Source organism: Balearica regulorum, chromosome 16, assembly GCF_011004875.1.
Source record: "Balearica regulorum gibbericeps isolate bBalReg1 chromosome 16, bBalReg1.pri, whole genome shotgun sequence".
NCBI classification, from domain to species: Eukaryota; Metazoa; Chordata; class Aves; order Gruiformes; family Gruidae; genus Balearica; species Balearica regulorum.
In genome coordinates, this window is record NC_046199.1 from 11,779,234 (window position 1) to 11,896,143 (window position 116,910).

A 116,910-nucleotide genomic window follows, 5' to 3' on the forward strand; every position below is an offset into this window, starting at 1 on the left:
AGATCGGAGGGTCCCGTACAAGTTCACTGTGCCCAACAGTACCCAGTGGTACAGGGAACTCTTTTCCAGAGGTAGCCTATCAATAAGATCAGCCCCAGACTCTGCACAGTTCCCACCTATTTTAAACCACTTCCTCCCACGTGAATTTATTTTTAAAACCAGGGCAACAAAAGTGCAAGACGCTGCAATCACTATTTGCTCAACGCACTCTGTGACATGTGTGTGTATGAGGAGAGATGCATGCACCCCTTGTAAAGAGAGGTTCTACCTTCATAGATTCTCTCTGAAACCAAAGGTGTGGAGATCCACTGCCCAAGAAGAGGTCAAAGGCAGCTCTCTGGCACCTGTACCCTCCACAGCTATATGCCAGATGAAGCTGTGGAGATGACCTGTAATGGCTGTCCATAGCATCATTTTGTTTGCTTACAGCTCTACCCAGTACTACAAGTTGAGGTTTCCTATGCTGTTCAGCTAGGCTAGTAATCCCTCAAGTTTGTTACTGTGTATACTTGCTCCTTCTCAAATTTAATTTCTAAACAGAAAAAATAAAAAAAATAAAAACCAGCTTATGTCTGTGTCACTAAGATCCTGGATCACTACACCAACTACAAATACCAAACACCAGTATCTGTTCAAAACAGCCTGTAAGGTTTAAGCATGCAATTACTATGACTTAGTAAATTCAACATAACTAGCTACTCCATACTAACTTGTTCTTCTATGTTAATACTCAACAAAGGCCCAGCTGGTTAACCAGAAGTTATTCCTCCTTAAAGAAACATTTACATTTCTATAGAAAGGTAAGCATTTACAGAAGGAGTAGCTAATTTGACTGGAATGCAGTTCAGCAAGATCAATTTGAAAGTCTGGCTGGCTGACTACAGCTGCAGTCCAGACCTGAAGCTGAAATTTCCCATCATGCAGCAATTCTGGAAAGCCACTGCTTCATGGACACCATCCTGTTACCTTCACAAGTCCTGGGTTTTTTCACTCTTAAAGCACATGATCTAGTTCTATGAGACATATAAAAAAACCCACTAGGTCATGTTCATTATACACACATTGAATATACTCAGGAGATCAAAGAGCATTGAAGTAAAACCAAGTAAGGAAACAGTAAGTAGTTATGAAAGTAAACACAGACATTTGTCTGCATGAGCAGGTAGGGTGTTAGAAGTTCAGTACGCAGGAATTAAGAGTGCCACCAAAGAATTAATGAACTAGCACATTCATCAGCTTTTTCACATGCCTAGCAAGGTCTTGCTGGATGTGCACTTCCACAGCAAATTTTAAAACAAATTAAGTTTATTAACTCAAAAGTAGAATACTTGCAAGCACGTAAAAGAAACAAAAAAACCCACAAAACCTCAAAACCCAACACAAAAAAAAGGGGGGGAGAAAACTTTCTGTCAAATCTCATATGATAAAAAATACTGCACAAGTATTGCCATGGGTGTAGAAAGAGAAGGGGCAAATCCCATAACTCTGAAAAGACACTCAATTTTCAGGTTTTTGCTTTTCTTTAATTAATCAAAAGGGCACAAGCTCAATTTAATAGAAATGGTATGGACAGAATTTAAAATTAGCTTGATACAAAGGAAAATTCATCCCATGCCCTGTTTAATCCACCTAACAGCATATGTTAATAAAGAGCAACATTTTCATTATTTTGATATCTCGGGTTCAGGATGCACCTTCTGTCCAGAAAGAGATGCCAAAAGAGCCAGCAGAAGATCAAATACACTACTTCATATTGACACTAAAAATAATAAATAAAAAAATAAGGAGAACAAAAAAACACCAACAGTGCTACAACATGACTGGTGGAGTAAGAGCCAACCCCACCTTCTCTTGAGTTGCCAGCTGAAATAAAACATAGCTGTAGTACTTCAAGGGACAGAAATAAGTAGCTTGAACTAGAAGATAAATATTCATGTATTTTTGCTTCATACACATCTTCTGAAAGCATCAAACTGCAGTGTTTCATCTCTGAATGAAAGCTTCAGCAAGGATGAATCTTGATTGACTCATGAAATGAGGTTACCAACAACACTGGATTTAAAGCATCTATAAAAGTGAGCCAAGAAGTCAATTTAATTGGCAATTCAGATACCTGCTGTAATTATCATGCACTTAAAATCTCTCCAACCAAAGAACAGCTACACAGATGGCAGAATCCAGAAGAGGATTTTGTTTACCAAGTTAGATTTGTTTCTTACTCCGAAGTTTGACTGTAATAGCATCTTCCATCAACATGTCTTGGCAAGATGAAACTCACTCCTTGTTCACAGTGAGAAAATGGCAACTTCCTTCTCAAGTCTATTAAAGTGCAGAGAGGTTGAGTGAAGAGGATCAGCTGAAGACGCAGCCCACTGTCACTTTTCCACTTCTTTGAAGATTGCAGCTACCCTTATTATAGCTGGGAGTCATTAAATGCCCTGGGGACAGCTAAGGACCTGTACTGGGTCATGCTGGGAGGGAGTTCATTTCCTTCCTAGCAGCTTGTATGGTGCTGTGCTTTGGATCTGCGACCAAAAGTGTTGATAACACACCCATGTTTTATTGTTGAAGAGTCCTTACACACCATCAAGGCTTTCTCCCTTTCTCACTCTGCCCCCACAGCAAATAGGCTGAGGATGGACAAGAGGATGGGAGGACACACAGGCAGGAACAGCTGACCCAAACTGACAAAAGGGATATTCCCTACCATATACTGCCACGCTCAGCAATAATACTAGAGGGGAGTTTTGCAGGAGTTACCATTGCTCAGGGACTGGCTGGGCACATATCAGCTATAGCGAGCTACTGCTTTTGTATTTCTTGTTTTCCTTTATTTCTAAACTTTTTTCCCCTGCCTTTAATAAGTAAAGTGTCTTTGTCTCTACCCCCAAGTTTTCTTGCTCTTGCCCTTTCGATTCTCTCCCACACCCCACAGGGGAGTGGGGGGAGCTGTGTGGGGCTCAGCTGCCTGCCAGGATCAACCCACAACGGAACCAAAGCAGCGAAGCATCCTAAGCTGATAGTTTAGCTGAAGTTATTTTTAAAGCACTTGAAACAACAGTGGCAGCAATCTGAACATCTGAAAATTTAGCTTTGAACACACGAGCCAAACAGATTTATGGCAGAGAGAATCACGTTCTGTTCGCTCAGGAATACAGATTTTTGGTGATACTTCACAAGAATTAAGGCCAACCGAAATGCTAGAAGTCTGGTTTGCAACCAAGTTTAGGCTACAAAATTTGCTTCCACATCAGAACAAACCACAATAACTGTCCCACACACTGAGTTCCCACCCCCAGCACGAAGCTACAGCACTGCTATCAGAAGCATTATTTATTGAACATAAAAACTGTAAAGATGAAATTGAATAGAAAATACTCTAGCAGTGTAGTGATCCATTACCTATGGGAACCAATGGCTACCCCCATTTTCACTTCAGCCAAAAATTCTGTTCTATGGCCAAAGATACTGGCTCACAGAACTTCTACCAAACCTAACAAACAAAGACCAAGGAAACTTGATTCCAGCAGATCAGTATTTTCTGATGCAAAACACTTCACTGAAATTCCCACAGAATTCTGTAAATGTTCTCCTAACACTACATATTTCAGATACTTTTCTACCTGAAAGCATCTGGTACAGCATTATTTGGACTTTGTAGCCTTCCCATGGAAACAATTTCATTGTCTACTATTGTAAAAGATAGCAAAATTCTGGTTTGCGTGCCTTCCCTAGCCATGATGAATAACGCTAGGCTTGATCATGATTGATACACCAGCCACACTGTTAAAAAATTAGTAATTCAATACTGTCCCATAAAACTAGTTACTTCTTACTAGTTTCCTGAAGGATTTGTTTTATCTTGTAACAAGGTGGGAAGTAATCAATAACTCCAAGCACAGTGGCTTTGGACACAAGTGTCAGTACAAATATATTTATGAACACTTCTCTTTGAACTAAGACTTACTTTGAAGGTAAAATTAAATATGCTTGAGTATTTCTCATCATAATGTAACCACCTCTACAAATTCATCACTGAAGTTTAAGAATATAAGGACAATTACAGTATATAACGTCACTGGAGAAAAGCCCTAGAATGGTAAAAACAGTTACAGATTTAGTTTACAGTTCTTCCTATTAAAAGGCACTTTTTAAGCTTTGTCTCTATGAAACCATTCTCTCCAGGTACGTGTCGTTTTACATTTATTCTGTACAAGTTATCTTACAAATCATTTTCATGAAGACTCTTAAACAATTATTATAGCAATCATACTGCAAATAAAACAGGACGCCAACAGCCGACTAACCTAGTCCAAAGCCCTACACCATAAGGAACCGTATTTTATGCCTACCAACAATTCCTCACACACTGAAATTCTGCAGCACAAGCTCATGCACACAGCTAGCAGACTATTTGCTAAAGAGTTTTAAGATGATACCACAAATTTGAAAAAGCTTTAGAAAGTCAGAGCTTCTGCTCTTGTTGAAATTCCTTTAAAGCGACATTTATAGTAGATACTTAATAGATTCCAGAATAAGGATGTTGCTATGTTTGCTGTTGCGAAGAGATTTAAAAAAAAAAAAAAAAAAAAAAAAAAGATAAACTTTGACTTCTCGAGTCAGGACAAATATCTCGAGTTCAGGTTCAATAAAAAATCCACCCAGCTATCTGCTCGGTAACATTAACCCACTGGGACAATAAACATAGTTCTAAGTGTCATGCAACAGTTTTAAGACAAAATAAGGCCAAGTAAATAAAGTTATTTGCATCTCTAAATATAGATAGCATTTTTGTTTCACTATTAAACAACCATTCGACAGTTTCATTGGCATTGTGTAAAACCTAGGAAGAACACATACATGGGGGAGAAGTTCTGTTCTAACAAAGCTCTCATTTCATCCAGTAAGCAAACATGTTGCTAAATGGACCATTATAAATAGGCTGGTGAGCTAAATTCTCCATAGCCTTAATATGTACGAGTTTTCTACTTGAGCGTTATTAAAAGGATTCTTGTTCTCACTTGATCGCACTGACACATTGTAGGAACAGAGCCTACCTCAGTGATCAGAGCTGGTGAGGTCTGAAGTGAGCGATGTGAATCAGACACATCATAATTCAAACACTACCATCTTCAAACTTTCTGTATCATCATCACTTTTGAACTATCAGTAGAATCAAAACGCAAAGAGATATATTAACACATTCTTTTGGGAGCTCTAAAAATCCCCGACTTGGAAGAGTAAAAATAATGCCAGTAGAAATATAATGAAGCTATCCATTCATGAAAACACATTTCTTGACAAACATCATAAGCATACAAACTTCTTTGTCCCCAGGGGTTCATAGCATCCCAACAGCCACAAACCTTATCTCATCTAAAACCCCAAACAGCACAGCAAAGGAATTAAACTCTAACAGGAATGCCAAGGTTTCCATTCCATCTAATGCCAAGCATTATGGGTCCAGCAGAGCAATATCCAGTGTAAGTTTTGGACTATAAAACCAAGATGTCCAAGATTAAAAGGTCCAGATGTATTTCTGCAGCTGCAGGCACAATCCACCTTTTGTGCACACTCCCGCCAAATTTATAAACAATCACAGGAAGACAACACTATCCAGCCTCCTGCATTTTCTGAATGAGGGGCAGCTGTAATTTACTAAAAATCTGTCTCATTAAATTATGTGCACAATAAAATACACTGAAATAATCTAAAGGATCTGTCTAGACCAGCAAATGAATTTCCAATTGTAAGTGTATTAAAAACAAAAATTTAAGTAAGTTCAGTCTATTCTTGTAACTTATTGATCCTGACAATTAAGACATTATCTTTGTGCATTGAATCAACAACAAATTTTTGAAGTATATAACTGAAAGTAATGGTAAGCCACATTTGACACATTCTAATTGCTTACTGCTCTCATGCAACTTGCTGTTACAAGCCTTTAAGAATACAAAGTAAATAATTACATCATCATACACTCATCTGCATAGTAATTATTAAGAATTTGAGGATTGAGATAATGTATTCGCTCAAAGTTCTATAGTGGTCTATTCCATAAAATAACAAAAACCATAAAAGAACTGATATAACACATAACTTTTTTTTTTTTTTTTTTTGGCAACAGGAAAGTTTTGGCAACATCAAAGTCCCATATCTTCCAAAGTGGCAGATACAGGATGATCAACTTTTTCATTGCTCTCACTTTCCAATTTATCCAGCTAGGTGAAGATGCCTCTGTGATCAGTTACATATACAAACTCAGCAAAAACATTTAAGATGCTGAGCACTCCATATTTCACGCATATTTTTTGCATGCCTGATTCTGTGCACTTCCTCCAAAAAATGTAAGAGGAGCAAACAGTTATTTCAGACAACAGACTAAACACCAATCATTTTAAAACATCCTATTATTGTCAAATACATACATTTCTTATCAGATCTCTTCATGACTCAGGTGACAATATTGATACTGAGTGAAGGACTACAAAAAATGCCAACTTCTAAACAGAAGTTCTCGATGTCAAGTAGCATGATGTAACATTGCATTGTTCAAGGACAAGTTACTTCAAATACCAAAACTAATGAATTACCTGCTTAAAAATTCAGTGTACTTGCATGTGAATCTTGCTTTCAAACAACAAGAACGAAAAAAAAAAGAATCATCTGACTGGCACTACAAACAGTGATTTAAAAATACAGCTTTATCAAAGCGAAAAAACCTGATTGGTATGTTTTCCAGCCAACACTAAAATAACAGAAAGCTAAGCTTTACACCTTTGTTCTAGGTCAGCATGTGTGAAGTTCACACAGTAGAATTCACAAGAAGAAAGACTGAAAGAAATACCAGTTTCAATCGTAAGACCTGTCGGTTTAAGCAAGTACATATCATAGAAAGCAGTAACAGTATTAAAACTGATTTAAAGAAACCATCCAAGAGTGAAAATTACCCACCATGATCAGTTACCAAATCAAGTACATTTGCATAGATGTTAGCAAACAAATAACTACGACCACCGCACTGTTGTTCAGTATTGCATCAACTGAAACCTTTAACCTATCTAGTCTTCAACTACTTGCAGCAATAGAAAATTATGATTTGAAAACAAACTCTATCTTGAGCTTTTTTCTTCTACTTATAATACTATATTGGCATGGCTGAAGACACAGTTTTGGAGAAAAATGGCATATTTATTCCTGGACAGCAGATGTCTCAGTGTTTCCTTTCAAGCACTCCCTGAAGTTACAAGTTCATTATGAGGTGCTGTTGGTTCAGGAAACCAACATTAAGAATCACTTCTGATCGTATCCTAGATTGCCCTCAACTTTCTGTCACGTGGTCAAACATTTGTATGACTTGACAACTATTTTAAGAAAAGCTATGTTTACAGTAACTGCAAACCCAGGGGGTTACTTTGGGGAAAATCACTGCTCAGAATTTCTTGCTTCCATGCTAGTTTAGCCAGTTCTTCTACTTCCATCCCACAGCACAGTGCTTCATGTTTGGAAGTTACCCAAGTCCCTGCTTCCAGAAATTGCCCTGAGGTTTTAGAAGTCCCAGAGCATACTGGTGTAAAGTTTGTTACGATGATATATACGTGGTTGCCCCCAGATGTCAAGGTGAACATGGAGTTACTGAACTTTGGAAGGTTAAGTTGCAATGAAACAAATTTATTTTTTCTTGCAGGAATAAGTTTGAAAAAAGGAAACACTGTGGGAAGAGTGGTACAGTAATGTTAATCTACACGGCAGAGCAGCATCTCCTTTTCACTTTTCCATTTTGAAAGCTTAAATGAAAGCTATGTATTTTAATTAAGAAAATTCACAGTAAATGAAAGCACTGTCTGCTTGCATTGAACATGCTTTGGCAGATTCTTCTGAGAGGAAACACAAGGCTATGGCAGACACAAAAACCAGAAGACAGTTTCGAACCCACACCTTAAATTCCGGCCTGCAAGTGCCGCACAGTAACAAACCACTTCCGAAAGGAGTCCTGAATCCAAACATACAGATAGCACAAACATAATTAATATCCAAATTAAATAAATGGCAACATAACTTATACCTTTGTTACCATGCAGAAGTTCTGGTGGCATGTTATTTAAAAAAAAGTCTGTTTTCCTGCTATTTTTCCCATCTTGCTTGTCTCCCTTTCAGGAGCTCTGTAAGAGAAACATTGAGTAGGTAACTGAAAAACAAAACAACAAAAAAAACCCAACTCAAATGCTAACTGCTCCCTGTGCTTCAGCTGTGGCCTGAAAGGCCCCTTGAGACTCCTGCATCGTGCCGAAGCTGAGCTCAACACATTCATCTTAGCAACTGGGTGTTGTAGACTCCTTTGCTAAACCACCCAGCTCCAAAAGCAATCGGGGAGGGAAAAAAAAAAAAAGAAAAAAGAAAAAAAAATACAGTTGGAAAAATCCCTACGCTAGGACTGCCAACAGCTCCACTGACCTGCAACCCACGCTCTGCGCAGCAATGTCCTTCAGCCCCCGCTACCTCCCCTATCTCCAGAGGGGAGCCCCACGGTTGAGAACGTGGCCCCGCAGCTCAGGGCACCCGAGGTCTGCCGCCTCCGCGGAGACATGGAAAGGGAACATCATTTCAAGCCAACACGCTACCGACTCAGCTGCACAGGCCTACGGCTCGCAGCAACCCGAGAAAACAACCGAGCGGGTCAAGGATCCCGCGTCCGCCGGGGAAGAGAGCGCAGCGCTGGGGTGGCCCGGTGACTGCCAGAGCCCTGCCGGGCCGCCCCCCGCCCTCGGCCAGACTGACAGGACGCCCCGCGGCGCTGAGGAGAGCCGCTAGCGGCCCACCGGGGAGGGGACCCCCGCGCCGGGCTGGGCCGCGCCAGGCCCGGGCGGGGCTGGGGGAGGCGCTGCCCTTCCCTCAGCGGGGGCGCCGCTGCGGCAGGTGGGGGAGCCGAGCCCCCTGAGGAGAGCGGCTCGGCGGGGAGGGCAGAGCGGGGCGGCGCGCCCCGATACCGGGCCCGGGGCAGACACGGCGGCATTACCTGGCACCGCGCTCCCGCGACGGCCCCGCCGCAACACCCCCCCCGCCCGGCACCGCTGACACCGAGGCGGAAGTGCGGCCCTCACAGAGGCGGAGTGACGCGTCGCTCGACCAATCGCAAAACGCAACCGCACCCCGCCGTCGTCGAAACGACGAACCAGCTTCTCTACCCACCCGCCTGGAGGCGGGGCGAATGCTAATCAGGTGCCGAGCCTCACGGCCTAGGGCCGCACCACCGCCGGGGAGAGGGCTGGCCAATAGCGCGTCGGGGAGGCGGGTCTATGCAGATGAGACCGGCACCGGGATCCCCCGCTGCGCTCGGCCGTCTCACCTGGCGCGTTTCGGAGGGGCAGGTGCAGCCTCCGCTGCATAAACGCAGACGATCGTGCTGTACCGGCGTCGTCCTGTTGTGCTTTGTGGGATGCTTTCATCGTCAGTCAGCGGCGGAGCGTGAGCTCGGCTCACCATAATCTCAGTGGGGCAAAGTGTCCTCCTGGCTGAGTGCTGCGAGGGTTGTTGGTTTTTTGGGGCTCAGTACCTGTCTGGGCTGCGGGGGGGCGGGTGCGTCCCTGCAGGGCTGCGCACATCCCGCTGCGGCGTCCTGGGTCACTCGAGAGAGCTGTACATGCTTTGCTGTGCACCGATGATGATGAGAATTTAACCAATTTTGGTATTTATTAACATTCTAGCCAGTTTTGAGGCATGGCACGTGTTTTCCCTAGGCCGCAGGGTGCAACATTTTTATTTTCAGGGCATTCCCTCATCCCGGTGAGCTGCATTCCCTCATCCCGGTGAGCTCTGCCATGCTCCACGTCCTGCTGGCCTGTGTCTCTGAGCCGCCTGAGTCCCCCCCATCCGCCCATCCAGCAACCGGCTGCAGCCCGGGCGGCTGCTTGGAGCAAGTTAATGGATATCTGGAATCCCAGAGAAAAAGCCAACGAAACCATGGGCTCACCAGTTAGAGTTGTTCCTGACCAGGAGAAAAGCTGGCAGGTGCCTCTATTTCTCTCGCCCTGAACTTGCACTTGTTCATACACAGCAGGTAACTGGAGGGAAGTTCATTATAATCCCCTTTGCTTCAGAGTAATTACTGGCATGGTAAAGCAATTGAGACTATTTGTGGATGTTGATGCAAGAATCAAAACTGTGAGTCAGGAATTTAATTTGACTCATAACATGTCTCTTAGATAACACCTGTTCTGCTCTTTTTATTTACTTTCTAATTTCTGAGTCTGCAAGGTGCTTTTCCTTCACAGATGCTTCCATTAGAGAGATTTTAAACTCTTTTCCACCAAAATGTCTGTCTCCCTTCCTTTCCATATCTGAAAGCTAAGAGTTACGTGAAATCTCGTTGGACCCAGCAACCAGGACTTTAAAAGGAAAAAACCCTAACAAAACAACATATCTAAAACTAAACAAACTGATGGCAAAGCATGCACGGAGCGAGGTGCTTCAGGAGATCGGCCCCAGGGATAACAAGCATCCATCCTGAGAAGCTAGAAACCCATCGGTCTGGATGAAATACATCTCGGACAGAACGACCCGTTGATATAATTGCTGAGGTACACCTTCCTGTCTTCTTAGGCAGGAAATGATATGCAATGTCAGGAGAGGCCAGCACAAGAGTGAGCAAAAAACACTCGGGAACGATGAGCTGGAGCCTGAGCAAGGAACGGTAGGGAGTGAAGGAGGGAGATGAGTCACAGAAATGTTTATCCTCAAAACGATCTTCTCCTACCATTGATACACTTCTCAATGCAAAGCAAATATAGGAATTAGCATATTAATTCTGTAGCACAGAACTTGTTCAGCAGAAGCGGATACAAATGGGTTTTAATGGCTGCAAGGCCGGTGGGGGGAAATCATCGCTACGCCAGACCTCAGCCACCAGAACAACTCACCTGCACAGGGGGAGGGAGAGGGGTCAGCAGGGCAGGGCTGGACCTGTCCTGGTGGAGTGGCTGCATCTCTGGGGGGTAACCCAGGTTTGGGCACCACGCGAGGGCTCCTGCGGCAGACCAGAGACCGGCCACAGACGTAGCACCATGGGTGGTTATCTGCCGTAGGCACCAAAGAAGCTTTGCCAGGAAGGGTGGTGGTCGGAGGTAGGAATGATGTGGTTTATTCCTCCACCTGCACGTGTGTAAAGGATGTTTTCAGAAGTGCAGCAGCGAAACTACAAACCCCTTCTCTGCTGCCTGGCTCCCTCCTGCCCTCCCCAAATACTGTGTACCTGGCACACTGTTGATTGTGGAGTATTACTCACCCCTAAATGAGCTGACAGCTCCTGGCCATCAGCCACATGCTGACAGTATACGAGACACGAATTAACAGTGATAATGCTACTCGCTCTGGCACAAATGTAAGGTTTTAAATGAAATCTCCACTGAGAATTTCTCACATGCATTGGGATTAGGAGTGGGTTTGGGTGGGCACAGCTGGCTCTGAGGATGTCTGTCGGTCCCGCTGGATCGGTCTTGCTGTACCTACGTGTTGTTTCACCCCTGCATTCCCCCAGGTTCAGTTGCAAGGCAGGTGGTGTTGGGCTCGTCTTTAGGGAATACAAATCTTTGAGAGTAGAGGATAACTCGTATAATTCCAAATCTGATTTTAAGAATTTCCTGATTTGCCCAGAAAAGTGATTATTTTTTCCAGTAAGCCCTGATTCAGCAACCCGTTTATGGATTGCTCAACATTATAGGCTCAACATTAAGCACAGAAATATTCCTGTTACACCTTTTAAGCAAAGGCCTACAAACAGAAAGTAAGCATGAATTTAAATTATTTTCTGACCGAACAGGCCTTTGTCATGAGTAAGCAGCTGATCTGGAAGAGTTCTCCAAAAGGATCGTGGAAAGAGAAATCCGCTGATTAGATGACCAAGGAATACTGCATTTGTGTAGCTTTTTCAGGTCTTAACTGAAGGCACATACAATCTGAGCCTGCCATAAAAATCCTTCTTGCAGACATTTTCATTTGAGCTAAATGCCCATACTTAGCAAAACCAAGGCTAATTGACAATTTCTTCCTTTGTTAAATATTATGGGGCTACTCTCTAGCAATCTAAAATCACAAAACCTCAAAATTAGACAGGGAGAAGAATCTAGCTCTGTATTTGTCTCCCTCCTGTGTTGGCAATGAGGGGACAGAGCAGTTACCTTTTAAAGGAGATGGCATGGAAAATTTCACCTTGCCGGCAAAAGTTTTGCAACATTAAAAGTAATTAAAATGGGGCTTTACAGTGGAAAGTATTGAGCAACTGTCTCAGACATAGGTGTAACCATCAGCTCCACCTGCAATAAACCCAACTGTTCCCCTCCTGCAGAGCAACGCAATCCGCTTAGAAAACTGATCCAAGCAAACCTTGCCACTGCAGCAGATTTACAAAACCTGAGCTGTGACAGAACAAGGAAGGACAGAATGGAAAAACAAAACACATTGATCCTGTGATCTAGAGATAATGCAAGGAAATGTGGAACGTTACCACAAAAATGCTGATCATCTTTCACCGGTTGTATGTAAGCAGAGACGAATGCCTCTTCTCTCCTCCTCCAAATAAGCTGGTGGCCAAAAGCAGCCACTTCAGTCCCAACATGTGTGGGCAAGCGCTCACCTCTGCCACGGGAAACTCTTTTCAGACAGCGACTCCTTGCCAGGGAGCTCTGAAGCCAAACCCATTTGTTTAGCAAGTGCTCCAGCATCTTCTGCTTGGTGTTGCTTTGGTCCCTCCTCCGTGCCGTGCCCGTCTGCAGCGCGAGGCTGGGGTTGCCGGCACACCGTGTCTCCGCAGCCCCCCAAGTGCTGCGAGAAGGAGTTTCAAAGACACAGTGTTGTCCTTATGTGCCAAATGTGCCTGAAAACGCTCCCGCTCCTGCTTACCAACAGCTTCACCTCAGAGGAGTATGGGGCTTGTCCACACTTGAAAGCTAATTTGGATTAAAGAAGGGTGTGAATTAAAAGCAGAGTAGCAATCCCAAAAATATCTCTGGGCAGATAAGCCCCGAGGTATCAAAACAATTGATTAAACGTATCTTCACTAATTGCAAAATCAGTGGAGAAGGGAAATAAGTGTACTGAAGAGAGAAGGTCGCACATCCCGGCACGGGCAGGGATGGGGCAGGTTTGGGATTACCCTCAGCCATCAGCCACGGGGAGATGAGGACGTGGAAGCGGGACGTGGGGAAGGAGCAAACCTCGTAAGAGGATGATCAGGACTGCAGCCAGGAGCACAGCCCACCTCTGGCACTGGCTGTGGGGGCAGGAGCTCACCAGCCCAGGGCGGGTACCAGCCTGGATGCCTACACTGTGCCCAGGTGGAGATGGTGGTTTTCACATCCTGTTCTGTGCAGTTTTCTTGTTAAATATTAATTGTGATTATAATAAGATGGCACACCAGAGGCTGTGCAACCATGGAATAGAAAGAAACTTTCTGCCTTAAAGAGCTTGCAGTGGCAGGCTCTCCCTCTTCCCAAGTGAAAGGAGGCTGCATCCGGATACAAGTGAGCCAGACACCGCTTTGCAAAATGGGAAACATCCAAATCGTCTACAATCCGAATAATAAATATTTTCCCCTATAGCTTGTCCTATCTCACAAGATAGACACTATGAATTCTGTTGATGGTAATAGTGTATTTTGAGTTGCTGGCACTGAAAAAGGGAAGATACTGTGAAAGAGCTAGTGTCACATAAATGTATTTAATATCAAAAAGACTTTTAAAAAGAGCAGACATTGGAAATACTGATAAGGCTTCAGTGAAAAACATGGTAATGCTGAAACCACATGAATTTTAACCAGAATCTTGAAGAAAAGCAATTCAAGAGAAAAAGGAATCCATAAATAATGAGGAACATGGCAAAAGCTGAATAAGTAGAAATAGCCAGTTGTTAAAAGGCTGAATAAGCATGTGCTTTGTAACGGCATGGAAAGGAAAAGACACAACAGCCTGTACCCTCCGCTTCAGCGATAATTTCCCTGGGAGCTGCACCCATTCAGCTGAGGGCAGCTCAGGCTCTGAGCCGCTTCAATATAAAATTAAGTTTTGAAAATCTCCGTGGTCAAAGTTGTGAAAGCTTAAAAGCCAAATGCTGAGCGTACAAGGGGCTTTCCACAGTAAGCCAGAAAGCTTCTTAAAAACATGCTTTCTCACAAAGTCTAGATGTTACCCTCTGCTGAATCCCAGATTCTTTTAATTCCAGACATGGCTTCTGGCACTGGAAATTCCCGCTCCTGGAGCCGAGTAGAGACGAGCAGGAGGTTGTGCTCGGGATAAAAATAGTTGGGCAAAACTAGTCACCTCCATATCCCATCTCACCTTCCCTGGGATGAAAGTCCAGGATTTTCTTGCATCTCCATAGCAGGAAAGATGGGGGTAGATCGACTTTGACTCACAGCTTCAATCCCCCGCACATTTGCGTAGGGTTTGGGAAGCGCTGTACGGCGATGCTGTGGAGCCTGACTTTCAGCAACCCGCTCCCGCTGAGGGCTGGGTACCCCTGAGCTTCCGCTGTCTCTGTTTCAGGAGCAGATCTGAAGACGGTCTATTTTCCCAGTCCCTATGCGCCATCATACTGCCGCCAGTTGATCTGCCAACGATCAATGATGCTTTATATCCTAATAGAGGTTTATTTGTCAAACTTGGCCACAAGAGCGTCTTATTTAGAATTAATTACAATGTCTGGTTTTAGCTACGTGTACAGCAGCATGGCAAGTTACACTTGTACTCTTTGGACCAAATTTCTATCTATGGATGGCAGTACTTACATCAGAGATTAATTCAATGGCTTATATGACGCTTTCTTTCTGGAAATTGAAGTCAATAGAAGCTAATAGTCAATAGAAGCCCTGGGCAATGAAGCTGGTGAAGGGTCTGGAGCACAAGTCCTGTGAGGAGCGGCTGAGGGAACTGGGTTGTTTAGCCTGGAGAAAAGGAGGCTGGGAGGAGACCTTATCGCTCTCTACAACTACCTGAAAGTAGGCTGTAGCCAGTTGGGGGTCGGTCTCTTCTCCCAAGTAACAAGCGATGGAACAAGAGGAAATGGCCTCAAGTTATGCGAAGGGAGGTTTAGATTGGATGTTAGGAAAAATTTCTTCACCGAAAGAGTTGTCAAGCACTGGAACAGGCTGCCCAGGGAAGTGGGGGAGTCACCATCCCTGGAGGTATTTAAAAGACGCGTAGATGTGACACTTGGGAACAAGGTTTAGTGGTTGGACTTGGCAGTGCTGGTTTACAGCTGGACTTGATGATCTTAAAGGTCTTTTTCAACCTAAGCAATTCTATGATTCTAATTATACTTATTGTATAATTGTAAGTATTGACGTGTGAGTAAAATTTAACCTGAGTGCTTCCTTGGTAACTTATCTCTGTCTTCAGGATCTCTCCCGTCACAAGCGGCTGAGCAGGATGGGTGTGCAGGAGGCAGGGTGAAAGGATGCTTCTCACAGCCCACACTGTAAGGGGTGTTTTCCTTTGGACACTCCCCATGCCAAGTCAGAAAGTCAAACAGATTTCCACTGCCCAGGTAATATGGAGGTGTTGCTGATGTCAGGCAAATTAATTTCAGTAAGTTATTTACTGAATTAGATACTATTAATTCAGTAGCACAGTGTTACCCCAAGTCAGCGCCAGTTCCTTCTCCATTTTGCTGGCTTTGTGGATGCTCAGACAGCAGAGGAGTGTTTCCTGTGGCATGCACATGTATTTTTCAAGTGGTCCTGCTGACACATCTCCACTGTGCCCCACAGCATGGAGAAGAGGTATCGGGGCTGGCAGAGGTCACAGCACGAGAACAACTGGGGTGTCACCTCCTCACAGTGCAGCACAGAGCTCCGGCATCTGCTGGTCCTGGGAATGGGCTCAGGTCACTTCAGCTCTGTGGTTTTATAAAAAATACCTGAATTTTAACCCTACCACTCGTGGTTGCCAGCGACACCTTCAAAAAGAAAAAAAAAAACAAAACCAACCAACAAACCCATTGGATATAGCAGACTGTAAACTTTTTTTACTGATACCCTAATCAGCATGTAATTTTCTTTAGCATTGTAAAATTAGCACCTTTTATCCAGCAAATATTTATATGCATATATTACTTGCTGGGACAGTCTCCTGTACTGAATGTAACAAAGTCCTGTTCACTGATCCCTAGGCAACCACTAGAACAAACTAATTAGTAACTACAAATTCACACATATCCATCAAAATAAGATCCAGATTAATTTTATGTTTCCTCAGTATCTTTTGTGCTTGAAAATTAGCATTTAAACTTTCCCAAAACAAATGATAGTAATTTACAGATTGGTTTTAAAAATAAGTATAAAAAGGGTCTCATAATGAAATTCTACCCAAAAAGAAGTAATAAATAGATAGGATATTTGAGCATGAGGGGAAAAAAAAAAAAATCAGATCCTGTCCCAGACCCTGTCCCAGATGGAGTTGGGAAGTTTGGCTCTGGATCTGAAGTCTGCTATACAAGCAATCCCCGACAGGCAGACAAACTAATGTGCCTCCCTCATCAGCTTCTGTGTCAGCTACAGCTGACTCTATTTACTTTTAGCCCAGAGGAGGAACTGGGAGCAGAAGGAAAAGAAAAACCACCCTTCATTAATATTCACAATGATGTCTTACATGTCCAGCATTATTTTTGTCCAAGGGAACTCTTTCAGAAAATGGGAGAAAACAAGTGATTAGGTGGAAGAATGGCCGTCAGGAGTGAAGAAAGGACCCTGTTGTGGAGGAAGGGGCTGTATTTCTCTGTGTATTAAAGTACCATGAATAATTTTGATTACTGTGTGTATATTTGGTAACAAAAAAGTAAGGTGAACTCAGTCTTGAAAACAGCTTTTTTCTTTGACTAAGCTAAATGCCAAATTAGATGTCTCTAATGACGAAGGCACATTGGTTGAAATTGCAGCTGGCAAGTAACAGTTCGCTCACCCTGATGGTGAAAGAAGGATAAAATCCCTCCTTATCCCCATTTCCATGCAAAATAAATGATGTCCTGAACCCAAAGCACAACCCTGCTCCAGCCCAGGGAGCTGTGCTGAGGGTAAGTGTTCACCGTGAGCTGAGCTTTGTAAAGAGAGAAATCATCCCCGGGTGTCTGCCTGTCTGGGTTGGCGGCAGCGGCGTTTCCCAAGCGCCGAGCATGAACACCCACATCCCCAGCCATCCGGCCCCACGGCCGTGGGCAGGCAGGCAGGAAGGAGCCCTGCCAGCTGGCTGCCTGCTAAGGGTTTCCAGCAGTGAGAAACCGCTCTGCCTGCATCGCTGCCCAGGGCCCCTTTCACATTTCGATTGATTCCTCGTCACCGGGGATGAGAACCTGGCGGGGAGAGGAGGAAGGGGAAGCCACTTTACCTGTGCTCAGCTGCCCTGGGTGCAAAGCACACTTGCATTTTTCGAGCCCTGTCATTCAGAAGTGGATTTTGCAGGTACTGTCTCCTCATTTACACATAGGGAGGCTTTCTCCCTGGCTGACGGAGCTCAATTTTGGCTCCAAGCGTGGCATTTACACTGGTGTGAATAATGTCCAAGAAGGCACGACTCACAGGAAACTTCTAATTGACCAAAATGTGATTCATTAGTACGCTTGCACTGTCTGAATTAAAACAGCATTACAAAAAAAAAAATCACTGAAACCCCCAGGCTGTCTGGCAAGCAAATGCCCCAGTAACCCTGACGTGCTGGTGGGGGGTAGCCAAGACTTCTTGCAGGCTTCTTGCCCCCCCCCCCCCGGGCACAGAGCTGGGGTCTGACGATGATGCAGCTCAAGCTGGGTCCAGCTGAACCATCCTCCATCGATGGCTTTCCAGTGGTTTTTGACAGTGGCTTTGCACTAGACCAGAAACAACCCTTCTCTGGGAGCGTGGAGGCAGAGGGAATGAAGACGGAGGCAGGAAGGAGTGGGGTGAGGAAGGAACAATGATCAATTAGCCACCAATTTCCTCAAATTAATGTTTCAGTTGTTGTAAACACAGAACATCCACTCCAGAAGCATAGAGCAGAGATCTGGGAGGTTTTCAGGCAGCGGGAAGGTTGGACCTCGAACGGAACCCCAACTCCTGCCTCCAAATTAAAGGCTGGGAGTGAGGCTTGTTGTGACTTACCATCATCTCTGCCTAGTCAAAACCCTCCACTCATCCAGGCCCTGCTGCAAGCTGGATTGCTTTCCCAATCTATTTCCCTTCCCATCTATTCAAAGCAAACTCATCGATGTGGGTGCGTGGCCCCAGACTGTGGCCCCACGGATATCCCACCACTGCTTCACCAGGCAGCACTGGAGCAGGGTCTCCTGCACACATCTGCATGAGCACAGGCAAAACCAAGCACGCAGAGGCGACTGGAAAACAAGTGACAGGGACAGTCAGGGAAGAGATTTCAGCCCACCAAGTGTGAGCACAGGAGCAGCCACCCACCCCTCACTGAGGTTGTGTGGTCCACCTGACGATGCCCAGCAAGCTCAACCCTCTATCCGGTTGTTGAGGGGAATAGAAACACTCCCAGGAGAGGGACGTTGTGAAATCGGGCTTTCCAGATTTGCAGGCACCGAGGTGACAAAATGCAATGGTTGGAAACTAGACAAAGAGCCATCCCTGGCAGCGCTCAGATCAGCGCTGGGTGTTTTTCTAGCCCAGAGAGGAATTAGTCCAGAGCGGCCCTATGCCAAGTGTCAGAGAGGAGACACAAGTGCCCTTTCAGCCATGGTGAACTTTATCAGGTTTTCAGTAGGAAAAAAAGATTATCTGCTCACAACAGCAGCCTTGTGAGGCTGCACATGTTCTCACCGCTTCAAGCAAACAGAAGTGGAAGGGCTTTTTCCTATCTTTTGTATGTGCAGCCACTATCGAATGTAAATGTACTTACTAGAAATTGAATAACTCCCACACGAGTAATTTTATACCCATCCAACATGTAAATTATGAATGCAATAATCTGCAGCACCCTGAGTTACAAGGCAAGGCTAGAATTCCCGAGGCAAGAAAAGTCTGTTTTTAGACCTTTCAAGCTGAAATTTTTACTAGATGTAGAAATTTGCTTCCTTCTGCTGTCTTGGGTGTTAATTTGCATTAAAAGTTTCAGGGTTTTGTTTTTAAGACTTTTGGGTGGCACCTTGTCAAACATCAGCAAAGCAAACCAGCTACTTTCTGCCACCCATCACCGGGGAAAGAGTGCAAGAAGGAACCCCTCGCACATGGCTCTGCAGCTCTGCCCGCGTAGTTGATTGATTGCCTAATGGAGTTACTCTGAGACCACAGGGAAATGATGAAATCGCTGGTTTCCCTTGATGACATCCTTCAGCTGGGATGTAACCTGGCTCAGGAGCTGTGTGTGGCCTCCTCAAGCAGGGGCTGTGCTAACCCTCGCTGAATTGTTCTGGTTTTACTCCACGTAGCTGGCAGCAGTTGTTCAGCGCTGCTGTCTAGAGATTTCAGAAAAGATGCTCCTGACTCATATTTGCAAATGCCATTTAAATTAATGGGTTATTTTGCAGGGACTTGGTGTTTTATTTGTTGCTCTTTTTCACTGTGTGGTACCCAGGAGAGACCAAAACACAGTGCAAACCTCTTGTTACCCACTTGTGCATGGCAGTAGCAGAAAATAAATGAGAGAAAAGGATCAGATACACCACAACAACCAGAAGCCCCTTTCTGCTGGGGCCCAGGAGGGGTCTGTGTCATCCAGAGCATGAAAGAAGCACTGGTCCAGGATGAGCAGCTCAGGGGTGGGTCACTTTTTGTATCACATAAAAGCATTTATCAGCAGGGCTGATAATAACTGGTCGGTGAAATGTGATGCTCCTTCCAAATCAGGACTGTAGAGCAATGCCTTCCACACCAAGCTCCGTCTGGGATTACAGCGGGGCGAGAAATCCCAGCCCTGGCACTCTCTTCTCCAGACAAATCACCCCATCACCATTTCTTAATCAAACACTGCCAAAATGGGAGTGCTAGTACTGGCTCGTCTGCCCAAACCCAGCTGTGTGGCTGCTCGGTGGCAAGAGCTAAGCACCACTATTCTGCTTCTGACTATGACATATGGACCGTGTACAGAAACAGATGCCAAATCTCTGCAGGAGCCCAGGTTCCCCGATACCCCGTGAAAGGCTATAGCAGAGTAGATGGACCTTAATTTCCTCCCCTCTGCAAAGAAACGCGCTGCTCTCCCTGACGTCTTCAGGCTTCAGTTGTGCTTGGGGGAAAAAAAAAAAAAGATTGTGGCAAATGGAGATGCAATTCTTTTAAAATGTTGTCTTTTTTGAGAAGTAGCAGCAACAAAAATTACGCGAAGATCAAAGAGAAAGGAGGCTGTACTCAGGGACAACTCAAAAATAATATGGGGCAGTTGCTGAGCAACTCTCCAATGCAAAGTATTGCTATTTTCTGGTACCTCCCCCACCTGTACAAGAGGGATGGTGCCTGGTATTAGTCAAAGAAAAAGTCTGTGTGATTGCCTGAGTACAATTAGATCTAAGGTCTTTGCAAACAGCTCCTATCAATCAACCTCAAGCCATTGATCTTACATCTAAAGCACTTATTGAAAAATAAATTATGCTTTTTTGATCTAATCAACTATTAAGGATTCTTTTCTTCCTTTTTGAGGCCGGGTAAATAAAATTCTTTCATCAGAGCTTGCTTAATAATTATTCTGGACGCACAGTGGACCAAATCCTGAGTGCAAAGCAAAGTGATGACTCAGAAACCAAAGGCTGATTTCTTTTTCTCTGGTCTTTTTTTGTTGGAATAGCTATTCTTCAACCAGGCGTTCACACAATTTGGTGCACAATGCTAAATGCATTCCCATAATCAGGGTATTGTCTGTTATCTGCCTAGAGCCACGAAGCACACGTGCCATGGGGATCTGCCTGCTTCAAAGTGGTACCCAAGGATTTTACCTTTGTCCTCCCGCAGTTGGTTTACCCTGTCCCGCTTTTGCGCAGCTGCTCGCACTCGATTCCAGATGCAAAAATGCTTTTGTCTTCCATGGAGGGGCAGCGAGCATCCATCCATGGGGATCCTCCAGCATCAAGATTGCACTGACGCTATCGGACAGCATGTGCCATCGGGAAGGGCCCGGAGGGGCAGATGCCATGACAACTCCATAGCAGGGCTGGGACCTAAGTCAGGTGGTCGCCATCCTTCGCTCCTGCTGGGGTCTCTGGGGAGGAGATGTTTAGATGCCTGATAGCCGTGGAAATATGTCGCTTCCTCTCGTTGTGTCACAGAAGTGAATAAACTTGAGGCTCCAAAAAGCAAGGAATTCGCAAGATTGCCTTGGGGCTAATGCCGGCAAGCCGGGCAGGGAAGCAGGGCTGTGTGTTCAGCTCTCTGCCAACGCACATCTGGAGTACGAGGCTGTGGCCCACCGCCTTGTCACACACAGAGCGATGCAGGGGAAAAGCCCAGAGCTCCCATCATCTCCACCCCAGTCCGCCAAAATGTGAGGACTCCACTTTTCCATCACCCTCTCCAGGTGGTCAGGATGGAGATGAGACTCATCGCTGCGCCATGCACTCCGGGAAGGGTCCCCATGAGCGTCCCCGGAGCGGGGTCAGCCACAGGATCATGGACTGGCCAAGCCCCCACACGGTGCTTCTTCCCAGGGGACAGACCTGAGGCAAAACAGATGCTTGACCCATGCTGACATCGTCGCGGCAGAGCTTGCCCTGCTATTTCCCAGGTTTTTTTTTTTAAAATACCCCTTTGAAAGCAGTGTAGCCAGCTCAGCTCTGCCTCTTGGATGTTGGCAGGCTGCCACCCTTTAATTAAGTCTGCTGTTATGTCTAACGCTGGTGGCAACGTTTCAGGGCGGCAGCGCGGAGGCTGTGGGAATCGGCGCGGGAGATCAGGTGGCTGCGGAGCTGTGTGATGACTTAGACCTTCAGGCTAATATGCCAGAGTAATAGTGTCGATATTACTACCCTCGCAGATCAGATTGGCCAGTGAGCACAGATCCGGCCAGGGCATGGAAAAACTCCTGTGCCTTCCTGTGAAGGGAAGAGGATGGCCGGGAGCAGAGAGCATTGGGTGGAAACCCAACTCCTCGCTTCATGGCACAAACCACAGGATAAAGTGCTGCCAGAGCCCTCTCCAACGCCCACTGGTACCAAGGTGTCCGGCCGCAGCGTGAAGCCAGCTCAGCAGGCTCGAAGCCGCACGCACCTACGCCCCATGTACACGGGTACCCCACGCGTCAGGGGCTGCCACTGGTCCAAGCCCGGCTGAACTGGGCCTGAGCTGGGCTTCCAGCCGGGGCAGGGCTGGGGAAGGGGCAGCTTTTGCATCTCTCACTGCGCTGGAAACCAGACCGCAGGTCAAGTCTGGGTAGTTTTGCCTCCACTTCTGGTCTCTCTGTGTGCAGCAGTTCCGATCGATGCTGTGTCACACCCACATCAATAAAATTAGAGCCTGTGACCAGCTCACTGTTATGGAGCCTCTTTCATGCAAGATGCAACATTATTTTGGTGCTTTTTTTGATCTCATTTCTCCTCGCACAGCCTCCCGGGACGAGAGGTCTGTTCCTCTCCCATCCACCCAGCCACTGCGGTTGTGCAACGCCGGGATTGCGTTTTTATGCCAGTGTGCAGTGCCGGTGCGCAGGACACGGCGACGAGGCGCAGCAAAGCACGTGCCCACCCCAAACCCAGGTTTCTAGCAGCCACCGCACTGCGACTCCTTGTCCCCACTGTCAGCTGTGTCCTGCAGAGAGCATGAAAGCTGAAGTGGATGCTTTGGAAAATCAGCCTCATGTTGCTTTGGGATCTTGATTGGGATGTGGGACTCTGCCTCCACCAAGTGATCAGCAGAAAGAAGAGGAGAGAAAAGCCTGCTCGAGGTGGCACTTGTGTAACCGCAGACTGGTGCACAGCACCCTGTGATTTGTATTCTGCCTCTTGATCTTCATCAGCTGTACCCTGCTGCCCTGGAGAAGCTAATCGCTCCGTTGTCCCCACAAGGCAGGCTGATTTGATCTGCTCTGCTTGTGGATAATGCCATAGACAGAGCGGTGTTGCAATGAAATATTTTCCCTGCTCTATGCTAATGAGAAGCAGGAAGAGCTAACAGAATGCACAATGGCAGATAATTACAGGCGGGCAATTACCCACACAATCCTCTCTCCTTCTTGTCCTCGTGCTGCTTTTTCCACTGCTACACATTTGCCTTGAGCCTAACACAGTGACCGGAGCTGCGAAGATGATGAGCAGAGCAATAGAAGAGCTTTTTGAAGCACATCCCTCTGAAGGAAGCCCCATCAGCCCTGATCACCTCTTCTGCAGGGCGTGTGTCTGCAGGGCTGCATGGCCCGGGGAAGGAAGGGGGAGATTGATTTCAGCTGGTCTGAGCTGCTAAAATTAGTATAATTTAAAAAAAAAAAAAAAAAATCTTAATCGTGATAATTGAATAAAAGGACCATTATGGAATATTTCCTGCTTGTTTTCAAAAGGGTCTGTAACTTGCTAAAACTTTTTGAAGTCTAGCTGCTATAAATAGCAACCCTTGTGCTTTCCCAATCGCTTTCATCTCTTGCTCAATACAGAGTATCTATTTAGGAACAGTTTTTTCAAAATACTGTGTACTTTGCACAATTAATTTGGATGTGAAATCCTGCCAGTTTGTGCTGATGCTCAAAAAAGGGCTGTGACAGGCTGGGGAGATCACATGTATCACATCAACCCGTGCGAACAAAAGAGCACATTTTTATACGTGCAAGCTCGGACAGGATTGCTTTGAAACCGATGAAGTGCTCGAAAACAATGCCATAATATTCTTAAACGCCAAGTGGCACATGAAATGTTATTCAGAATCACTTCCCTCTCCTTCCCAACCTGCCTGCAAACAAGTGGGATCTGCAAAGCCCGACTGTGGGCGCAGGGAACAGCGTCAGCTGCGTGTGATGCATTATTAACAAGTAGAATTAACTCCCTTTCAGAAAACTGTTCTGTGCCTCTACACACAATTGTTTGCAAAATGATTTGGACAATTCATCTTGTACCTGAGCAAATGCAATTAATTTATTGCCGTGCTCTGTGATCCCTCCCTTTTTTAATCGCACCATGTCATGCCGTCAGACAACGCTGGCAGACAGCGGAAAGCAAAGAGAAGGGGAAATAGCACCTGAAGGGACAGGTAGAGCCTTTCCCACAAACCACCCAACTCACAGAGTTAAAGTGGAGCAAGACAAGAGAAGTTAAAAGAGAAATTGTCACTGGGAGGTGGCAGCAGGATGGTGGGACCTGGGCCCCGGTGAGAGGTGGGGAAGGCGAATATCCCAGCTCCTCACTTTCTGCCAAAGCTTTTAGCCACCACGGAAATACTAAAGGCAACTGGCTCCGGTTTGGTCCCCTCCTCCGTGCCCAGTTGCCCTGACCGTGCTTCCCCAGCCATCCCCAGAGCTGGCAGCAGCTCCAGGGAGCACCCCTCTGCCCGCGGGGAATCACTGCTTTTTCTCTCCTTCAGCATCTGGTTGGGAAGCAAGAAAAGCACCGCTGCACAGTGGCCAGAGAGATACCCCGAGCCCCGTGGGAGCTGTATAACCTCAGAAAACCTCAGCGCCCTCACTCCAGATGCAAGTCTGCATCTCATTCCTATTTTTGCTGCTCTCCTGGTTTCCAAGCAAATTACTGAGGAATCCTCCACCTGCCTAGCACTGATCCAGCCTTCATCAGCTAATACTACCTGCGAAAATTGCACCACAGACTTTTGTGTCTGGTTAACATTCATTTTCAAGCTTCCCAGTGTCTCATATGTCCTGTGAAAGAAAGGAAAGAAGAACAAAAGAAACAGGTGGGGAATTATTTCTCGCTTCTCCTTCCCTGCTAACAGGCGATGTTTCACAGCCTCCGCACAGCAGAGAGGCGTGGGAAGCGACAGGGTAAGAAGAGTTTCTGTGGCCGCTCGTTTTGGGCTAAGCAGGTAGGGTTTATCAGACAGGTTAAAAGGAGACCTGGTTCCTGGTATCCCCCAAATTCTTGCACTCCTGCGCTACACCACACAGGAAAATCACTGATTGAGCATCGTCCCCTGGAGGTGCAGGATCCGATCAGAGACCCTGTGCATTACCAGCTATGCTGAGGCAGAGAACAACCAGGGGGATGCAGCAAACACCCTCCAGAAGGAGGACCTGGCTCCTGCACAACTTGTTTTCCTACAGCTCTTGTGTGATTCCGTCGCTTCATTCACACCAGAGACGTCTAACATTGTTCCTTGTCCTCGGCTTCTCCCAGCACCCCACCTCCCACCTCCAGCGCAGCTGCACCCTGGTTAAGCAGAGGTCAGCGCTGGCAGGACATGATTACTTCCTGCAGAGAGGAGGACTTTCAGTTTTCCTTTTTTTCCTGTTATTTGTTCCAGGATGTTCTGAACTCTGCTAAGATCACAGCGACTGTTACTTTCGGTGTCAGCTGTGTAGCATTTGGAGTCCCCCGAGACAGCTGAGCTGAGCGGTTTCACAAGAAGAGGAGTCTCACAAATGCAGTCAGGAAAACGAGAATCCTGTTGCAGCAGCAGCGAACTCCCTCTCTACAGAGGAACAGCCCAGAAGCCTCAGCAAACACCAGGCTGGGTGGTGAGATGGGTTTTGTTGCTAAAACACTGTTCGCTGTCAGCCGGCCCAACAAACAGACCTGCTGGGGGTTTCAGCTCCTCTCCAGACCCAGGAGAGCTCTGGTTCCTTTGCCCTGCACTATTTCTCTCTGCAAAAAATCTGACCTCAAATGACTGGCTTGTCTAGAGGCCAAAGCAGCTCCAGGAACGTAGATTTGGGCTTGGAAGAGGAGGACAGTAGATAGATGCACAGGGAAAACCATCCCGAGCATCGCTACAGCTTTGCCCGCAGGGAGCTGATGCCTCCTAAATGCTTTGTCTTCCTCCTGTCACCATGTCCCTTTTAATCCCTGTTCCCCGTGCTTTTGTAGTTGGATGCCTGACATACTCTCTATTAGTCTCTGCTGCCTTATAACCAACATCAAAAGGAAGCCTGAAAAGATGAGGAATCAGAGATCAGGACCTAGAGCAATAGCTAATAGAAGAGAATACATTAGGCACACCGAGGCTCAATATGAAATACATTTTCTGTCTGCCTTTGTTAGACAGATCTAAGGGCAGGCTTGGCGTTGTCACGAGCAGGAAGAGATGGGGTTGAGACAGGGGTTTTTATGAGAAAATCCAGGAGTCAGGGAAAATCCTTGTACAGATGAAAGTCTTTCTAAATTAGACTGATCTGGGGGTTGCAGGTGACTGTGTGTCAGGCTTTGGAAGGCAACGGACAGGCGGGGGGAGCAGCATCCCTCTGCTAGCAAACCTGTAACTGCAGAGCTGAGCAGAGTCCGGCCTCTTCAAACACGGAAAAGAAGGGTCACAGTGGCTCACAGGGGGTGGGACAGGGAACCTGGCAGAGCTGTTGAGGGCTGGAAGGACAAAGAGATGTGGTCCCCTCTCATCCGGAAGGGTACCTGCCTTTGGAAGAAAATGCGCTTGATGACATGATGAAGCTGTTGGACCTTACAGCCTTTCACAGAGTGCCCTTGAAAGCGCTTTTAGAGGCACAGCTACTTGAAATTCCTGCTAACAGTGACAACAGCACCATCTCCAGTAACTTTGCCTGCTCTTCTCCCATGGGATCCCTTGGGATACGGATCTGCGGGTCAGCCCGGGGTGCCCGTCTGACAAAGATGCCGGTCAAAGCCTATAACCATACAGCGACTGCTCAGGCAGGGACTGCAAAGGTAGCTTTGGTCCAGCCCAGCCAATTCTGCCTTCATCTCCGCTCGTACCTTCCCAGCATCTCCCCCTACCCTCCTGGGCAGCAGAGCAGAGCTTTAATGTCCTGTCCTCCCCTCTCAGGGACAACCCACACACTTCAGATGGGTTTTCCAGCAGACATGGAGGTCACCAGTGAGGAGCCGTGTACCCATCCCCGGGCAGTGTGAGTGCGGTGTCGGGCCGTTCTCAGGGGCTGTGTGTGAACAGGACCCTCTTCTGGTTCTCATGGCTGGCTCAGATGAAGTGTCCCCTACCCCAGCGAGGTGCAGCCCAGCCTGGAACAGCAGAGGTTGCCCTGTCTGCATGGCAGGGGGACTTCTGAAGAGGGTGTCTTGGTGAATGACGGTGCTGTCCACAGGACCCAGACAGACGCCTCTGGATCATTTCACAGGAGCCACTGGAGGGGGAGAGAATAACAACAAGCTTCAGTCCCTCTTAGCTAGACACTGTCCAGCAGCCCGGAGACACCAGGCTTCATTATCAGAGGCTTTGCAGAAGTCAAATGTTCAAATAAACAAGTTAAAGCTAGCTAGACTGATGATTTTCCTAATCTCAGCAACAAAGATCTTGTTTGCCTTCTGCTCTTCAGAGAAATACACTTCCTTCTGTGCTGTGTTGCTTTTACAACCACATATGCTTGGGGAACAAGTACCAGACAGCAAATCCAAGCTTTGACTTACAGAAAAGCTCCTCAAATATTGTACATGAAGGACCCTCCAGCCTGTAAGCCACTGAACACCCAATGGGAGTGTTTGGGGACAGGTTCTGCTCTCAACTACACCAGCATGACTCTGAAAGAACTCTCTTGGTTCAGTCAAGTTGTGCAGAGACAAGAGCAAAGTTTGCGCTTGGAAATGACCTGGCAGAACGAGGGCTACGTTGCCCTCCCTGGTGCACACAATGAATTAATGTGGTTGCATCCTTGTGAGGGAGAAGAGAATTGGGCCCACGTTGAGCAGCTGAATTAAACTGAATTAAATTTTGATCCATATTAGAGATATGTTAGTTACTATATAAAGTAATATACTTAATTAGCCCAGGAAGTCTGTTAAATATTACATGAGATTACCAATGAGTTCCCCACCTCTGGGCCCCTGCGGGCCAGCGGGAAGCGAGGGAGCTGACATTTGTAGGTCTCCTCCCATCAGAACCTGGTGGTAGCTCTGAAGAAAACCACAGACTCCATAAGTGGTCTTAAACTCTACCCCTCTAATTGCTTAGCGTCATGAAGTTTTATAAAGTTTGATGAAATGTTAAGAAGCACTCTGCGCTGCAGCTTGCACCAAAGCCCAGAGAAAGCCAGCTCATTTCTCTACAGCTGCTCCATTTTTCCATCTGCCCAGGAGCAGCACTGGCTTCAATTAGAAATTGTTTAGTTCTTCTCAAATGTCCTCACGTCACTCCTAACCTACACCACTTACCGCCGTTAAGAGTATTAGGAACGAAGCCCAGCCCTGCTTCTTAAACCATCCCCTGATGGAGTACCAAATTTAACCGATACTTTTTCAACAGAGCTGTAACTTTTACTCCTCCATGTGGCAAAATGCTTCCAGCATCGTTGGGAGCAGCTGTATTTGGATATCATGTCTTGTTATTCAGACCCTGCTGTCTCTCTCTGAAAACATCTATTGGTCTTAACAGCAGCCGTGAACTCAGTCCAAGCTGACAGATGCAGGATGACTTTTGTTTTTATTCCTCTTGTGCTCTGAAATTTTGATTTCAAAATGCAATATTGAATTGTCCTTGACAAGAACCAGGTGTTAATTCTGATCAGACAGTTACTTCATTACTAACTGTATTACTCATCCTGCTCGGCTGTGTTTTCCTCCCCCAGAGTAACTAAACTCAGCATTTTCATGCTCACAAAAGTTTGCACAACACTAGAAATGTGACTTTCTTTGATGACAAGGTGATTTGTAATTTTAAGAAGTTAGTTCCCAAGAAGCCAAAAAAAAGTTGCGGCAGTTTGGGACAGGTTCGATTACGAACGGTCTCCCTGCGCTAAAGGATGCAGGTTTTGACACTTTGGGAGTTTGAATTTGCAGGTTACAGCTACAGCTGGGATCAGAGAGAAAAAAGGAAAGAAGGACAGGAAAGAAGGAAGAAAAACAAAGAAGTAGAAAGGTGTTGGTGTTGTTTTGAATACAGATGGACACATACCATGCCCAGGTTGGACACAAATCCCCTCCAGCATTTGTGGTCCTTCTCAGAGACACGGTGGCTTTGCTGCCGTTGGTGCTGTGCAGTACGGCTCTCAGCATGTGCTGCTTTGAGAGTAGCGATGTTAGTGCTCTTCCTACCTTTTTGAAAGCTGGTTCACAGGGTATTTCTTAGCATTTTTGAGGACTATTCCTGTCACCCTCTTCTTTATCCAACATTAAACTTGCCCCATTAAGTCCCTTGCAATATGGCAAGGAAAAAACCTTCTTCCACCAGCAGAAGTTTTGTTTTGTCGTCTGGCTGAGCAGCAGGATGAAGCACACCCAACAACTGATTTTGTGGTGTCTCATCCAGGTTTGGATTGCCATGCTATTTTTCAGTCCTAGTAACTCCCCAAGTTTGACAGACAAGTTGTTGTTGGTTTTGTTTTTAAAAGAGAAATATATATCAAAGCGTAGCATTTCACTGGAAAGGCATCTCTAGAATGGGAAAAGCTCCCCTGGCATTTTCTGTGTCCTATCCTCTGATGCTCCATGTAAAAAATTCATATCGGGGGTTGACTTCCCCATTTGTGCAGTGGCTCAATGGTCTGGCAAAGCAGGAGCTCAAGGGCTCCTCCAGAGATTTCATCCTCAGCTGCTCTGGGATCTCTCTTCTCTGCCACAGTGCCCTTACCCTCACCCACATGTGCTGGTAACTTGCAAGCAGATCTCAAAAAAAGGGAATTTTCCAAACTGAATAAACATTTCCCATGATGAAAGGCAGAAGAAAAGGAAATAAAACAAAGGGACGGGTTTCATAGTGACAGATACTTGTGTGAATGCCAGAGCACTTTCAACCCTCATCAGTAAAGACATGAACACAAAGAGGTTTTTTAATCATCTCTTTCTTTAAAGTTTTTTTCACAGACAAGCTGGCTCCATGGGACAGAAATAAGCAATGGAAAAACTACAATTCATGCATAGGAATAACAGCATCTCTCCTGGAGGTTTGGAGCTCGCGCTGCCTCCAGCCCTGCACATCCTCACTGCCCCCTGAAAGAGCAAACTCCTCGGCGTGGAAGCTCTGCCTCCGTGGAAATGCAAAGACAGACATACATCAAAGAGAAGGTGACAAGAAAACTCTCATTTCCTCATTAAATGTAACTGATGCGAATGTTTCTTCTGATTTCCATAACTCTTGATTTTGGGACACAGCTGTCCTCACTGTGTAATTGCAATGATGCGGATCTAAACCTGTACCAAAGTGCAAATTCCTCTGTGGGAGCGTGGGAGGAGGCTGATCAACATCCAGGAGACGTTACTTCAGTCCCTACAGATTATGAATAACCCCCTCATCGTTAGCACCTAATTTACTGGGTTTATTTGATTTATTCCAGGAGAAACAGGAGCTTCCACCTCTCCCCTTCATGAAGAAGCAAGCGAGAGCAACGCTCAGGCGGGCACACGCGCGTGTCCCGGCGCAGCTGAGCTCACCCATGGGTGGGATGCTTTGCCCGCACATCTGTGCCCTGCGACAAAGGCACTTCTACTGATGTCGAAGCACTGTATGATTCCTGCGCTGGAGCCACACACATCAGTGCAAGCACTGAATTATGGAAGTGCCTGGAGTAGAGGGGCAGCAAATTTTTGAACCTTTTCAACCATCTGCTGCTTCATGGGGTATTTGTACAGAGAATTTGGCTGTGACCATCTCGGTTGGTTTGGACTGGGATGTGCGTGAAAGTGATTCCAGTCATGTATTCTCTGAGACAAACTGCAGAGAGACAGTGTATATTAAGTATAAATTTGGTTTTGTTTTAATGACTCAGGCATGATTATCACTTTGTCATTTGTAGAAGATCGCAGTCTCTGAAGGTGGGAGATGCTGTCAGTCATGTAGCAATATTTAATCAACCAGCTAAAAAGGAATATCCTCCTAGCTCCAGGTTTACTGTATAGAAGAACTACCTGTGGGCAAGATGGTGCCATCTCTAAGAAATTCTTTAATGTACTCTTCGGAGCTAAAAAGACATTTAATGGAATAACACTTAAGTGGATCAGATAAAAATAACAAAGCAAGCCAACACAGTTGTCTCATCACAGACATACTGACATGCCTCTCAGAGCAGGGAGCAATCCAACTCCTTGCATCTGGATTTCTTGGTTCATTAGAAAGATAAGGAGCATCTAACAAAATCTAAGAACCTGAACAAGCATCTAACAAAATCTCAGCATCTCTCCAGCACTCCTCAGCAGCTGAAAACAGGTTTTGTAGCGTGGTTCTCCATATCCAGTGTCTTGGCGTATGTCATCTTGAGATCTTCATGAATTGCAAATAAATGCATGAGGTAACCAGTGACAGTGGTCCAAGACAAAACAGATGCCTGTGTAATAGGCTCTGATTTGACATGGATTATAGCATATGCCTGGTAGCTGAAGGAATCCCTTGAGTGTTGCAATGAAAACATCTTGAACTGGGTGTTTAATAAAACCGTGGTATTTTTATAATATGGGAATTACAGGGATTTAATAAAACTACAAGATGCTAAATTTTAGAAAGAATGAGAGTTAAACCTGGCCTGTAGAAGAAGGTGCCCCACTTGGAAGAGCAGATCCCAGCACTGTGTCTTCTGTGGCCAGCATAATCAGTCCTCACGGAAACTTTGTTATTTGGATGCAAGTTCTTGGAGAAGACACAACTTCTCTGTACCTCCTCTGTCCAGCTTGCAAATCTATGTGCAATTCTGCAAGTCACAGAGGAAATACATCTGAATATATCTGAACAGAGGAAATATATCTGTGCAAAGGAAACTCCAGATTGGTCCCTCTAGGACTTCCAAACTAAAATAATAAACAACAGACACAGAAGCAAGTGGCACTAAGCCACGTGCATACAGAGCATGGGCAAAACACCCCACGAGTCAGACCGATGGCCTGTTTCCCCACAGTAAGTGGTACCGAGCAGAGAGGCGATGGTCACCAGCAGGGCTTAGCAAAGCCAGCAGCGGTAGATGGTCCTCAGGCACTGCTCTGTGATGTGGCAATACACAGACTTTGCAGTACCCAAAACCCAGGACAGGGCCAACTGCTAAATTACATCCAAAGCTCGAGCTCCCTAAACACCAGAAGGCTGCAGAAGCTGTTTGTCTCTTAGTCCGACAGCTTCACATCATAAAGAAACTCCCCAGAACAGCCATCTTTACAAGAGGGTTATTCACTTCTTATTCTCTGCTTCAATGCGAAACAACTTCAAGTGCCGACTTCTCTTCCAGTACAAAGCAGCCTTAAAAAAGCCACACACTACCCTTGTGTCTTTTTAAAGACATAGAACATCTGCAGAATTCATGTTCAAGCTAAATGCTTCTCAAAAATAAAGTAGGGAAGGAAGCAGAGAGAGGAGGGCAGCTCCTGGCCCCCTTGCTCAGGAGCCCCCCAGGAGAAGAATCGCTTTGCAGGCAGTGGCAGCAGGGCTGCCCCCAGCTCTTCCACCTTCCTGGGGGCTTCCAGGGCTTATCTGCTACCGCAGCTGAACCTTGAGTGTGTGTTCAGGAAACACTGAATTTCCTTAGCACCCAGGCAGTGAGCTGTGGCTGTTCCAGTGCCTCGCTGCAGTCGGCTGGGACGTCCCTGCAGCAGGGCAGAGCCCTCGAGAGCGAGCTCGGGTGGGAGCTCTGGGCTGGGACCTCTGCATCTGCCATCCCCGGTCCCTGCTTCTCAGTCAGAACCTTGGAACAAACAGAAACCAGGCTCAGGAGAGCTCATCGCTGAGCTATAGCTATGACCCTCCGGAAAGGTCCCGTTTGGGCCCCTGCTTAAGGATTAAGCAGTATTCAGGCTCTGAGCTCCAGAGGCATCCTAGCCCAGAAGAGGACCCCATGGGCTGACTGCAGGTTGATCAATACACCCTATATGAATATATATAAGCACTTACGAACATACGGGATATCTACGTGTGGCATACGGACTGCATAAGCCCGGTCAAAATGTTAGCTATCACACCATCTGCTTGCATGCCTGTAATCTGCTTTAACTACCCCTTCGAGGTTGGGTGATTTCCTTTGTTTTATTACCAAGATAGCATGTATCCTGAAATACATTAGAAATATATTTGTCCTCCTGCTGAAGCAAGAGAGAAACATCAGGACCAGGAAAACTCTGCTCAGCTCTGTCATCTCTTATTTATCTAACGCTCCTGGCAAATTACTCTGGATAAACAATAATTGAGATTTGTCCATGTTACATTTTGCAAATCCCTTTATGAATTACCTTAGGTACAAAGTACAGTTTCTGCTTTCTATCTATATGGTGAAAACTCTGAATAATGAATGACAGCTAACAAACAGCAAACAGCTCCTAGTGATAACACTGCAACATGCACACAATAATTTGGAATTTGTAAACATTTCAATGAATACTAATAATTGTCTGAACAGCTAGAGATTACAAATAACACCGGATCACAAACAGTCACAGAATGAAAGTGGTCTGTGGGTTCATTAAACCCTTTCTCCGTCACATCCGAGATGATATGCAGAATAATTCAGCTCCTCTCCGCTGAGGCCATGCTGCAGCTGCACAGCCGAGCTGCTCACCGCCCCGCCGGGCGTTCAGTCGGGTGTGCTGATCTTCCTCAACGCAGCGCTGAAGCCACGCACAAAGTTCCTCGAAGCCTCCCACGGGCGCACCGTGCCCTCCAGCCGTTATCCCACCGACCAGGAGTTTCTCGCACTCGCAGCATCCTCCGCTCTCCCACCCGTGGCTCCCACGAGCCCACAGTGACATCCTCCGTCGGGACACAGCAGCGGCGGGGATCGAGTCCTCCACTCCGTGGAGTGGCTTGAGGACACTTCGCTCCCTGAGGAAGGGAACACACCGCGTCAGGCCGCTGCAGGCCTGCCTGTCTGCCTGCCCGTCAGCACAGCCTGCCTGCGCTGCCCCTGCACAGCACCTGCAAAAAGAAAGCCCGGATCTAAATGCAGAGCCAGCAAGTTGTCTCAGTGCTGGACAAGCTAAGGGAGAGGAGGAGGCTGGTCCTTGCTGGAGGCCACCCTTCGGTCGGGGCCACCTAAGGCCAACCCTGCGGGAACGTTTGGCGGGCTCCCTGCCTGCGCGGCACTGAGAGGTGCTCTCGCCTCCCAGCTCTGCTGGATGCAAATGATTTACCGTGATTTAAAAGAGCCCTTTCAGCGCCCTCCCAGCAGGATCAGCGTCTGCTATCTTGATAGCAAACGTGGTAGTGGGTTTGAAGAGGAATTTTGTGAGGCTGTAACAGTTTCTGATGTGAAAATAGCTTTTGGAGTAATCAGAAGGCAGCAAACCCCCTGGGCATTAGCTTCGTGCATGTTTCTGGGTTTGCACAATTTTCTTGCTTTGCTTTTTTGATCTCTGTTCTTCAAAGATGTACACAACTTATCAGACTTCCCCAGAAAGGAAGGCGCTTGGCCAGAGTCTCCAGCCAGTATCCTTCTCTCGTTTCCAACACTGCTGCCCTGCATGTCCCCATGCCATTCTCCAGAGGTGGTGGTTGTGGTGAGCTGATCCTACCCTGGTGTCACCACATCCGTGAAGACATTTCCACTGGTGCAGTCTGGAGCAGGCACTGTGCACGGGGGTTTTGCAGCAGTAGGTAGCTTCATCGCCAAGTGAAGAAAGTATTCAAACAAAAGCTATTCTCTTTAGCTATGAAAAGCTAAACAAGTGGAGGGAGGAGGGAGCATTAATCACCTCCTGGAGCTGAGGGCTGTGGGCAAGGGCTTCTTGGTTTGCAGACCAAGTCGTGTGGCCACTTGGTAGAGAGTTGCCTGCTCAAAGGCAGCTTTACCTCTCCCTCCTGCTGCCGGTGAGGGGCATGGGCAAGAGCATCACCCTCTTTCCTCCACCTGCCTGGAGGGCACTACAGCTGATTAAAAGACAAATTAAACCTTGACCTCCACTCCTCTCCACTGAGGCAGAGACCCCGAGGAAGGAACCATAAGGACTCCCCATGGCCTTTGTCTTGGCGGGGGGTGGGGGGTGTGCTTTGGGGAGATGCAGGGACATTCCTGTGAGAGTTGCAAGGATACTTTGGGAGGATTCAAGGATGCTCTCCGGTTGAGGGGGGAGGAGGAATGTAGGGCTATTCTAGGGAGACGCAAGGACGCTCTGGGGTAATGCAGGGTTGCTCTTGGGTTGAGAGGGGAAGGGAGAATGTAGGGATATCCGCCCGGGGAAGCTTCAGGGGTGCTCCGAGGGATTCGGGGTTGCTCTGGGCGGACGCACGGATGCTGAGGGCTGGAGTGCCGGTACCACCGGCCGTAGGGCAGCGCGGGGCTGCGGCCCCCGGAGGGGCGGGGAGGCGGGGCGGGCCGGGCCGGGGAGGGGCGGCAGCCCCGAGGCTGCGGCGTGGAGCGACGCGGGCCATGGAGAGCGGCGGGGCGCTGAACGGCTCCGCCGCCGCCGGGCGCTTCGCCGCCGCCGGCACGGCAGCGCTGGGCGCGCTGATGGCCCTGCTGATCGCCGTCACCGTGGCCGGCAACGCGCTGGTGATGCTGGCCTTCGTGGCGGACTCCAGCCTGCGCACCCAGAACAACTTCTTCCTCCTCAACCTGGCCATCTCGGATTTCCTAGTAGGTAAAGTGCCGCCCCCCGCGGGGCTCCGCGCCCGGCCCGGCAGCAACTTCGCGGCGGGGCGGGCAGCGCGCGCTCGGCGGGGCGGGCAGGGGCCCCCGGGCTGCCTCCTGCCCGGCTGCTCTGGGGTCCCCACACCGGCACCTCTCCGGCCGCGCCCCGCTCCTGCCCCCCGACACCCTCCCGCAGCCCCGGGGTCCCGTCCCGTCCCCTCCCCGGCACCCCCCGTCCCCGGCCGGGCGGGCGGGCAGAGCCGAGCGGCCGCCGCAGACGGGTGCGGGGGCAGGACCCGGCCCGGCGGCCGCGGCTCCCCCCGGGGGCAAGCACCGTGCGGGCTCCCGTATCTCAAGGGGAACGGACCCCCTCTGGTTGCAGGTGCCTTCTGCATTCCCTTGTACGTGCCCTATGTGCTGACGGGGAGATGGATCTTCGGGAGAAGCCTCTGCAAACTCTGGCTGGTAGTTGATTACCTGCTCTGCACCTCTTCTGTCTTCAACATCGTATTGATTAGCTATGACAGATTCCTTTCGGTGACAAGAGCGGTGAGTCCTGTCATGGCAGCTGAGAGGGGAATAACTCTCCTCCTGCTTTATTCTCCAGATTCTCTGCAATAATTAAAAGCTCTTTGAATCCTCCAGAAATTATGAATCTTTCAGCTTGGTGATGGAAAGCAATAATTATCCACAAATACATAATTCAGCTGTGGTTTCAGATTAGTATTTCTGGCATAATTAAATCATTTAATGTTCAGACCCCATTGTGCAGGTGTTCCCTTCCCAGACAGGATAGTAGTGTACAAGTGAGTCAGCAAGGTAAAGCAGACCTATTACTAACTTGCAGGGGCTTATTATCTCCAGGACAAACAAGGGGATTGCAGTCAGACTCCCAGCTTCTCCCTGGCTACCAAGGCAGTAGATTGCAGTACCAACTTTGGCAGGGCAGAGGATAGCCCTGAGGTCTCACACGGTGAGATGAAAACGCTCAGCCTTTTGCAGGAGGTAACGAGCGATTCACAGGCAGATCAGATCAGATCCATCGCTGTTTGCTTGTTCCCTGACTCTAAATACAACATGGATTAGCTACAAGGCTCAGGGAGAGCCACAGCGAGGTGCCTGCCTAGCCCAGGAGTTTGCTGCGTGCTGCTCCCCGGGAATTACAGGGGACAATTCAGGCAAGTGGTGGGGTGCAGCAGACTGCCGGGCTCCAACCAAGTCAGTACATTTCCACTAAGCAGAAGCCACATCTGGTTTTGGAGCTCCAAGCTGAGGGTACTAAGTCTTCCCTGCAGGAGTGTGATTTATCTAGCGATTGCTCCTGTTGCCTATGGCATATGAATTTGTTAGGCTGCTGGGATATTGCCTAGCAACTTTACCAGGAACACTAACAGTTCATTTGTGAAGAGCCTCAACCGGTTGGGTTGTGTGACCATACTTAAGGAAAGGTTTACCCATTGCAGGTCGCCTACAGAGCCCAGCAAGGCAACACCAAGCGAGCAGTGCTGAAGATGGTGATGGTATGGGTATTAGCGTTCCTGCTTTATGGACCTGCCATTATCAGCTGGGAGTATATCTCAGGCCAGAGTATCATACCCACTGGGGAATGCTATGCTGAATTTTTCTACAACTGGTATTTTCTCATGACAGCCTCTACACTGGAGTTTTTCACCCCTTTCATCAGTGTAATGTTTTTCAACCTGAGCATTTACCTGAACATACAGAAGCGTACCAAAATACGCCTGGATGTTTTCCATGAAGCGCACAACCAGTCCTTCACTGAAGAGATGGAAATGAGCCCAGAAGCAAAGCTTTCTTTGAAATGCTGTAAGTGGGAGCAGAAGGAGCCAGCTGAAACCCTCGACCTCTCTGAGAGCAAAGCTGAAGCAGCAGCCTCCACTGCCAGCCTGGGTGCCAAAGACCTGCTGTCAACAAGCTCGAAGAGCTCCGGGAAACCCAAGTGTTGCGACAAAAAGAGATGCAAAAATTCAGCGTCCACTCCGTCCCTAGAGAAACGGATGAAGATAGTGTCCCAGAGCATGACTCAACGCTTCAGGCTCTCTAGGGACAAGAAAGTGGCTAAATCACTGGCAATCATCGTGGGCATTTTTGGGATTTGCTGGGCACCATATACTCTCCTGATGATCATCCGCGCTGGCTGCCATGGCCACTGCATCTCTGACTACTGGTACGAGACTTCCTTTTGGCTGCTGTGGATCAACTCGGCCATCAACCCCGTCCTCTACCCTCTCTGCCACTACAGCTTCAGAAGAGCTTTTATTAAACTCCTCTGTCCCAAGAAGCTAAAGATTCAACCTCACGATCCCCTTCAGAACTGCTGGAAGTGAAGCCAGCCCTGCGTGCAGATGAGAAGAGCCTTCATTTAATATACGTGTGTTATGGAAAATTACTGTAGCTGTTGCTTCCTTAGAAGAGCCTGGGAGCACTGGTCTGGGGCACGCAAGGAAGACAGCGAGGCCACTATTCGTTTATCCTAGTACGTCACAACAAAATCGCTCAGAATAGAAGGGTAAGGGGTTTTTTTGACATTAACCACAGGCAGTGAAATCTGTGCCCTCTGCTTGCAGGTGCCACAAAAGAGCTCTGCTGCCACCTAGTCAGCCAGAGCGGCACCAGCATTTGGTTAAAATAAGGAAAAATAAAAACTGAAAAATAAAAGCTAACAAAATTAAATATCTAACCTAAAACCACTGGGCTAAACTACAGTTTACCTGCTTGCAAAGGTGATTTTTTCCTGTGAATGGGAGAGTTTTTTCCTTATCCTTAAGATATTACACATGTGATGATACAGAAAGAAAAGAACGAACCAGAAGGAAAACACCTCATTTATCATTACTGCTCCAGTAGCTACAGCTGTAGTCTAGATGCCCGTTGCATGTGGTGCAACAGATGTCCCTTCCACTCCCCAAGAAGGGACAAATCTCTGCCCTAAGGAGTTTACAGCCAGACTCGGAGGCGCCGAGCATCCTGAAGCTCCCTGTTGGCATTCCCAGATCCCTGCTTCAAAACTGATCCGGATTCCTTTGTGTCCAGCCACGCACCGACCAATGCTCCCACAGCACACGGGAGCGCTTCCCTCCTGCCCGGAGCTGTGCAGCAGGAGCGAGCCCAGTCCCTGGCCCTGCAGGACACAGGAACCCTGGCAGACCCGAAGGAGAGGGATGCTGGACCCGAAGGAGAGGGATGCTGTGCCTATGTGAAAGGTACCAGCACGGTGTCAGCTTCTCCACAGGCTCCCTCATGATGACCCAAAGACATTGTAAAATCTCTTCTGCAGCATCTTAAAAATACTCTTTTGGCGATGTGTTAGAGAAGAACAAGCCCTGGGAGAAGTGAGCTTGCATTCCTTTTTTTAAGTTAGTTTCAGACCTCTTAATTTTAGCAAGTTCCAGAACTCTTGCATGCTTCCTTTTAAAGTACATCATTTGAATTCAGACCCAGGTTGAACTGATCCAGGCAACAGAAGCATCAATTTATGTATTTATTTATTTATTTACTAAGCAGTCAACTAATTCCACAGGTAGAGCACCACATTAAAGAGACTAGGGCTCTATCCTCAATCTTAACATGAGATCTTGGGCATTTTGTCTCTGCTTCCCATCTCGTGCTTCATCATACTTGCCCATTTAGTCTGTACCCTCTTTGGGAACAGAGGTAGCATGACCATAAAGAAAAATACTTTAACTGCCCATCTCTGTTGGCACTGCTCAGTGATACAGTAATACAAATATGTAATTAGTTGTCATGGCAAACACTCATATTTAACAACGTTGTACAGGGAAGCTCAAGATTGTAAGTCTGAAAACTACATTTACAAATAGAAACCCAAATGCTGTAAAGTAGTACCCAAAAGCTTATGATGTTGTGATTGCCAATTACACTTCATTGTTGTAGGCAAACTGCTTTTTGACTGCTGCTAGGAATAAAAGAAAATCCTATCCAACTTTATTCCAGTGACATTTGTTGAGTAGATCAGTATTGTCATCTGAAGTCAGGTTTTAAATGATGTATTGTTTTGTGTATACAATATTTCAGTCTTGTGACGTGTTCAGTCAGACCATTATATATGGGTTAAAATATGTCCTTTGAAGTAAGCGTCCTCAGAATTGACAGTATGTACTGTTGAGCCTGCTTGTACCTTTCCTTGTGTCTGCTACCCTCTGAAAACTCCAATAAAGTATTTTTATATGAAGCTCGCCAGACATTTTGTACTAAATAGGATGGTGCTGGAAATTATAAAATCCAAATGAAAACAAAACATCTCTGGACTTGTCTGAGGAGACAGTTAAAGCCTATATATTTTGCAAAAAAAAAAAAAGCTCCTGAGACAGCTGGATTTCTCTTACCTCAATAACAGGTTCCTGACAGCACACTAAGGGCGCAGAGGGTGCACATCACTTAATTCTTTCCAACTCTGCTTCTTTTCCAGAGCGTGTTACATGCAACTTAGATCTGAAAAGGTTACATTAACACTAACTCTTCCTGTGACTTAACGAAATCCACTGGCTTGCCTAAAAAAGACAAAGTCCTAATGTGAACAAGGTACCAGTTTCCAGCTGTGGTTCTCTCCATTTGTTCATAGAGAGAGGCGGGACTGCCGGATCGTTCAGTCTGATGAAAAGAAAAGCCACCGGCTGTGTTACACCTGAAGAAAAGGGTGGAAAAAATGTTGTGTGTCTGTTTGGGGTTTTTTTAGCCTGGTATTAAATAGTGATTATCTACCTCATGTTTTCATCTTCCAGGAAAAGGATTTTGTTTTCTTCTTTTGAAGACTGTCTTGCATGATCTGCACTGGATCAGTGGAAGGTCTTTGAAATGCAGTAGAGGCCAAGTAACTGTTACAACAATACTAAGTTGGTTGCAAAAGGGAAATAGGCCCCATTTCATGGGATCTTCCAGGACGATGTTGTCAGCTTCTGAAGCCGTGCCTGCACCGCTTGCTCCCGTACCGCTTCTTTGGCCCCTACGTGGCACAAAAGTCTGTCTCTTGTGCCGGTAGAACACACACCCCTCCGATGCCCCGATTTCTGTTCGTCAGTCCTCAGCATGCTGGCAAATCAATGTTGATTGCGTGCCATCTACAGCCACCAAAATGAGTACGATGCTACAGGTAACTACTGAAAAGTCAAAACTGGTGCCAGTTTTTTAACAAAACTGAATACAGTTTCAGCATAATGCACCTTGCTGGGTTCCTTCCCTTCTCCCATTTTGGGGGGCTTGTTGTTGGGGGTTTTTTTCCACAGAAATACCCCCAAACATAACTGAAAGCCCAGGAATCTTGTTAGCACAGACACTTCTGCCATTTTAAGAGAGAGGAAGCTGAACAGAAAAGATAGAAGTTCATCTAAACAGACTCTCACCGCTTTCTATGGGTAACAGCTGAACCTCTGACAAACCAGACCTGAGAATACCTTCCATACCGCGGTTTTGTTACTTCTGACTAAACAAATGAACAAACAAAGAATTTATCAATCTTTCCTACACAAGACATTTGCCTGAGCAGGGACTGGTAATTGGGCTTTCTAGTAGAATAACATAGGAAGATGACCGAGGGGGATGGTTTGTTTTTCTTATTTCCTCCACATTCCAATAGACATCACGAACGTTAAAACATTATTATGCAAAAACACCAGACCTAAGCAGCAGGGAGCATATACTGAGTTATTTTAGCAGGCTTTTTTTCCCCATTTCTATAAATTTCCCCTTCTTAGAGCTTGAATTCGTTGAATCAAATTTAAAAAAATAAATACATTAACACTCCTAGCTCCAGAACTGGTTTTCCTGCACGTGATGAGCTGAGCAAGCAGCCATTTAAAAAGGGAGCTGCAACTGTTTAAATCCTGAACACAACTTTTTTCCAGATAGTCTGACCCTCCAATCTCAAATTCTTAGCTTATGATTAAGTATTTATGTACGGAAGGCAAACAGCAGGTTTTCCCTTACATCCATCGGTAGTAACTTTGTTCAAAAATGATGAGCCCAGCTTTAAATTTCAAGGTGACTTTGCAAGCATATGGGCTAGGAATTCCTTTCTTTCACATGTTCACACAGTCAAAGAGCTAAAGCTGTAAGCAAAATACGCAGTTTTAAGAGACTCATAGAATTCATGATACTCCCAGGGTGCCGGTGGAGATGATTGGTTTTGCTCTCAGTGATCCATAAGCCCATGATGTACCTGCACTGAAGTGCACACGCCATCCGTACAAGCACCATGTTTTCTTAGCGTCCCACTAATGCCATCAATATATTTCTGTATATTTTAAAGTCCTAATGGTACTTTTCTCTGAGCTTTCAGAATGCATTGTTGATCTTAAAGTCCTTTCCCAAAGAGTGGGGAAACAGACACATTTCACCGTAAGCCTTGCACACAGTATTTTTATGGTCTCTGACCTCCATATGGGCAGAATTACCTAAACTTGGCTGAAAGTAATTTTATTCATTGGTGGATTTTGCAGGGAAGATACTTACATTACTTTCTGAAATAAGAGCTCTTGCCTTGCCAAATAAGAAAGAAAAATAACTACTTATGTCTGGATGTGAGGTCACACCTGAGCCTGGGTTTCATACTGAAAACATTATGAGCTGGTTTGAAGTTTCAGAGGAGCTGATGACCAATGCAAATATGCTTAAAAGAATATTTGAATTCTGGTGATTTTTAGTGTCCACAACATAAAGGTCTATATGCATTTGGAAGAGGCAGGGACTAGGGAGCTACCAGGCATAATCAAATACGAAATCTGAAAATGCATTACCAATAGACAAGGTAGGGCTTCTTGTCAACTAGCCTAGCAAAACACCTATATATATATTTTTGCTACCATACCTGCTAAAAAAATGCCCTGTTCCTATTGTCCAGAGATAAAGAAAAATGTTTTCAAAACCCATAAAAGACAACTTGCTATAATTATGAATATGCATCAAATATTTGTGGAAGCACATAGGCTTCCACACTGAAAAGAAACCCAGCTATTTCCATAGAGAAGTGTCCAATTTATGCATGGAGTGTTAGTAAACAACCTTCATGCAGCCGTAAATCATACCCAGCAGCTTTTTAAAGAAACAGGCTAAAAGTGACTTACCGTAAGACCTGTGCAGAGGTAATGCCAGTTCCCTTCTCTGCGTACAAACCTACATGTCGTTAACTCAGCACGTCAAGGCCACCGTAACAAGGTCTGTGGGCCTTTCACAGAGCAGCATCTGCATATCAGTAAACTATCAAAGAACATTTTTCAGCACAGCTACTTTCTTTTTGGCTCTGTAATGCTTCCTCCCTAATCACCAATAATGAGAGATCTCTTTACACAGAGAGAGGAACTTTGCTCCCACCGCCTCTTTTCAGCGCCCTTCCTCAATTACCATTCCTTATTTGTTCTCTCCAACCTGCAGTTACATAAATTGCTTCATTGTTCCAGAGACATCTCTGCAGCTTCATTAGCTCAAATAGGAGGCTAGAGAAGAAGAGAGAACGCAAGAAGGAGCTTTTGTTGAAAAACACCTGTCTGGGATAATTAATGAGATTTGCCGAGAGGGATGGGCTTTGAAATCAGGAAGATGTGATTATATTTTGATTTGAAAGAATGCTAATGGTTTTCCTTCCGCGTTTGTAAATGAATGTTCATTTTCATAGCAGAACTAGGATGGAAAGACAGTAGGTTAGTATCCTTGCTAGAAAGAAGTTTAACACCATGATTTCTGTGAGGGAGGATTAATTTTTCATAACCTCAGCTCCCATGCAGCGATGCCAGCACAACTTTGCAGTATAGAAATGGTCTTGAAAGAGACCTCCTCCACTCCACAGAACTCATTCTGCAAACAGATGGAACTCAATAAGGAGTATTATTATCTTTACTTCTGATGTGGGAATTGCAGACAAGAATAAAAACACTTCACTGGCCGCCCTGGATGAGTGCCACAGAAGGGAAAAGCGTTCTCGATTTCTAACACCACAAACCTAGCCTTTCATGCAAGATTTCACAGAAGTCCCCATGGATAGTAGGGAACTCACAGCACTTCTGTGTACCCTTAACCTCAACTTAAATCTCCTCCTTTCCTCCTTACTATTGCACAACATATATTTCTGCCAATATAGTTGTATTTGCACAATAAAGGAGTTTAGGGCTTAGAAAAACAACTAGGAATTCTGCAGGGTGAAAGGTATTATCTATTACCCAGTACCATCATTTTATCGAGATCTAAAACTATCATTGGCATTCACTTCAACAAACCCAACTGCTACCTGGGAAAGACTTGTACATACCTTAAAGGCAAAAAAACCCCAGGTCTGTCCTTAAACCTCTTGTTGTGAGCTCAGGAATGCTGATGATTCATTAAATCAGCATCATTTTTATTGCTATAGTCCAGGATGCATGAGCATTACTTATTACTAGGTATTTACAAGCCCCACATTTTTACTCCATAATTTACAAGCTGCTTGCACAGTCTGGGTACAAAAGGGAACTAATATTTAATCCAATTACCAAGCATTATAGGTAGAGCTATGCACGCACATTTGTGGGGGAAGAACAGGACTGTTATTTTCCCATTTGTAAAATTCTACAACCTGAAACAAGTTTTTAAATGACTCAGATGCACCAAGCAGGACTTTTTGTTGTGTCGTAAAGGCTTTTCTTACACATCAAATACCTGTCAATAACTCCTAGGGCTCCCTGCCCTAACACGCAATGGTTATATATTAGAGATGGCAAGAAGAGGGCATGAAGGTGTGTGTACAAACATCACAAGTACCCCTCCCGTGCACGTAAAGGCACAATTCATGAAAAAATAGAGGTTTTACAGGCAGACTGTGCCCACAGCTTAGGCATCTGTTCTTTTAAGCACAAAACCGCATCTGTGATGCCACACTGACTTTTGAATGATTTTTAACACAATATCCTAGGATTTAGCAGCACGATTAACACTGAAGGAAAACTGATTGCAAAGTAGTTAATAATCTCATTCAAAATATCTCTTAGCGTTCACAAACAAGCTCTCTGCTAGAAAGGCAATGACAATTCTGGCAAATTTTTTAGCCGTTAAGTAACAGCTCACACACAGCTTTAGTCATTAGAAGCTGTTTATTGAACAACAAACAATAATGGGAGTTGCATATATAATTCCTTGAACATGAGGTTGCACGTACACCCTGCAGCGTTCATGAATTGATGATGGATTGACAAAGCAGAGCAATTACCTGCCATTATGAAAATAATTTACACTGTAAGAAGCACAAATTTAATAGAACATTACAACTAAACCACTGTTTAATATCTCTGATACAGCTTGTATTCAAAATATACAGGGATAAAATAATACATGTAATACTTGCATAAAGCCGATGTTAGGCGCTCAGAGAACTAGGAACTAAGCTGTTATTCAAGAGCTTTCATGAAAGTAACAAAATCCTGTAATCAAGTAAGAAAATCCTTTGTTGTTGTTGCCATTAATACTTTTAATCGAAATGAAGGTTGCAAAGCACTTAACAGAACTCTACAGACAGAAGAATGCTGATGTATAGCTAATTCTAGGGTAAGGGAAAGACTGGAGTCAAACAGGCGTGGATGATTGTCATTGCCAAGTATACAGCAACAAAGTAAATTAAAACCTTAGCAAAGGACTGAAACACCCAACATAATCCTTTCTGAGGTTGTCCCCGGGAAGAACTCATGCAGGCTGAAGTCTGCAGAACAGTTCATCTCTTTCAGAGAGTTAAAAAGCTGAAATCCCTCAGAAATTCCCCCTCAGAAATCCCACATACTCCTGACCTCCACTTCAAAGTGACCATCTCAAAAATGGTTTCTGAGAACATGGATTTTATAGTACTTTCCTTCAGAAAAACCTATCAACACTACCTTCCTTCACTCCTCTCCTCTCCTGAGAGGTTGCCCCGGCCAAAGCACAAACAGAAGACTATCAGGGAAATCAACTATTTAAGGTAATTATGATCAACTCACCTTAATAACCATGTTTTCACCTCAGCAGTTAATTCACTGAGTACTATTTGCTATGCATCACTTCAGTAGAGTGCCTTTCAAGCATAATTTATAAATAGGGAAAATTTCTCATCAATATTAATCACTCACAACTGTGGCATGACAAGTGATCGGATCAGCAGGTAATACAACAGAATTGCCTCCTCCACACCGAAGCGACACAAAACATGAACTTTAGTTAGCCTAAATGCAACTTGTACAATAATCTCTGAAGAGGTATTTGTGTGCTGACAGGATCTATCAAACTGCCTTAGAAAAACAGGCATATTAGCTATCAAAGACAAGAACAAGCATAAAATATTTTCTCAGAAAATCTGAATGAGCTCCTTTATTCAATTACATTTGTGACCAATTATTTTCTCCATTTCTCCATTCTGCAATTATTTTCTCCATTAATATATAAGCACTTAGGCTTGACTAGCATGAAAGCGGGAATATAGCTATTTTTTAGCTTGAATATTCACTAAAAGCAAATTTCCAACTGTGCACTCATTCATCAAGTGACCTGGTTAGTTAAATGTATTATTGGTTTTGTTCCAGACTAAATACATTAGGAAATTACCTTCTGTAGCAGTAACTTAATTTAGTCTTAATATACAATTCTAGAACTGTTCTGTGGGATCGGTTTCATAAGCCACTTCAACACATTTAATAAGCATTAAAAACTCACTATCTTTAGCACATTTAATTAGTGATAATTTACATGAATTAGCAGCACCAGTTAATAAACTGTACATGCTTCACGTGGCAATTTTTGTTATTCATCCACGAATCAAGTTTTATTTACTGTGGGGGAAAAAAGTCCTGAATGCCTTGGGGAGAAAAAAAAAAAAAAAAAAGGAGAGATCTGGAGTTGGCTCACGGAAAGCTCCTCAACGCTGAAACAGGCTGCGATGCCATGAAGGGGGTAAAATGGATACTGGAGGATTTTGTGGAGGGCAGATAGGAAGCGGCATGCTGAGCTGGGCATCTCTTCTGCGAGTTGTGCATTTCTGCGCTTCTCTGCACACATTTAGGTGAACTACTTTGAAGCTACAAATGCAAATGTGACACACATGGTTAGCTGTAAGTTATGCTTGTACAAAGCACCTCGAATAAAACCAGTAGTGTTACAGGACTAGCGCTACACTCAATTTTTTTCAAATTCCAGGTCCTTTGCCTTGCCACAGATTTCCTATGTGACTGTGCAAGTCACTGGGGTCCAAATCCAGACAGATGTTTAAATTCAAAACTTCTAAAATTCACTGGGCTGTAGGCTTTTCCCAGCCTGGCTACATTTAGACCTCAGCCTCCTGCAATTCCATTTCTACCAGTGAAAGAAGGTTAATGAATCACTCTCAAACATAAGGTATTGTAATATTAAAAAAAAAAAAAAAAATATGATGTAAACCACAGAAAATTTTCATCCCTCAAAGCCATTGTCCTAATGGCGATAAATTAGTTAATGAAGCTAGAAAATTCCGGTTGATATAGAAACAGAGATGAGTTAGCTTAAAATAAAATACCTTTTTTACATCTGTAATTCAGGGGCCATAAGGACCTTGCACAGCTAGGATGGGACTTAACCTATAGCATAGATGGGCAAGCTTCAAACCCACAACTTCTGGCACTGAAGTTATTAAATGTTGCCAGCTTTTGTTTTTCTAGACAGAGCTCACTGTCCCAGTAATTGTTTAGTTGAACTACTGTTTTAAACTTCCATTAAATGTCTGGTGTGGGGGTGGGTAAATGAAGAAAATAGACATTTTCTAACGCAGTAAAAAAATGGTGATTTAATATGCTGACCTTTTACCAGGTTATTTTTTAAATGTGATAAATGTGTGTCCTGTCTGGACAAAGCAAACTAGCTGCCCAAACCCATCTTCCTGATTTGTAACACAGGAAAACAACAGGAAATGAATGGCCACAAAACAGTATGATTTCATGAATAAGATAATCAAAATATGTATACTTCATCTGTAATATCACAGATGTCTTCTTGACAACCAGTGTTTTAGCAATTACATTGCCTCATGCAAATATTTTTCTTCATAAGCATTTCCCACTTTTAGTGGAAGATTAATTTATCTAGATTTAGCCAGTGAATAGCTAACTTCTGTCAATGGTTGATTAGCGTGTGTACAAAGGAAGCACTGGGTGGGGATTCACATGTCTTTGGAAAACAGTGATGTTCCAATCTCAATGGTAATTAAGCACTGAGGAGCCAAATGTCATGATTCAAATAAGAAATCTTTAAAACTATGACTAAGTTTTTCCATATGCTAAAACTGATCTCAAACTGTAGATGTTTGCTAAAATATTGACTCTTACCTACAGATTAATTGACTATCGATTTCTCCAGTTACAAAGACAAAGAAGCACCTACTGAGCATTTGAATAACAAAAGAGAAATTGTTCTGCAGTCAGTTTTTAGTCCTGCTTTTCAATCAGTGTTAATAAGTCTGGATCTAAGTGCATTTCTAAAGTGTGCATTTTAAAAAGTGATTTAGTCTGTATAAAACCTTTTGCAGCATATGTGAATAAGCACAAAGCTCTTCAGGTTTGTGTCTTTATTTTACTAATAACCATGACATAAAATAACAGCATTTGAATATACTGCAATACTGCATTCAAGTTTAAAAAAAACCCAAAAAACAAACCAACCTGGGCCTGGGTCAGCACAGCATCATGCCAGATGACTCCAATTAAAATTAATGGCATGTTACCAGAATAAAAAGGATTGCAACAAAGTAACCAGCCATACCATTACCTCTCCTGAAATTGAGCGTGCAGGCATGAGTTAGTTATTAATCCATAATTATATGGTTTTGTAGTAGGGCTGGTCTTTTGTCTTCACTCATCATTCAAGAAATACATTTATAATACATAAAATACTTCCACCTTGGTGATGTTACAGTATAGTAGTAAGCAAAGAATAGAGTTTAACCAAGGAATGCACACTTCAAGGAGTCAAAGCGCTATTTCGTATAAACAAGGGCAGAGAAAAAAAACCAACCCTGTGGATAAAAAAAATCAGATGCTATTAAGGCCTCCTTGGACAATTCTATTTCAATCAGGAAAGAGGAGATGAAAAATTACTCCCAGTGAGAAAATGAAGGACAAACACAATCTCAATATTAAAACAAGGTTGATAAAAATCTCCCTGCCTTTGTCCTACCAGCTATGTTTTATGTCTCAGAAAAATGGGCACATACCACATAATAAATTTCAGAACCGCATAGATAAAAATCGAGAGTGCAGCCTGAAAGTAGCTTTGTTCTATTATCAAGAGTTGCAAAATCATCCCTTATCATTATTGGCACACATCTATAACCTCCCCTCAAATATTAATAACTCCAGTCTTTCCAGACCTCTGCAGTGCAGGCACAATTAATCCCTATTTAACAAGATGGGGAAACTTCTTAATGGGGATCAGCACTGGAAACTGTGGTATGGAAGACAAACAGAAGAAAACAAAGGTGTTCTTTAAAGGCCAGGCACACATCAATGTTGGGATGAAGTTTAGCAATATCAGGACAAAGTTTTAATTTATATCAAACCCATTTTCACAATGGTGATGAACTTCATTATTAATGGAAATGGTCCAAAACCAAAACATAACTTTCACAGGAACATCAGGACTGTAGATCAATGGAAGAAATGCTGAGCTCCAAACTTACCTATTCTCCCCCCACATGCTGTACAATGTACTACCTCTCCCAAAACGCCTCATCGCTCATAACTAACGTGGAATACGATCTCCAGATTATGGGCTATGGTGTCCCCAAAAATAACAGCTCCCAAAGTGAAGGCAATCTTGCTACTAGTAAAAATCCATTTTTACACAATGATATTCGTAGAAAGATGAAGCATATATTCATTGCCTTTTAATTTCCATTGCAGAGTTAACAGTTCAAACAACACATTAGCATTCCAGCAGCCTGTCTGCTCCCTATTTATATCCACCTGCCATTCAATTAATAACTCATTAAGTTGCACACCTGCAACACACCTAATCTCTGGTCCCAACATTCACCTTACACTACAGGTGTTGGCCAATGAGCCCAGTTAGCAACATTCTGTGGAAAACAAGACAGCAAAGAAGTTTGATTGGTGTTCTGTAGCTTGTACAAACGTGTAAGCTACGGCAAGGTCCCATTCTACTAGCCATAGCATCTCTGGTTCACAGCATTCCCATAATTCTGTAATTTGGATCAATATTTAAAAACAACAGGTTATGAGTTTTTAAACTTGTTCAAGTAAGAGTACTTATTCACTTACCACAAATTTACTTAAAAATAAAAATCACTATGAAGAGGCTTAATAAATATACATACAATAGTGAGAGAAATTTCCCTTGCAATGGAAACAGAAACCAAGTGAGATTCGACACGTCCAGCAGCCTTCACTTTCCATTGCATTTGAGCAACTGCTGACCTACCGCTAATTTAATATCACGACTCTAAGCATACATCTCATTGGAATGAATACAGAGAGACATTACAAAGCATCTGGTGCCGTGCCCTCACCTCCTGCCCAGTGCTGAGACCCCGAGCAGCGCTGCCTGCACAGTGCCCCCATTACTGGAAGCAGGGTGGTGGCAGGTCTTGCTCTCCTCCCAGCATGGCGCTGCAGCAGAGCAGAACCACCCAGTTCAGCGAGGGTCTCATTTTTATTGCTATCAGTTCAATTCATTGCAAACACGTTCTGATTCACCTCAAAAAAATATTATGTGATACCAAAAAAAAGTGCTTTACAAAACTATGTCAGTAAAGCAGCTTGCAAAATATACCATGCTTAAACACACTGATTCAATGTTTTAGTTGATGTACTCCAATGAGTCCTCAATATCTGTATGTTTAAAAAGTGTGGTCCTTTTTAATGCTTGTTTTTACATTAACATGTCATTTTCTTTTTTTGTTCAGTTGATACCACCTACACTTTCTAGGAACCTACAAAGGCAGAGAGGATTGCAAATAAATATTAAAAAAACCCACTACAATTAGCACTAAAATACTCTTGTAATCATGTACTAAAAGATGTATTAAAAGATGAGTACTAGAACTGCAAAGTGCTAAACAAAATTATGGCTCAAGCTTCTCTAGGAAATACAAAGTAGACTGGACTTCAATTCACATTAAAATAAGGCTTATTGTCAGAATGAAAAATAGAATCCCCCATCTCTCTCCTCTTGTCAACTTGAAAATCAAGGACAACATCAAAGGTTTCAGCAGAGAAAAGCAACAGCTAGTTAGGGAAAGTCAGGCAGAAGCAAGCCACGAAAACCTAAACCAAAACAAAGCCCACCCACCCCAACCCCAGCCAAAAAAAGTGGGAAGAAAGCGTATAGCACATCATTGCTCTCTGAAACAATGCATCACTCTCTCTTAACCTGATTATTTTTTCTTCTCTGTTCCTAGATGTAAAATGAGTTTCCTTTGTAAATAACTTATTTTCAGCAGAACCAGAGGTTACCCCTCAGTTCTGTATCTCATAATGGGATCGTGTGAATACTGAAGGAGCACTATGGAGAACTGCGACCCAAGCTATGAACTCTGTATTGTGGGGAGCCACACACAGCCACTCCTTTTGTCTAGCATGAACATAGGGACCGTAGAGGTTGGTTTGGTATAGATATATATTGACTACAGTAAGTTCAAGCTCCTACAAACAGTTGTTCCAGCACTAGAGCTGGAGCTATTTGGCACTTTTCATCCACAGATGAAGGAGTACGTGCTCCTGTAAAGCCCCATTGAACCCTGTAAGCATGTGGTTAGGAACTTCGTACTGGTGGCCAAAATGTTAAGAACAAAGAAACCAATTACATGATCAATAGGACATTCTGTTAAGCCATCTAGCAACCCGCTGTGCTTTTTCAACATCAGTACACAAAACACTTTCCACTCCAAGAACTGAGATTGCATGAGCTCTAGGAAGTAAGGGTGAAAGCACCTTTGAGTACAGAGGCTTTTAAAGTAGCTTCTGTCACTTACAAAGACTGCCAAAGACTAAAATATAGTCAGAGAGAACACAAAGTATTTGCAGGTATCAAATGTTCTGCAAAGAATCTGCACCAACTTTTGTGTTCAGGCAATCTTCTGGTTTTATTAAATATGGCTGAAAAACATGTAGCAATAGAAGGAAATACAACAGTGAAGCCTTAAAATGCTGCACAAAATGAAACAGGACAGAACTGAGTATTAACTTCTACCTAATTCAGTCTGGCAAATCCCAGGGATGAAGCTAATATGAAACAAAACATGAGAGTGACTTTGGGATTTAATATTTGTTTTCATTTTTTCCTGACCATATTTACACCAGTATCACTGCTTATAATGCATAGATTACTTTCCACACCTGATCACAGATACAAATACTCAGAATGTGAATTTAGAAGAGGTAATTACCTGTTTTGCCCATATTTTTATTTATTAATTCAGGTATTTGAGTCAACCTTGCACTTCTTCAGAATAGAAACCTGCTGCTCTTAAGAAGGGGTACGCATCTTCTGTCTTATACAGGCAAAGTTAGTTCTGATTCATAATCGCAATCACAGAGCTGATCCCAACACTGACACAGCAGGTGGGTGTGAGTTGAGCTTTAATTTAGAGATTGAACAAGACCGCCCCTTTCCAGTCACAGGCAGTCAGGGAAAAAAAGTCCATCATCCATGGAAGCTGAGAAAGCCAGCACCATTCAGAAGCCTTAGAGTATCAGAGATGAAATCAAACAAAATGTGGAAAGTGACTGAAGCAGAGAGAATTAACACCTTCTCTGTAGTGTATAGAAAGAAGCAGTTAGAGGCTACAGATGTTTTTTTTTTTTTAAACCCACCGAGTAATTCCTACTACTGCTGATACAGCAGAAAATAGCCAATTTTAGTTTAAACATAAAAAAAATCCTTATTTGTAAGCTAACAAAGCTTAACCAAAGACAAGTGATAGGTTTTATAATGCACTGAACTGTTCTTAAAACTTAACCAATATATTTCCTGAGAAAACAAAGCCAAGTTTACAAACATCACATCTTCTCTTTTATGATGGTGCTGATGAGTTTACTTTGTACTTCATTGATGTGAAAAAAGCATGTGCAAGGTCTGTAATTCCAGACTACTGGTTTGGAACGCAAAGTTAATCTGCTTTAAAAATCAAGAAACATAAGTAAAGGCTCAACAACAATTGTTTCTCTTGACTACTGAAGTATTTGTGTCTCAGCATTCCACAAGCCCGTTAGGGTCCCTTATGAAAAAGCTTAATAGCAAAAAATAAAAATTTATCAAAACATACTACCAAGATAAGAATCTTTTACACAGAAAATAACCAGAGTACACAGAAGCAGCTCTTCCTTCAGCATGAGGAGAGGGCAAACACCCACTAAGATTTCTGAATTCCTAGAGGATAAAATTTAAGAACACTGTCCACAAAATTACACAGTAAAAAAAAAGGGGGGGGGGGGGCAAAGAGTTAGATTTTTCTTTTATTTAGCATAGGATTATTTAGCATAATAAGCATAGGATTTCTCAGAACATTGCTTGAAATTCCACAAGGAAACTGGAGAAGAACTCAGAAGTGAATCTCAAAGGACTGTTCCCTGGCTAGTTTATACAGCTACTTAGCTGCTGCCAGTATTTAAAGATAGTTAATTATTTATACTAATGAGAAAATAATTTCAATCATTATTTGCAGCTGTTTCATGCTTCTCCTCATTAAAAACACTGAGCAGCTGTGTGCCCTCTGAAAAAAAAAACATAACAGGAGAAAAGTTTAAGAGAAGATGACTGAAAGTGGTTATGGCATAAACACTGATAAACGTGGGACTACCTTATTTCTATTTTAGAATTTTTGATTAGTGAAAATTGAGAAGTCACTTCACTCTGATTCAGAAAGCAAGCCAGCATCTCCTGCAGATGCTGAATTTCAGTAATTTCTACTAGATAGCATTCTCTTCATTCCATAATGAACTATCTAATGCCAAAGAAGATCCAGGTTTCCCATTCAACACCCGTCATGATTACAATTTTCAAATTTTGTTGTAAAACACTTCAGACACCTCAAAGACGACCAAATAAACAAAATCTTTCCGATGCAGCAGTCCAGAACAAATCCACATGCTATACCCCTTGCATTTAAAAACAAAACCATAAAAAAAAAAACCCCCACCAAAATCACACAGATGCAATCTAGTATTTTTTTTTTCCTTCCAGTACAGTTCACAGTAGTTCTGGTTCCTACCACTTGACCGGGCTTTGCACTAGTGATTGTTCTGTCTTCACGTAAGTGTCGTACAGTTCTCTCAAGTGCAGCAACAGCTCCTCTAGGTTGTCTCCTGTCAACGCAGACAATGCAATGACCCGGTGATCTATCTGTTCTTTAAGGAGTGGCAGATTGATCCTGGACTGAGCAAGGTCAATCTTATTCCCAATGACAACACAGGGCCTCTCAGACAATCCTTTTTTATATTGCTCCAGTTCATATTTTAAGTCTTGCAGCTGAATCCATGGCTGAGACACAGAGAGATCCACCACATACAAGAGAAAGCGGCAGCGTTCAATATGCCTCAGGAAGGCCACCCCGAGGCCCCTGTTTTGATGAGCACCTTTTATTAGGCCAGGAATGTCAGCAACTAAAAGGAAAGAAATTTCACAGTGAATCCAACATATCCAACAAAATAAACCAAAAATCAACCCTAAGCCTTTTACTGGCCAGTGCAAGTACTTTTAGAATTACATCTCAATGCATCAATATTAAAGCATACCTCATGTTAAGTTTGGCTGCTATTATCTTTTAAAACCCCTAAATTTAGATCATTCCAGTGAAGACAGAATACGGATTGCTAGTTTGATATTAGGGGCATATATAAGTGAATGTGAAATGGGCTTTCAGTATTGTTTGAAGTTCTTTAGAACTAGCAAGAATTCTACAGAACTGCTAAACTTGCTTCTGCAGCATTTCAAAGAATAACCCAGGTAACACAAATTCCCATCAAGGTACACACTACATACTACAAATCGTACCTGCTACTTGTTCATAGTCTTGATAGTGGACAATGCCGACATGGGGGTTCAGAGTTGTGAAAGGGTAGGCAGCTACTGCTGGCCTGGCCCTGGAGATTGCTCTCAAAAGCGATGATTTGCCAGCATTGGGAAAGCCCACCTGGAATACAAACACCCATTAAAGCCACAGTTTTAGGTTAATCCCAATTTAAAAAAAAACAAACCTGTAAGCTTTTGCAGATGTGGTAAACAACTTCTAGCATGCTTCCTGCTTTACTCATATGTGTATTTTCTCATAAACGTTAAATAGATAGATAAATAGAAGGATCCCCTTAACTTTTTTTGTGCCATCTTAAGTATTTACTTTGTTCAGAGCCAAAAGGGTACACACCGTAAGAACTCTTTTATGCTGAAACAATGTTCCAATACTTTGTCCTACACTTCCCATTTTATCTGTGTTTTCTAACTCTGATTTATTATTTTCCAAAAGAATTCAGAATTGGTTTTGTTCCTGATTCAGTAACATAGTTTGGCTTGTAAGTAACCAGAATGCCCACAAGTTTGGGATTTTACAGCTCTTTGTAGTCACACCACCAAAGAATCAAATTGAAACTTGGCCTTCTGGGGAGAAGACAAGAATTTAAACAAACCTATCCCAGAAATGAAGTTACTCAGGGATATCCTATAATTGACATATGATAGCTACATAGATGGCATAGATGGTCAATGATCCCCCTGACAGCAGGTCAAATCCTAATTTCTACTTTTTGCTGATGTCAGACACTCCGAATTCTTGAGGAAATGAAGTACAGAACAGATTCATCTCAGATTTCCAAATTAGTGCCAAAATGTGAGAAGTGGACCAGAGCATCCAGCTGGTCAGAGAATTAAGTGTATTGATCCACCAATGCCAATACTTTTCTTAATCTCTAAATAAATTCACAAAATTCTGCTAGACCAGACAGTTATTCCACAGTTGTTGAACTACAGCAAGAACTCTTTGCCGCAAAGCATAATTTTAACTGCTTTACCAGCTGGTGTTAAAACATTTCCATGCTTAAAAATGAAGACAGCTTAAGCCCTAAATTGACTTAACATTCATGTCTAAACAGTATTTTCATTTCAGAGGATGCTAAACCTGAAACTAACAAAGTCAAATGTTTAATATCTCTAAAAAGAGAAATATAAGGATTAAATAGATGATTTGAAGTTTATAAATTTTCTTTTTTTTTTTAAACCAAGAAAACAGAAATTAATTCAGAAGAACTCTGCATACTCTACTGTTCATCTGCAGAACCAGCAGACAAAACCTGCTGTACATCATCAGTAAGTCTTATCACTGATGAATCTTGCACATTGCTTTTCTATATATAGTTTTGATTTTAGCGAAAGTAGGATTACATCAAGTACGAAGAGAGCGACAGCTCTGCAAATTACTTCGGACACCCTTACCAAGTAACAGCAAAAAAGCATCAAGTTGCATCTCTAAACAAGCAAGCCAAAAGGCTAACAAAAATGTTATCAAACGTTATTTCTTCAGTCAGTCAACTGTCATCCTACAACCATAAGGAAGTTGAAGAATGACAGCAACACTCACCAATCCTGCATGAGCTGTTGTCTTGAGTTCCAGATGAAGGACTCTTTCCTGACCTGGCTCTCCTGGAGTAAATAATGTTGGAGCTCGGTTTTCATTGGAAAGAAAAAAGCGATTACCTTTCCCTCCAGCTCCTCCATAAGCTGCAACATACTCTTCACCATGTTGAGTGAGGTCAGCCACAACTTTCCCATCCTCCTTAACCAATGTACCTACAGGGACCTTAAAGTGGAGAGACATGCAAGCATTACACTGAAGCTCAAACCCTGCAGAAGAGCTGTCTGCAGCAGATCCTTTACCCGCTCATTTGAGATTTGTTGAAAATCATTCCTCCATATTCTCAAGCTAAGGAACACAGAAAGAGAAGTGCACTTCATGACACTCACTTTCTGGACGCAAATGACACTATCAGACATTTACACTTTATTAAAATGTTAACAGTACCACAACCCTCTTTCTCTCCTTTTATGCAAAGAAGCCTAAGCACAGTAAGAAATATACTGTAGGTGTGCACCAAAACAGGCATGTTGAAAAAAAAAAAAAAGTATGAAAGAAAAAAGTCTGCTCCTACTTAAGAACTTCTGTGTTGTGATTGCTCTGGGCATATGACCCCTAAAAGTAAAGCAAATCAGAAGCATATTTGTTTTGGCCAGATGAACCTTCCAAAGAAGCCTATGTTTTATAAACAATTAAAAGCAGCTTGATCTGTCTGCGTGCCAACCAGCCCTGTCTCAGCAGAGACAGCACACAAGGCTCCCTGAAAACACACACGAGATTTTCTCACAATAAGGTCATCCAGCTTGAAAATCAGCAATGTTAATACAAAGCTAACACACTAACATGCAACTTTAATTTACCTACTTTAACATACACGTATGCACCATTAGCGCCATAAGAGTTTTTGCTTCCTCCTCTCTCTCCATGAAAACCCTGATAGAACGGGAGGACTGAAGAAAGTGATTTCATTTGCCGGTCAGCTGTAAAGCAAAATATGTACATTTTAAACACATTGTTTTAGTAGAACAGGCACAGAAGAGCAACCTCTTGACTGTTCTTTCTCTTTTTGATATTGTATGAATGCATATCCTATTTACTGTCTCAACAATAACATATCAGGGAAGACTAATAATAATGTAAGTTATGATGAAGCTTAGCTGCCTTTACTTATCTGCTTAGGTTTATTAACCATGCACTTCATTAAGTGGTCATTCCAAAACCAACCATTACAAAATACTCTGGAAAATTAATTTGCTAGATTAGAAGATTTTGCAGCCAGGTGGTGGCAGAAGCAGCTTACCCATCTTAAGAGTAAAATCTGATCACATCCCAGCCTTGTCATAACATAGTCAGGCACCAGCCACTAAAATGTGTGCAAAATATCTTGATTTTCAAAATGCTTTCTAAGGTTGTCAGTGTCATTTATGTCCCTGTTACCACAGCTCAGGACAAAGCTTAAAAAGCAATGACATCTTATACAGAAATAGCCATTTTAACATTTTTGACATTTACATTTACCATCTCCCACCGTACACGTAGGGCTGTTTTTACTGGGGGGGGTAGGATGTTAAGCAATAAGACAACATGAAACAAAATAGATTTAGTGAGTTTTACCTTTCAAAATGACATGACCCCCATCACCTCCATTTCCTCCATCAGGACCTCCAAATATTTTTCTGGGTTCACTATAAAAAGAATGACCCCCTCCTCCTCCTTGTCCTCCAACCACACGCACTTTCCGGTGATCCACAAAATAGCGCGTCTGTAACAAGGATGGATTTTGTACCCTTTAAGTACAGTTTATTGGTCATCCTCCAACAAGTTGATTGTTCTGCAAAACTTAGAAATATGCAGACCTGCTATGTCATGATAAGTCCCATTCAACGGCAAAAAAATAATAAAGAAATCGGAACTCTGCTGTCATTCACAGATCAACTAAATACAGCATACTAAGTATAATACTAAAGAAAAATAGATCTCATTTTTCAAGTATTTTTTAAGAACCCCCTTAAAAGTACAAGCCTGAGGGTATGTTGATATAACCTAGTGCAGCAGCTCAGATACCAATAGTGCAAAATTCACGCTCAGGCAACTAGTAACAGGAAAAGTATCCTTTTAATAGTTATATAATGCTGACAGGTAGCTCAAGAGAGCTACCACACTATAAGCCAAAATCACTCAGTAACTGTGTTCATACTCATGAACTTTTTACTTCTTTAAATCAAACTGAAATTTGCAGAAAAGATAAAGTGCATGTGTGGGAGGGATATTCTCGTACTGATTCATGCTTTGATGAAGTTAAGGGAAACTTCAATCCTCTAACAATTAAGTACTAAAGACAAAGAATAGAAAGTACCTGCAAACATAATAAGCAGAGGAAATCTTAATATATGCCAAAACCAGTTGCTCAAAGGCTAAGAAAAATACAGCATAAAGAGAATTCCAGATCTTGGGTCTATTTCTGACATTAACTTAATATTTGATTTCTCACAAACTACTTATACTGTACTACGTTTCAGCTTTTTTTTGTCAGCAAAATAGGTTTTATGATATTTACCTATGTCTAGGACGTGGGCTGAAATCCCCAAGGGAGAATATTAGACAAATACATTCATACAAGTAGGTGAAATTGTTTACGTATCAGGATGAAAAGAGAAAGCATAACCTTGACTGGGGTAACATTCAAATTCTGCAAATTACTAAGGGTCTTCATAATGAGAATGAGCAATAAGGGTCATTTTAATTAAATAGCCCAAAGAGTCTTATTAGTGTTATGATACCAAGATGAGCTACTGAAAAAAACCCCACCCTAACTCTTGATAATTAAAGATATACTATGACCAGTGATTTCTTAAAAAGCGTCTTTTAGAAAAGTATTTGGCACCACCACACGGTGAGACAGGAAATTATTGCTTTAAATGGGAAGTGATTAATTGGTGATTGGAAAATGACATTTTCCACAGATGCATAATTAAAAAAGGAATATTAAGAAGAAGTTCGAGGACCCTGCAGTCTCTCTGACATAAACCCTGTCTGTTAGGCAGCTGCCTACTACGTAAGACTATAAAACCAGTGAGAAGCAAAACAGTATTTTAGCTTTAAAGCTATGTAGGACTTTTTGCTCTCTCGACCTATGCATGCTTTCAGCCCAGGAGGAACACTTACCGCTACTACAACCCCTCTGAACATCGATAATGCCACATAGCAGACTCGTTTCCTCACTACTCATAAAGTTAATCAGATTTTTGGAAGACAGTCCCTCACATCAAGGGCAGATATTTGACCACCGTGAGGAGAGACGGGCAAGGAGCATTTCTAACGGATGCCTGGGAGGTGAGCACCCAGTGAGGGAACCGCCTTACAAACTAACAGCTGACTTACTCCACAGCTTACCAGTTGCCTTTCCGAAATGACTCTTTTTTGCCTCAGCCGCCTGTTCTTTGAGCACCTCACGCAGGTTGTGGAGAAAGGCAGCTGGCGGCCCCCCATCGGCACCGGCCTGAGGAGGGGGGCCGGACTCCACAAGGGCCGGCGGCCCAGCACGGCCCAGCACGGCTGCAGCATGGCGCTGACAGCCACCGGGGCAGCCCGTCCGCCCAGCGCGGCCCAGCCCGGCAGCAGCATGGCGCTGACAGCCGCCGGGGCAGCCCGTCCGCCCAGCGCGGCCCAGCCCGGCAGCAGCATGGCGCTGACAGCCACCGGGGCAGCCCGGCCGAGGCGCAGCCGCAGCCCGCCCCGTCGCTGGGAACCCGCCCCGCCCAACGGCCGCCCGCGCGCCAGCCCCGCCCCCGGCCGCTCCCCGCCGCGCGCACGCGCAGCTGCGCCGCTGTGGAGAAAGCGCGGGAAGGTGCGTTCTGCGCCCCGGGGAGTTCCCTTCCAGCCTCCCCTCAGCCCGGCGCTTCCCCCGGGCTCTGGGGTGTGCACAGAGGCCCTGGTACTTGTTGTGTCCCAGTCTAGAATCTCCGGGACAGAGCTCGCTCCCGTGAGGGTTACGTTAGTCCGTGAAAGAGCGGTCCTGCGCACCCCGCGGCTGAGCGGTGCGGGAAAGGCGGCCTGGTTTCGGGGCGAGCTGGGTGTCCTGCCCGCTTCGGTCTTAGCGGCGCTAGAAGTCGCTGTCCCCGCAGCGAGCCTGGGGCAGGCAGCGGCAGCTACCGTAACGCGTGTGGAAGTGCCGCTGCCCCGCCGTGTCTCGGCCCTGGAGGAGTCCTCCTGCGCCATCAGTCAGCCTGGCACGTTTCCCCCGCTCCGCGCTACCTCTGAGGTGAGCTGTTCATTACGTGCAACCACCCTGCGCACCCAGGGTGTTTGATCTTTGTATCTCAATTTGAAAGCCGGGACAAGCTTCTGTCAAACAGAATTATCTATGAAGCGTATCAGAGAAGTAGGGGAGAAGGTGCGACGCAAAGGCATGCCCCCTTACTGGTTGTTTCCATTCAAAAGTTTGTGCCGTAAGAAGAGTACCACCAACTTCATTTTCAGGTAATTTTTAACCTAAACAGTTTTCAAGCATTCTGTATTACAAAACAGAAGATGATACAATTAATGGAAGAAGTCAAAATGCTGGCATCACTTTGTTTGCACATTAATACATAAAAATGGACAACACATTAAATAAACATTTTGTTATTAACAATTAGAAATATTAACACCAAAAATCATGTATAAATTAGGAAATAAATGTACAAACTATTTCCAAAGTGCTCTTTCAAATACATTATATACACAACATTCAAGAAGTTCTTAATGTAAGACATTTCAGATTGATGTAATGTTGCTGTTTCATTTTAAGTGTTGTTCATATTCTCTCAAAAATATTTCAGCACTTTCAAAAAACCACATAAAAGGCATATTTCCAAGCTGGCAACAAGCAATATTGCATTCTTCTGGCTACCTGTAATATTAATATATTGTAAAGAAAACAATCTTCCTTCCTTTCTGTTCCTTGCTATTTGAGAGTACTTACTTGTATGAAAACACCAGCAGGAAAGATGAGAGAAATGAGGACTGACTAAAAAAAATCTCTTCTATTTTTTCAGTAACTGAAATTATTCACATAGCAAGGGCAGTGCTTGGACAACATTTAATAGTAAACTCTTCAGCTGTCCAGTTAAAGACTTTCCTCTACAGGAAAAAAAAAAAATAATGAATTGAGAGATCTTTTCTTTTCCTTGTGGTCTTGGAGTTTATATTATAAAATATAAACTACTAGAACTTGAAATCCCATAAATACACCATTTCTGACAAAGAAAAGGAGAAAATCGTACAGAGGGTGTATTTACTCTATATTGTAAATTTGCAATTAATCTCGTATTAAAAATGCTCCTGGGGTATAGTCATCTTAGCCTTTTGCCTCAGAGAAGTTTGGACATGGTATTTCGTTCAACACTTTATAAGTGCTTTTTTCAACACTTTATAAGAACATATAAAAATGAATAGAAGTGACTTACATTGTTCATACCGGCTTTTACATACCACTAGTTTTTATTTCTAAATTCTCCTTCTATAGGTATTCTCTCACTGGTTGACCCCATTAATAGTTCCCCTCTCTATAGGCGTAATATTGTTTCACAATTAAAGCTGAATTTTCTTACTTATCTGCAATAAAGATGGATTTTTTTTTCTTTTACTTCTGAACTATTTCTGTCAAGCTACAAGAGAAAAATAAAAGTGATGATGAGCTGTAAGAACAGCTGACCAAAAGATCTGACAACATTTATGGTTATAATGCTTGCTGGAAAATCGGAGCAAGGGCAATGGAAGAATCAGAAATAAAGAGGGATGCCAGCCACCTGCTTGTGAAATTTGGCTTTAAAATTTATATGCAAGTTATAAAATTTGGAGTAGCACATTTAAGACTGGAGTTTTGCCAGATGTTTTTCTCAGCTAAGCACAATATGAAGCAATACTGATGTCTAGTAGGCTGACACTGCAGATCTGAGAGCTCCCTTGTATTTTTCTTTCCACGATAGAAATACCTTAGTTTATGTGGATCTATAAAAGGTGCCTCTAGTGATTAACATTTCCTTGCATATAGGTTTTGATCCTCTTTCTATATCTTTTATAACAGAAATGTGGACTTATGCAGATTACTGAATTCTAAGACGTGGGTAGGTAGGTATTACAGAAGTTGCAGTTAATTTTATTTTTATCATATAGCATAGAACTGTCTTCACATAAGGAATGTATCAATCCCCTTATTCTTAAGAAGTAAAGTTAAGAGCCATGGATTTCAGAGGCTGGCAGGTAATCTTCAATGCATTCAGTTAAAAAAAGATCAATAACCTAACACAGGATACCTCCCTGGACTGAAATATGACTGAATGGCTTTGTATTGAGCCAGACTGCAGAGTAACCTGGCTGTTTTCCAGAATGGGGCACAACTGTGATCAAATGATCCTAAAGCTATTTAGAAACATCAAGAATGGGGCAAAGGGGGTAAATGAAAAACTTCTGCATTGTATCAACATACAGTACTATACACAGCACCAAATATCAAACCATTAAAGCATTGTCTTGTTACCAGTAGTGCACTGCTTCATATCCAGCATGAAATGAATACTGTTCACATACAGACGCTGCTTTGTGCTAAGGGGTAACCAACATATTACAATTAATCAAAACTGCCTGTACATCCAGTTCAAAAGATGGAGATACTATTGAAATGAATCTGATACAGGATTGTATTCTTTTATTGCTGGTAATTTCCATATTGTCCCTATAAAAAAGAGAAATAAAAATGTTGGAGAATAATATATCAGAGGTTTACAAACAGTGAGTTAGACAATTTCTTTTGGTCTGTGAAAGACCCATTGAAGTATCACCAATATGCCTGCACCAAATTATTAGCTAGATTTATATGCTGAGTAAACAGCTAAATCTGCTTTTTCATAGCAGAGATTTAGACAATTTACCTGCTCGTAGCCGTAAGGCCTCTGTTGCTGAGCGGATGGGCCTGTCTGAGAAGCTCTGTAACTTCCATATTGCTGCCCCTGTCCCTGTTGGTAGCTGGAATACTGTGAAGAAGCTCCTTGTGCAGGACCTGAGAAGACAGTGACATATATTAGTAAAGTTAGATTTACTAGGGGGCGTTCTTAGGGTTAACACAATATAAAACATGACAGTAACAAAGTAAGCTCTGCGAGTATGAACTGTGAGCAAATTTTGCCTAGACATCCCCTCTAGCTTTAAGCTAGAAAGTGTTAATACTAATAATGATCTAGTTGCAACAGTGTAAACTTCAAGTTTCAGAAATTGTGATAGACTTTTAAGTGATTTGCCTCTCTGAAATCTGTACTGGCATAGCTCAATTATTAGCTCTGTGCAAGCTACCTGGCTGTTATTTTAGTAACAATTGCACATTTAACTTCCTATTTAATCTGGCTGTGCCACCATAAGCACTGCTGACCATACAGAACATAAGAAATCTCTTGCATATAGAGATACCTTTAAAAACCTGTAAATCAGACACAACTGCACAGTGATACTGTTTTCCTTTTATTTGGGACTGTATATTCTGTGTATAGACTGATATGTGCACTTACTTTTTAGCATTATTGGTGGATTTTTATGAAGAAGACCCTTTAAAAAGAGAAGGCCAGATTTTAACATCATAAACTGAATTTTGGGTTTGATTTCACAGAATATGCCTGGCTTGAATAGTCCAGACTACTACTAGTACTGTAGAGTCAGGTATTAATAATTTAATTAACTTTTTAAGCATATAGGTTCTATTTAATGACATCTTACATTTCTAAAATGGATTTGCAGATTATATCAACATCAATTTATCAAGTTTGGTTAACATTGCCAGTTCAAGGTCAAGTACCATCACATTTGGGAGATGCACCAGAAATCCCTTGCCTTGAAGCTAGGATTTAGAGATTATCCCAATCTCTCCGGCCCCTGTTTTTGTCCTAAATAACCTGAAATGGTTTCTTTCTCCCAAAGGCTGAGGATATGTACAAGCTGCCTCCAGTTGGTCAGAAAACTCAATGATAGCCATCAAACTTGGATTCTTTTGATGCCAGTGGGGAGATCTGCACTGGTGACCTGAAGGGTTGGAAAGCCTCGCGCCAGTGTTAGCTGCCTGTTCAAAGCATTTCCACTTTTTTTCCTTTCACCTCAGTCCCTCACTAAGGAATAAAACAACTGTGATGCTGCAAGAAATCTAAGTGAGGGAGTAGTGATTCTCTGGACTGTTGATGTTATTTTTTCATGTCAGCTGTAGAACTTTTAGATGTGTAGGAGGCCTGGGAATCCAGGCAGTGACCTCTTACCAACACTTACTGGGAAGTCAACATGAGGCAAAAGTGTATTTTCTAACTTTCTAACTTTCTTTCAAAAGAGGGAGAGATTCAGGATGCTAACATAACAGTATGCAATGCAGTGCTATACTAATGTACGTTACTGCGCAGAATCCCTTTACATGCTATGCTCTTTGGCTAGTTTTGGTATGTGGATGTCCAAGGTTAATCAAGGAAATAGTTTACGGCATATTTTAGTTTAGGAATGGAGGCGTAAGGATGAAGTAGTGCAAACACTTGACCGGTCAGTGACAGTTTTCTTACCATATCCTTGCTGTTGTCCTGGGTAACTTTGTTGATTTGGGTATTGCTGCTGGGAATACGTTTGCTGTTGTGCAGCTCCCTGTTGGTATCCTGCCTGCTGCTGGCTGTACTGAGAATTTCCTAAGGGGGGAAAAATTGAAATAGTTTGGTTATAGATGAGGCAGGTATTTCACTGTACATGCGAATCACAAGGAAAACAAAGGCATAATGAGTCTTGGTCTGGAACTCATAGACAAATGCTCTTTTCAGAAACAGATGATTGCATTTTGCCAATCGGGATGTTTATTTCTTCAGTGAGTTTTAGTTCTTTTGAACAGGAGAGAGTTGTTTATTTATATATTGTTAAACAAACAAACAAACAAGGGATTCCCCAAAGGATTTTTTTACCCCAGAAGTGTCAGAAGAAAAACACGGAGTCACAAAGATAAGGGTGCCTGGGTAAATACCCAGTTTCTTAAGAAGCCCTCCCACTGTATCTTCTTCCCGATAATGATGTTTATTCATATAACCCAGAAAGACCACTTATTTAGTTGTTACTGGTATATTTTTTAAATACCTGTGATGGAAATTCTATTTGCAGTATCTTGAAACAACAAAATGAACAGAGACTATACAGATGACATTGCTTTTCCTAAATGCCACCTCGCTGTATCATAATTAAGTTAATATTTTGCAATTAATTTAGAGTTCAGATACCTTAATAGTATCACTGAATTTGCTGACATACTACTGTTGAGAGTTTTTTAATGGTAGAATTGCAAACTCGTCGTATTGGTGATTTTCAAAGATCAGTTTCATTTAACCTATTGTTTTTCACAATTTGTAAGGTGAATTAAGTAAGATTTTAAAAAAGTTGGTCCTGGAATTAATTAGTAGGGTTTCTTACTTTAGAGAAATTTCTGTTTATGGCTGCCATTTTTTTCCAGCTCTGACCCCCATTTCTAACTGCAGCAGTTAGTTTACCTTTGTCAGCATAACCTTTTCGTTTAATACAGCCATTTTTATTTGCATTATATAAAATGTTTGTTAAACCATTTTGTAAGAGTGGAGGATACTGTTATCCTGGAAGTCTTTTATCTCAGTGCAAAAAAAAGTTCAATATCCATAGCAATAATTCTACCTGGCTCAGCTACAACCGAGGATCATTTTTCTAATGAGTATGAGGCTACACACAAGTTGTTAGTGATCCCACAAGGCTGCACAGCATGACTGCCGTGCAATACAGTTACTGACATGATACTGTGTATACAGTCTGATACAGTCTTGGTAAAAAAATGCTATATATAGCTAAATTCTATTTCTTGAACACTCCTTGACTAATAGCTAAGTAGCAGTTAGTGATGCAGAAATTGCAAGGCATATTTTACATTTTCATAAGCATTTCATTAGTATTTTAGGAGTTTAGAGCTTTGCTTTACAAAGATTGCCAATATATTTTCCTACCTCCTTCATAATAGTGTTGTGTAGAATCATCAAATGACCTGTCATAGCTCTGCTCAGTATAGGATGACTGCTGATAGGCATAATCACCATGTCCTACAAGGAATTGCAAAGATTTATCAGATACATTGTTAATATAACTTGAGATATATTGTTGAATACATATATTATGAAGCTGCTTATGCCCAAAGATGAGGCCAACAGAAAATACAGACCCCTTAGATAGGAGGTTGAACACACGGCAAGGAAAGCCACATCTATGGATAAATCTTTTGCATTTACTAATCCAAACTTAGCTTTGGGCTCTTTTTGAAGCAGTTTGGATAGCAGGGTGCACTGATGCGTATGTTTGTGTACCAGACTCCCATGCCCCGGGATTAGAATTTTCTAGCATTTAAATTGGAAATGAATCGTAATGGGTTTGCCCTGTCCTTGAATGTGGCAGTCATGCTGGTCTACACTTTATCAGTATTACAGTGACTACAGCTCAGAGGAATTACCATCTGGATAATATTGCTGATTCATAGGTTCTGAGGAGCCTTGTCCATGACTGTACTGTTCACTGTAATATTCTTCCTGACCCATGTACTGCTGTGAGGAACCTGCAAGGCAAAGACAAGAGGGAGCAAACTGAGCCCATGGACTCCTAAGGGATGTTTATGTCTTTTTTCTTCTTTTTTTTAATCTTTTTTCTTTTTTTCTTTTTTTCTCTTTTTTCTTTCTTTTTTTTTTTTTTCTTTTTTTAAGAAAACAGTGTTTACATCTGGGTAAGTAAACAAGCTATGTATGTATGTTGAGAGCAGTTTCAAAGATGTTTTGCTCACAAGAAAAAGGAAATAAATTTGTATTCTCAGAAAAAGCTGGTTGAAACTTAATTACACAATGGTCAGCAACATGCCCTAAACCCACTCACTTCTGTAGCAATACCGAAAGTAATGGCTACATTTCATCTACTAAACTGAGTTATTAGGAAGCACAGGAATGTATTCCATGCTCAAGAACACAGACAGAATTAAATATATTTTAATTAATGTATTAATTTGTTTCTTAGCAAAATTCCGTTTATGTTAGAATCAGTCTAGCAGCTTTATTACCTCTTAGAACTTTTCCCAGAGAGGTCTTAGAGCATGGTAGTTATCCTCTGGTGTTTTCCTTTCCTTGGCCTAATTTTTCGTACTAATTGCTGGCAAACTATATCTTCTTTGCAGAAATGTGTTCCTTGTTAACTGTGCCATGTTACGGCTGATCCAATACCATTTGAAAGAACTGAAAAGATTCCCAGTGGCTTGAGTGAGCTGCATATCAAATTGTTCATCTTTTCTTTAGAGATATATGATCCCTTTTAGACAGAATTATTTTTATAAACACCTGAAATAATTAAATAGATAAATCTTGAAAATAGATTAAAGTTCATCTGATTGTCATGATACTTCCACCATTCAAGACTTCCTGTGTTCCCAGATGGGATTCCCTGTTTATAAATGTGACTTGGAAATTTTGTTGGCTTTCCTACCCCACAGGATGGACTGCATATCATCAATCTAATAATAATTATATCAATAGTCTAATAATAGATTTTACCTTGTTGTGAAGCTCTGTAAGGGCCCATTGGTCGCTGACCCATCATGCTGTTGCCTTGATTGCTCTGACTCATCATGGCAATGGAGGATTGCCCCTGGTAATGCTGGCTCCCTCCTTGTGCCGAGTTGTAATGTGATGTTGCTGCTTGCTGGTGCATCATGGAGACTACAATGTACATGGAAAATACTGTTTTCTAAAAGGATGTGACAGTTCTCTCCCTAGTCTCTTTGGAAGCAAGTTAAAACCTTCAACTACCATGCATCCTGATAATTCTGTGAATTTTCCACAGGGGGAGATGTTTTCCTACTGCATGTATTTAACTCTTCTGCACTGAAATCCAGAAAGGAAGTTATTACATGGTCAGTTCTTGCCATTTGCTTTAGTCAGACATTTAAAAATGCATCTAGCCTTGATTATTATTATTTAAAAGAATGTAATCATTATTACAGTAGGATTAAAGAAAGAAATAAGAACTGATGCTTGTTCCTCACTACCTCCTGACTAATTCATTGCTGCATTTCTTTTCTAATACATTCTTTCTTCTACTTCCATCTTCTTATATTCCTGATGATTATACAGTTTAAATAAAACAGCATTCTAGGATTCCTTTGATCCCTAAATTTTGTATTGTCAGAAAGAATTCTTAAGCATTGGACATCCCATTCAATACTCAGTAGCAAACATTTTTTACAAATTAAGAGATTAATTCTGAGTTGTCTGCTAGTCTCTCTATGCCCTGCAAGCAGTGTGAAGTATCAATAAAATAACAAAAATTGGGTAGTAATGTACAAGCAGTAAATGTGTAACGCTCTTTGGCAGGCTCTTTCAGCTAGGATAAAGGTGCTTCTCAGATCCCTCCCACAGTTGTGGGATTTGCTGCCAGGGGCTATCAGACAGTGCTGCTGCACTTTTAGCTAGCCCTCTTTTTCCCAACTCACTGCTAACCATAGCAAGTTAAAGCAAGTCTGGAACTGTCCTGACTTACACTGGTGCTTGATACTTTGAAATTCAGAGATGTCTTAAAGCTGTCTTTTCCTCTGGTATGTTTGTTGCTGTCTACAGATAATATTTACAGAACAAATTCATGTGTGGTAAACCTCTGAGGTCACTGAAAAGTCACGTTGGCCCAGAAGGAGGAAGAGGGAGTTTACCTGGATTAGACTGCATGTTGATGTTTGTTCGAGAGACATAATTGCCTATTGACCCCTGGCCTTGCATTGGCACATTCTGAGATGCAGGCACTGTATGGCTATAACCAGGCCCAGTTCCATGACTGCTGACAGTCATACTCAGAGAGGTCGTGGGCATAGTGTTCTGGCCTGACTGCTGCATAGACACGTGATTAGGACCTAGAAAAATTAAAGAGAGCAACAAGAAAATCTGTGCTATTATTGGCAACGTACAGTGAGCATTAAAGCCCTCGCGGCCTTTCTAAAATACCTTACGATAAGGCAAAACAAAACAAAAAAAATCCTCATTATTAAAATTCCCTGTTATCTACAGACAAATTAAAACTGCCTACTGCACAGTTAAGAGTGATCCTCATCTTCCTGGCAGCCAAATCCAGGTTGTACAGAATTGCAGACAGGAAGAACAAAACCAGCAGCAATGACCCACAACCAGTTCCTCGCAGGCAGCAGAATTAACAAATGCCAGTAATTTCAGATGCTTCAGAAAATACATGGACTCTGGAACATAAACATCCCAGCCTTCTGAAATTTGTCCTTTCCTTCCTCCTGTCCTGCTGTTGACTCCTTTTCCCCCTTCACACAGATGGTGACAATGGGAAGGCACAGGAGTGGCTCAGAAACACTTTGCACGTTGCTGCATCCATTCGGTTCCTTCATAACCAACTAACCTTCTTAGCTGGGGCTTAGGATGTACCAAGGGACCCTCCCTCTCCTCAGAGGACAGGCCTCTCTCTCCATTTCCTGAAGTTTGACTGGAAGTACCTCAGACTTTCAGAAGATAAATTTTCCAAGTCACCAGAATAATCCCGGTCATTACAGTACTCCCTTTCCAACATCACTGTATGTAATTATCAGACTGCTCCAATTATAGCCTGGGTTTGTATCATCCTGCATACCTGGCAGAATGCTTATTTTTTACAATTGGGGAGAATCTGGTCCTTATTTTTTGTTGTTTGTTGCTGGAAATACTTTTATGAATGAGTTTTGGAAAGTTGTTTTCATTGTGTATTGTTACTATCTAAACTGGGATAGTGTATATTGTTGTCTATCTAAATTCAGCTGTATTATTGTCAATCTAAATTAATTTAGGTAGAATGGAAGACATGCAGAATCCCTAGAAGAGACAGAATTATGTTGTAATGTTTAGATAACAATATTTTAATTCACAGTTATTAAGTGTGTCTACAGCCTCTGAAAAATGAGTCTAATTGTCTTAGTACAAAATTCATTAATTACTCTTAATGGTATTTATAGACATCAAAGCGAGAAAAATCAGTGTAGATTATTATATTTTCATCTAATGGAGAGATACAAGCAGCATTTTCAAAAGACAGGCAGCTCTACTGAAATCAGCAGAGCCAGGTCAATATACCACTACAGAGACCTAGCCCTGTGTTTTGCTACAGTTTTGTGTGTCTTGAAAGCTGGTACTTGTACTTGTGCAACACAAGACCACATGGTGTTTGAATGGAGCTAGTGAGAGGTGGAGTGAAGCAAGTGTTGGTAAACCTTGCCCTATTTGCATGGGAAAACTTAGAGAAACCTCGTCGCCTTAAAAGAAAAAAGGTTTGGCTAATTTGTGATTGTAAGGGAAAATATGAAAACATGACCAAAAGTGTTTAAATAAAAACACTAAACCAATAAGATAAATACAAAGCATTGAACCTCTTTTATACTTTCATGAATCTAAGTCAGTTGGGTTTTTCTTTGAAAGGCATCATCCATGATTTCTGAACAGTTAAAATTCTCAGTTGGGCCCAATTCTGTCCAGAGGCAGCTGAGTTTCACTGGTTGGTTTATTGAATCTAATGGGTTTGTCTGCAGGGCTACGGCATGAAGAATCACTGACTTGTGGATGGTGGATTACTTGAAATCTCAGTGGGTTGGTTTTTAACTTGTCCCCATCAACAGAATTATTGTTAGAATTGACGTAGCTCCATGTACATAGGGAATTACCTAGTTACTGTCCTGCAGAGGTGATTCCTGTAAAGTCCTGACTGAGGACAACAATGAATAAAATGTAGTAGCTTCTATGTCTTCTTCCCTGTTCTTCCCTCTCTTACAATGCTGTACCTGTTCATTACAGACTTTCATCTCTATTGCCATTAGATGAGAAATTTTCACAAGTACTGGGTCCCATATATTTGAATTGTTTGTGTATATTTACTCCTAATTTCCAAAAAACACTGTCCAAGAATTGCTGACTGATGTAAAATAATTTCTCCATCTCAAAGTCTATCTACACATCAGGACTGCTGTGTCATATAGCATCATTGTGCTAATTCGATTCTAGCTGGCACAGAGACAGTAGCAGTAGAGGCTGGCAACCAAGGGGGGTGTTCCCAAGCCCAAGGGTGTGAGAGTCCTATTCTCACAGCAGGCATGAGCAGCAGAGCACGTGTCATCACTGCTGTTCTTACCTAGGCTACTCAGAAGAGGCAAGCTACTGCCTTCTCAGTCACTCCTTCATTTTGAAGTGTAGCTATCACCTCAGTCTGTCGTCCAGTGGAATAGTATTTTCATGATAAAATACCGGGCACTATCCAGGTGACTGGGCAGAGCGTGAACTACCCTGAGACCCCCACAACTCAGGCTGGGTTTTAGTACTGGGTTGGGGCAGTGTGAAGTAAACCTGCAACGTGAGCTTAACTGCCCTGGCTGCTTCTGTTCTGCAGGTGACAAGTCTTCAGGACTGGCAGTCTAGTTCTTCCAGTCAGCACTAAATTACTATAAAGAACTGGAGGGTGGGAGGCAAATAAGAAAAAACAGCAACAATAACACTAAAAATATAGATTCTTAGTAACAAAACCCAATGTTTTGACTGACTTATTATAATACTTATACTAGGTAATAAATCTTTCAAAAAGAAGGCCTAGATAAATTTAATAAGTTCACTTCAAAAGCTGTAACTGTTTAAAGTAGGTACCTCATCCACTAGTTTAAAAGGTACTATCAGCTTGACCACAAATGGATTTTTAAAAAGTCAGAAGTAATTTCATGGCTTGTATCTGCTCTTGAATCCCTCTGCCGAGGTCTGTGATTTTACAATCTGATATTTCTATTTATAGAAACTGTTTTGTCTCTCTCACACTCTGGGAAAGACCCACAGAAACAAGAAACTGACTAAATAACTATGAACTACAAAATAAATAAACAGATTATTCATACTGTAAAAAAGAAATGTTTGTCTTTCAATTTGTTTCTTTTTAGTTGCATGAACAACAGAAACAAATAGACAAAGTATATTATCTCATTCATACGAAATGTCTGTGCAAACTCTTTGTCTATGTAGTACAATCTCTGCAAGCTTCTGCAGAGGACAAAGACTAATGTAACACCAAATTATTTTTAAGAAGGCATGTATTCTGGAAGGTCTTTGCAATCTAAAGCCTTGGTTGTGCGGTTAGTCATGCAAGCAATTCCATTTTACCCTGGCCAACCCCACCACTATCAAGAAAAAAATACCACAATATATATTTTTTTCTTACTAAAAACTTGGATGCATCTTTACTTTGTGATTTTCATGACACATTTTTTAAAAACTATTTTTCATTTCCCCCACAGAAACACTAAGCAGCTTGGAGTCCGTGCAGAAGCCAACATCATTACTGACTGTAGCCATTTTGTGATGATTTCAGCATGTGCCTGAAATCCCCATATGCCTGAAAGGTGAGTTAGGAGAGGTCTTTTACAGCTCTGTAAGTATATTCTGCATTAATGATTTTGTTGCCAAGCAACAGCAAAGCAGCACAAAGGGGACCGAAGCTCACCATTGCTAATCTGACTCTGCATGAGGGAGGAAGGAGGAAGGCCCGTCCCAATTGCATCGCTGAGATTGCTCTGTGAATGGAGAGATTGGTTGGATGCACTCTGAGTCATTCCTCCTGGGCCCAAGTTTATGTTTTGCGTTGGTGGCTGCAAATAACAAGGAGGAGAAGCAAATTTTCAGTTAGGTTTTAATTAGAAAAATAATAACCCCCAAATTAGCCTGACTATGACTAAAAACTGCCTCAGCTAAATATGTGCTTCCTTCACTTTTTGGGCTTGCTTGCGTAAACCTTTCTTCATTTGACTACTATGTGTGAATGACATTCAGTGTGATACAGAGAAGCTGGCAGGCAGCACAGTGAAGATCTTAAAATTGTTCTTATAGAGGCTGGCTTCTGTGCCCACTCTTCTGTATTTACATGAATTTCATTTTGTGCTGGTCAGAACATAACTGCTGAGGGGATATGCATTAGCAAAGACGATACAGAAGTGTGTTAACAAACAGACCTTTGTCAGGCATAAAGCTATGCTGTATTTTGTGTTATGTGCAATACCTCCAAAATCAATCCATTTAAGAATAACAACACAATGCTTAAAGACAAACCAATGCCCAAATGCTGAATTAGATTTCTGATACAAAATAGTGGCATTTTTTTCCTGAGTAAAGAATACAGGAAGAATAGGTAAACAATAATGAATCTGGAACAAATGGAGCCTGTTCGGATCTGTACCACTGCACCATTTAGAGTATATAGACCTTGAGCTACAGAGACAGAGATTAACACAAATGTCCAAAAGAATGTTTTAAACACAGTAAAAGTAGCTTTTGAACTGTTTAGTGGCATACTTGACCACTTCAAAACTTTAACTAGAGAAATACTAAAAAATGGTTTATTGACAGTGATCAGTAACAGAATCAAAGAACATTTCGCTCTGGCATAGTAAATGTATCTGATGGTAGCACTGGTACTTACAGCAGGAAGCAAGGACTGCATATTCTGGTTAGAATCTGCTATTGTTGCCAGGTAAACCAGGTTTCTGTGCAAGATTTGTTGGTATCTACAGAATAAGGAGTAAAGCTTATTTGGAAAGGGCTAACAATACAGAAAATTCCAAACCTTTCTCTTTTTCTTTTTTTTTTCCTATTTACAAATGATTAGTTAAATTACATTAGCCCACTTTTCATCTGTCATAATAAATAGTAATGACCTATATCTATGCTGTCATGCCTTTCACCAAGGATCAGTATGTTCAACACCTCTTTTACAAATGGGTAAACTTGGGGGAAGAGAGAAGTAAAATACATTCTCCTCTGAAAGCACTTTGAGTGAACTGTGAAGCTGGGACCTCAGTCTTTGAGCACTGACACCCAGTCAGCTGCTCTAACAATTAACCACTTTTTCTTCCTCTGTATAACAAGGGTCCTGTATTAATGAAATTCCAGAACTCCAAAAACCAAAGGCTGTTTGCCCTGCCAACAAGTTGAGAAGAGCAAGATTTTTTTTCAAGGGTGCTCTGACTGGAGTGTTTACTCAAGTAAGCACCACCAGGACCATTTACACTTCTTCACAGTTCTCGATGAACTGGAAAAGCTTGTAATAAAGAACAGGAGGGCATCCAAAAGCAAACTAACAGCTGTGCCACTGAACAAAGTGAAGAGTCAAACTTTTGGAAACAGAGAGGGTTCCAAGAAGGGAAGAGAAAATGCTTTTTTAGCATGAGTTTCTTCTGATAAGGGAAAAATGGGTGGGAAATGGGGAAAGTGGCAAAAAAATGAAGCCAGAATAGTGGCATGACTTCTTTAGCAAAGGTAACTTTTTTAGACTTTTTTTTTTCTGCATTTGGCCCCAGAACTTGACCTTTCATGGGGCAGATGGGCTATTCTTCCTGACTGAGATTTAACCCATAAAGTTTATAAAAGCATTTTGCTTTCAAGATTAGGAACAGTAAGCAGTGACATAAACTGGTATGTCATTTTAGCCATAGATAACCACATTGCCGATCCTTAACATCTAATTACTTTCTGATGAAAATGTGTTATTAACTTTGTACCTGATTCTACTGTTTAATGAATTTGCATAGAATAAGTAGTCCATTAACCATAATTGTTTATAATTATTGTAATAAATGATCTGTTAGAAATATTGTAAATACTCAAATGCATTGGAAAAATACATATCTTAATACAAGTGAATCTAAAAAAAGATAGTCCAAGTATTTTCTCAGTGATCAGTGAACAGAACTGTTCATAGTAGTGTTCTTGAGAAAAAGTACACCAAAAATTTCTAATGTACTCCAAAACTCATAATACTCACTGAGTACATTCTGCAGTTTTCCCCTTGCTCTGATAATCCATAATACATTGTATTAGATGGTGATTCTCATCTAGCATCTGCATAAAAGAAATGCAATCAAAACACGTTACTACAAGAAACATGTTAAAGTCCTGTGTTTTTGTGATATGCCACATTCACCCTTCTTGGTAGCGGATGGTGTTTTGTGCTGTTTTGTTGCCTTGGGATATTCCAAAGTACCTACATGTGACTTTATTGAGCCACAAGATTGTGCTCTTCACATCATGCATTTATGAACAGTTATTTTAAAAGTAGTTAGTTGAAATACTCAACACAGAAGAATTAACGGACTTACCTTTTTTGCTCCTTAAATGGCAGGTAGATTTTTATGCTGAAGAAGGAAAACACCTCTGCCTCACTCTGAAACATCACCCAACCCTTTCCAAGACTTCAGATTTTACTTACATGCCTACTTTCAAATATGAAATATACTTTCAAGCAATTTAAACCTACTAGTTTTCCTGCATGGGACTAGCGTGTGCAGACTACTGAGCTTGATGAAGTATAAAATTTGCATTACTGGATCTACTGAAACCACATTTAAGAGAATTACATCCCAAGATGTTCTAATACAGGGAGGACTTAAAATGAACACAGAATAATTATACATCAGTTAATTTATGTGTATCAGTGGTGCTAACTTAGCTTCATTCAATAAATTCTAGTGACTGACTTGTTCCAAGAAAATCAGGGTTGCTGGACAAAATGACCACTGACCTTTATTTAATGAACTGATAATACAATTAAAAGTTTAAAATATCCTTTGCTTTGTTTTAAAAATTTCAAATACAATAGCTTGTCTCTTTCCCCCAGCTTTCTTGTGAATGCGGCAAGCTTTCTGCAGGTGAACAAATGTAAAAATAACAACAATATTTACAAATTTAGATTTGCCTCTGGCAAAAACTCACTATGTAACACAATTTGTAGGTACCACTGCTATTAAGTGCTTGCAAGGTTGGGCTTTTCAACCACTGTGTCATCAAGACAGAAGAACTCTTGAGGAAAGAATAACATTTTTTCGTATGACTTAAATGTGAATTAATCTGTGTAGGTATGTGTTGTGATCGGAAAAAAATTCTTGACCCATTCAGATGCAAAGGGCCAGATTATAGGAGAATGAGCAGAAGAGTCTTTCTGAAGCACCTGCAGTCTGGTCTCTCCCTTAGAGAACTCAGCTTGTCCTGCTTCTTTCTTGTAATTTGCAAGTTGGTCTTAACTTTGCTGGACACCCTTGTCCCTCACAGGCTCTGGCTGCTGGAACTTGTGGTGATCCCCTGTAGCTCAAGTCAGCGAGGCTCTGAGGAACAGAGGCATCGCTGTGGCCTGCCGCGGCAGGTCAGCAGGCTGCTCGCTCGAATGCTGACAGGGGATGCCAGAACTGTGTCAGTCAAGAATCCATGTTCCTCCTGCATGCATGCCTATGCTCACATGGCAACCTGGGTGCAGCATATAATTTTAAGAGAAAATACTCCTGCCTGATGCACGGTGCAGCTCTTTGTTTCATGCCCTGTACTCGTTATACAGATTTTTCACCTCTGTCAGTGAAAATTCTATATATCATAGAAGCCGTCCTTTTCAGTTTCCACAGCAGATATCACAATTTTTTCACATTCAGTTAAGATACATATTCAACAGCAAGAGTCCAAGCGATATTACAGAGATCTCCATCAGAAAAGGGCTATGGTTCTACACTTAGCTAAAGAACATTTTGCTCACTGAAAAAGGAATTGGAAATAGCTCTTTTGCTAACTTACTAGGGAAAAAAACCCTGAGTTCTGATCTCCATTACACAGAAGAAATTGAAGTTTACTGCCCTGCAAATGCTATTTGATTAACTATTTTAAAGCACCGCCATCACTGCTTTCTTGTCAAAAGCTCTAACTTCCTCCACGTGAAATCTAGTTTAGCAATAGTTGGTACTGGAATAATAACAGCTTTGAAAGACTACCAAAATTGAATAAATAAATAAAACTAAGCTGCTTATATATTATGAATACGAAAAGAGAATCTTGTTTTTCAGTGAAATTGGTATCTGTTCTAAAAAGCTCACTTGAATGAGGATTTTCTGAGTTCCGAGCCCAGCACCTGCTCCTTCTCTCACTGCCCCATCTCCACACTTGACTATACAGCCCGCCCGGTTACTGCGCCTGCAGGTCTCTTCCTCAGCATCACCGCTTGTCAAAAAGAAAATCACTGCCAAGAGCCCAACACCGATGAGCAGCCCTGAAGTAACATGCCAGCAAATGTACCTGCGATGGGAAATGTTTTTACACATTACTGGTAAAGAAATAACATTTTGAAGCTTCCGTAAAGTCTATGAATATGCAAAAAGGAAAGGGCTTGAAAATCAAACTGAAGATACTCTGGCTGCCCTTTGTGGATACAGTCATGGTTTTAAGTACAAACTATCTAAATTATGAAATTCTGTCCTAACCCCAACCAAGCTGGAGGTTAGAGAAAAACTTCTCCACTGAGTCTGAAATATTTTAGTATTTAAAATTAATCGATTCACAATACCACATGTGCTGCAAGAGCCACACAAAATAGTCTTAGTTTCCAAATAGTCTCCTGAGATTCAAGTCATCTCTTCAGTCTCTCTTGTGGCAGTTTGTCCTGCCTTAATCTCTGTCCTGCCACAGTCGTCCACTGAGATTTTTCTCCCTAGAAGTCATAACTTGGCACCAGATAACGGTTTGGCTGCAAACTCCACTGACGAGCAGTTAATTGCTGTACTAGCAATGGCACCTCTTCACGGGTCACTACTTATGAATGGACCACGTAAAACACACACACTTCACTTCCACCGCACTACACAGCTCCGCAGAAACAAAATACCTACGCGGTGGGGAATACGCAAAAAATACGGTAGAAGTACAAATGACAAATAGCGGTCAAAGTAAAACCATGCATGTTCTTTATTGACATTTCCAGCCTTTTCCTTCCAGACCGTTACCTTCTGCAGGAGGAAGGGGTGTCGGGCATGTGTGCACAGTCCCTGCTGTCAATCCTGTGAAATAGGAAACAATAACTTCCCAACTAGGAACCCTCTGCTCCGGCCTTCACATGAGACCCATCTGGAGATGCCCTCTCCAGAGAAAATCTTTCAAAACCTTTGTTTGTCATTAAACATCAATAAACACATCACAAATGATAATACTACTATATGAAAAATACCAGTGATCAGTGCTCCCTCTGTCTTCTGAGAGATTAAAATTGTGCATCCAAATACAAAAGAAATCCCTTGCAAATTCAGGGCTTTTTATTTTAATTCATTTTTTAGGTTGGATTTTTTGGGGCCAGAGGCTGACATACCATCAGAAATTAATCATATATTTGCAAATTTTATTTGCAGATTTCCCCAATGTATCATTAGCACCTTTTTCCCCTTCTGCGAGCAGCAGAGATAACGTGCCATCCCAATTTTATTCCCCGAGTCCTTCTCTCGCTCTCTTTGCAGTGATCTGAACACCTTTGCTTTGTTCCACCTCCTCCTCCTCCTCCTCCTTCCCCCACCTCTCTCTCCAGCTGTCCATCTCTGCAGCCCTCGCAAATTCACTAGTTTTCCTGATCGCCCTAGAAATAAGCTTCCTTCCTCAGCTACAGGAGCATGGACGGAATAAATGTCTAAAATTGTCGGTATAAAAGCATGCTTTTTTACCTTCTGGATAGTTTGCTGGGTGACCTCCCCTTTGCCTCTTGGGCGAGCAGAAGCAAAGGCAACCGACATGGTGGGGTTTTTTTATGTGTCTACAATATATTGGTTCCAGGCTCTACTAATATTGTTATTATCTGGCTGCTATTGCCGTGCAAAGATTCTCCGCAGTGCATGGGGAGGGGAGCCGGCGCAGATGGTACGCTCTGCGACCCGCAATGAGCCACGGCCACCGCACCACCAGCCGGCACGCACCGCCCTCGCCTCGCCGCCAGCGCCGCCGGCTCGGGGCGGGGAGGCGGCGGCGGGGATTTGGGGAGGGGGCGGGAAGCGGCCGCCGCGGCCCCCGCCGCCTCCTCCCCGCCTGCCCGCACATGGTGCGTCCCTGCTGCTGGGCTTCCTGTCGCAGGCGAGCGGCATCTCCCTGCCTTCGCCAGCCGCCGCCAGCTGCGCCAACTGCGTAGGACGGCCACCGTGTACGCCAAGTGCGCCAGCGCGGGGAAAGGGGTAAGGGGGGAGCAGGCGGCCGCCTACGCCGGATGCGTAACGCTAGCTCCGTACGCCAAGAGCGCAGCTGGAGCCCCGCCTCCCGCCTTTCCGCGCCGGGCTTTGGGTGCAGCGCACGGAGTTGGCGCAGGGGGCGCAGTCGGCGTGCCGCCGGAATGGCGCGCGGCTCCGGAAGCGGCGGGCGGGGGGCGGGGGGATGAGTGTGCTGTTTTGAGGGAGGCGGCTGGTTCCGGCCCCGCGGGGACGCACGGGCGGCAGCCATGAGCTACGACCGGGCCATCACTGTCTTCTCCCCGGACGGACACCTCTTCCAGGTGGAGTACGCCCAGGAGGCGGTGAAGAAGGGCTCCACCGCGGTGAGTGAGAGCGCCGCGCGGCCGGGCCGGCTCGGCTCGCTGAGGGAAGGCCTGGAGCGGGGCCTGTCCCTCCCCGCGCTCCCCGGCCTGCCGGGCCCACGGGCGTGCGGGGAAGGGTGCTCCGTCCGGTGCGGGCTGCTGGAAGCGTGGCCTGTTTCCAGAGACGTGTCCTGAGGCGGCGGCGTTCGGGCTAAATACCGGTTTTGGAGCTGCCTTAAAAAGCACCGTTTTCTTCAGAGCGGGTGCCGCGCTGACTGTAAGGCTCCGGCTCTGTTTCAGGCTGTTGCTGTGGGTTTTGGTGGGGGGGATGTTGGAGGCTTTGTGCATTGAACTTTATTTTGTCCCCCGGACGTGAGGCCCGGTACGGGCGGGTGTCCCGGCAGCCTGCGGGCCCCGCAGGCCGCGTTAGCGGAGCCGCCGGTGTCCCGGGTGGGGGAACAAAGCCTCGGCAGGCCTGCGGGAGAGCAGTGCTCTTCCGTTTCGTTATTCTGTACGGGGTGAAAATGGTAGCATTTTACGCTTGTGCACGATGCAGGTTCCCAGTGGATTGGGAAATGTGTCAGTAAAGGCATGTGGAAGTAACTTCGTGGCTCCCAGCTTCTAGTTGTCTCAAGCTTTTGCTCAATGAAGGGTTTTTTTATTTGGGGGAGAAAACAAAAAGTATTAATTTCCAAATAACAAAGTACCCAGAAGAAAATGTACTGCTTTTGGGATGGGAATAAATGTAAGAAGACTTAGTGACGAATAGGTGCTTTTTTTTTTTTTTTTCTTTCTTCCCAGAAATTAGAAACACTGCAAAAGCAGAGCAAACACCTAATATAACCTACCTCTGTCTTGACTCTTGTTGAGTAGTAAGTTGAGTGTAATGCTTTTGGAAGCATCTGTAACACGCTAACAGCAGGGCCACCCCATAAGAAAAACTTATTCCCATCACCCTATGAGAAGCAGTGGGAATGATTGTGAAAGGTCGATTGCCTTTTCCTACCTGATGTTGGACAAGGTACATTCAAAATATGAATTAGGACATTAAGGCAGCAAGCTACTGACAGGCTGCTTGTCAAGTTTTACTTGGTCTGATCTTCAGTGGTTTGGGTTCTGACTTGAGCAATACGAGTGGACTGATTGTAGTGGTTGTTTTGCAGTTGATCCCGCTTCTGTGGCTGTGGAAACGCTAATGCTGGCATTGGGGAGAGTTGGGAAAAACACAGTTGGTAAAAGGAGTGGGAATGTATGTCTTGGGAGCCGCACAGATTTCAGTTGGTATAAGCTGATTACAAAATTGCACCCAGGAGTCTAAGGCAATTTTTGTTACATCAGTCCTTTCTCCAGGTTGTGGCAATAAGAAATAAAATACTGGCTTCAAGATGAAATAATGTTTACAATGTGAGGGAGTTTGTGTGTGTGTGTTCCTGCTAATTTCAGTGAAGTCTGAACTATCGGTTTTTTGAGCCTAGCTTAACTTTTTTTCTTCTTCTTTTAATGCATTGAAGGTTGGAGTAAGAGGGAAGGATATTGTTGTTCTTGGTGTGGAAAAGAAGTCTGTGGCAAAACTTCAGGATGAAAGAACTGTACGGAAGATCTGTGCTCTTGATGACAATGTCTGCATGGCTTTTGCAGGTATATATAATCTTTTCAGGGGGTTTGCGGTTACTGGAGCACCTTTGAGTATGTTCATGGATTCTGAGAACACAAAATTCTCGGCATAACTGAGTAAGGGGAAAGAGCACATTTCCACGGTTGTTATTCTTTTTTAAATGAGTAGTCTATTGTGTGGATAAATATATATAGAGAGACAGTGATCTAATAAGAGGAAATACATGTTAAAGTTACTGTGGTCCTCTAGGTTTAATGTGAGGATGAAGACTGAGAACTGATGTGTCATTGGCACAGATATATACTGTTTATACAAATTTATATGCATATATTTAATATTTATATATTTAAATATTTACAAATTTATATATTAAATATAAAATACAGATTACTAATACATATCACAGGAGCTATAAGAGACATTTGTCAGTTACAGGGACCTTTTCCCTCATGCATCAAGCCAAAAAAAAAAAAGGTAAATTTTGCAGTCTTGCATAAAACAAAGAAAAATCTCCTCTCTTCTAGTTCAGAGGACTCTTGAATCAATAGCTCTGGATTTGAAGCATAAATATTCTAGTTCCGCATTCTTCCTGTTTCAAATACCTTGATTTCCATTGTTCAAAGCTTAAACAGGAGGCATGAAAGTTAAATCACAAAGTAAATGGAGAGAAAATGTATTTCAGGAGGTTTCTCCTCTTTTCAGGTAGTTTAGAATCTTAGTGTTAGTAATGCTTTAAGGGGAGATCTAATTTAACTGGCAGAAGTAATGGGGTTTAGATTTAGTGTGCAGGAGTGATAGGCTCAGCTACTTCTGCTGTCTTGCTTCCTTAGCTAAGGGTTGGGATACGTGCAGGTGGGTTCATGAGCTTGAAGAAGACTTCTCTAATAGAAATAAGGCTGTCAGTTGAAAAAGCATCATAAGGTAAAATGAGAAGGTTTTTTGTTTTTTTTTTCCAAAGGGCCATACTAATTTCTGTCAGCTAACATCATGCTGCTGTAGCCTCACCAACTAGACAAGATTTGCTGCGCAGAAAAAAGCTGCCGTACAGCTAGGGGCACTGCATGTGAAATAAAACTAATGTGTGTGAGAATGGAGATCACTTTGCTAATTTGCTGTTAGATGGAATGCTGTCAGTAATATTGCGATTACCTGGTTCAGAATTGCATGTGTTATTTAACTCACAAATATGAAAGCTGTAAAATGAATCTGCTAGTTATTTTAGTACGTTAGTTTCTTTCTGATGCCTTAAAAATGCTATTCCTGCTCATCAAACCTGGGAAAGTGTGATAAAAAATTTGCTTTTTTCATTGCTGTTGACGCTGACCTTGTGAGCCTTTTGGGGCAAGACAGGTTGTTTTATTGGTGCATACGGTATGAAGCGTGAGTCTGAGAATACACTGTCATTTCAGGGCTGACAGCTGATGCAAGGATAGTTATAAATAGAGCTCGTGTGGAGTGTCAAAGCCACAGACTTACAGTGGAGGATCCTGTCACCGTGGAGTACATCACACGTTACATTGCTAGTCTGAAACAGGTACGTTGGACCGCACGGAGATGCTTAAAATACGTCCCGATGAACAGCACGTCAGACTAAGTATGTAAAATGTCTGTCCTGGCCTCGTTCTACTCAGCTGGTAAAAATCAGTGTAACAGAACGCATTGTGGGTGTTTATTGGAAATAGGGATGTAGTAATAGAAAAGGAGGATTGATTGCTGTTTGGGTTTTTTTCCAAAGATGAAGAAATTAATTAGTACTTGTAAGGACTGCATAACTACGTATGTGGTATCATCAGGAACACTCTGCTAATCTACAGCTCTCATTCACTCTCATAACAATGGCGCTGTGTTGTTGTCGAAACGTCTTCATGGCTCCTGTTCGTTTTCCCTCCTACTAAGCCATTCAGGGAGGGGTAAGAGGTGAGCAAATCAGTGGAGTACTTAATATATTTTACATTTGATATTCATTAATTAAAAATTAATTACAGTGTCAAAATATGGCCAGCTGCATTCTGTGATAAAATTATTCATGTGCCAGTGTATTAAACCAATTTTCAGCAACTAGTGGGGATTAGAAAAAGTGTAATTTACTGACGCACAGACATGTTTTAGTAGAGTGATGATAACAGTGTAATCACTAGCCTGCCAGAGCAGAAGACTAGTTTCCAAAGGTTCACATGGTTCCTTTACAGTAATCTCCCACTTGTGTCTTTCATTCTGGCACATTCCTGATTTCTTTAAAACTGTTACAAACCGTGAATCTTGCGCAGCATTCCTGCGATAACGCTGCTGGTGTCAGACCTCCTTCATCCTGGGCGCTTCTGGTGTGTGATGTGGCAATGACTTTGCCAAACCGGTGTCAGCAGGCGGGCTGCGACAGGCTTTGCTGTAGCCCGCTTATCGCCACAGAGTGCCGCGCTTTCTGATGCAATTGTTGAAAGCCATTGGTGAAAACTGACTTTGTGTTCAGGTGTCATCATCCTCTTTTTTTGGCTTCCTAAGCATGCTTGTCAAAGCAGAGTGTTACACCTGGGATAGCAGGCTTGGTGCTTTCAGCACCACCCAGCTGAGGGAGATTCCTCATGGAAGCTGTAATCCCGCAGCAAACCTCAGTGGGTATTAGGAGCAGGAGTTGAACAGTAACCACCTCTTTTTTTGCCTTGCTTATGGTCTTTTGAGAGACACGGCATCCTAACTTTAGAGTGGTAAGAGAGCCTGCTAAAATGATATCTGGTGCCTCTTCTGGTTAGAACTTCTGCATTCCACTCTAAAAAATGTTTTTTGAACTGCTTCTGAAGTAAGTGTCTCTTCTTTTTGGTCAGAGGTACACACAAAGCAACGGTCGCAGACCTTTTGGTATCTCTGCTCTTATCGTGGGATTTGACTTTGATGGAACCCCGCGGCTGTACCAGACCGATCCTTCTGGTACATACCATGCTTGGAAGGTGAGTTGATTCTGTCTCTTGTGGAGAAGTAATGAATTATTTGTGAGTTAATGTCTCCTTTAAAAAGAGATTGGTGTAGAAGGGAGATCTAACTGGCCAGATGGTGCTGGCTCACAGATGCAGAAATTCTTGATGATCAAATTTACTGAGAATGGCAGTCTGCAGTAGCTTTACTTTGGAAATCTTGTCCTGTTTTTTTAAAAACAAACATCAAAACCAAACCAAAACAACCACCTGTGCCTGACAACTGTCTTTTCCTGTGACATTTGGCCAGTAACATGTTCAGTCTCCTGAAAAATACATGGTGATCACAAAATGCTTTCAGATTATTTTCAGATTATTTTTCAGATAATTGCACAACTCTAATTCCTTGCTTATTCTGCAAATGAAATCTTCTCTAAATTTCCATTCATTATCTTTTTTCCCCTCTCAATGTTTCCAGGCTAATGCCATTGGCAGAGGAGCCAAATCTGTGCGTGAATTTCTGGAGAAAAACTATACTGATGAAGCCATTGAAACAGATGATCTAACTATTAAACTTGTCATCAAGGCTCTTCTTGAGGTGAGTCTGTTTCAGATCCCTTGTGTGACTTCTCACTGTACATCTGGGTGATTAACTTCTTAAATGTGAGTACATGAAAATCTTTGTGTGTGTGTCATGGGGAAAGTACTATAAAAGGATCTGTGAAAACTGTTTGTTGTGGGCCCTGGGCGTGGGATTAAACTCCAGGCTCAGAGATTTCAGGTAATGACTTCCATAGCTTACACAGAAGAATGTACAGCAGTTCTCTGGGGAGGAGAGCAGACCTCAGTTCTGGGCGTTAAAACAAACGCACCAAAGGTGTGCTAAACCACATGCAGAATGTTTTACTTCTGAATTGAAGCTTAAGATACAGAAGATATCAAAAGTCAGATGGTGGAAATGACTTGTTCTCCACCAGCCACTGTGTGTCGATGCCAGTATTGAAGAGCCTTATGTTTGGAGTTACACTGCTGCTGGAGTGCTTAGAGCTAATGAGCGAAATACTCCCTGTCCCTATCTCTTCTCCTTCTAAGATGACCTGAAAGGGGGTTGTTTTAATTAATGGGCACACTCCTAATACCTACATCTAATTCCTGTTAAGGTTGTACAGTCTGGTGGGAAGAACATTGAGCTGGCGGTTATGAGGCGAGAACAGCCACTGAAGGTAAGGGCTTTGTTTTGCTCTTCTCCCTTGTCAGCCTGTTTCTCTGATACTGTCCTTGTTGATCTGCTGTAACTTCCAGCCCTTAATCTCACATTTTGCACTGGCAAATACTTCTGTTTGTTATTAGTGGCCCAGGAATGTTGTTGTGTCTGCACAAAGGTACCTTTGTGTGGGGAAATACCAGTTAACTCTGTCCATGTCAGAACTAAAATTGCTTAAATAAAAGCCTGTAAGTTGTATTTGTATCCTGAAGGTCACCTGTGTTTTCTGGTTTAGATCCTAAACCCTGAAGAAATTGAGAAGTATGTTGCTGAAATTGAAAAAGAAAAGGAAGAAAATGAAAAGAAAAAACAGAAGAAAACATCATGATGAAAGAAATCCAACTGCTTAGCTGCTTCTTTTTAATTCAAGTGATGGGTTATTCTGTATAAACAACATGTAGGCATTCCACTTACTCATACTGTGCCCCTCTTGAGACCTACAATAAACCTACTGTTTTTTTTTTTAAACTGTTATTTTAAAAAAAATCTGTTCCTTGGATTTTACTTAGCTAGGATCATTTGGTTGGCTACAAAATGCAGCAGTGACCCATTAAAGGACAAAGAGTTTGCATTTTTTTCCAAAACACCTCAGTTGTTAAATGATTCTCAGTTGTTAGCTTTTCCCTGTTTTTTGGGTTTTTTTTCTTCTTTTAGTAGCTGTCTGGAGTGTTGTGTTATAACCTCAGCAGACCGTAACTAATGTGCAATGAGGCTTTTTCTTCCCTGACATCTTCAACTGTAAATGCTGGGCTCTGGCTGTAAGCCTTGGGGCAGCCTGTGAGTGCAGGAGTTGGTTTATCTCTGAGGGACAGCACAGGGTGGGAGGCTCACGGTGGGAGGGCAGTGAGAGCTGACCCTGGCGGGCATGGCATTGCAACAAGAGGTGCAGGGCTTGGTGCATGATTCATCTGGCTTGGAATAAAGTGTTGCTGTTGTCATTGCCCGCTAGGGGAGTCGTAGACCAGTTGCTTCCTCATGCTAAAAATAACTCCAAAGAATGTTACCTACAACACAGTTCAACTATGAAGCTCTGCTCCACTTTCTCCTTTTGTATTTACCCTCACGCTGCTTCCTCTGTATGTCTTGTCCACAGGAGTTGGGTTTAACTTGGTTTCTGATGATGCCTGTTGACTGTTCCTGACACCAGCAGTGGTGTGAGCTGGTTCTCTCTTCCCTTCAGCTATGGGAGATGGCTCGGTGCTGTCAGGGACACAGATACCTCTGCCTTCATGTCGCTGTGCACCAGCATCACATTGCTCTTGAGGCAGGATCTGCTCTGTGCAGATACTAATGTGTATAGTGTAATAAACTTAGAGATACATACATTTGAAGGTGTCAGGTGACAACTGTTTAGCTCAAAGGAGATGTGACTGGGAACAGGGAATTTTATGTCAGGTAGGTGTTTGCCATGTGGCATCTCCAGGGTCCCATTGGGGCTGTTGATCCATCTGCCATCACCAGCTCTGTGCTGTAAGGCGGCAGATGAGGGCAAGTCCATGGTGGCTGAGCTGGTGCTCTGCAGCCCCTTGTGATGCTGCAAAGGCAGGAAGGGGCACGGGTGGGAGCTGGATTTCCTGCTGTGTGTGAGGTGACAGGGCCCTGTGCTGCTCTGGAAGAGGACAGAGCAGGCCTCCGGTCTCTCATGCTGCACAGGGGCAAACAGGATTGACAGCAGCCCCTTCATCCCCCCCTTCCATGTTAAAAATTGTATTATTTTTCTTTTGTTCCTGGCACCTTGTTTATCTTTTGCTACAACCCTTAAGCACAATAAAAGGCTTTGCCCAGCCTGTCTGTACTCCCAGGGCATCTCCCCTCCCAGCCCTCAGGGCAGGAGAAGGTTGGTTACTGCCTAGTGATATCTTCTCCTATTTCAGAGAAGCCTCAGGCCTCTCCCCCACCTGAGCTCTTGCCCACACAGCCCAGCACCTGCTTGCAATAGTATTTTATTATAAAACTTTCCCTCTTCATCCCTTGGTGGATATAAACTGGAACAGCCCCTGAAAGCAGCTCTTTGGTCTGCCACTGCCAACCAGTACATGGTTTTTTAGGTGTAGCACAGGCCCAGCCAGGACTGCAAGGGTCCCAGTACCCTGCCCGAGGCAGCTCAGCTACCTGCAGCCCTGCCCCCAGGCAGCTCCAGCTCCTGCAGGGCCCAAGGGCTGCTCAGAGGCCCCCGGACTGGTCCCAGCTGCAGCAACAAGCCTGCAGTAAAGCTCACACACTCTCTGGCCTCTTGCACCACAACTAAGCTGTTTGTTTACAGCTAAATGCTGCAAAGCAAAGTGTGGGCAGAGTATCACAGGAATCAAGGACAGGAAAGTGTTAGACCACATCAGCTAGAGAAGGGGGGTGCTGGAATACTGTGGTGTTTCCTTTATCAGTCCTGGGGCTGGAATGTTGAGGTTACAAAAGCTGTGGTTAGTTCCCTGCACATCACCATCTTTTCCCATGTTGGGAACCCTCCAACCCAGCAGCCAAGGGGGCTGCAGGAGAGCCCCGGGGGCAGCCATCTGCCCCAGAGCAAGGGGCTGGCTGGTGACTCTCACAGCTCCCTCACACCTCCATGAGCCAGGGGGACATCTGCAGTACAGCAACCTCAGCAGTAACAGTGATTATGTCTTAGATCTAGTGGAGGGTGTCCCTGCCCACAGCAGGGGGTTGGAACTAGATGATCTTTGAGGTCCCTTCCAACCCAAACCATTCTGTGATTCTATGTGTTAGAGCTGTGGCTTTACTGTAGAAAAAGGGAATTACTGCCTTAAAAAGAAATAAAGAGGCATTCTGCCACAGCCACCTCAGCCAAGTCAGCTGACTCTGGCCATGCAATTCCACCTTTACGCTTAGTGTCACACCAGCTGTTTTGCCAGCAATGAGGCCCACAGCAGTTCCAGCACCCACCCTGGGTGCTGGTGCGAGCCCAGGTACTGACAGCATCATGGCTACCCCACCAGTGGCACTGCTGCCCCAACCAAGCTCCAGCTCAGCCCCCCCAGCCCAGGGGCTCCAGCAGGCACAGGGAGAGGTGCACGCTCAGGGCAGCGTGGGCAACAGTAACGCTCCGTAGGTCCCTTCATCAACAAGGGCACTAGAACGCAGGAACAAGGGGATCAGAGCCCAGATCAGAGTTTTAAACTGGTTTCAAACACTGCGCAGCTCTGCCAGGACTCTGCAGCCCCATTTTCTCTGCCTTAGACTTGAGCCCTGCTAGGACAGACAGCTGACAAGTTGTACAGACTGGTATTACTGAGCTACATGCAGAAGAAAGTAGGAGGGAAACATTAAACATTTACATGTTTATTATAATTACAATTTACATTACTCCAAAGAGCAGCCCCACTGCTATGTTCTAATTCTTAGCAATAAAGTCCTACAAAAATAAATCCAAGCTTTTACAGTAACCTAGGTCAATGCATAACTAAAAAATTCTAGCTATGTAAGGGGTTCAGTCATCAAGGTGCTTTTTCAACAAAATTCCCTACCAACCAAAAAAGGGACACATGCCTATAGCAATTTAACCCACTTATTCATGCAAACAAATGTAACCCCTCCCTCCCAGCCCCTCTCCCCACATACAGATTTTTAAAAACAAAAGAAAAACAACTAAACTATTTACAGTATGGGGGTATAGAGGAAACAAATTAAACATGCCCATCTGTTAAGCTTCATTATATGGACTCCCATCCCTAGTTTAATGAAAACATTCCATAGTGTTCCACCACAGTCTACTAGTGTACAGAGAACTGTTTGCGTTTGGTACTACCTATGAGCGAGGTACAGACTGAGGCAAGAAGTCAGAGCTTCGGTTCTCCTTCCCAGACAGTTGACTACTGCCAAAACCTCTTTATTCTGAGCGCATGAGCGGAGACACTTGCCGCTCCTGTCCTGCTGAGGACACGGCGCACCGTCCCCTCCCACCCCAGTAAGGAGCTCCCAGCCTCGGAGGAGCGCCCAGCACCCTTCAGCTCGAGGGAGAGTCACAGTTCTGTGTAAACCCACAGTACCTCCACATTAGTACCAGCCAACAAACAGTTGTACAGTCATTTACACTACTACATGATCCACAATCCAGTATTCCCAAGTGACAATATACATAACTCCTCAGCACCAGGAATCCTTCACACCTGCTGCTGAGAACAGCGAGACCAGCAGCACCAAAGAATCCATTTGGTTGCTCAGAACAAACAAATTAGAGCTGGTTTGTTTCAAGTGAGCTTTGGTTCCATGTTAAAATAGCATGATTAATCTTCTTCAGGGTTCAGAAAAGGAGTCTGACTTTAAGCTTAGACTATAGCAGCCTTTGAGAGACCCAGAAAGAAGAACCATGTAAGTTAGTCTGCACTTAAAAAAAAAAAACACAAAAACAAACCAAACACGAACAAAAAAAAGACACCCTGAAGAAGGTACCCCTGAACACATTCCCTCTTCCAAAGAATATTCCAGCTGACAGTTGCTGGTCCAAAATAAGTCCAGAATATAAGCAGTAGTACATGAAGTTCTGTCGCTTGAGCTGAGACAGTAAACAATATGAACCATTTTCCCACATTAGTGCAGCAGTTGGTTGGTTTTTTTTCTATATACAGTTTCATCCTCTCAGGAGAAATGTCAGAACCTATTCAGAGAAAAGGCAGAATTAGATTTGACGTCATGGGGATCTTCCCCCCAAAAAAAGAGAAAAGCAACGTTCACACCCATGAAACATGAATACCATGAACTGAAATATTTTGCTAGAAAGCCTCAGGTCAAACAAGCAGCTCTTGCTTTCACAGAGGACTAGCCCAAGAAACAATCAACATGTTAAAACCATTCGTATTTCCTTCTACCACTTTGAAGGATAAATCAGACACAATAAGGAACAAGTCTTGATACATTCATGAGACTGCAGAGCAATAGAGGTTGCAGAGACAGTTCAGGCAAGGAAGAAGAGACAAGCCTGACTCAGAGATAGTATTTACTCCTGTAAAAAACTTGCCTCTGAAGTTACACTCTGCCAGTACCAGCTCTGTGAGTGGTCTGGTTTCGCCTTGCTGCTCCACTACCCCTTCCACCTCGAAATCCACCACGAAAGCTGCGGCCACGAAGGAACCGGCCTGATACTCCAAACGTCTCTGTATTGAGCTTCCTTTCTTCAGCCCACGTGGTACGCCTGGAACTGAACAAGACTGCATTCAGACTTAACTTAAATAACCACCAACTCATTCAGCCAGGGAGCTTCAAGCACCCTGTTCTGTTGACATAAACCACAAGACGACCAAAATGCAGTGTACACATGCTCACTACCTCAATTCCTCTGCTAAGCATGGATTTGAAAGTCACATCTGTTGGTTTTGGTAAGCTACTTTCACACTGGAAAAGTAAAAACGGGCCTAGAAAAGGGGTGCACGTGGCCCCACTAGCATTTCAAACCCTGTCTTGTTTTCTTGACAAGCACAAATCCCCCGACTCCACTGAAGCCCCTCGAGAAGCGTGGGAAGGCCAGTCACAACCAAGGTTCAGCAGAGTGCTAGCACCACAGCACCCGTGTGTCCCTTTCTTAGCAGAGCCTGCCTAGTCCTGAATGCCTTACTGCGAGCGCTCAGAAGAAAGCATTGCTAAAGGGAAGCAGGGACATTACCAAGGAAATTTCACATGCTGACACTAAAAGGGATGTCTTACTTCACCAGGCAGTTGATAACATCAGCGTCAGCAGCAAAAGATGAAGCTTTCTTTTAACATTCCTAACAATTTAGTGCGTTTCCACAGACAGACCAGACCTCCTCCCTGCCCAGACTCCAGGTTTAGCTTGCTCCTGTCTGCAAGTTGTACCCTCTTCAGTACAGCATGACCCTGATGCCTCCTCCTCCCACAAATGAGATAAGAAATTTGTTTAAAAGCAATGGGTTCAAACTCAGTACTGGGAAACAGAACTGGAAATTCCTGTATCATAGTTCAGGCAAGTGCCTCAGTATCAGCTGAAATCCTTGCTTTTTGTTTGATCCCACTACATGAAGTTTGGTTCGTATTACTTGCAAGCCATGAAACACATGGCAATACACTCTTCCAAAGACCTTCTTGTATTCTAAGATTTTTAAAGAATTACACCATGTGAAATAGATTATGTCTAAAATTCTATGCCTAAAATTGCATTAAAAAACCCAAGCTTTTAGAAAATACTCACCTAGATTTCAGTTCTGAAGAAATGTTGTCAAAGAAAGACTTGGATTTATCATAATAGCAGTTGGGCCCCAGAAGGTCCTCCTCTGCATTACCATCATTGTTTTGAGTTGCTACTCCAGGGTCCCCTTTTTCTTCCCCCGTCTCTGCTTTGTCATCTGAAGATAATAAAACGTATTACACTTCCTTGATGCATTCTGAAGAGCCATCTGTTCTCTTGCTCCCTCACACAAGATTTGAGATGCTGTCACATGCAATCATGCAGTTTCTCAGAATCGGTTTGTCTATGTAGTGTTTACTACTAGCTCTGCAATTCATATTTAATGAAGTCACAAACCTTTAAAGTTTAGTTTCTTCTTGAATTCTTTATCAAGTTCCTCTCTGTTGAATTGTGCATTTGCACTTTCAAAGTCAAAGTCACCTTCAAACTTTATCGTATTTTCCTTCACAGTAGTTGGTCTGTTTTGTCCTCTAGAACGGTTTCTGGTTCTCCTGTTTCCTGAAAGCAGGAGAGTTTAAACACTTGGTAATGCACAGGGAGGTTAAGTGACTTGCTCAAGACCAGAAGAAAACAGGGTTAGAACTCAGGAGTTTCTGGCTTGCAGTCCTGTGGTTAGGCCATACCTCTTTGAGAGTAACTTCTGAACTCGGCTGCAGAAGACATATCACAGCAACACTTTTAACTTTCTGAAAAGCATTCCTGGGGGTTGGTCTTATGACAGAGTATACCCAACTCCCTTTGCAGTATAAGGGGAGGAGATCAGAACAAGTACTATACCAAGAAAAGCTGAGGGAAGCAGGAGAAAATATCTTTTCTGTCTGCTATTCATCTGCAAGCATAGTACTGCAATTAGTCTACAAACCTGTCATGATGGCGAAAAGGAACAGGGCACTGGTTTCAGAAAATCCACCCAAGATTCATCTACCCACAAAACGAGCTTGTGCTTTGTAGAGTTTCTGGTTTCCAACTGAGAAGCTATCAACTCCTTTCTGGAAAAGCTATAACCCCTTCTACAGTGCTGTCCTCAGGCAAATTAATTTGAAGACCTGAGAGTCTGAAGCTTTGTTTCCTGCCTTTTCTCATTTTGCTTAGGCAGAAGTATTTGTCTGTACGTAAATTAACTTTTGACCTCTGCTTAAACTGCAGTCTTGAGCTAAGACCTCTGCTCTATGAAAAGAGGGCTCCATCACTCTTCTCATTTATAAGAGCTCTGGAAATTCTTCAACAGGCTGCCCTTCCCAGTAAAAATACTTCAGGTTTGAGAGAAATCTAGTTGTTGCTGCCAACTCGTAGCATCAATTTATATAACATACCTTCAAGTTTCTAAAAAGACACTAGTATTCTATCCCTGGAATGTTCTGGACTTCTGTAGCTCCAGAACTTACTTTGTCAGGGAAACATCTCTGGATGCCCAAAGCCTTATCAAGCTTTATTTTGCTCTCAACCTTCTGTCTGATAATCCTTTGCTAGAATTAGCAATATTTGCCTTTATAGGCTAATGTGACCATTTAGCATCATATTAACCTACCTGATCTTCTCCTTTGAGGTCTTCTGTTTTCATCATTCACCTGTCCTTGGGTTTGCACAGGTGCTGCTTGAACTGTATCTACTGAACAAGAAAGATAAACTTAATAAAAGAGCACAAGAACAAGACCAGAACAGTTTTGTCTTGCACCTTTGAAGGATGCTTCAAACCAGCACTTTAAAGATGAAGCGGTGCCTACGTACCATTTGTCTTACCACTGCCCTGTGGCACCTGCCGTCCATTGCGTTGAACCCCTGGAGTTACTTTCACTGGGGGTGGCTTTTGTGAATTCATGTTGTCAACCGGGCCAGTCTGGACAGCCTGTTCCACCATGGGGCTTTTGCGGACGGGGTGAACAGAAGGAAAGCCAGCACCTGGAAAAAATCCCAATGACTAAGTGCCTCTCAGAAAATGCACCAACACTATTCAAACCCTACCCGCTTCTACGGAGAAACCATTTTGTCAAAAATTACTCAAAGCCTTGATTGTTTATTGTTACACACTACGTTTAAGTGGCATATACAATAGGTAAGGCACTACTGCCATACAAGTCTTGGCTCTCAAATCCAGAGCTTTAAAATCAGGAAATCTACCCATTTATTTCTTACACCAAGACACACATTAGATAAGCAAGCTAGGTCAGTCTCTTAGTTTATACCAAAATTTAATTTCTAGGTGTATCCTTGGTTATGTAAGATTTTACTTTATGCAATACTTTAAATCTGAAGCAAAAATCCACCATTTTGAAACTGTTCAAGAAAGCTTCCCCACTTTGTCAAAAAACTTTTGCAGCAAAAGCTTAACCACCTCAACTACATCCCATTTTGTAAGCTGCTTCTAGAAGTCCTTCAACTTCACTGCTTATTGTTAGCTTTCAAACAAAGAAAACCTGAAACCAGACCAGGATCTCAAAGTTACCCTTTTAAATTCCTTCTTGGTCAAGGCCAAAGTGTTACCAAGACTTCTGTTGCTCTTCCATCCAGGCTTATTTATTCACACTACAAAACACGTAAATACTTTTCATGGTTTGGTATACCTTACACCAATTATATTAAAAAGTGACAGTCTTCAGTACTCAGAAGAAACACTGCATTCTAGATTTAATTAGAAGTTTTGGAGTACTACAGGTTTATGTAGTTATGCGCAAGAACTGCTCGGAAGCAAAACTTTAACTGAATATACTTTAAGAGCAAGAAAAGTGAAAAGCTGAAGAGTACACACAAACCAAGCCACTGACACTTCTGGGTCACCCAAGTCCATATGAGATATACCCAGTAGGTAACATCATGCAGGTTCCCAGTTAACGTACACCTGGAAAGCTCGCAAGGAACACAGACATATCCTAAGGATTATTCAGTAGGACAAAGCTGCTGTGCAAGTTTAACATGAGAGAGTTTCAAAGCTTAGCCAGAATATTGAGAAAGTATGTACTGATAGATGGCCAAAAACAGAGAGTAAGTAAAAACAGTTTCATGCCAACACAAGCATACATGCTTAAGTTAAAAACAGATGAAACTAATTACCATTTTTAAATGCAGGCTGCACCTGGTCTCTCTGAGGATGGTCAGTCTAGTATCTCTACTCAACCTCCTTTAAAAGTTTTTCCACATAGAAGCAAGCACCCAGAACTACGTTATCTCAGCTTACCACAACTCAGAAATTGCTTACTGTTAGTCATGCTTTACTAATTGGGAGTCTTGACAAGGTACTATGCCCCATCATGCATGATATCTGCCCTGATATTTCCTCAATTACAGCAATACTCCTGAATTTTCTGTTAACCTGTGTCTCTAACAGCAAGGCCACCCACAATTTAAGCAGTGTACTTGTCTTTCCAGGAAAAAGACTAATTAATTCCTTGCCCAGTCTCCAAGGTGACACATGTTTCTGGATAGGATGCAGCACATCAACATCCCTAAACCTCAGCCCTGTCCTGATACTTACACAAGAGGATCCGCTGTCCTGTACTTTTTCTTTCTCCTGTCTCTAATTGATACTTCTAGGACAGGAGGAATACTTCATGTAATGAAAGGCAAAAATAGCTGAGAACAAACTAGTTCTACTAGCATTACCCATATAAGTACTATCATTCTGGGAGGGGTTAACAAGAACAGAGTGTTTGCAAGTGCCATGCAGTTCTTCCAAATATTTGGAGTCCTCAAACTGCTGTTACCCTTGGAAGAGAGCTGATGGGGCTCTGAAGACATGTCAGGCTCTGAAACAGGTTGTGGAGACGGAGAAGAACTAGGGCTGGAAGCAGCTGCTGATGCTGGAGGGCTTACCAATTTCTCTAAAGAGATAGAGGGAAGAAGAGAAAGCAAAGATATATGGATAAGATACAAGGTAGTGAAACACCTGAAGGACTTGGAAAGAGATACAAGAATCTCTAGAACAGCATTAGAGCAGCTTATTTACAGTCCTCTCTGGGAATACAAGTTCTTTTTACATGTGATGTATATGTAAAGGTATGTTAGATTAGAAATGAACTGACCTCAACTGTTAGGTACTCGCATTGTTTTCAGAAAGAAACGTTAGCTATTTAGTTTGTTTCTTTCTTTTGTGTGCATCTGCATGTGTCAGTGAAATGCAGGTCTCCTTGCAATAAGATCATTGCACAAAGTTGTTAACTACTTATTCACTGCTTGTTGCAGCCTGACAGTTGGCAAGGAATTGGTATTAGTTACTGTTATTTGGTTTCCCAGTAGCTGCATACAAGGACTGTATCTTTATTCCAGCAAGTAAAGTTTTTACTTACCTAAACCTAATGAAGCTGCATACTGCTGGCTAAGTAAAGAGCTGGCAGCAAGCTGGCTGTAAGGTGGCATACCTCTAAACGGGCTGTAAGGCACATGTGGCTGAAAGGATGATGTAGAGGCAGAGCCCAGTGAAGACTGTAACAAGACAAAGTACATTTCCATTTACAGTGTCCAGAAGTCAACTTGCTTTGGCAGTGATTCTCTACTTCACGTACAGCATTACTACAGCTTAAGTAAATACTGAGAAGGGTTAGTTTACCTCTTTATGATTTTCCTGCACTCTCAGCTAGGTAAGCTAGCTCTGGCTTTTGTTGACTGAAGTCTTTAATGCTGCTGCTATTTTAGACATTACAACAAAATTCAGGATGCTTCAATCTGAAGATTACTGGAGACACTTATTGGCCTTCATTTTTATAAGTTTATACCAAAATCAAGTCCATCACCAATGTTTTACCATAGCTTTCAATCAACACTTCAGGCTAACTTACTTGAACGATGGCAGGATCTTGTGGCAGAGTATGTTGAGCTTTTGGAGGTTCACAGACAGTGATGTCTTTGATGTCACTCCCTCGAAAAATAATGTATTCATAGATTTCTTCTCTTGGAGGAGCAGGTCGGTCTGTGGGCCGGTCTTCAGTACCAAAGGATCGCACTTTAGCATTAGAAAGATTACTATTAGTCCAGTACTACCATTACAGCATTGCTTAAGTTAATATTTATGTAATTAAAACTTACTCTTGTAATACTTGCCAAAAGTAACAAAAAAACCACCAAACCAGGTTACCTCCAGAACCTTGAATCTCCTTATTGCACACATCTGTTCCCTCAAATGCCAACTTTTTCAGCAGCCTGTATAAACAGTTTTGTTTACATCAAGCTGTGAAGGTAAAGACCATAGACCAACCGGAGTGAAGAATCCTACTCCAAAACCGAGTACTTCCCCACAGTGCTATACTGTCATATTCCCCTTCTTCCCTGCCCCACGTAAGCATTCAGCTTGAGACAACTGCCTCTGCAAGAGACCACAGGAGAGGCCCCTGAAGCAGCAGGGAATAAAAAAAACCCCACAAACCCACCAAAAAAAACTTAGAGGGCTTTAGAGCTGAAGTTTGCACCGTTGGTTTCATATATTTATTATACAGGTAGAAGTAAAGTTTTATCAGTGATAAGAGCTTCCTATTAAAAGTCTCTCTACTCCATGCTGGTTTTACAATTCATACCCACTGACCACAAAGCAAGTTTTTAGTGATAAATCCAAAACCTCAGTGCCTGCTGAGGGTTTACTGAGTCCCAGCTATCAGAACACTTGAGCAGGTACTAATCAGTGACATTAGACATTATAGTGGAAAAAAACTTGCAATTGACTGTGTGCAGCTACCAGGTAGAAGCATAAATTAATCTGAGCCATTAAAGAGGAAGAGGTAAGACTCAGACTTACTGGATTGTTAGTGCAGGAAAATAAGTAGCATGGTTACACCAGACACTATCATATGAAAGCTTTTCAGCCACAAGTTACAGAAGCTCAGCAAGTTTACTAGTCTAGTTGTTTTCTCTCATCATGAGGCTTTGCCAGTTCAGATAAGCACCAGCACATACGGGTTTGATGTATGCTTTTTGCCAATAGAAGAATTCCGTACTGGAGTTGCATCAATTGCTTCTAACAGGTTACCACAGAAGTACTCAACCTCTCTGCCAGGACATACCACGATTCCTGCAGTACCTTTACAAATTACATCCTAAGCAGACTTTTCACAAGCACCTGCCATGTCACAGTCTGTGGTGATGTGCCAGCCAGCTGCCACTCCCACTGCATAGCTGGAAAGATACAAGCAGACAGCCCTGATAAGGGACGGGGGGCACCACAGCTTCCCCAGAAAAAGGGCAGCAAAAAGTGCATACACTCAACCCCAATGCTGAGCATCCCAGGTATACTAGACTAACTTATCAGGAGCATTGACAGTTGTAGACAGGGCTACTTGTCACGAGTTCTGTTCTTAGAGATGAAAAGCTGTATCCAGGTTTCCCCCAGCAAGCAGCAGCTAGTGCTACAAGCAGTCTTCTACCTCTGTTCAACACATGTGAGCTCGCAAGGAGCAGTAAGCTCCAGGTACAGCAGCTCAATGCCAAACTTTGCCCCTGTCACACTGATGCTGTTTAACACCTCAGCTTACACCTAATTGGAAGGGAATCTTAACTGGTGCAAGGACAAGCTGTCAGTCACTTCCTTCAAATAACCATCTTCCGTTAGTTCCTAGGGTATATAACCTCTCCAATTTATTTTAGATCTCCAGCTGCTGCTTGATCATATACTACAGCTGTAACCTAGTCAACCAGAAGCAGATTATGAACTGAAAACAATGCTTGTGGCCTTTTAGACATGAGCTGTACCACTGACATCCCTGCTCAAGATTACATTATCACAGCACACGGCTCATAGCAAGACATACTAAAGCTACCCAAGGACTACTGCAGAATCCCATGGCTAGCTTGGAAAGCACCATGTCTTCTCTGCGCACCGGGATCAACCTTTTGGCTTCCACACAGAGAAACCCACAACCTGCAAAGCCCAAAGCTGTCCAGGCAGCCTCTCAGTTGGCTGGTCCCAAGGCTTCTAACTAAAAAGGTAGAAAACTACATCCTTGTTGTAGACAGAATGACAGTGAGGGCGTTTGAGAGGGCTCTAGGAGTTGAGCACATCTGCCCCTGCATTCGAAGTGTTTAACGGTTTCTGGCGCATCCCAAAGTACGGCTTTAAGTTTCTGCAGCAATCCGAAGGGCTGTCTCCCATGAAAAGTTACAGTGACTATTGTTTACAGATGAGCAGGAAATCAATCCCACACCACGCTGCAGCTAGTGTTTTACAATACAGTTTGTGTTCATGTGTAGGGCTCTGTGGAGGTAGACCTCTGAAGGGTCAGGAAGCACAACAAGATGACTGGACGTCTGGAAAGCAGAGGTTACATAGACACTTCTTGCTCAAACGCTCTAGTTTCTTCATACTTTTACAGAAGGTGGAGTAAGTTTCTGGTGTTCACTGCGGACAGGACAGTAACAGGCTTGAACTTCCTTTGCTTGCAATTTAAGTTTAGCATCTAACAAGACAGACTGCTCTCTTGCAGTGCTTAAAACATATGGAATCTCCTTATCCAGTATTTAAGATATTGCACATGTTGAGATTTAACAGGAACCAAACACAAATCAGTTGAAGTTAGCCCTGCTTTGAGTAAGAGGTTGAACCAGATTCCTTCCTGAGGTCTCTTTCAAGCTAATTTTTTTCTTTATATCACTTGGATGACAAAAAGTAAAGAGAATAGCATTTAAATTACATACTGAAGTTGTATGATCCTTAAACAGTGGCATCTAGGGCTGAATAATAATGTACTAGCTCTCTATACAACTTCAATCGCATATCAGTAATTCATGGTTCTTCTAACCCTTCAGAGATTAAGTGGTTTAAATTCTGTCCGTCCTAAGCACAGGGTTGATACTACTGTCACCAACTTCAACATTGTTGCTATGTTCATAATTCTGACACTAATTTTGATATAAAGTCTCTAAACTTAAAAAACCCTCTGAGCTAAAATGAAAAGCAGTGTTTATATTGTGAAGTTTATAGAGCAGCACTTTAAGTGGGGAAAAAATGTATTCTCCAGCTATTGTAACAACTACTTCTTAGGCATTCCAGTTCATCAAAACTGAACACTAAGAGACCAATGAATAAAAGAACTGCCAGAAATCTTATACAGAGCATGTACTTTCTCATACCATAAAGCACTTTAATCACATACGCCTTTGAAACACACCACTTAAGCTCTGAAGCAGCAAGTCTGTGTGGAAACCATAGCTGTGAGAAACCATTTCTACTTGCTGCTGGGTAAAGGTGAAGACCTTCCTGCGCATACAGTACAGGAATTGCATCCTTTCTGCAATCTCTCAATTACTTGGAGTGCAACATCAACATAAATAGCTCAATTTGTACACTTCAATAAACAGCCAAGTTCCTAGGAAAAAAGCAAGTTTGTGAAAACTCACATTCATAACTTCAGAATACACAATAATAGGTATCAATTACTCATGTCCAGCATCACATAAACATCATTATACTGAATAAAGACTGTGGCACAGGCTTGCCTTGAGGATAGTTGAGAATCAGGCAAGTCAGTGTCACGTGCCAGCAGATAGTCTTTCAAAATGAAAGACAGTTTGGTTGGTGGACAATCCCGATGGGTTGCTGAAGGCAATGAAGAAGGTGTGAACTTCCCAGAACAGGGAAGGGTGAAACTCAGGGAGAGTGCTGATGCACATTAGCTGGAGTAGCCAAGCTGGACGTTAAAAGCAGTACAGAAATAAGATCTTGTTTGAGACGCTAAACAAGACAGGACAGGTTTTTCTGAGAGTAAATACAGGAATTCCCAGCAGAGGTGACAACTGAATCCAAGTGAGACCATTTAAGAAGATAAAGATCAGTAATTCTACAGGGAAACAAGATGCAAAGCCCTGATGAGCAGCCTGCAATGTAGAAGGGCCAGACCCACGTGCAGATACCCCATGGCGCTCTGTCCAGAGCTCTCACCTGCTTCACCTGAGCAGAGTCCAGTTATTGATCACTAAAGGAACAAAGACACATCAACTGCAACTCTCTTTTCCCCAGCACTGGCCTGGGGCCCTGCTCAAGCCAAGCACTGAGGTACTGCCGGGCATCCACGTGCAAACAGGAGAGGGGAACCAAACCACGAACTGCGATGCAGACCATCGCCTTTCTGGCTCTGACAATAGTAAGAGGAGCCAGCATTGCTGGCAGCTCTTCTTCCTCTTCAGGGGAGCGGTAACTTCCCGTGAAAATCAAGGGCTCCTCCGCATCCCGGGCCCTGCCCACCCCTCCGGGGAGTCACGGCAAGCCCCTGCCACGGCCCGTGCCCGTCCCCGCGTCGCGGAGCGGCCTCCCAAATGCTGACTCACGGAAAGCCAGCAGCGCCGAAGGCACGGGGCTCCAACCCCGCCGCCAACCCCCCCCCCCCCCAGCTCCCCGCACCCCATCCCGGCCGCAAGCGCGGACGAACCGCGGGCCCCGCCGCAGCCCCCCAGGACGGGCGGGCTCCGGCCGCCGCTCGCCCAGGCCGGGCTCATTGTTCAGGGGACGGAGACGGCGAGGCGGGCGGGCCCCCCGCGTCCCCTCAGCGAGCGCCGGGCCGCGGCGCCAGAGCCAGCCTAGGCCCGACATCCCCCCCACACGCCCCGGGAGGGCCCCGCCGCGCCGCCTCACCCTTGGCCAGCGCCACGGTGGAGTTCTCGGTGTCGATGGTGTAGAGGATGCCCTCATAGCGGATCTGCGCCTTGGAGATCAGGCTGATCTTGCTGCCGATGTAGGGGGTCCCCGAACTCATGGCGGCGGGGGCAGCGGCACCACCGCCGCCGCTGGGCTCAGGCGGGCCGAGCGGAGGGAGGAGGCCGCACGGGTCGCCGCACCACCGCGCCGAACCTCCGCGCCCGCCCACGCACACTGCGGAGTGGGGAGCCCCGCCGCGCCCGCCTTATATAGGGCGGAGGGAGACGGGCTGGGGGGGGGGGGGCCAGGGCGGGGGCGTGCTGCGGCTTTTCGCGCATGCGCTGCCGCCGCCTGCTATTGACCAGACGGGAGACGGGGTCAGACGCGGAGGGAAGCGAGGGGGGTGAGGAGGGGGGGGAAAGCCCGGAGCTCGCGTCACGTGACCGGCCCAGGCGAGAGTGCCACGTGCGCTGAGGGCGGGGCGGAGCGAGGCGGGGCGGAGCGAGAGCTCGCGCCCTTCCCGCGCTGCACCGCAGTCGCTGTTGAGGGGAGTCGGGGGCGTGTGGCGGCGGGGCCGGGCCGGGCCGGGCCTGGGCCGTGTGGCGTTACCGACACAGACGAGCCGCGCGTCACTGCCCACTCACCCGTGTCGCAGAGATTTTGTCACATAACGCGGCAGGGGGGGCTGGTCACCTCCCCCGCACCACCCCCCCCCGCCGAGCCGGTCTCTGAGGGGAGCTTTTCCCGCCCGGAGAGCCGCCTGCCGCCTCACCTCACCCTGCTCCCGCCAGGCCCCCTTGGGGTTCTGCAGCAGAGAGCCTGCTCCGAGGCTTCCTGCGGACGCCAGCTGCCTCAGGCCGCAGCAGCGACGAGGCAGTGCTCTGACAAGGAGAACAGGGATGGCAGCCTCCCACCCGAGCCCCTCTTCCCCCCTGCAGTGCCGTCGCAGTTGAAGAGCCTGGTTGCGTGCTGCAAGAGCCCTTGGTGCGTGCTGGGGGCCTGCCCCGTCAGGCGCACCCGGTGCCTTTGTTCAGCAGGAGACAGGGGATGTACCCGGTACGCTGATGGCGGCAAGTCGCGTAGTGGCAGAGGGACCACAATGCCAGGCCGTAGCTGGAGAATTAATCTTTCAGTGCAGCGTCTCCTGGGATTTCTGTGGCTCCCCGGCCATCTGTGGGTCAATGAGAGACAACTGGTAGCATCTGGCAGACAGTCACAGGAGGTGAAGTCACTCACCGACGTGAGGGCGGGTGGGGATCAGGCAGGGCAGTTACATTTGGGGCAGCAGGTCAGAGTGCACAAATCTCACTAATTTGTGTGACGCGAATGAATAAGATTCAAAACCAGCAGCTGGAGACAATACAGCGGGAGCCATTGTCTAAGTGTGAAGAGGTTTGCTGGAGCTGCATGTGCCCATGCCTTGCTTACATGTCTTCCATCAGTGACACAACAGCGACACAGTAGTGTGCAGTCCTCATGTCACAACGACCTGCTTCCTCGCATGCCATGGCTCAGAGAACTGTTCTCCAAATGGCCCAAGCTGTCCAACCTGTGACCTGATGTATTTTATGATGCTACTCTTCATGCTGTTCATATAGCCTGGAGAGCAGATAGCTCTCTCTCAATAGGGAAGACGCCTTCCTTCTCACTCTTATGGACACACGTGCAGTCCTTCTCTTGTCAAATTTTCATCATCCTAGCATGGAGAGAGTTGCTAAAAAAAAAAAAAAGTAAATTATTTCATATATATTAATTGGGAAAACAGTATTTTTGAATAAGAAAGTCAGCCCTTAAAGTAAGACTAAGTAATCTTTTTTGATTTTTAGTTCAGCCTTACGTATAACCTACACAGAGCAAGAAAAGACTCCTTTTTTACTGTAGTAAACAGTGCCCTTTAGTGGGCAAATGGCTGGTTAGAAACTTTCCTGATGAAAAAACTCATCTAGCTCCACTGAATGAGGAGTGTCTAGTTTAAGAATATGAAAAAGTTCAACTGGAACAAAAAATAGGGCAAGAAATAATATTAATGAAATGCTCAGTTTGGTGGCAGTCACAAATAATTATTTTGAATGGGAAAAACAATGTCAGTATAGGCAATGCAACCAAATGTAGAGAAGCGGTACTCCCTCTTTTGGTTTATATTCTCAAACTCCACAATATATTTAACTTGATGTTCCTTATTTCCACTCTTAAAATATTTTTTTAGAAATGGTTAGTGGGCCCCCAGGTTTTTCAGTTCAGCTCCATTTTCTTTCTTTATGCACACCAAAATGTCACTGATTCATGAGCACCTCTAGTTCCAGTATTTTGTTCTGTATTCAGCAAACGGTATTGTGATTGTTTTATCCTTTTCACACCAAAGTGGCATAAACTCTTCACTGGTAAGGAGAGATATGCAAACAGATAGAATATAAGTTATAATCGTCATGGCCATGAATTGATCTGCTTCTGGAAGATACTCTTATTGTAATGAATTTCCTCAGTATCGTTTGTTTGACAACAGAGATAACAAGTGATCAGCAAGAAGAAATACGGCACCTGACATTTTAAATGTCCTGTTAGTGTTTTTTTGTTCTGCTAAAAATACAATTCTTCATCCACTAAGTGTTGAAAGGGAGAATGAAAGAGTATCTTTCACTGTGTAAATTCATGACAAGTGTGCGATCCTGGGCATCCCTCATGTGAAGAGGGAATATTCGGCTTCATATGAAGAAGCCGATTGCAGTCCATCATGGTACTAGGAAGGAACCTAGCAGAGTGGCACCTCATGATAGCAGCAGACACAGCTTTCGCAGAACAGCATTTAGAACCACCAGTAACTGTGGTCTTTGGAGACTGGAGGGAGGGTACAGTCAGAGTATGTAACTACATAAATCGTTCCTTTACAGGAAAACCTATGTTGCCAGAACTAAGGAGAATCCCATGGCGGTTGGAATGCAACTAGTGGCATTTGGGACAGTCACCACCAATATATCTAATGGCATTTCATAGCAGTTAAAAGAGAAATCTGTGACTTACAGCAACAATGAAAATTTGTGGGCTGTATGATGGTGAGAGAACACTTATGTGGTGGATGATAGCCATGTCCATGGCAACGTGAGCTGAACTGACATCTGGCAGAGTTACTGACAGAGGGCAGCTGTTGGAAAGACAGCTGTAACAAGTTCCAGATGCTGGAAGAAGTGAGCCAGGCACTGGCTGCTGCAGCATCATCTCTTCCACCTGGCGACAGTGGGACATGTTTGTATTTGGTGGCAGTAGGAATTACTAGGACACATGCAGCTGCTGAGGAAAATGGCAGCTATTGGTAGCAGTGGTTGAATTGAAATTCTAGGAGTTGATGGGGGAAAAAAAAAAGGAGGTGGCACAGGGAAGGTGAGGGTCTCAAAAGGAAGAGGGAAGAGGAGAGAAGAGAGACTAGCATGGAAAATGGAGGAGGTGAAAGTGGAATGGAGATTTGAATTTGGGTGTGGCAAGCAAAACAAATCATACAAAGGAAGGCAGAAACATGTGAGCCCTAGAGGAAGAAAAGTTAGAAACACACCAGTAGTTTCAAAGAAAAATGTAGTAGCTGCAGGGAAGGAGGGTAAGGTCACCAAGTACAGAACATGATTCTATAGTGGGGCAGAAAATGGGTAGTAGAAAAGAGCCCAGGAATGAAGTAGGGACTAGAAAAAGATGGAGTAACTGAAAAGATGCAGGAAAGATGAGAAGGAAAACAATAGATCCATCTGTGTAAGTGTTTTTATTCTAAATAAAGAAAAGCAGAGAAAGTAGAATAAAGACAAAGACATGCAAAGTCAAGTAGAATAAAGGGAAGGGAGAGGGAAGGAGCATGGAATAAGGAAATGAAAAAGAAAAAATAGAAACATAAGTAGAAAAAATTGAAAACTCGGTAACTTTTATTTAGATAACGTGTGCTTCATACAACTAGTTTCGCCACTTCCCACAGTCTAAGAAAAACAGATATAATGATGTATGTAGGAAATAGTGCTTTATTACATTAGTTTGTCTTGCATTTCAGGAAAAATGAAATTTTTTTTTCTTCTGAAAAAAATTCCAACAAAACAATAGGTGTCATTTTCTTTTTTATTCCAGAAATACAGAGATTGTAATACATGTAATATTGTTCTGTCCTCTCTCCCCTTTCTCTCTTTCTCTTTTTCTCAGTTTTGAGTCTGTGCCTCAGACATTTCAATTTTGACATCTTTTGTTCCACCCCTGTATATCAAATTTAAAGTCAGTTTAACTCCTGGATTTAAATGAAATATTTTATAAAATGTCATAGTTTTAGTTTTGTGGGGGATTGGCTCTCTTAATTAGTACCTCAACTGCGTACTTAGTGGAACTGGCATAAATCTGCATTATTCCATTGCATTTCTCAGCAGTCCAAGCGTGTTGCACAATCAAGACAAAATATATTTTACCAATAAGGATGCAATGGCAGAGAGTTTAAACTTCTTATCCAGACCCACGAACTTTGTGAGCGTGAAAGCAAGACCACAATTTGGGCACTGCTGTTTATTTCAGTGCTCTAACTGTACAAAATACAAATGTCCACGTGAGTTTGGTGGAAAACAAACATTATTTTGTACAGATACACAGTCTTTATAAGGTATGGCGTCAGCGTCTGACATTAAGCTTTACCTAGAGATTAAAAAAGTAGCATTTTGAATTACCTACTAGATTTAAAGGCTCTTAATCTATACTTTTTAAAGAGCTTTATTACAAATACACTCACATTAAACCAGTATATCTTTATTTTCTTGTTCCGTGTATGCATTCAATACCATTTTTCATACTGTAGTCACTTTACTCTTTTACCTGCTAAATCAATCATTTTCTACAGAAAAAGACAGGTTTTTGCTATAACGCAAAATGATAATTAATTTTTGTATTCATGAAAATCCAATGGTAAAATTACAAAAAAATGCTGGAGAATTTTTTTTCTGTTTATGTAACACTTCCATGTGGAAGATTCAGATTACCATGTGGGGATTCAAATTACCAGTCTGACTTCTAAACTCTTCATTTTTTTAAGATAGGTTCAATATCGCCACTTAAATTTATGGGATAAGACAAGAGTGCCATTCTGACTTGCCCAGTCTTTGCTGTTTGTACCTCATGGTACAAGGGCCTCCTTATAAAAGTTGTGTTTGATTACCTGAACCTGTTGAGGTTAGAAGTCATTAGGACACTTTTGATACAACAGAGTAAGGAGGGAACATATATTTACTTATTTTTATAAAACGGAAATACCTTGGACATGCATAACGTTTTTTATTAGAATGAACACAAACTGCTATTCCAGACTTTTTTCACACTCACATCACTACACTAGAGTGTCTATTTTACAAGCTGTGAAAATCAGACTAAAAAAACACACTCAGTATGAGACATAAGACCAAGAACACAACCCAAAATCCTGTCTGCTGTTGCGATTTATTTCACCATTGAAACATAGGGGGATTAAGTAGTTAGAGAAGTGTAAATACCTTTTACACTGAGGCTTTCTGAATCACAAATGGCAAGGTGAAGTTATCCTGGCTAACTAGGTGGTGATTTACTGACAGATGTGGAAGCTGGATATAATTTTAAGAGATCCTTTCATGAAGACAGATAAATGGATGATGTATGTGATGCAAAAAAAGGTTGACAAAGCTGAAGTTTGCAGTTTGGTCACAAAAATTGAAGCATGAAGTCTTACAAGCCAGACCTAGATTCTAAAAAAGGTGTTTAGGCATCTATCTCCCATTCAAATGAGTAAGAGGATTCAGACCTAAGTTTAGAAATAATTAGGGCATAGAGAGATAGTTGTCTATCTAGGACAGTGGGGAGCACTGAACATAGACTAAAATACAAAGTTCCATTAGGAAAAATCTCTGACTAGGTTGTTGGGTTTGGGGTTTTTTTTTCTGTGTAGGCTGCTTTTTCTTGGGTAGTGTAGCGCTGAAGTGAACTGCAAGCCTCTGTGTATCCTCACAGATGCACTGACGTGAGGGGATGGGATGAAAGCTGGATTTCATAAAGTTTTTTCAGGCATGAAGTGAGCAAAAGGTGGAGTGAAGAGCATGCTGAAAGGTGAATAGGTGATAATAAATGGAGAAAGGAGGCAAAAATTGTCTTTGAGGGATAAAATGCTGCAGAGGATTAGCCTGCAAATAAAGATTTTGTGGGGTTTCAGGCTTATGCATTAACTGGGAGAATAAGAATCTGTGTATTTAGCTTCATGCCCAACTCTCCAAGAGGTTCAAGAGCTGCAGTGGTAACCAATGATCTAAATCCACTTCTAGGCTGAAAAGAGTCCAAGTTACAACCAGACTATCCCAACTGACCTACTTGGTACACTTGACAGTAGTCTCAGTGGAGAGACTAAGGAGCAGATGGGAGTACAGCCTGATACATCACTCTGTGGATAGTCTTTTCAGAAGAAAATCATATGTTTTAGAGAGTACAAGTTGTATTTACTGCATTCTTCAGACCGCTGAATGTTGCAGAGTAGCAAATTTCACCATTCCCTGTACAGAAATCTATCTTTACTAATTGGGTTTGGCTAAAATTCCAGAAGGCTCAGTAGCAGTGTTTCTTTAAGAGCTCCTCCTCTCTCTGTACGTCTTTCTCTACAAATTATTGAACACGTTCAAGCTATCAGTATTAAGCACTGTTTCATTGGCACTGAGGCCTGAATGGGGTTGAACCAAGACCATGCTGCCCAGTTCTTGCTCGTGCAAATCAAATCATAGGCCAACATACATCATTGGGCTGAGAACATAAAGAGCTCCTTTATTAGATGTTTTAATTCAGAGACATTTGCATTAATTCTCTACAGTGGACTCTGTTCTTGAGCCAAGAAATTAATATCCCTCTCCTTACCTGTTTTACAAATGACTAGTAGATTCTGCTTCTTTCTGTTCATCTAGGTAACGTATCATTTTACCTAGACTTGGCAGTATGCTGTTCTTCTCCTGCATAACATCTGCTGCAGTTTTCATAGCTTGACTTGTTCTTGGACTTGTTTTAAAAGGCATGTTTCAGAAATGTCTCTGAGGATGTGAATTATTAGTTATTGTTTTATCTGCTAGGGTGTTCTTAATTTACATTTGTTATTTTACTTTTTAGAATAAGACTAAACAGGCTTTGGAGTTTATAGGTTTTACTTCAGGTTTAGGTTAAAGATACCAAGAATGGTAAGGTAATTCATAGCGATAGAATTTTAGTGCAGTTTCAGAAAGTAATTTATTTTTGTATGACAATAAACTGGCATTTAATCTTCACATTTTAGAAGCTAAACTGTAAATCAGTCTTCACATAAGACAGCAGCGTCTCTCTGGATGGTCAGTTCTAACTCGCGCTTCTCCTTACAGTTGTAGTATTTGTGTACACAATTTCCACATACACCTGAAAATTCTGACATTTACTGTTCCAAAGCCTTTGCGTTATTCGTGCTTTGTACGTCATTTCTCTATACTTGATGTATGACAATGGTTTTATTAGTTAGGGCACTTCTAAACCACATTTTTGTTCTGTAAAGTAACCCTAATAATAACATTTGAGATTTGGCATTTCAATTTTCTCAATTCATATTAAGTGAGAAAATAACATGCTTAGTTTTTTCCAGAGAGCCTCACAGCTTCATCTTGGACTCTGCATTTTATTCAGCAGCATCCTCAGCATTTACTCTGCCCATGACATCACCTGTGACAAACTTCTAAAGGCTATCTGGGACATACAGTTGTTAGTAAGGTGTTTTGAAGGCAAAAGGTTTGTACAAGTATAACTCAGAGCATAAACCAGTCTGAATCTTAATTGTTGTTGATGAAGCAGAAAGAACCCCAAGTAGAGTTGAGAGTGAGGTTGTGAGTTAGAAAAAAACGTATCTTCTTTTATTCTAAACTGAAAGAAATCTGATATTTGCATCTGCGAGAGAATGAACTGGAAGCCCAAAGTGACATAGTACTGAATAACTTTTCAAATAACGATCTGAGCTGTAATAGGATAATAATGCATTCTGGTCTTTACAGGGCAAGAGTTAGCGATTCGGTCTCTGTGTGATGCAGGAGGCTCACTACTCTACCCAGATATAAAAGAGGATGGTGTGGCTGCTCTAGGAGACATAATCCTTCTGAATTAAAAAAGTTTGAATTTAGAACACCTAAAAGCAGTCAAACTGCAAGAGAAGGCTTAAGGCTTATGTTTTCTGTGAACCTCTTTTAATGACAGGAAAGCTTTAGGAAAGGGGCAACTGGGCCCTGCACAGACTTTTTTTTTTTTCCTCTTTGACTCATGGAAATGCTGGTAATAGTACAGGGGTAAGAGCTAGCATGTTGTATGATCATACCAACACATGTACCAGTATGCAACTTCACATAGCTTTTAAAGTCGCAAGGATGTTACATTTGAGGGGTTCTTGCTGGGGATGAGGGTGTAGCAGGGATGGCTTCAGGCTGCCAAGTCATACAGTTCTACTTAGATGGCTTCATGTCAAGGAATAGTAATGAATGAGTAAACGTACTAAACTGTACAGAGTAGCAAAACTAGCTCTCTCTTTTGCTCTGCTGAAAATAATTAAGAGAAACAAGTTTTATAGTATCATAAAAACAATCTTTCTTACACAAGAACGTACAAATTGTCTATTGCTTCCCTAACTAATCATCTCTCCTAAACAAGATGTTATATTTGTTGCCTGCCATTTTGTCTGGGTGTTAATAAATGGTTTACACAGATGGATGGGTTTACTGTCCTAGCTAGAAAATGGAGTAATATTGATGGCAATGTTGTTATACTTCTGTGGTAATGGAAGAGTATTGCAAGTAACCCCACACAGAAAAAATTGACAATAAGGAACAATTTAACATAAAAACTTGGCCGTCCATCTGGGTGTGTCATTTCCTTTGGGTTGGAAGTTTTACCCATTTTATATTTTGAGAGATAAAATATTTGTCTGACTTGCTTCAAAGCATGTACTAGTTTCTTCTGTCAACTGTGGGAACACGTCCCATATTTAATTGAGTTATTGGATTTGTTTGGAGTTTCAAAAACAAGCAAAAGCTCATTAAAGGAATAGGGGCAAGATCTTGAACTCTGATAGTGAGAATATTTTTTAGGTAGTATAAGAAAGTAACCTACAGTCTGGAATAATCCCTAACTATTTTAGACTGCTGAAAAAAAACCCTTGTATAATAGCCTTTCGTGCTGTGTTTTCATTAAGTCTGAGGCAGCTCAATAAAGAAGCTACAACATGATTTATTTTTATCAGTTATTACAGAGAAGTCATTAAGAAAAAAACCAACCTTGGCAAAATCTTGCTTACATACTTCTTGCATTCCAAATCCACAAAATGTTTAGATACAATCTCATTTCATTATAACCAAAACAAACCTCCTTTCCTAGATTTCTTTCATTTTTTTTCTTTAAATGATGTTTTTTCCATACCTCTTCTGTCTTCAGTGTCTTTTGTGTCTGTTTTCTTTATAATGTCACTAAGATTACTCAGGTTGTTCTGAGGAATCCTATTGTCTCATAAGGCTTGGTAAGAGCATTTGGCAGACTATGAACTAGAGGCGGAGTAGGGAAAATGATTTAGTCTTTTTGTCATCTGAAGATGACTTTCAGAAATGCTTGCACATGTGATTATTCTTCCAGTTCAAATCCACAAGAATCTGGTTTTCAACCTACATATTGTACATACGCTTAAAGTTTTACCAACTTTTTGGCCTGTTAATTTCATTTGACATTTCTTATTGTTGAGATAAAAAGTATATGTTCAGGCACACCCACAATCCTCTTTTTAAAGAACTCCTCTATTTTAAAAGAGGGGTGCCATGGGGCTACTGAATGATTTAGATAGAGACATAAGGACAAAGAATGCGCCCAGCTCTGTTCCTGTAACTTACGGTCTCTAGGCGTTGTGATAAAACACATGCCTATCAAATTCCTTAGGACAAATGTTTTCATCTACAGCAACTGCTGTTTCATGACTGACATGGCTTTAACTGTACCTGTTCTTGGCACTGACCAAGAACAAACAAGATGAAGATTTACCTTAAGTTCTTTCATTTATTTTTATTTGTGTATTTTTGAAGGTGAGTGACTGGAGGGAAGCATATAAAGAAAGAGGATTCACTGATTGCCATAACCAGTCAATTCTTAAGCAAGTGTCCAGTAAAAAACTCTTTTTGATGGGGCAAAATGGCAATGATCTAAAAATGCTGTATCATGGTATTGACTGGAAAAAATCAAGCAGTCTTCACTTCTGTATGGAGTTTCAGTTTTAAGAGTGCATGCTACTCTGCTCTTGATGCACAAAATGGGGAGTGTAATAGCATCACACCATCTACGTTCCCACCTCCTCTGACTCTTGGCTTCATCTGAACACAGAAGAGTATTAGCGAGATGAGGAAGCAGTGCACAGCAGCACATACAACATAATCAGTGACAACACAACAGTTAGTATATTGACATAGACAAGGAGATTTGCTGTGGCCTTTACATCTCAAGTTAAGTCAGCCTAACTATACCTCTTCAGAGTGACCCGAGTGACCATCACTGTACGTCATGCATAAAGCTGGGCAGAGTTGTAAGCAGAACAGAAGCTACCTTCTGACCATAGCAAACTACCAAGCTTGTGCCTGGAGGCAATGGACTGATTTGTCTATTGTTTTTTTAATTGCTGGGAGGTGGAGAATTGGAATCTAGAAGAATAAAGGACGAAGAGGACCAGTGATCTGCACTGCTAAAAAAATAAACAGCGAGGACTGGTGTAAAAAGAATTTTAGATATTGAATGATGCTGGAAAGCTCAAGGAAGAACGAGAGCAGCTCTGAATCAGGAGCTGAGAGAGAGTCCAGAACTGGAACATCCTTTGTATTAGTATACCATGTTTAGGACATCTGAGGGTATATTGTTGATAAAGCATCCCTGGCAGGGTAATACTTTGCTCACAAAGAATCCCAGAAGAATTGAAGCAAAAACTGCCAAAGTCACCTCTCACTACAAAGAAATATTTCAAGCACATTCTAACAAATTGTGACTGTAAAATGTGCAGATCGGATTTCCAGTAATGAGACCCATCAGTAGGCACATTTGCTTGACATATTCTGTCAGACTATCACTCGGAAATAGTGATTTAAGTTTCCAAAAGTTACTTTAATTTGCTTAGAGAGGAAAGTGTTTTCATTTTGCCCAGTCAGTTCTAATAATTTCCTAAATTCAAAATACGAGAAATTATTGAAGCTAGTTATAGTGACCAGAAGGATCGCTAATCTTTCAATAATATTTTCCCCCATTAATCATGTTGACTTGCACAAGAAATTTTTCATAAAAGATAAACCACAAATCTTTGTTAACATGCCTGCTTCTTGTCCCCAGACATAATTCTGGATATTTGCTAGTAATCTCCATTCGTAAGATTTGCTTAAAAAAATATCTGCTAGCTACCGGGGTGTGTGGTTGGAAACTTCCATCTTCTTACATGAGTGCTCCTTTTTCTTAGCAAAGTTCCCCAGCTCTTCCCTTACAGATGAATCTGGATATTGGTACTTCCTATCTTGGCAGGCAGCAACTAGCGTGACAACTTAGATTAAGAGCAGTTGGGAAGGAAGAACAGTATTCTACAGCTTTTTTATACTGTAAGGACTTGAAGGCCTTTAAACAATAATCCTTTATCCTAGAGAATATATCCAGTATATTATCTGGGCATCTTCTTTTGGGCACAAGTTGTTAAATTGCATGGACTTTGGTATGCCGCAGTACAGCCGTACTTAACTAACTCCTGTGTGAATTCCACGTAGCATGTATTGGTGACACAGGGTTCTGTCTCATAAAAACTAGAGAAGGTTGTCAAGGCAGTTGTGTGCTCAGCTAACTTTTCTTTTTGAAAGTCAAGCTTGTAAGTAGTCTCTCTCTCTAACAGATATTTTCTATGTATTTCCCAATTAATAACTAGGTATTGTTAAAAACACCTTGTTTTTAAAAAGAGGATATCCCTTAAGCTGTCACATAATATATTTATTCAATCATATCTCACTATAAATATATTTTATGAAAAAAAGAGTTGTTTGTTTTTCTGCTCCACTTCTGGAGTTCCAGTAGCTGTTATGCACATATAAACATTTAAATAAGAGGGTGGTTTTGCCATACCTCTTCCATACCAGCACTGTGCTAGGTGTTCTGTCTGGAACACTGAATTGCAGTTGAAGGATTGGTGCTTCTCTAGCTAGAGAAAGAGTCTAGTACACATCAGGATGGGCACTGTCCTCAAGTGGAAATAGGAGTGTAGGTAGGTATGATTGCCTTAAAATAAAAAGGGACTGTACAGTTGCTTTCAAAATCTACTGTTCATCTCTATTGTACAATGCAAGGATTAATGCATTTTCCTGGAGCATACCATACTTAATTTAGAATATTAATCCCTGACTCTTAGGAACATTAGACTTCTTCAGACATTCACCTACGGACAGCTGAAGTACATGGGATGATTTTAAGACCAAGACTTCAACAGTATCTTGAGATTCCAAAGAGAAGACAGTAAAGTGCATAGACTGCGAAGAGGCACTAAAGTTGTTTTATTTATCTCCATGTGCATGTCTGTAGTAAAACCTCATTTTCCTCTAAATTTAAAGTAACATACGTAAAATAGGAATATTTTTCCTACAGATTGTCAAACATTTGTATTCCAGATGCCTATGTAGTCTTGCTGGTTTTGCTGAACACTTGTTAGTGCAGACTGACACCCATTTGCAGAAGAATCAGCACATAGACTTTCAAGTTTACAAACTGGGAGATTCTGCACAGGACTGCATTATCTTCAACCAGGGCTTCATTCCTTTGTCTCCTCCTGACACTCTACTTACCAAATTTTCCATTGAGCTCTTGTGCTCCTCAAAAAAATTGGAAAGGGGGTACAAGGCAGAAAGGCAGGGTGGGATACTGGCTACAAGGACAGTGAAGCTTTCTGAATAAAACCAAAATTCATGTGGATTCTGTCATCTTGTTTGACTGAACTTGTGGAATCAAGGTATTACTGGTTAAACCCCAACTTTCAGCATTTTAAATGGTCAGTGGCTGGGTAAGGAGCAGAGAAAGGGACAGGAAAGGAGAGCAAAAAAATCACCAGTCAAAACTATCATTTTTTCATGTATTTATTGATGAAACTTTAGGATTCTAACTGGTCAGTTAAAACTCATAGGAGCTCTGTACAGACAACCAAGAACAACTCTCCTTCTTGCAAACCATCTGTGGGCTTCTCTGATATGTCCCTTATCACCATAATCCATACCGCTGTCACCTGTCAGATGTTCCTGTAATGGATTCTAGGCTAACTACATCTTTAGAAAACAGAAAGAGAATTGCATTAACACTTGAGACACAGTCTCTGTGCCATGACCTATATAGGCTAGTTCTGGGGAAAAAACCAAGTGTTTTAGATAATAATATACTAAAAGGAGCAGGTTAAAGGAACGGACAGACCTCCATTTTTCCTGTACAGCTCCTACTAGCTTCTACTCTGTGATGCTAGAGAGAATCCATATATGCCTGTAATGTTCAAGATCTTTTGATGTAATTGCTGATGGGTGAAACACAGAACATTCACTGTATATCGAGTCTGACTATTTCTACACCAACACCAGTAATTATGAGCAAATCATTACTAGAGTTCTTATGGAAGTTGCTCTTTTATACTATTTAAAACAGAAGGTGAGCAGTACTGTACAGAGGAACTGGAATCTCAGTCCTGAAGAATCCAGTCTAGAAAGTTACTTCCAATGTCAAACAAGAGGCAGAGAGTATGAAAAGATAAATTATTCAGTAAAGAATCCTACACACTTATAATGCACAAGTTGTAACGAATCTCAGTTGCTCTTGTAATTTTGTGAAGTTGTTTACCTAATATGGTAGATGTGCCATATGGTACACTAAAGAGTGTTAGAACAAGGACATGAAGATTTCTAGGTTTTTATTTCTAGTTTTGTATGCAACTGAAAACTACATTCAAGCTGTCCTAGAATGTGAGCAGCACCAGCATATAGGCTGCTCTGACCCTCCACGCTGACTGCTACTGCCATTCAATAATTTCATCCATCTCTCACGTCACTCTTCCCCTATCCCTCCTCAGGCACTGCGGCCTGGCATTGGGCTGTACGCCTCTTTAGATGCCACGGAGGAAAGATTTGCAGCCACTCTGCACCTTTGGGCTGTTTTAGCTTAAGTCTAGCTTTTTACCCTTAATAAATCATTTGAGCAGCTGATGTAGATTAACTCTTCCACTGGTTAGGGAATGTGAACAGACTTCTATTTTAGATAGTTCTTTGGTATGTTGCTTATAGAATTTCAGCATAGCTAAAACTAGCAACGTGCTCAACCGTGGCAGCAGCAAACTGGTCGGGACTACTCTGCTTGAAGCAGCATTCCTGCCTCTTAAGAAACGGGCAACATGACCTACAATGATGCCTGTAAAATCACAGTTACTTTGCAGCATTGTAATTTGGCAAAAATTGTAAAATGGAAGTTAAAAGTCCTAAAGAAAGAAAGGGTGTTTTCTATCTCTCTCTTTAGTTTTGAATGACAACTGAGAAAAGTTGCAGAGTACAAACATTTGAGAACAAAAGATTAATATAAAACTCAGAGGAGCTAGGCAGTCCTTTGTGGTGATGCCACCTGGTGAGGTAATTGGAGTCTTAGGAAAAGCTCAATATTGTGATTTTTGCTCAGCAGCTGAAGTCTACTGCAGGTGAGAGGATGAGAAACTCAAACTGTAATACCCCTTGAACTGTGAATTTCTAAGACTTTCGATTTAAAGACTCTTACTCACCCTATTATTTGACGCCTATACATTAAGAACAAGTAGCTATCAGGTTTTATGTTTCCCCTGTGAGCTTTTGGCAAACAGCTTCTCCCTTGTAGAGACATTTGCACATTTGGGGCAGCGTAAGGCATGGGACAGTGCTTCAGCACCGTGCCCATCACTCGTTGGGCCAACTAGCGAGCAGAGCAATTTAATCCATCTTACAGTAGCACAACTAAGCAATCACCACAAATATGTAATGCAGGAAGCGTTGACACCCATGTTTGGGCAACCCTAAGTAGAGAATACTTTGTCTCTGACCTATTTAAAGCAATCCCTTCTCACAGGTAACTCATAGCTCTTATTCTTCCACGTCTCTCCACCTTGGCAGCCTTCAGTCAGCCATTAGGCCAGTCAATTCTGGGCATCGTCAACAGAGCATTAGCAGGTGCTGAGTCGATCCCACTGCCATGCAGCTCCAGCCTCTAATTCCACCCATTCCCAATGCGTAAGAGCAAAGCTTATTTTATAATAGTGAAATAAGAGCTGCTATTTTAAGCTTGATACCCCTTAAAACTTACCACATGCTACAATTTATCTTTCAGTTAATATTGTTCCAATAATTCAGTTTTCTGGGGAAACAGCACATAGCAAAAGAGACCATTTATTAAAAGGCAGGTTGTATTTTTACTTTAACTATATTTACTTCCTTTATTATGGTTGCACAATAAGGTCAAAGTGCAGCTCCCTACTATAAGGCCGACGCTCAGCAAGACGTGTCCACCTGCAGCCAGCGCCTAGCTCGGCACCACCGCTCCCCTCGGGACATCTCCGGGGCCCCGGGCCGAAGCCCGGCGCGGTGGGGACCCTGCCGCGGCCGGGAGCAGCTCCCCAGCAGGCGCAGGGCGCACCGGCTCCCCGCTACGCGCCGCTTTGCAGACGCACGGCTCTCCCCCCCAAGGGTTAAGCGGCAGCGGGGGTGTAACGCAGGCCGACACACAGGCGGGGATCGTCCCCAGCGCGGCAGGGCCCCCGCCTCGCGGTGCCAGGCTCGGAGCTGCGAGTGGACCGTTTAAAATTGTCATCTCCCTCTCTTTTTTTTTCCTCCCTTTCCTCTTCCTTTTCCTTTCCCAGCGCTGAAATCGCAGCCGCCCTCCCTCCTCGGCCGC

General features: G+C 43.1%; 6 protein-coding genes across 15 annotated transcripts in view; 2 read left to right on the top strand and 4 right to left on the bottom strand.

The window, feature by feature from the left end:
- The window catches only part of OSBPL2 (oxysterol binding protein like 2), a 40,787-nt gene extending 31,645 nt beyond the window's left edge, over positions 1-9,142 (bottom strand). Inside the window, exons 1-2 of one of the 3 annotated variants that reach the window (XM_075768420.1) lie at positions 9,017-9,142; positions 8,066-8,162 (exon numbers count right to left, since the gene is read on the bottom strand). The gene's annotated coding sequence lies outside the window, so the exon portion shown is untranslated. Of the gene's footprint in view, positions 1-8,065; positions 8,163-8,454; positions 8,866-9,016 lie in introns of those variants that run through there. The other 2 variants (XM_075768421.1, XM_075768422.1) reach the window with 2 other exon arrangements.
- Positions 9,143-35,307: 26,165 nt separating this feature from the next.
- On the top strand, positions 35,308-39,694 carry HRH3 (histamine receptor H3). The gene is made up of 3 exons (XM_075768772.1): positions 35,308-35,520; positions 35,893-36,059; positions 36,974-39,694. The coding sequence occupies exons 1-3, from the start codon at positions 35,310-35,312 to the stop codon at positions 37,856-37,858; spliced, it is 1,263 nt and encodes a 420-aa protein (XP_075624887.1). The 5' UTR covers positions 35,308-35,309; the 3' UTR covers positions 37,859-39,694.
- Positions 39,695-51,588: 11,894 nt separating this feature from the next.
- Positions 51,589-59,785, bottom strand: MTG2 (mitochondrial ribosome associated GTPase 2). Its single transcript, XM_010303390.2, has 6 exons — positions 59,476-59,785; positions 57,697-57,844; positions 56,947-57,062; positions 56,089-56,307; positions 54,513-54,651; positions 51,589-54,121 (listed from the first exon to the last, which is right to left on the bottom strand). The coding sequence occupies exons 1-6, from the start codon at positions 59,764-59,766 to the stop codon at positions 53,727-53,729; spliced, it is 1,308 nt and encodes a 435-aa protein (XP_010301692.2). The 5' UTR covers positions 59,767-59,785; the 3' UTR covers positions 51,589-53,726.
- Positions 59,786-60,535: 750 nt separating this feature from the next.
- SS18L1 (SS18L1 subunit of BAF chromatin remodeling complex) lies at positions 60,536-78,937 on the bottom strand. 2 transcript variants are annotated; one of them, XM_010300819.2, is made up of 11 exons: positions 78,641-78,937; positions 74,944-75,020; positions 73,603-73,687; positions 72,631-72,775; positions 68,822-69,019; positions 67,671-67,835; positions 66,590-66,691; positions 66,093-66,185; positions 64,650-64,769; positions 62,994-63,121; positions 60,536-62,797 (listed from the first exon to the last, which is right to left on the bottom strand). In XM_010300819.2, exons 1-11 carry the CDS (start codon positions 78,707-78,709, stop codon positions 62,771-62,773), a joined length of 1,209 nt encoding a protein of 402 aa, XP_010299121.1. In that variant the 5' UTR covers positions 78,710-78,937; the 3' UTR covers positions 60,536-62,770. The 2 variants fall into 2 exon arrangements, with proteins under 2 accessions (XP_010299121.1, XP_075624502.1); XM_075768387.1 differs by lacking the exon at positions 68,822-69,019 and having other exon boundaries at positions 62,638-62,797; positions 78,641-78,822.
- Positions 78,938-79,261: 324 nt separating this feature from the next.
- Positions 79,262-85,729, top strand: PSMA7 (proteasome 20S subunit alpha 7). Its single transcript, XM_075768388.1, has 7 exons — positions 79,262-79,497; positions 80,988-81,114; positions 82,501-82,625; positions 83,911-84,033; positions 84,476-84,595; positions 85,158-85,220; positions 85,497-85,729. Exons 1-7 carry the CDS (start codon positions 79,402-79,404, stop codon positions 85,587-85,589), a joined length of 747 nt encoding a protein of 248 aa, XP_075624503.1. The 5' UTR covers positions 79,262-79,401; the 3' UTR covers positions 85,590-85,729.
- A 2,810-nt stretch (positions 85,730-88,539) lies between these two features.
- LSM14B (LSM family member 14B) lies at positions 88,540-101,343 on the bottom strand. Of its 7 annotated transcripts, none has more exons than XM_075768342.1 (10): positions 100,957-101,343; positions 96,182-96,345; positions 95,693-95,828; positions 95,111-95,227; positions 93,141-93,311; positions 92,941-93,018; positions 91,749-91,910; positions 91,416-91,569; positions 90,231-90,410; positions 88,540-89,870 (listed from the first exon to the last, which is right to left on the bottom strand). In XM_075768342.1, exons 1-9 carry the CDS (start codon positions 101,075-101,077, stop codon positions 90,239-90,241), a joined length of 1,275 nt encoding a protein of 424 aa, XP_075624457.1. In that variant the 5' UTR covers positions 101,078-101,343; the 3' UTR covers positions 88,540-89,870; positions 90,231-90,238. The 7 variants fall into 7 exon arrangements, with proteins under 7 accessions (XP_075624457.1, XP_075624456.1, XP_075624458.1 ...); XM_075768341.1 differs by having other exon boundaries at positions 92,941-93,021; XM_075768343.1 differs by having other exon boundaries at positions 92,941-93,021; positions 95,765-95,828; positions 100,957-101,214.
- Between the last annotated feature and the right edge of the window lie 15,567 nt (positions 101,344-116,910).

What these genes read in the sequence shown, in the direction of transcription:
- LSM14B (XM_075768341.1), bottom strand. Translation starts at nt 101,077, where the DNA reads ATGAGTTCGGGGACCCCCTACATCGGCAGCAAGATCAGCCTGATCTCC. An exon ending in CACCGTGGCGCTGGCCAAGG is followed by an intron (nt 96,346 to 100,956) that starts GTGAGGCGGCGC and finishes CTAATGCTAAAG; the next exon opens with TGCGATCCTTTGGTACTGAA. An exon ending in GGGCAGTGGTAAGACAAATG is followed by an intron (nt 93,022 to 93,140) that starts GTACGTAGGCAC and finishes TTTCTTGTTCAG; the next exon opens with TAGATACAGTTCAAGCAGCA.
- HRH3 (XM_075768772.1), top strand. Translation starts at nt 35,310, where the DNA reads ATGGAGAGCGGCGGGGCGCTGAACGGCTCCGCCGCCGCCGGGCGCTTC. An exon ending in CATCTCGGATTTCCTAGTAG is followed by an intron (nt 35,521 to 35,892) that starts GTAAAGTGCCGC and finishes CTCTGGTTGCAG; the next exon opens with GTGCCTTCTGCATTCCCTTG. An exon ending in TCCTTTCGGTGACAAGAGCG is followed by an intron (nt 36,060 to 36,973) that starts GTGAGTCCTGTC and finishes TACCCATTGCAG; the next exon opens with GTCGCCTACAGAGCCCAGCA.
- SS18L1 (XM_010300819.2), bottom strand. Translation starts at nt 78,709, where the DNA reads ATGTCGGTTGCCTTTGCTTCTGCTCGCCCAAGAGGCAAAGGGGAGGTC. An exon ending in CAACATGCAGTCTAATCCAG is followed by an intron (nt 67,836 to 68,821) that starts GTAAACTCCCTC and finishes TGTACATTGTAG; the next exon opens with TCTCCATGATGCACCAGCAA. An exon ending in TTACAGAGCTTCACAACAAG is followed by an intron (nt 66,692 to 67,670) that starts GTAAAATCTATT and finishes TTTGCCTTGCAG; the next exon opens with GTTCCTCACAGCAGTACATG.
- PSMA7 (XM_075768388.1), top strand. Translation starts at nt 79,402, where the DNA reads ATGAGCTACGACCGGGCCATCACTGTCTTCTCCCCGGACGGACACCTC. An exon ending in TGAAGAAGGGCTCCACCGCG is followed by an intron (nt 79,498 to 80,987) that starts GTGAGTGAGAGC and finishes AATGCATTGAAG; the next exon opens with GTTGGAGTAAGAGGGAAGGA. An exon ending in TCATCAAGGCTCTTCTTGAG is followed by an intron (nt 84,596 to 85,157) that starts GTGAGTCTGTTT and finishes ATTCCTGTTAAG; the next exon opens with GTTGTACAGTCTGGTGGGAA.
- MTG2 (XM_010303390.2), bottom strand. Translation starts at nt 59,766, where the DNA reads ATGCTGCTGCCGGGCTGGGCCGCGCTGGGCGGACGGGCTGCCCCGGCG. An exon ending in GGGTCATGTCATTTTGAAAG is followed by an intron (nt 57,063 to 57,696) that starts GTAAAACTCACT and finishes TTTGCTTTACAG; the next exon opens with CTGACCGGCAAATGAAATCA. An exon ending in GTGCATACGTGTATGTTAAA is followed by an intron (nt 56,308 to 56,946) that starts GTAGGTAAATTA and finishes CTCCACTTTAAG; the next exon opens with GTCCCTGTAGGTACATTGGT.